The sequence below is a fragment of the Mus caroli genome, unplaced genomic scaffold (assembly GCF_978045245.1).
Source record: "Mus caroli unplaced genomic scaffold, Mus_caroli_1 scaffold_16, whole genome shotgun sequence".
Lineage (NCBI taxonomy): Eukaryota > Metazoa > Chordata > Mammalia > Rodentia > Muridae > Mus > Mus caroli.
In genome coordinates this window covers 10,866,751-11,010,929 of record NW_028227271.1, presented here as the reverse complement: position 1 = coordinate 11,010,929, position 144,179 = coordinate 10,866,751, and the positions used below count along the sequence as shown (strand labels likewise).

At 43.9% G+C, this 144,179-nt stretch overlaps 2 protein-coding genes, 1 non-coding gene and 2 pseudogenes across 4 annotated transcripts; 1 reads left to right on the top strand and 4 right to left on the bottom strand.

Annotated features, from left to right (window-relative positions):
• Positions 1–33,202: 33,202 nt before the first annotated feature.
• Positions 33,203–67,283, bottom strand: Gxylt1 (glucoside xylosyltransferase 1). 2 transcript variants are annotated; one of them, XM_021183799.3, is made up of 8 exons: positions 67,046–67,283; positions 58,077–58,169; positions 53,964–54,135; positions 51,292–51,417; positions 47,881–48,132; positions 41,652–41,775; positions 41,153–41,325; positions 33,203–38,509 (listed from the first exon to the last, which is right to left on the bottom strand). In XM_021183799.3, exons 1-8 carry the CDS (start codon positions 67,249–67,251, stop codon positions 38,348–38,350), a joined length of 1,308 nt encoding a protein of 435 aa, XP_021039458.1. In that variant the 5' UTR covers positions 67,252–67,283; the 3' UTR covers positions 33,203–38,347. The 2 variants fall into 2 exon arrangements, with proteins under 2 accessions (XP_021039458.1, XP_021039459.1); XM_021183800.3 differs by lacking the exon at positions 58,077–58,169.
• Positions 67,284–76,427: 9,144 nt separating this feature from the next.
• Yaf2 (YY1 associated factor 2) lies at positions 76,428–134,704 on the bottom strand. Its single transcript, XM_021183236.2, has 4 exons — positions 134,527–134,704; positions 134,109–134,234; positions 77,986–78,138; positions 76,428–77,203 (listed from the first exon to the last, which is right to left on the bottom strand). Exons 1-4 carry the CDS (start codon positions 134,550–134,552, stop codon positions 76,969–76,971), a joined length of 540 nt encoding a protein of 179 aa, XP_021038895.1. The 5' UTR covers positions 134,553–134,704; the 3' UTR covers positions 76,428–76,968.
• Positions 89,099–99,330, bottom strand: LOC110310717 (large ribosomal subunit protein eL33 pseudogene; annotated as a pseudogene).
• Positions 105,523–106,128, bottom strand: LOC115029403 (large ribosomal subunit protein eL30 pseudogene; annotated as a pseudogene).
• A 7,821-nt stretch (positions 134,705–142,525) lies between the features above and the next one.
• Positions 142,526–142,629, top strand: LOC115029430 (U6 spliceosomal RNA). Its single transcript, XR_003835011.1, has one exon. It is a non-coding gene; the product is annotated as a U6 spliceosomal RNA (small nuclear RNA).
• Positions 142,630–144,179: the final 1,550 nt, after the last annotated feature.

Here is a 144,179-nt window from a genome sequence, read left to right as displayed (position 1 = left end):
GCTGGCTAGACTCCCTTTTCATTGCAAAGAAGGACCTCTGTGCTTACAGGCCTATGGCAACCCTCTAATGAAACTCAAAAGCTACCCCACAAGCTTAGGGAGTCATTAACTGGTTAAAAGCATCTTACACAGGGAATGTGAGTTACATCCCTCCAAACTACCTTCTGCTGGTTTTCTCCGACCAGCACTTCATTGACTTCATTGAACTTGCGCTTCATCGGACAGGAGTTTGCCTAGGCAAAAGGAGTAGACCTGTGGCCACTGGGCCATCTGGCATCGAGTGCCGCTCACTCCTTAAAGGTTCAAATCTTTGTCTCTTCACTCACCATCACTAAAGTAAACAGGACTAAGACGGAGGTTGGGGGGAAGGACTTGAAGGAGATTTCCCAGCCAAGAACACTGACGGCTGAAATATAATCATTTTATAAGATTTATAATGCTATTGACTTTTCTTTTGCCTCGTAAATTTCACCGCTGACTGTCTGCCCAGATTTTATTATAATATCATATTAGGGGGAGCAGCTTGGCCGGGTGACAAATGAAGATCACTGGGATGAAGAACCTCCCCATTATCAGCTCATCACCCACCTAGATTAGCATCCTTGTGTCCATTGTCAACTTTTTACATAAGATAACATTTCCTAATGGCAGGGATCTCTCTAATGCTATCCGAGGGGCACAGGCATCGTTTGTGGTTCTCACCATGCATATCCCTACTTGAAAGCACAGTGTATTTATTTTCTATGTAGACTTCTAAAACTGCGAATATTTTCTAGCAGCTCGTGCAAGGCCACTGTTTTATGGGAAAGGACCATTTGCTTGATGAGTATTGAAGGCCCCTTTGAATCTGTCCTCTACCTTCGGTTAATTTTACAATGACTCCAAGATTTGCAGAGAGCTGAAGCAGATGGGAAAGAAGCCAAACTGTGGAGCTTATGGAAGGCAGAGCAGAAAAGACACGTACGCAAAGTCTCTGGTTATCATTGCTGTAATTCTCAGAGTCAAAGCAGGCTAAGTTCAATCCAGTCGCCTGTTACCTAAAACTTGTATACCACACACTTGTCGATGACACCATCGATAAGGGAATTTTCTCCTTCTCTTAGCACTCCCCAACATTCTTCACATGGCTGAGAGCCTGCAGGATAATACAAACTTGGATTCTAAAAATCTATTTTTTTTTTTTTAGGATTCATCGAGTCATTGAAGTCTGTGGCTATATCTGCGAGACTCTGAGCCTGCCTATCAGCTCTGCAATTTTGTGTGACAAGCAGCCGATGCAGTGAGAAAAATCCATTTTATCAGCTCAATGAGCAGAGGGGACGCCTGTGGACACATGCAAATGGCAGCCCTCTGAGCTTTCCCATCACAGCAGGGCAGCCTCTGTGTTCTTCCACTGTGAGCGAGGGTTCTCACCTAACCACAATCTCCACAAAAGGGCAGCCTGGCTCTTGCATGGATTTTTGAGTTCTCCTTACCCTCTGACACTCAACAAGGATTTATCAACCCCATCCCAGGACCCGGAAGCACATCCCTACTGTTTTTGATGAGATTCCCGCTCACCCAGCTCAATCACTCTTGATTCTAGGGCTCTTCTCAGTGTTTTAAAAGCACACTTCGCGCCGGGCTTGGTGGCGCACGCCTTTAATCCCAGCACTCAGGAGGCAGAGGCAGGCAGATTTCTGAGTTCGAGGCCAGCCTGGTCTACAGAGTGAGTTCCAGGACAGCCAGGGCTACACAGAGAAACCCTGTCTCAAAAAAAAAAAAAAAAAAAAGCCTGCAGAAGAATTTCCCTCCAAGATTCCTCTCAGGGAGCTTATTGTTTGGCCTCATGGGAGAACCTCACATCTTCAGGGTCAACAAGGAGACTTCAGAAACCCTGGGGGGCTCACACAATGCAACTAGACTTCTCTGACATTTCCTGTGTAGCACAGTATAAATGCATGTCCTTGAAATGGGCGTGCCATGTCTTTCTAACCCACGTAATGATTGACAGTCACAGGCTTATTAACCCCTTCATGGATGCTCTTTGCATCCACTAGTTAGACAGTGGTATTGAAACTTTAGTTGGCATTAAAAAAATAAAAATAAAAACTGAAGTGTTTTTAAAATATGAATTTTAGACTCAGTGCCCTGACTTTCCTATTTAAGTCAGTCCTACCCTGAGTACAGGTAAATTTTCCAAACAGTCCAGCTGGCTGCCAGACTTTCATTTAAATGTCAGTTGTCTTCAACCAATCCGATTCATCTCTTATTTCAAAAACAAAAGCAAACAAACAAAACAAAACAAAAGCAAGTATGTAAATGTTTTATACAAAGTCTGGCCAGTTGATGCAATTCTGCTCTTAGTATTCCTTTTTACCGCTGTTTTCCTGGATTGTTTGTGTAAGCCTGCCGAGGAGAGCGGGCAAACCTTTCAAACCCATCTCCAGAATGCGTCTCAATGGAGCTTAGTGAAGGAAGTCCTGGTGCAGTTCGTGGAAACACTTACACAGAGGATGCCTGAAGGTGATAGTACGTGTCTCCCTAATCTTGACTTTCTGGAGTTTTCTCGGCCTCTGCATATTTTCTGCTAAGCAACTACAGGCTAGTTCCCTAGAATACCCAACATTAGGGAGCAGAGAAGGGTCACAGAGAACCTACTGTACTGACCGGCTAGTCAACAGTGTAAGGAGGAAGTGAGAGGTGAGGCTTCCAGCAAGCTGGTGGGCACCCGTGCTGACGGTGAGAAGATCAAAGGCGTCATGTATCTTAGTGCACACTCAGCCTTATACCACAGGGTGCTCCTGGCTCTGTGTGTGTCTGCATTACAGTGCTTTGTGCAACAGGATCTGCTCTGTAGCCTCTACTGGGCAGCAGGCTCTCTTAGGATGGGGCCTGAGAAGGACAGTGAGGATCTGCCACATACTGGTCGTGTGGGCTGCGCAGCAACCTCAACCTCAGCTTCCTTGTCTACAGAATGGGATAATAGCTCCTCCAGACAGCAGATGGCTGTGGGGTTCAACGAGATGGCCCCTGTGATCTGCCGGGCAAACTGGCATTGCCCGTGTTTGGTTTCTTGTTGGTTCTCCCGTACGGGGGTGCCTACTTCGGGTGGTAGTAAATGACGGGGAAAATAAGGATCTCACCATAGCCATCATGCTCCAGCCAGCCTCCAGCTCCAGCCAGCCAGGGCCCTTTTGAAGAGAGATGACAGGAACCATCAGGTTCCTGCTGAGGACTCTAAGTACCTGCCAACAGCTGTGAGACACGCTAACCCCTGCACCTGGTCCTGCAACTGGAAGCCCCTCCTGTGGGCCCACCTTCCTGTCTTCTCCGCTCTTGAGATTTCAACAATCCCTGGAAAGACTGTATAAAGAAAGAGAGAACCAGGGGAAGCTACCTCCTAAGGCATACTCCTGGGTAGGGTGACTCTCCCTAGCATAGTCGGCCTGGGGCACTGCTGTCAGACTTTTAATAACAGATCTTGTTCACCCCGTGTCTCAGTTCAGCTGCTACGTTCTGAGGTACCGAAGGGAATGGCTCCTTCCATTTGGATCATACTGGCTGGTGAATGACAACAACCTCAATGACTAACTGGAAAGGAAAGCAACTAGAGAGGGGAACGGGATCCCCAGATAGGAACAGTTTCCCCAACATTCTTCAAGCTCTGCCTTGAGCCCAGCTGTCCCTAGCCACTCCTTTGGCCCAGGACCCCATTCAAAGCGCTTTTCCTAGGTATGGAAGGGCCCAGGGAAACAGTGCTCGCACAACGTTCTAATTAACCCCTCAGCCCAGCTCCTGATTGGGAACCCTTCTCCTTTCGGGAAAGTCTTCCCATGGAATTAAAAGCTAACTTAGCTTTCATGGTCCTATCAGTCTTGGATAAGGAACAGGAGGCTAAGGAGCCACAGGAGGTAGCTCCTGTCAATCAACTGACACAAAGCACCTCCATACCCACGACAGACTGAGACACGGACACTGCACACTCAGAGTCTACACAGAAAGCTTAAGTGTGCTTGACAAATTCGCAAGCACAGAAGTAGCAGCCATGGATCCTAACTCTAAGGTCGATTTCAAATTCTGTGACTCTCTCTTAATGCAAAGAGTCACATTATATTCAAGTGAATGTTAAGGACAGGTTAAGAGGAAGATGGAAATATAGACAGGCAGAGACAGGGTCACGGGCTACTAAACAGTACCGCACCATCTCAGAGGCATGCTTCAGTGAAAACATGGCCCCAAACCACCAACCATCTGAGGGAGGTGGCACACCCCTTCAGCTGGACTCTGATCTCAGCTGTTCTCCGAATGGTGGCATCTCACCCATCCAAACACGAGTGTGAGGCTTACCGGCACGCATTTAAGGACAGCACCCTCACTGAACACAGATGAGAACAACTAGCTCATTTAATGCTCAATGCAAGGAAATGGGTGTATGGTGTTGGAGGAAGAGATTTTAGTGAGAGAAAGACAATGTCCAATCCCCACAGGCCACTTTCCTCACAGCTTAATGCACACACGGATGTGGGTCTCCCAACATCCCGCTCCTCAGGTGATAAAGCATTTCCACATGCCCACATCACCCAATTATGACTGACCACATCTACCTGAGAGAGGAGGAAAGAGTAGTAATTCTCACCTCACATGTGGAGCAAGCTCTCTCTCTCTCTCTCTCTCTCTCTCTCTCTCTCTCTCTCTCTCTCTCTCTCTCCTCTTCTCCTCTCCTCTCCTCTCCTCTCCTCTCTCTCTCTCACTCTTTCTCCTCCCTCCCTCTCCTCTCCTCTCCTCTCCTCCTCCTCCTCCCTCTTCTTCTTCTTCTTCCTCTTCCTCTTCTTCTTCTTTCTCTCTCTCTCTCTCTCTCTCTCTCTCTCTCTCTCTCTCTCTCTCTCTCTCTCTCTCTCCTCCCATGCTACAGAGAAGGAGAGAATCACAGTGGCCAGCCTCCTTCCTACCAGGCCCCCAATCCTAGATTTGCAGGGATGAGCAATACCTGAACTTGGCCCAGAAGTTGCCACCGAGCTGTCCTGCCTGCCTCTGAGACACTGACTTGGAAAATGTTGTCAGTTTGATCACTCAGGACAGAGGCTGGACCACCCTCCCTAGAAAGCAATGTTCCCTATGTCCCCAATGTCCTGGTTACAACCCAAGGCAGACTGTCAAGTCTCTTCCTAACTTTTAGGTACTCACAGCCACACCTATTTCTCTTGGCTTTACTCAAAATGGGTAAATATGAAATCGCCAGCAGATCTATTTTCTGACAGCAGATTTCTTCCCACTCTGTGGACGAGGCAATCTGAGACCGCCAAACATCAGAAAACCCTTTGAGACATAAGAAATGGACGTGTTTGGATGAGACGCTATCAGGCTGATGGGGGGCTAACTTGTGACTTTTCCTTTGTTGTCTATGCAAACCACAGTCATTGAAACTGAGTTTGGGGATCCCCTCCCTTCTCTGACTTACCAGGTTATCTGTAGCCTGAGTTCCATCCTAAGACTTATGATGTCAAACAGTTTATGTGGCACTCTAGAAGCCCCAAAAGTGCAGGTTACCAAGGCAATGGTCTGCACACAGCTCTTTGTATCCAGATGCCAGGACCATGCATCTAAATATAAATTGTGGCTCGGCGGAATGGATGAATTCCCTGCCACACACAGGTCTCCCAGTAGACACACCCTCCTCATTCTGACAGCTTACAGGGCCTTCCTGTCTCTGCTGGCACAGCCCTCCTTTGATTATCTTTGATCCAGTACACCTGTGCATTCAGACCCCACTCCCCACCCCCAAATGTCAGCTTCCCACGACATACACACACAGCCTCGATAGGTTCAGGGCTGTCTCCACCAAAAGCTCATTCTTTGAGCCAACACGTTCATATGCTCATGAAATGTTTGTCACTATGAGACACCGAGATCACAGCCACAGGTGAAACAAAGTGCACACACATCTTCGCAGAGACCTCCAAGTCTAGAGAAGAGGCAAACTTGGGTACAAAGGGACCTCTGTCAAGTGCAGAGTGAATAAAGGAAGGAGAGCAAAGAACATGGCACCCGTGACTCTGGCAGGAAACCAGAGGGCCACCAAAACCCACCCGTGACCAGCATGCCAGCGGCACAGACTGATCTTGGCATTTGTGTCCAGGGCCTAGTTTTGAATAAAACAGACCATAGCCAAATGCATTCTTGTATTTGTCTCCCAGAAGCAGTGGGGGGGTGGGGGTGACCCTCTTCGACATCTGCGAAGCTGAATCCATTCTGGCTGGTTTACATCTCTAAGATCCCATCTAGATGAAAACACGATCGTCGTACTTAACAGCCATTCTTGTCACCACAAAAACATGTCTAGTAAATTTCTTTAAAAAGCTGTCTCTGCCTTAACCCACACAAAGCTCTTCATGAAAGGTAGCAACACCTGTATGCCCGAGGGAGTGCCATCGGTATGACATGAGCTAAAAATTCTAAACGTACAGAATCTTCTTACTTCAGTTGCTCACAAACTTCTAAATTCCCTTTCATCTTCAGCTCTGCAAAAGTTGTATGTCCCAGTCTCTTACCAAGGCCCGCAAAAGGGGGGACACAGCGCCACCTGCTGCCTTGCAAGGGAAGAGCCGGTCCCTCCGCGGAGCACCAGGGGGTTCTAGGGAATAACTACATTTTCCAAAGCAAAAGTCATAAACGAATATATGCAAGATTGACTTGACAGGCATTCACAACAGCAACAATAATAAACTAAAAACTGAGGAAAAACTCTATAAACACATATAGTCATGGAGACACACACATTTGCACAACACAGAAATGCCATAAAAACACAAAACCAGAAAACATAAACATATAAGCAAAAGGACCTGTAAGGTAATAAAAATAAATAAACAAAAAACCCTGACAAAGAATTATGAGACCAAGGACCTTAAACAATGTCACTGAGTATTGTGTTGGTCCACTATTGCCAGGCAGAGAGACTGCCCATAAGAGTGGTTTGTGTATCCACTGGAACTCCCTTGAAGAAAACTGGTTTTTCATCTGTAAGCAATTGGTGATTAGAGATAGTTTCTGGGTTTATGTAGCAAAAGTGCAGCTTGGTCTTCACAAAGATTAAACAAACAAACAAAAAACCTGGAACGGGGGCTCTCCCTGACTCTGTTGCCAGCCTGTGGATCCTGTTCCCCTAACTGGGCTGCCTTGCCTGGCCTCAGTGGGAGCGGATGTGCCTAGTCCTGCAGAGACCTGATTCGGCAGAGTGGGTTGGTTCCTGGGGGATGGGCTCCCCCTTCTCAGAGGAGAACAGGAAGGGGTTGGGGGAGGGACTTTGTGAGAGGGGGACTGGGAGGAGAAGGAGCGACCGGATGTAAACTGAATGGATAGATAGATAGATAGATACATACATACATACATACATACATACTCATACATACATAAATACATAGATAAATGGAAAAAGGTGTTCTTTAGGTCTGTATACTGGATTTCTAACCTGGATAGTACAGACCTTGTATGTTTTGACAAGGGAAAAGGGTAGAAGTCACTTGTCAATGATTGCCCCAGCATGCCTTAGACTGTCTAGGCAACATCGACCCTCAGATTCGGATCACTACTGTGACAGGGACCTGTTTAACAGTACCCAGAGGTGGCTTCCCACAGCCACTGTCTCCCAACATCAATTTCAGTTGATATTTTACTAAATTTTCATTCTTGTCATTGGCGATAGAAGAGACAGCAGGAGGTAATTATGCCTTTTTAAATTACATATATTTCCAAAATATTCAGTGAGAAAAGGATGCTACTAGTAAGACCTAAGAAATAGCTACTGCTTAGTTTCTTCCTAAACTAAAACAACTGGATAGATTTCACTCCAATTATTTAGGAAACTAAAGGGTAGGTGCATTGGTAGGGACTCAGCTAGGGAATGACGTGCCTTATAAATACAACTTTTAACTGCACAGAAGTGTGTTTCTAATGCAGACCATGCTCATGAGGTGTCTAAAGACACCATGAACAAGGACATTTATAATAAGAAAGCATTTAATTTGAGCCTTGGCATTCCAGAGCAGTAGAGTCTGTGGTCATCATGGTGGGAACCACGGCAGCAGCAGGCAGGCGGGCATCACACCAGAGCAGTACCTGAGATCCTACGTCGTGACCCACAAGCATGAGGTAAAGAGTGCTAACTGGGAACTGTGAGGGTTTTCTGAAACCTAAAAGCCCACCCCACCCCCCCAGAGACAGAGCTCCTCCAACACGGCCACGCCTCCTAATCCTTCCCAAACAGTTCCACCACCTGGGGGCCAAACATTCAAACATATGCAACCTATGGGGGCCACTCTCAGTCCAACCATCACAGTGAAGAAGTTTGGTCCAACTTTCAAACATGCTGTGTTTACGCGAAGTCACTTCAGACCAGTGTCTCGGCGGCATGTAATAGAATGCGCCAGCCAGGATAAGCTTCCCCTAGGGGCTGACAGTTCACTCATCTTACCACTCAGCCCACGTCCCCATAATACACCTGAGAGAGTCAACTTAAAGGGAGGAGAGGTTAGTTTGCCTTATGACTTCAGAAATTTCTGTCTAAAGCCATTGGGCCCAACCCCCATGAGGCCATGACAGGCAGAACGTTCAGGAAGGAGCACGTGGTATACAAAGCTTGTTCACTTCCTGGTGCTGAGGAGCTGGGATGGAATCAGGAAGACAGCCTTCAACAACACACCCCCAAATGACTTCAAGGGCATACCCCCAAATGACCTATCTTCCTTTTACTTTAGCTCTTAATTTTCCAGAAGCCATCAGCTGTTCATAACTCCTCAGTCAGGCATAGTGGCCTCATATTACAAAGCACAACACCCCAGTCAGTGCAGCCCGTGACAGAGTTCCAAGGAATCTTAATAAACACCAGCACTGTGTGGAGGAAGAGAGTATTCATATCTTGGTGATAGTAATAAATTTACCCCCAGGGTTTATAAGCTCCCTGGACATGGGACTTGGTCAGATTTGCAGTGCCAGACATGTGTTTCCTTCTGTGTACTGACTTAAATCCTATCAGAAAGCAGTTGGTTGCCCAGATATTATTCATGCCACTATTGTTCCTCTGGGTATATTTTGTCATTATCATTGCTCACACGATTCGCAATTGTGTAGGACTATTTATAATCTTCTCCTCACCCCGGCAGTCTGCATATGATCTTCTAGTGTTCTGAGAGCTAGCCAGCAGGGAACTAACTAGCTAGTACAGACTGGATTTGTTTTGTATGGGTCACATCCATACCGGCTGCAATACGCAGCCACACATATGGCTGCAAAGACCGGAAGCTAGCTTCAGTCAGTACATTCCAAACTAAGAAAGACAACTGCAAGTCAGACATGCTTTCTTCAAAACAGTAGTCCAGTTTATCAGAATATAAACGGATCGACTCTGTGAGTGAGTCCAGGGATGCTGGCAAGTATCTCCACAGCCACGACATAATTTGAGGATGAAGAGACCAAAAGAAAAATGTCTAGAGCTTACATCCCATACTTTAACATCTCCTGGACAGAGTTAGAGAACATACAATCAGCAACTGGGAAAATAACACACAAGAAAATGTGTATGCGCCCAGAGAGATGTCTCAAGGGGGAGAGCGCTTGTTCTTGCTGAAGACCTTGATCAACTCCTAGCACACTTGGTGGCTCACAGCCATCCGTAACTCCAGTTCCTGGGAACCTGATGACCTCCTCTGACCTCTGCGGTCATCAGGCACGTGCATGGTGCACATACGCACATGCAGGAGAAACATAAAGTAATGACATAAAAACCTTTCATCAGGCCAGGCATGGTGGCGCATGCCTTTAATCCTAGCACTCCAGAGGCAGAGGCAGAGGCAGTTGGATATCTGAGTTCGAGATCAGCCTGGTCTACAAAGTGAGTTCCAGGACAGTCAAGGGTACACAGAGAAACCCTGTCTAAAAAAAAAAAAAAAATTCATCAGAAAATATGTATACCATTGCCAATAGTCCCATTGGTCCTGTCGTTTGAAGTTGGTATTTCTTTTATTTGTACACGGGATACAGTGTGATACGAGACACATTGTACAGTGATCAAATCTAGGCCCTTAACATTTTGTCTCCTGAAGCATTGTGGAGTTTTTCGTGTCTCCAGAGAAGAGTGTCCCTCTCTGGCCTCCCAGAATGCACTCACACATATGCCCTTAGCACCACAGAACACACACATAAATAAAAGCAACCACAAAGCTTTGCCAAAGAGAGAGAAAGGGCGAGAGACAGACAGAGAGAAGGGGAGAAAAGAGAAAGCATGTGTGTGTGTGTGTGTGTGTGTGTGTGTGTGTGTGTGTGTGTGTGAGAAATCAAAGTGTTTACAGTATGAGATTGTCAGGGATAAAAAAAATATATATATATCCCCATACAAAACAACAGCATGGCAGTCCTGCCCCCAGGCTGGCTTTACCTTCTCCCCACCACGTATGAGAATCGATTAGCTCGGATGAGGTCGTGAGGGCAGGGTCCCATGGTGGCATTAGAGCCTCTGAAAAAGAAATGGCACCAAATGCTGTGTCAGCATAGTACACAGCAGGGAGCCAGGGAACTGCTCCACCAGAAAGGAAATGGCCTACACCTCAATCCTGGGCTTCCCAGCCTTCACACCTGAGGCACACAGCCTGTGGCATTTCATTAAAGTCACCCAAACTGTCTTGGACAGAGCTAGGCTATTGCCATCCCCTGACCAAATTATAAAATCTTCAAGGGACACATTTTTGTCACTAAATTCTCAACCCTTAGCTGCCATTGGACAATCACATGCTTGCATTAGCGAATAAATGAGCCAGCAAATGAATGACTGAACGAGTGAATGAATGATTTCCCCAGTCCTTGACTAGAATGTGGCATAGCCTCAGCTAGCCCAGGTGTGCGCTGAAGACTATACAGAAACATAGGGATACGTTTAACTTTCAACTTCTTTTAAAGATTAAGTAGCTGCAAGATTCTAACCTGCAAATGGCAATGTAAGAGCTGCATCTCCTATTATTATCTACAACAGTCACAACATATAAATATGGACCCCCACCTTTCTGCTGCCTCACCCACACGAGCAGAGGCATCTCCCCACCCCGAGCATACCAGCCCTCTCCAAACCTTCATCTGATGACCAGGAGATGAGCATGGATTGAGGAAACAGCAGTCTCTTTGGGCAGAACTCCTGGGTTTCCTCATACAGGGCACCTCGGTTCCCAGAAGGGGAGCATGCTGGCTTTGGGTAATGATCCAGCTGGCTCCACAGAGAGAAAGAGAGGGGGGAGAGAGAGCTGAGCCCCATTCCTTGAGACCGAGGAAAGTGGGTACCTTTCCCCCCTCCAAAGTTGTAACTGTAACTATTGCTGACAATGAAGGCTAAGCGTGCCAGAGATGAGAAGCGGCTTGGAGATCCTGAGTCGGGATTCATCCGAGGCAATTATTCTAACGGAGACCACCTTGGGTCTCTGAGAGAGCCTGCTTCCTTCCAAGTAAACACATCGACAGCCCTCCTGTAATTGAGGAGAAGTCTCCTGGATCACAAATCCATCTCATAATGACCCTAGGATTCCTCTGAGAAAGTGAGGACGTAATTTCCTCTGTATGTGATTTCCAAAAGGACAAGAGTCCCCGCCAGTGTTCTCTAACTGCTCCCCATTGATCGTCTCAGGCTACAGTGTGTTGATTTTTCAGCCCAGAGTGTATAAGGTGAAGGAAACAATAACCAAATATAGAAAATATCGACCTGCAACCATTGATTCAAGGCCCCACGGTGTGAAAAGATTAGTTACTTTTAAGAGAAGCACCGAAGGTGACTTTCAACTACTTTTTATTGACGAGCACAGACCAGATAAACCTTTCTGTTCAAAGCAGGGCACTTCTCAGAAGCCACAGTGAACAACAAGGATTCCTTGGTTGAGAGCACTACCACATTAGGCTTAAAAGGGAATAGTACTTGAGTATGTGTCCAGCCCACGACCTCGAAGACACTGGGGATGTATTCTCTCTCTGAGCTATACACACTCTCAGCCCAAAACCTAGGTAACACAGTCATCACATTTCCAAAAAAATATATAAGCATACTATATTATGTATGTATGTATTATATATATATATAGTATCTCACATATATAAATATATATATATATATATATATATATATATATATATATATATATATATATCTCAAATGATTTATGGTATTTTGGTTTAATGATACATCTACTGTTTATTATGCTCTGGCAAGAGACCCAAGGGTGTATTATGAATGAGTGAGTGTGTGTGTGTGTGTGTGTGTGTGTGTGTGTGTGCACATGCCTTTATCTGTATGTGTGTATGTAGGTACACATGTATATGCAAATATGTATGACCTTAGGTGGCCTTCACTCCTACCCTGACCCCTGAACAACTTTCAGATCTGTACACACTAAGAGATACCCTGCCTTCCTTCTGAGAATGCTGTCCTGTGCCCCTCTAGGGCCTCTCTTTGGTCTTGGGTCTCTCAGCAATCAATTAACAATAGTAAATTCAAACCCCACCAAAATCCTATATAGGGTGTTAGTATAACCAAGGAGCTTGCTTCAACTCTGCCATGAAAGTCCAGTCTGGGGCTGTCTCCCCAGCACCTCTCTTCCGCTTAACTTTCATACTTAAATCCATATTAAAATATCTTTATTACACCTTAACTCTCCTTCGTCCTTGAAATCCCTTTCTGCGCTGAAGTCATCAGCCCTGGTTGGGCCTAGGTCGAGGTCCCTAAACTCAGGCGAGCTTCAGAGGTGATTGCCGGTAGCTTGGGAGCTATGCCTCCTGCCTCTGCTACCTACAACCCAGACAGCTGCGGCTCCTCATCCGCCCTCTGGGGGACAGCGTCCTCCTCGTGGCTGGGTTTTCTTTTTTCTTTTTTTTTTTTTTTTTGGTTTTTCGAGACAGGGTTTCTCTGTGTAGCCTTGGCTGTCCTGGCACTCACTTTGTAGACCAGGCTGGCCTAGAACTTAGAAATCCACCTGCCTCTGCCTGGGTTTCTACTTTCTCAGGCCAGACAGAGACTCTGGCGGAACTAGTATTTTTCTCCCAGCCCAATAGAAGACGTTGAGAATTGGGGGAACCACTGGGGTGTTATAAATCTCACATTAATACACATTAATCCCACAAATAGAAAATATTCCTCGCTACAGGTAAATCCACAAGTTTACAAAGTGTTTATGAAAGAATTTCCATGACTCGCCGATGAGTACTTTTCACTCAGCCACGGTTTACCTCATTTCTACTCCATACTGAGTAGACAGACGGGCAGTAGAAGTTTGACGGTGGTTAGGGATGGATCTAGGAGCATTCAGCAGAAGAGTGGGAGGGATGGTACTGGTATAGTGACAGACAAATAGACCAATGGAATAGAATTGAAGACCCAGAAATGAACCCACACACCTATGGTCACTTGATCTTCGACAAGGGAGCTAAAAACATCCAGTGGAAGAAAGACAGCATTTTCAACAAATGGTGCTGGCACAACTGGTTGTTAACATGTAGAAGAATGCGAATCGATCCATTCCTATCTCCTTGTACTAAGGTCAAGTCTAAGTGGATCAAGGAACTTCACATAAAACCAGAGACACTGAAACTTATAGAGGAGAAAGTGGGGAAAAGCCTTGAAGATATGGGCACAGGGGAAAAATTCCTGAATAGAACAGTAATGGCTTGTGCTGTAAGATCGAGAATTGACAAGTGGGACCTCATGAAACTACAAAGCTTCTGCAAGGCTAAAGACACCATCAATAAGACAAAAAAACCACCAACAGATTGGGAAAGGATCTTCACCTATCCTAAATCAGATAAGGGACTAATATCCAATATATATAAAGAACTCAAGAAGGTGGACTCCAGAAAGTCAAATAACCCCATTAAAAAATGGGGCTCAGAACTGAACAAAGAATTCTCACCTGAGGAATACCGAATGGCAGAGAAGCACCTGAAAAAATGTTCAACATCCTTAATCATCAGGGAAATGCAAATCAAAACAACCCTGAGATTCCACCTCACACCAGTCAGAATGGCTAAGATCAAAAATTCAGGTGACAGCAGATGCTGGCGAGGATGTGGAGAAAGAGGAACACTCCTCCATTGTTGGTGGGATTGCAAGCTTGTACAACCACTCTGGAAATCAGTCTGGCGGTTCCTCAGAAAATTGGACATAGTACTACCGGAGGATCCAGCAATACCTCTCCTGGGCATATATCCAGAAGATGTCCCAACCGGTAAAAAGGACACATGCTCCACTATGTTCATAGCAGCCCTATTTATAATAGCCAGAAGCTGGAAAGAACCCAGATGTCCCTCAACAGAGGAATGGATACAGAAATTATGGTACATTTACACAATGGAGTACTACTCAGCTATTAAAAAGAATGAATTTATGAAATTCCTAGCCAAATGGATGGACCTGGAGGGCATCATCTTGAGTGAAGTAACACAATCACAAAAGAACTCACACAATATGTATTCATTGATAAGTGGATATTAGCCCAAAACTTAGGATACCCAAGATATAAGATACAATTTGCTAAACGCATGAAACTCAAGAAGAATGAAGACCAAAGTGTGGACACTGTGCACCTTCTTAGAATTGGGAACAAAACACCCAGGGAAGGAGCTACAGAGACAAAGTTCGTAGCTGTGATGAACGGATGGACCATTTAGAGACTGCTGTATCCAGGGATCCGTCCCATAATCAGCTTCTAAACGCTGACACCATTGCATACACTAGCAAGATCTTGCTGAAAGGACCCAAATATAGCTGTCTCTTGTGAGACGATGCCGGGGCCTAGCAAACACAGGAGTGGATGTTCACAGTCAGCTATTGGATGTATCACAGGGCTCCCAATGGAGAAGCTAGAGAAAGTACCCAAGGAGCTAAAGGGATCTGCAACCCTATTGTTGGAACAACATGATGTACTAACCGGAACCCTGGAGCTCTTGTCTCTAGCTGCATATGTATCGAAAGATGGCCTAGTCGGCCACCAATGGAAAGAGAGGCCCATTGGACTTGCAAACTTTATATGCTCCAATATAGGGGAATGCCAGGGCCAAAAGAATGGGAATGGGTGGGTAGGGAAGTGGGGGGCGCTATGGGGGACTTTTGGGATAGTATTGGAAATGTAATTGAGGAAATTATGTAATAAAAATATTAAAAAAAAAAAATAACACATGGGACGTTCTAAATAAAGAAATTCTTGGTTAAAAAAAAAAAAAAAAAAAAAAAAGAAGAGTGGGAGGGAATAGGACCAAAATATACCATACTCACCTATGAGACTCTCAACGAATTTAAAAATACTATATTTAAAAAGCACAAGTTGGGCCGGAGCGAGTGGGGCCGGAGCGAGCGGGGCCGGAACGAGAGGGGCCGAAGCGAATGGGACCAGAGCGAGAAGGGAAAAAAATAAAAGCGCAAGTTTGCTGATTGCAAAACTAACAGCTCTTAATTCCCTAATAATTAACGTTATCCTTCCCAGAACAATGCAACTACTAGCAAACAAGAGGTATCTCACATCTTCTCACTCATCTTGGCCAGAGTCCCGTCAGGCTTAGCTTCTGGTTTGAGGGCAAGCGAACCGTAGAAAGGAGAGCCAGGGTCAGACCCAGCCTTAAACATCAACCAGACTCCAGCTTCTTTGTCCCAAGGTCAGTCTGAGCGCCACGGATGGCACCTAAAACTCCACAGCTTGGCTCCACATTTGCATTCTGCACAAACATTTTGCCTAGGTGAGAGCAAAGAGCCCAGCTCAGCCCGAGCAGAGCGCTAATTAGCAACACCTGCATGGAGGCGCGATTAGCATCTTGCTATTAGGTTAGTGTTTGCATTACAGGGTAAGTGATTAGACCTGTCAAATTATGACAGGACCAGGCTTCATAATTTTAGTTTATGTATAAATTTAAATGTCACCGTTTTAATAACCAAAAACATCTTTAGACATGACAATGGCTATTTTTAAGTTTTAGTTACGGACCGTGTTTGTCAGTGACAGGGTTATAGTTCAGCTCCTAAGAAGCGGGATAGTGTATTTCCATGAACAGATAGATGTACGTGTTTCATCTGCACGACAGAGTCCCTCCATTACTTGGTCTAATTCTCCTCTCACGGTTCCAGTGATCAAATAAAAATCCTTAAGCTGTTAGAGCATGATAAGCTAGCCTCATACTTCATACTACCCAGCATGCACAGGGGCCCAAGACAGAGATGCTGATCTAACAACATTCCCCTTCTGCTCCTATGGTGACGACTCTCAAGTCTCTCAGTTGTCGGTCTCCTCCATTAGCAGCTGAACCCTTTACTGTTCCAAACACAGGAGGCCTCACTGCAAGCAAGGCTTATGTTACATTCTGACTTGGTTATCTAAGTGCCGTATCTAAGGCAATGGAATGTAACAGTGTTACATTCCAGTAGGTATGGTCCCTACCGCACCACAGCTAATACTTTAGGTAATTTTATTTGCCTTCAGATATGTAAAGGACACAAAGGATTGTGTCTGAGAGGTTTCAGAGAACAGACCCAACAGGAGGAAGGAAGTGTGTGTCTGTGTGTGTCTGTGTGTGTCTGTGTGTGTCTGTGTGAGTCTGTGTGTGACTGTGTCTGTGTGTCTGTCTGTGTTTCTGTGAATGTGTGTGTGTTTAGGTGTGCTAGTCTGTCTGTGTCTCTGTGAGTGTGTGTGTGTACGCCTGTGTGTCTGTCTGTCTGTTTCTGTGAATGTGTGTATTTATGTGTGCTAGTGTGTGTGTGTGTGTGTGTGTGTGTGTGTGTGTAGGTCAAAAGACATTTTGAGGAAGAATTGGTTCTCTTCTTCCACCATCTAGATCCCAGGGATCAAACTCATGTTGTGAGTCTTGGCAGAAAGTGTCTTTATCCACTGAGCCATCTTGCCAGCCCAAGAAGGGAAAAACTTGTCTTTGCAACTAGAATGGGAACTCAAAATACACTTCCCCATAGTAAAAGAATGATCTGCTTGTCAGGAATATGCCAAAACTTGGCACTAAGTATAATCTATAGGGCTTGAACCTACTACCATGGCATGCTGACTCTAAAACTCTTAATTCTGTAGAGTCATCTCACAGTAGTGAAAGTAAATGCAATTTGAAGTTAATGACGTGAACATTATTAGCATTTAATCAAACCACTTTTACAATGCACTGACTCACCTTGGCTTCTCAGAAACTAATGAAAGAAATGGTGGTCCAAATAATAAGGGATGGACCTTGGTTGCTGACCTGGTCCTTTATCCCACATCACTTCATAACCTTGGACAAGTCACATCACTTCTCTGTGCCTGGGTTTTCAGATGAAGACACAGTTTTATATACACTGTGTTCATCAACGCTGAAAAAATGTATAGAAAGCCTGCTGGAAGTGCAAATTAGTCCTAATTAAACTCAATGAGTATCTATCTACCTACCTACCTACCCACCTACCCACCTACCTACCTATATCTATCTATCATTTATCTATATACCTCTATATCTCTCTCCATATCTCTCTCTCACACACACACATACACAGGAAGACACACATACAAGCATGTAGAAGAGAACTAGTTTGGATGAAGGGGCCATTAAGAGTAAAAAAGAAATAAGAGACCATAACAGGTTGGTGGTGAATCAAAACACATTATATGCATGTATGAAAATTATGAAAGGATAAAATAAAGTTCGATTAAAACCAAGATAGCCACAATCCCTGTTCATGAAGGCGAATATTTGCATATTATGTTGTCTGCTTCGCAAAGGCACACAGGGAAGAAGAGAGTTCCTCGGGTCCTCTTCACAGAGGGATCAGGGTTGTGGTACTGACGATGACACCGTGAGATCCAGACGGAGGCACTGGACGCAAGAGAGCCAATGAAGCACACAGCTTATTATTTCATTGTCTCAGAATAAAGTGCAGAGAAAACTGTGTGGGAAGACTAGGTAAGAAAAGAAAGCCTATTTCCAAATTATTCTATAGGTACATTGATAAAATGAATAAAAAAACAAAAGCAATCCTTCCTAACACATGGAAAAAGGAGGAGGAGGAGGAGGTATCAACTTCGGTCTTAGTTAGGGTTTTACTGCTGTGAACAGACACCATGACCAAGGCAACTCTTATAAGGACATTTAACATTTAATTGGGGCTGGCTTACAGGTTCAGAGGGTCAGTCCATTATTATCATGGTGGGAACATGGCAGTATCCAGGCAGGAGCTGAGAGTTCTACATCTTCATCTGAAGTCAGCTAGCAGAATACTGGCTACCAGGAAGCTAGGATGAGGGCCTTAAGTCCTCAAACATAGTGACACACCCACTCCTAACAGGGCCACACCTTCTAATAGTGCCACTCCCTGGGCGGAGCATATGCAAACCAACAGAGAAACATACACTGGCTCCATGGTGAAAAATATGGAAATGGTTATACTGACCATGGAATAGAAACAGACACACACACACACACACACACACACACACACACACACACATGGAGCACATGCAAACCAACAGAGAAACATACACTGGCTCCATGGTGAAAAATGTGGAAATGGTTATACTGACCATGGAATAGAAACAGATGCATACACACATACACACACACACACACACACACACACACACACACACACCACTGAAAATAAAGATTAAACTGAAGTAGCATGCAAAGGCAAAGGACTTTTGAAATTATTCCTTTCTAACTTGGGTCTTACAGAATGCGATTCAGATACCTCAAATTTTAGGAAAGCTAAGGATTGAAAAAGTGAAACTGGTGGGCTGGAGAGATGGCTCAGCGGCTAAGAGCACTGACTGCTCTCCCAGAGGTCATGATTTCAATTCCCAGCAACCACATGGTGGCTCACAACCATCTGTAATGGGATCTGATACCTTCTTCTGGTGTGTCTGAAGACAGCCACAGTGTACTCGCATAAAAAACAAATAAATAAATCTTTTAAAAAAGAAAGAAAGAAAAAGAAAAGTGAAACTGGTAGAATAGTCTTCCATAATGAACTAAAGGATCTTTGCCTTTTAATAAAGAAGAGTACAGTGTCCAAGGAGCTCTCGGGCCTTCCTTAGAATCACCTTATTAACAATGACACAGTTGTCACCTTAGAGTTGTCAGTAAGAACACCTAGGCAGGCACAGGGGCCTAAGGGCTGCTTATGCTTAGACAACATGGGCCAAGTTGGGTATCCTGTAAGAGTCAGCTAAATATGACAGACACACTATCAGGGGACGATAAGTCAGTATGCAATGGTAACACTGGATGTCTGGGGAACATCCACGGTAAACAATGGTATAACCCTTACACAGAACCATTCCTAGCCGAATGTCACTTTTATGTGGGTTCTGTATAAATACGGCCTTGGGGCCAGAGACCTGAGACTTTGCCATCGGCAGCCTGCTAGTATGTCTGTCTGCAGGCCTGTGTGCTTCTTCTATGAAGCTAGCATGCCAGTTTGCATGTGTGCCTACGCTTGCCTGTGTTTGGTCCTGTGTCCCAGTGTGCCTGAGTGCCTGCCTGTGTCTGCCTGTCTCGGCTACTTTCTCCTGGATGGAGTAAAGGCTGTCTTACTCACTCCTGGTTCCCCACACCCCAGCCTCCCGTGACCTTGGAGCATGGACCTCATATACAATCTGGAAAGAGCTTCTGTTACAGAAAAAATTAGTGTTAGTCTAATTTCTGTTGTGAGCAGCTCAATACCGCAGATGAAGCAAGTTGTAAAGAAAAGAGATTAATTTGATTCACAGTTGATTCAGCCTCAGGGAGCCCCATCTGTAATGGGTATCTTGTTGGCAGGGTCCCAAGCAGAGCTGGGGCTCACATGGCAAGCGACAAGGAATGCAGGAATATGTACAGTTGTCTGGTCTCTCTCCTCTTACAGACCTACGGGGATTCAGCCATGTGAAACTGACTTCTATGTCATTTGACCCCAGTCACCTCCCCAAACTCCCCTCTAACCATTACCAGTGGATAGCCAGTAGGTTTCTTCTCACTAGATACAGCACAGCAGAGATCGGATTGTAACCTGAGTTTCCCATAGGCCAAGGACAGAGAAGGGTACCCTGAGGGAGTCTGTGCTGGCCCATTACAGCCAGCCTGTGTAGTATGACTTTCCTGAATGCAGTGGAGCCTCAGAAAATGCCTGGCTTGCTTTGTAAAAGCAGCCAGTGAGGTGTGGGCGAGGGAAACCAAGAGGGTCACCTGGAGAATGCCGAGGCAAAGGAAGACCTTTGCGCTGACGACTGCAGAGCCAGGAAGCAAGTGCCCTCTGGTGGAGGACTGGAGGACTGCATCAGCTTCACCACGGAAGCCAACAACACTGCAGCCTCACCCAGAGAGGCCCAGAGAGAGGGCTTGTCCTTTTTCTCATCTCTTCCTGTGTTTGAGGAAGACAGGAGAAAAACAAGCCCCACCGGCACTGAGGAAGAGTTTTCGTCCGGTGTGAGGCTAAAGCTTTTAACTGTTCTAGACTGAACTAGTAAGAGAAAATGATGAGAGCTGCCCAAGGTATTGTATGGAGGGCAGAAAGTAAGATTTAGAATAGAATTATTAAAAAGCAGCTTATGCCGGGCAGGTGGTGGTGGTACACACCTTTAATTCTGGCACTTGGGAAACAGAAGCAGGTAGATCTCTGAGATCCAGGCCGGTTTGGTCTACAGAGTGAGTTCCAGGACAGCCAGGGCTACCTAGAAAAATCCTGTCTCAAAAGAAAACAAACAAACAAAAAGCATAAACAGAAACAAAATGAAGCAACAACGAAAGAATCAAGCTTACGTCCTCAACTTAATTCTGCATCTCTATAATGCAGCTGTGCGCTCGTTCACATCAGAACGACACCACACCCCAAGCTTCAACAGCCAGGTTGATTTCTAGCCTTGCAATGGAAAACCAACTCTGTTTGCAGACTAAACTGTACAAGCTGCTTCGGGAGTTGAGGAATTCCAGCTGACAGTGGTCATGCAGGACATACCACACAGCATATGGGGGAAGTGCCGAGTGCACACCATGGACCATGGCATGAACCAGAAAAGCCCTATGCTGCTGGAAACAGCTTCCTAGACAGCACAAGGCCTGCATTCGCTGTGCATTCGCTGTGTCTGGACAAATGGACACAGGTATACTGATAGACAGACTGAACTCTGAAGGTGGGAAGGATAATATAAGGAAGGTACAAAGCTGACCACCTGGCATCATGGCGTACCTGGCCACTGAGGTATTCGCGTAAAGGAGCAAAGGGTACCCGCTTGTAAGAGTCAGAGGTAGGTCAGGCTGCAGAGGCTGTGGCCTATCAGCCAAAGGAAGCTGGACTGCATTGCAGAGGCAATAAGGAAACACTAGGGATCCTTCTGTCGTTGCTTCTGAAATGATGGTCAAAAGTGAGGCTCGGAGAGAGAAGCATTTAGAAAAGAAATATCCTTTTCCAAGAGAATCCTACGTCAAAAGAACCAGCTAACCAAACACACAGAAAGGGCTTAAACATAAAAGCTGCAAACGAGCCCAGAGGATGGAGCTGATGTTCACCTGTCCAGAAAGGAAAGCAGCAGCTTCCTCGCACAGATGGAGATGCTCACAAGGGTTGCAGCATACCGTCACAGTGTGACAAGCAGAAGGTGGAATATGGTTCACAGGAAACAGTTTGAGGTTTACCGCTAGAGGGGGCCACCCCATTCCGGGTGACCTTGTTACTTTTGGTGTCCTCTGGTTGTCATATGTGATGTGCTAAGTCATACAGGGGCAAGGTAGGTTGTCTCTTTTGCTTCTACATGATCAAAACGGGAATGAGGCCAATACATTGGATACAGGGGGGTCAGTGTGGGTCAATCGCTCGTTCAATGGCATATCACACAGCAGCAAGGGTGTCACTCAGAGATGCTATCAGCTCCGCCAGCTCTTCTCACAAGCTGATTTCCCTCTTCTGATAACTGCCAGTTAATTAATTCGACCGTGGGTGTGTTCTGGAGTTACTATCAACAAGACAAATGATACCAGCTTCACGAGCGGGAGCTACAATTCAATTATTCTTAATTAGGCAGTGCTTATCTAGGGAAGAGTGCTCCCACAAGATCCTTGCCACCCCCCTGGGGTGCCACTGTCCCTGCATCTATCCTCATTGGGAATTCTTCATTTACATTTAGGGGTTCTATCCTGGACTTAGAATGCACAATTGATACCCCATTATTATGTCCTTAATCAGGGCACTGAAAGAAGTGAAGATAGAAATATGCAACAAGGGGGGGCTGGAGAAATGGTTCAGCAGTTGGGACCACTGAATCCTCTTCTGAAGGTCCTGAGTTCAAATCCCAGCAACCACATGGTGGCTCACAACCATCTGTAATGAGATCCGACGCCTTCTTCTGGTGTAGCTGAAGACAACTACAGTGTACTTATATATAATAAGAAATAAATGTTCTTAGAAAGAAGAAAGAAAGAAAGAGAGAGAGAGAGAGAGAGAGAGAAAGAGGGAGGGAGGGGAGGAGAGGGGAGGAGCTTCCCACTCCAGAATCCAGTTGGGGGAGGGGAGGGGAGGGGAGGGGAGGGGAGGGGAGGGGAGGGGAGGGGAGGGGAGGGGAGGGGAGGGGAGGGGAGGGGAGGGGAGGGGAGGGGAGAGGAGGGGAGGGGAGGGGAGAGGAGAGGAGAGGAGAGGAGAAGAGAAGAGAAGAGAAGAGAAGAGAAGAGAAGAGAAGAGAAGAGAAGAGAAGAGAAGAGAAGAGAAGAGAAGAGAAGAGAAGAGAAGAGAAGAGAAGAGAAGAGAAAATATGCAATAAGGGTTACACTGCCTCAGCCATCTAAGGCTCCCTGCTACTTTCACTTCCTGGCCGTCCCTGTTCCACACTGACAGAAGGAAGCACTTTCAAAACCATGACAGTGTTCAGTCCTTCCACCTCCTGGAGGTTTTCACCTAAGCTAGTGAAATGGCACTTAATTTTTAAAGTACCTTATGTGGACAGGGTGGCAGAAGAGACCCCCTCCCCCAACTGGATTCTGGAGTGGGAAGCTAAAAGCAAAATACAGCAAATGTAAATGTTACCATCTCATTCTTTTCTTATTGTCTCTTGTGGCTTTTGTGTTGGGCTTTTGGAGACAGGGTCAGACTATATAGTCTGCACAGGCTCTATGACCCCACTGCCTTGCCTTCTGAGGGCTAGAAGGCAGGCATGTGCCAGTGGGCTGGGACAGCTGGATCCATCTTAACCATTGCTAAGTTAAACACAGTCACGCATCTTGCTGACAATCTCTGGTGCTCTTCTCAGCTGGTAGAACTGAAGGTTCACACCCACTGGGCAGCACTACCCATACCTATTGGGCAGCACTACCTGAACCCACTGGGCACCACTACCCACACCCATTGGGCACCACTACCCACACCCATAGGGCAGCACTACCCATACCCACTAGACACCATTAACCACACCCACTGGGCATCACTACCAGCTCCTCTCCACTAGTCCATGACCCCCTTCAATGGGCTAGAGAGATGGCTCAGGGGTCATGTGCATGGTGCTCTTGCAGAGGACCTGGGTTCAGTTCCTGATACCCATCATTCATCTTTTAAATATCCACACAAAAGTGACCTAATATTCACAATAGAAACACCAAGCACACACTGTCTAGCTCTGGGCACACCCGTGTGGATGGCACTTGTGCTGGGTAGCTTCTTTGTGCCCCCTATCCAGCTCCACTCTCTACCATATTCCGCACCAGCTGTGAGGTCTGAGATTGAATAGCACGAGCTCCCTGCTGGGGTCCTCCTTGCTTCTGGATGATGTTGCCTAGAACCTGGAACCCTCTCTACGTCAGAATAGGTTAGGAAAAGGTAATGGCTGTCCACTGCTCTAAGCACCGGGGCATTCCAAAATCTTGTGCTGTCCTCTTACACCTATTTGCAAATACTTATTACACTTAGTGCCCCATTCCAGTAGCCCCAATCACCCTGACACACCCCCACTCTCTCAAAGGTGCTTGTCAAACAACCAACTTGAAAGCCAATTTGAGCTATAATCCCTAAGAAATTCTGCACGGAGCATGTATGCAGCTCCTAATAGTTTCGATGCCATGTTCCTACATCTTTTCTGGTATTTGTGTGTATCGGGCACCACTATTGCCAGTTAATCACTGTACCATTTCCAACTGTCTAGGGCTAGTGCTGTTGCTGGTATGACCCTGCTCCTCAGTTTCTCCCACCCTCCCAGGCTCGTTGGATACACTGGTCCTCAATGCCATCAATGCCACGATGAAGTTCAATATTCCAGACACCGGATATATGGCAAAGTATGGTCCATGCTTTCTAAAACAGAACAATGCTAAGCAAAATACAAGTAAGTACTGTTAAGATACACTGTGATATATCTTGCCACAATCTGAATTAAGCTTCCATCCCCAGTCTCCATCTTCTGGCTTTACAATTTGAACATCAATCTCCCTTAACTGTCCTCCAGGCATAGCTGAGCAGTAGCCAGTGAGTCGCTTCATGGGTATCTAGGAACAGGGTGTCTGCTCTCTTCCGCTTTGGTCTCCTGATGTCCTCGTGCCGAGGTCCTTGGTGGTGACTTTAGTGAGATTACTGCTGTACTGTCACCCCTCCCCAAAGGAGCCATCTTCCCCCTTAACTTAGCATGAGTACCTCAGACAAAGGTACAAACGTTTTTATGTGTGAGACAAATGAGTGAGTATATGGATGCTCTTTCTTATATGTATGTATGTAGGCAGGTATGGCATGTGTAGAGGTCACAGGACAACCTTCAGGTGGCACTCACCTTTCCATCCTGAGACAAGGTCTCTTCACCACTGAGTAAGCCAGGCTACCTGGACCACACAAGTCTCTAGGGCAGTGGTTCTCAGCCTTCCTAATGCTGTTGACCCTTTCATACAGCTCTTCATGTCTGTTGGGTCCTATTTATACTCCCTCCAAACATCACATGACCGACCTCCCACAGGCCTTGCCTCACCACCTGCGTCTATCTCAGCTCACATCACTCTGCCAATTGGCCATACATAGTCTGTGGAAGCAGCAAGAAGCCACCAGAACGTCACCAGAAGTTTTTTTGGTGCATTTCTCTCTACAGAGTCACAATAGACAGTGCTCAGCAACGAAATGTAAGACGAACCAAGATGTATGTTGTTAGCAAAGAAGCCTTCATCACATGTCCTTTCACATGCTTGCTTTAGGAAAACATCCTTTTACCTCCATCTGCTTCAGCTCAACATCATTTGACATCACTGACTTTCCAAAGAAATGAGAAGTTTCCACTTCAGCAGAGAACTTCTGGAGTCCCTGCTGGTCCTGGTTGCTCCTGCTGATTCACAACGACTCGCTGTTTCTGCTGGGTCATGCCACCATGGCTGATTCGTGTTTGCTATCCCGACTCTATTAAACTGGACTGCTGGTATCCTGACAAATGGAGACTGGAACCCCCCAAGGAACGACACTTTGTTTGAAGCAGTTCAGCAACTTTACTTGACATTCAGCAGATTAGTTCTCATTCACACTGACCATCTATAAGTGTTTGAATGTGGTAACTACTTCTAAACAGGTCCACAGCCCTTGTCCAATTTACCATCTGCTCTCCTCCACCTTTGGATAGTAGGCTAGAAGGGGGGTTGAAGCCTTTGAGAACCCTTATAAAACATAAGTTTTGAAAAACTTAAGCCAAGCCGTCCACCCACAGCAGCTCTTCAGGACAACTAGAGTTTTGGGGATTCTCTAACTCAACTGTTGCTTCTAGACCCTCCCTTGTAATTGGTACAACCCTCAGCCCTCTCCCCATAAGAGGCCTCTACCCTCTTACCTTTCTGGTGTGTACTCCAACTGTAGAGGAACACTTTTCCTCTGCTGTCCTAGGCCCTGCCAACCAACCGGCAAAAGACAAGTTATAGGGGAAAGGCAAATTTTGTTGCAAATTCTCACTTTTCATGTATATGGAGGGCTTCGTGGAAGAGGAATATAGACACGAGTAGGCAGAAAGACAAGAGTTGCTATGATGTTTTAAGCATGATAAACTGAAAGATGCTATCTCAAGGTGGCAAGTTGTGGGAAGGTAACTATGAAAGTAATTAGTAGGATCAGCCATGTTGATTCTTCTCAGCCACCTCTAGCTTCAGAGTCTAGAGTCCTCTTAGGTAATTACACTGCCAGTATAGTTTTTCTCAGTCCCATAATTTTCCCACAAATGCAATTCTTTATAGTTGAGTATTATCCCGTTGCATACACATATCACATTTTCTTGTCCGTTCATCAGTTGGACATCTAGGTTGGTTCCATTTCCCAGCTGCCATAGGAACAGCCACAAGGACAAATGCTGCCTATCCTCTTGAATATGTGGATGCCAGCTTTAAAACCTACAGTTCTGTGTGCTTAACCTAGAGAAGGTGTAGAAGACAGGAAACTAGAAATGAACCATCGGGGGAGGATGAAGTGAATGGAAGTAGAAAGAGGAAATACTGGGGAAAGAGAGGCTCAAACCAGTCAGAATGAGGGGGGACGGGGAAACAAGAGGCCGGAAAAAGGCTTCGTCAAAAGGTAGTGTGGGGGCTGGAGAGATGGCTTAGTGGTTAAGAGCACCGACTGCTCTTCCAAAGGTCCTGAGTTCAAATCCCAGCAACCACATGGTGGCTCACAACCATCTGTAACAAGATCTGACACCCTCTTCTGGAGTGTCTTAAGACAGCTACAGTGTACTTACATGTAATAAATAAATAAATCTTTAAAAAAAAAAAAAGGTAGTGTGCACGAAGAAGCTACGTGGGAATTGATGATCTTGAGATTCAAATAAAATATAGAAGAAGAAGAAATAGCAGAACGCATGTGATTTGAAGAGCAAGTTTGGAGGATACTGGGATCTAAGGATTTATGTATGTATGTATGTATGTATGTATGTATGTATGTATGTATGGAGATAGTGGAGTGTGGGAAATGGGGGTAGGGAGTAGACTGACCAAACCTAAGGATCTCATTTGTTTGAAATAATAATAACAATAATAAATTTCTAATTATATATAATATATATGTAATTTCTAGTAACTTTGAACAAAAGTACCCCACTCACATTGGTGAGACAAGCTGTCCCCAAATACAGGTTATTCCACAAGTTACCGGTCAGGGAGGCACCCAAAATACCCACACAACCCAATGCCGGTTATTGCCACTACTCTTGGCTGTCTATCATAACTACACATGGTGAAGTCCTTATTTCTGAAGACATCACATAACTTGGTTTCAGAACACAGAAAAGGTAGTCCTGAAATGGCTAGGATCCTCTCCCCCCCACACACCCCACCAGCTAGCTTTCACAGCGGTGAAAGGTGGTACACATGATTCTGGGTCGGTCGGAAAAAAAAAAAATCAATGACTTCATTCAGTGCTACCCTGCATGCTTCAATACCGACCCATCAGGCAAGATGTGCCCGTGGTACAAGAATGGCAAGACTTTATGAGGGTACCCAGCTCTTTCTTGACTGGATTTGGGGTCTGCTTTACAGCAGGGTATATTCATGCCTCATACCGTAAGCATGGTCAAAATCCAGTTAAAAAGACCATAGGCCCTGGAGCAGACTTTCTATTGTTTGTCTATTGGCCACTGGTAGTTCGAATGAGAATGGCTCCTGTAGGCTCGTGTACACCAATGTTTGGAACTGTTTGGGAAGAATTAGGAAGTGTGGCCTTTGTGGAGGAGTGCTACTGTGGTCAGCCTTTTGATGTTTCTTTTCTTTTCTTTCATTTCCTTTCGTGTTTACATTTCAAATGTTATCCCCTTTCCCGGTTTCCCCTCTGGAACCCCCCTATCGCACCCCATCCCACCCCAGCATCTATGAGGGTGCTCCCCCACCCATCCACCCACTGCTACCTCACTGCTCTGGCATTCCCCTACACTGGGAATCGACCCTTCACAGGACCAAGGGCCTCTCTTCCCATTAATGCCAGACAATGCCATCCCCTACTACATATGTGACTAGAGCCATGGGTCCCTCCATATGTACTCTTTGGTTGGTGGTTTAGTACCTGGGAGAGAGGGGAAGGGAGGGGGGAGGGAAGGAGGGATCTGGTTGGTTGATATTTTTGCTCTTCTTATGGAGTTGCAAACCCCTTCAGCTCCTTCAGTCCTTTCTCTTAACTCCTCCATTGGGGTTCCTGTGCTCAGTCCAATGGTTGGCTGGAAGCATCCACCTCTGTATTTGTCAGGCTCTGGCAGGGCCTCTGAGGAGACAACTATATTAGGCTCCTGTCAGCAAGCACTTCTTGGCATCCACAATAGTGTCTGTGTTTGGTGTGTGTATATGGGGTGGATCCACAGATGGGGGGAGTCTCTGGATGGCCTTTCCTTCAGTCTCTACTCCACACTTAGTCTCCATATTTCATTTAGACAGGAGCCATTCTAGGTTAAAACTGTGGAGAGTGCATGACACCATCCCCCAACCAGGGGCCTTGCCTAACCTCTGGATATGGTCTCTACAGTTTCTCCCTCCCCTTTGTTGGGCATTTCAACTAATCTCATCCTTGTTAGGTCCTGGGAGCTTCTTGCTTTCCTGGCATCTGGGACTTGCTGGTGGCTACCTCCAGTTCCCCATCCTCCATTGCCACACACCTCTGTTCAAATTCCAGATCCTCTGTATATCATCCCTGTCTCCTCCCATACCTGATTCTGCCCCTCTTTTTCTCCCTCCGTTTCTTCTCTTCCTCCCAAGTCCCTCCTACCCTCTATCTCCTGTATTTTGTTCCCCCTTCTAAGGACTGAAGCACCCACATTTTGGTCTTCTTGAGCATCATATGGCCTGTGAATTGGTATTCAAATTCTCCAAATTCTCTTGGGTATTCCAAGCTTTTGGGATAATATACATTTATCAGTGAGTACATACCATGTGTGTTCTTTTGTGACTGGGTTACCTCACTCAGGGTGATATTTTCTAGTTCCATCCATTTGCTTAAGAATTTCATGAATTCATCATTTTTAATAGCTGAGTAATACCCCATTGTGTAGATGTACCACATTTTCTGTATCCATTCCTCTACGGAAGGACATCTGGGCTCTTTCTAGCTCCTGGCTATTATAAATAAGGCTACTATAAACATAGTGGAACATATGTCCTTATTACATGTTGGAGCATCTTCTAGGTATATGCCCAGGAGTGGTATAGCTGGGTCCTCAGATAATACTATGTCCAATTCTCTGAGGAACTGACAGATTTCCAGAAGGGTTGTACCAGCTTACATTCCCACCAGCAATGGAGGAGTGTTCCTCTTTCTCCACATCCTCGCCAGCATCTGCTGCCACCTGAGTTTTGGATCTTAGCCACACTGACCGGTGTGAGGTGGAATCTCAGGGTTGTTTTGATTTGTACTTCCCTGATGACTAAGGATGTTGAACATTTCTTTAGGTGCTTCTTGGCCATTCAATATTCCTCAGTTGAGAATTCTTTGTTTAGGTCTGTTCCCCGTTTTTAAATAGGGTTATTTGGTTCTCTGGAGTCTAACTTCTTGAGTTCTTTGTATATACTGGATATTAGCCCTCTATTGGATGCAGGGTTGGTAAAGATCTTTTCCTAGTCTGTTGGTTGCTGTTTTGTCCTATTGACAGTGTCCTTTGCCTTACAGAAGCCTTGCAATTTTATGAGGTCCCATTTGTCAATTGTTGATCTTAGAGCATAAGCTATTGGTGTTCTGTTCAGGAATTTTTTCCCCAGTGCCCATGTGTTCAAGGCTCTTCTCCACTTTCTCTTCTATTAGTTTCAGTGTATCTGGCTTTATGTGGAGGTCCTTCAATCCACTTGGGCTTGAGCTTTGTACAGGGAGATAAAAACGGGTTGATTTGCATTCTTCTCCATGCTGACCACCAGTTGAACCAAGCCCTACCATTCCCAGTACCGTCCTTCTTCCTCCTGCTTCTGGATCAGGTATGAGCTCTCAGCTACTGCTCCAGCACCATGCCTGCCAGCCACCATGCTCCCTGTCATGATGGCCATGGACTCTAACCTTCTGGAACTGGGTCCTCAAATTAAATGCTCTCTCTTCTAAGTTGTCTTACCTGTTGTGTTTTAACACAGCAACAGAAAAGTAAGACAGTCACATAGTCTGACGCTTCTAATTTTTTATATCCACAGGTTTGTGCTGCTCCCGGCCTTGCTTAGAGATTCATTTTACTGCATGGGCAGTGATCAATACAGAGACTTGCTATTGTTCAAGATTCCCAAAGTAAGTGGCTGTGGGTGTTCAGATGAAGATGGGGTATCTCTATCACACACCCCACCAAGGCTCAGGGAATGCTGCTGTGTGAACCCGACTTGGTGTCTGTGTCATTCCTGTTGCCGTCGGAGACTGCGGGGACCAACGACAGTAGCTGTCTTCAGACACCAGAAGAGGGCATCAGATCTCATTACATGTGGTTGCGAGCCACCATGTGGTTGCTGGGATTTGAACTCAGGACCTTTGGAAGACCAGTCAATGCTCTTACCTCCTGAGCTATCTCACCAGCCTCACACTAGACTTTCTTAAACAACCCTGGAGTTGTTTCCTTCTGTACCCACATCTTCCCCTCTCCCCAGCCAGAACCCCTGTCTTCACTTCTTTAACACCTGTATCCTGCTCTCCCCTCCCTACCCCCTGGTGCCTTTATATTTTCCTGGTTCTCCATGCTGTATACTTACACTTGAGGATTTGAAGCTTGGAGCCTCAGATGAGAACATGTGATGCTTGTCTCTGTTTATCCCACCCGATAGGATCTTTTCCAGGTCCTGCCATTTACCCACAGATTTCAAGTATTCCACTGTGGTGAGGAACATTTAAGCTGTTTCCATCTCCTGGCTATTAGGAAGAGTGCAGCAATGAACGTGGCTGAGCGAGGATCTAGAGAGTATGATGTCAAATCCTTGGGGCATATGCTTAGGAGTGGGACAGCCAGGTCATAGAGTAATTTATTCTTAGCTCAGAGCTTTTGAGATTCTCCATGCTGATTTCTACAGTGGCCGCACATGCATATTCCGATCAACAGTGAATGAGGGGTTTTCTTCACGGCATTGCTAGCATTTGCTGCCAGTTGTTTTGCTAATATTTGTCATTCTGATGGGTGAGATGAAATCTCGGTTGTTTTAACTTGCATTTCCTTAATTGATGAACACTGAGAAATATTTCTAGGTCATTTTTATTTCTTCTTTTGAGAACTGTTTATATATTTTTTTTTCTTGTTTTTTTTGAGACAGGGTTTCTCTGTGTAGCCCTAGCTGTCCTGGAACTCACTTTGTAGACCAGGCTGGCCTCAAACTCAGAAATCTGCCTGCCTCTGCCTCCCAAGTGCTGGGATTAAAGGCATGTGCCACCACACCCGGCCTGTTTATATTCTTAACCCATTTTTTTAAATTGGGTCATTTGTTTTCTCTTATTTGTATTTGACATATATCAAACTGGCTAAGACCCTCTCCCATTCTGTAGGTTTCTTCCCGTGCTTGTTTCCTTCGATGTATGGAACGTCTTAGTTTTGAGAGGCTCCAGCTGTAAATTGTTGGCCTTAATTCCTGGGCAAGCTGGCTCAGCAGGTTAGGACACTTCTCACTGTACCCAACAGCCTGAGTTGGAACCCTGAAACCACGTGGTGGAAAGAATACTAATTCTTTCTTTTTAAATTTCAACAAGTATTTCATAGCATATAAAGCAATTAAAATGTGATATTACTAATACTTTCACCACAAATTTCTTTTTAATTTCCTTTTTAGATTTTATATGTTTGCCTGCACGTCTTGTCTGTGCATCACATGAGTGCAATAACTATGAAGGACAGAAGAGGGTGTTGAGTCTCATGAAACCATAGTCACAAGTGGTGAGCCACGGTGTAGGTGCTGGGAATCAAACCCAGGTCCTCTGGAAGAGCAGTCATCTCTCCGGCCCCTTCATTGCCGATCTTAAGGAACTTTTAAAGTCTTAACAAAAGCCATCATCAACTCAGCAACCTCCCAAGGCTACTCACACGGTGACACCCCAGAAAACAGCTGTATAAAAAAAATACACAAGGCTGGAAGCTTGCATCTCGGCATCAACAGACTTGCTAAAACAATAAAAAAAAAAAAATACACAAGGCTGGAAGCTTGCATCTCGGCATCAACAGACTTGCTAAAACAAAATCAGTCCCTGGAACAGTCGGGGTATTCTTCTCTAGGCTTGGCATTTAGCATTCCCTTAAAATTATAACAAATGCTCAGCAGCCAAATAAAAGACAGTGTGTGCGTCCACCCAGCAGCTACCTCCCCAGCCCTAGGCTCTGACCCTAGCCACTCTACCCAGAACTCACACACTGCTTGCTCTCAGTGGCCGTTCCTCTTCGAAGGGAAGCCATTTTTAAATCTAGAGGCAAACCTCCATGATCGTAAGCCAATCAGGTGAGCTTCATGCTCTTTGAAAAATGTTTTAAAAAAAATTATTCTAACTCTCGGACCAAGTAAAAGCTCCCTCTAATTGTCTGTCACCTGTCACCAAGTTCACAAGGTAAGAGGCGAGGGACACAAGGGGCTGGAGGTTCCTGGCATTTTCAGTTGCTGAATTAGCCAGGTCGGGACTGCCCCGAGACACTCCCTTACCAAGCAGCCCAACCTACAGACTGTAAAACTGGCGCTTTCATTTCTTTTTTCCTTTGGTGCTGGAGACGGCGTCTCTAGCTTTCTTTATGTTGTGTGTGTGTATACCCATGGTATGTATGATGCTGTGTGTGTGTATACTCATGGTATGTATGATGCTGTGTGTGTGTATACCCATGGTATGTATGATGTTGTGTGTGTGTATACCCATGGTATGTATGTCTGTGCACACTGCAGACCAAAAACACAGGTTCATGCTGGGCGCCTTCCTCTGCCACGCCACACTGTTCTGAGACAACATCTCATTGTGTAGCCCCTAGCTGGCTTGGAATGACATAGACCAGGTTGGCATCAAACTCAAGAGCCCCACTTACCTGTCTCCCAAGTCCTGGAATTACAGGTGTGTGCCACCACATCCAGGCCTATAAGCTAATCTCTCTGAGCCCAGAGTTCACCTGGCTGGACTACCTGGCCAGCAAGCTCTGCCTGTAACCTTCAGCAGCGCTAGGGTTACAGGTGTGCAGCAGCCTGCCTGCCAGCTCTTACGTGTTAGGATCCTAATTTCAGGAATGGAATGGAGGTTCTCTGCAAGAACACCAAGTGCTGAGTCGTCTTTTCAGCCTGTAAAATAGTTTTGCTTGGTAAAAAAAAAAAAATTAAGACACATGAGGAAATCCAACATTTATTGAGTACATATTTAGTAACAGCAATACAGTTTCTCAAGGAACACCTGAGCTGAACCTCCAGAACAGAACAAGGCATCTTACCAGTGTTGACTGGTAAGCTAGACCCCAAGTCTACACTTCTATACTCCCCGTTAAGAAGTCTCAAGATACACAAGTGACTTAAAAGATATTCACATTATAATAAACCAAAACCGTTTAAGGTAAAAGCAGTTTCGAGGCAGTAATGTCGACACAGCATGGTTCATCATGACGCCTTCCTGCAGCTGCAGACAACTGCGCTCAGCACAGCAACAGACCCAAGCAAACTGCTTGGCAGAAGGGAACCCTTGCACCTGTTCCGAGTTCTCATTTCCATCTCTCTGCCCTGATCCAGAGCTCACGAAATCCCTCCCACCCAGCTCTCACGTATCGGTGGGAACTCACGTAACAAAGGCATGCTCTGCTCAATTCCGAATAGGCACGGTCCAGAACCAGACCACACGCTGTGGATTGTTTTGTAACATTTCAGTATTCCCTGAAGAGATTTTATACAAAAGCTGAAAATAGCTATTATAGGTTTTTTATTGTTAAAAAGTCCACTTGTAACAGTTCAAATAGAAGTATCCCTACTGAACTACCACAGTGAGACAGTTTACTTTTCAAATGGCATACAGGCTGTTGCGATCTCTTAATCAACTTTTAGTAGAAGCGTAGAAGCGGACACGGTCTGCTGTGTGAAGATGCTCTAATAGTCTGACTGCATATGTAATCTCCACAGGTCAAAGGTCGCAATCAGTGCTCAAGTTTGATAGTAAAATATCTGGTGTTCACAGTATTATTGAGACACTCCCTACAAAGCTCCTGACTGTTTGAAACGTAAATTTATAGAAAAGTTTAAGGAAATCCCAGGAGATACTTGTTAGCCGGGATGAGGTGACAAGTTTTCAAAAGTAAGCCTGACACTGGTATGTAATCAACTGTAGATTGCCCAGGCCAATATACAATTACACATTATCTCATGATTCTCTAAGTACTACATATTTGATTTAACACACACTTTTAGAGGCTTTTTTTTGGTTTTGGGGGGTTTTTGTTTTTATTTTGCTTTTTGAGACAAGATCTCAGCAAAGGCCACATTGGCCTTGCATGTACCTCAGGTTCCCAAGTATTGGGTTACAGGTCAAGTGCCACCATGCCCAGTTTTGATCCTTATAACAACAGCTTTTAGACAGCTGTCTTAAATCTATATAACTCAGGGTTTTGTTTTGTTTTTTAATCTTATCTTCAATGAATTAAAAAAATAAGAAACCTTAGAACAAGTTAGCAAGCTTTAGAAAAAAGAAGGGCTGCTTTGGCAATGTAGAAAAAGATGACTGCTGTAGAACCAGTCACCTTGGTCTACCTCCATTGAATATTAAAATGCAGTAAGGCGATTATTACTTAAGACACTTGAAATTATACTTAATAAATGGATAACTGGCCCCACACTTGACATATTGCACACTCTATTTTTCTTCTTTATTACAAAAAAACCAGAAACATTTTTGAAAAGACTGCTCAACCATCTTTATAAAAACATCTCAGAGAGGTTGGCTGTGCTTGTGCTGTTTATTACGAGCAACTGAAGAGGACACTGAGTGCTCTTTCCTTTTTTAGGTTATACGCGTGTGTTGCCTGGGTGGGGTTAGGTGTCCACGGAGGTTACAAGAGTGTGTTGGATCCCTTGGCACTGGAGTTACAGAGAGCTGTGGACCAACCACCATGTGGGTGCTGGCACCAAGTGCTGGTAATGACTGAGCCACTCTGTCCTGACAGTGACGATTCCTTAAGGTTTTTCTTTTACTGTGTCTCCAGTCTCCCGTCCTCCTGAGTCCACTGAAAACAGTTCAGCTGAAAGAATCCCCGCTGAGGAAAAAGCAGACGTACCCCTTGTCCCAGCCACCATTCCAGGTAACGCCACAAGCTAAGGATTATTTAATAACATTTCAGTACTCCCTGAGAGGAGATTTTCATATAAAAGCTGGAAATATCTTTTAGACTTAAAAACAAACAGACAAACAAACAAATGGCCAGCCTGGCCTCTCATTATCATGCTAGGGAAAACCGATGGGCGATTTAGACATTTCAATGCAGTTCCCTTCGCAGACCTTCTCTAAAGGACATTAAAATGGAAAATATGTGTTTCTACAGGGAAAGGAAAAATAAGACAACTACCACTAAAGGATCAGTGAACAAGGTGACCAAGAAACATGCCTAGCATCAATGACTCAAACAAGGCTGGTTCTGGCAGTGCACAGTGAGCACTGACCTAGGCAGGGGACCCCATGTTTCCGCAGTTTCCTCCACGTGCACCTGTCTCCCCACTGTCCTTCCATCTTCCTCTCACTCTGCCTTCCGCCATTCTCTTAACCCTCTCTCTCTCTCTCTATCCCTCTTCCATGACTACTCATTTCCACCTGCCTTTTCTTCTCTACTTCCTCTTCCTTAACATCTGTTCCTCCCACATACCATCAACAAATCTACACTGGAGAAACCAGAAAGCTCCCAGCCTCGGGGGAGCCTGTGTGCAGTAAAACCGGGCTCCATCAACACTGGCATGGCTGAGGAGCTCCACGCGTTCCTCCAGTCACCCCTTCCAGGCCTCACCTCTTTGGCACTGTAGTCAGCACACCTCCCAAGCCCACAAAGAGGGGAGTCCAGGCCAGTCCCCATCTGTTCTCCTCATTACACTGACAGGTGTGGCATAGTTCATGAGCACGTCTTCATGAAGGAAAACTGCAGTTTCTTAAAACACTTTCTAGAGTTTTTCCAATTCTTTTCATACAAATGAAATTTGGTGCATTTTCAAATCCTTTCTTTAAACAGCCTCTGTCAATCACAGTGGAACACGTGGGGCTGAGTCTTCAGCTACTGAGAAAATGGCATCTGAAGGGACTTACTCATATGAATCCCTCTTGTCAAAAATCCCAACTGCTTCCTCTGTCCAAAACCAGCACTTACAATTTAGCAACTGTGCCAATAACTGTGACATCCTAACTTCCACCTTAAAGATAGCGTAATAATTTCCACGCTTCTGTAACTCGCTGATATCGAATCCTTCTGAGGAACTCATTTAAAGCAGAACCATCATGTCCCACGCGCAGTTAAGACACGCAGGGAAGTGGGTTAAGGACTGGTGAGGAGATGGAACCAAAGGCCAGCTGCTGCTGTTGCGGGGGATGATGGAGTTGCTCTAGTTACTTGTAAGTACCAAAGCATTCACTGCAGGGACACAGAACGATGCCTACCGGAGACCTTAACATAAGAAAGGAATAATGACGGGTGACAGGCTGAGCAGTGAGAGCCGCTGCACGAGGCTCTTCCGTCTTCTCATCTTCCATTATTTTGAGTACTGCCGGGCCCTGACCACATAAAGCAAGCACCCTGAATATTGAGGTATAGCCTACTCTACTTTGATGTCAGTTTTTAATCTCTTCATTTACAAATTGTCTTAAAGACTCCTTCCTAGCTGCAGTAGATGCAGGACGGCTGATTTGGCAAGTTCTCTCACATCACGTCAGCCATCGGATAAGGTTCCCCCTCACGTTCCCCCTAACGAGCTACACTGCACACCGTCCACGGGAGCTTCCTTTACAATGGTGTTCTGCCAAGGAACCATAGCTGCTGCTCCTTCAACCTGTCTGAGTACTGAGCTAGTTCACAAGTCCTCCCATGGGCGCAGATACTTTTGATGGTATTTTAAACCTTCTCAGCCTGTCTCTGGCTGAACTACAGAACCCAGAGGATACGGATCACCACAACTGACTCTGTTCCTTCATGACTTCCCTTTCTTCATGTACGGTTTAAAAAGCCAAGAGAAAAAGAAGACAGACCAGGACTCAGGAGCACCTGGTAGGAAGAAACATGAGCCCCAGTCCGTGAGAGCACGTGCCCCAGGACAGCACACGCTGCCCGCTCAGAGTCCGTGAGGTGTCGAGGCAACACGAGCAAGGAGCACTCTTCCAGAGTTTAACAAGGCAATTGTCTTCAATGGTGTTCAAAATAAGAAATGCACATTTACCCAAATCAAAACTTTTTCTACAGCTAGATATAAAAATCTTCTCCCTCCAAACCAGCCACCACATCTGTCTAACCTAAAGTAAGGCTCTGGATTTTCTCTTCAAGAGGATCCTGGAAATGCACTTGAGGTAGAAGGGAAGTCTGAATGGACCACTGTTAACCTCACAGGCTTATGTATTTGGTCCGTTGCATTTTCCACCGTCCTGTTAGTGTTGCGATTAGATTCTTACTTTATTCTCAGCATAATATATTTTGCTTCCAGAATGCCCAGTAAAGCTGAAATTTCTCACTTAAAGTGATTTTTAAAATGTCCCCAAATATCTTAGAGCTTAGGTTTGGCAAGACAATTTAATACATACAAAATGAACACACTTCATTCGTCAACACATGCACGCACTCACTCACTCTCACACATGCGCGCGCGCGCGCGCGCGCGCGCGCACACACACACACACACACACACACACACACACACAATGCCTCCTTTAAGTTTTCACTATTTTTTCCTTTCTCATACAGCTAATTTTTAAATGTGCAGCTTACTTAAAATCTACAAATCATCTCAAACATGATTGTCACCAAATGTCGTAGAGCAGAGATGAAATGTATGCGGGTGCGTAGATTGTCAATGGTTACATTGGTTACATCACATTTCTTAAGACACAGAACCTTTCTGCTCCTGTAAACTTTTTCTCCCACTTTAAAGTGAGGTTAGTGCTGACATAAGTTATTGCTACACTCACAGCTTGAATGTCTCCACCATGTCGAGGTACATTTTCTCCATCCACCCTCCCAGGCCATCCTTACTTGATTAAGAGCCAACCCAGCTCACAGTCCACACTGTCCAATGCTTTCACTAATGCTGGAATGACATCAAGTAACGTTACAAAATACCAGAGATCCAACGGTCTTCTCACTGGAGCACAAGAGGTTAACTTATTCTTCATGACATGAATACACTGCTCTTTAATTCTTCCAAAGAGGATTACTGTGGAGACAGAAATGCCTCCCTAAATCCTTTCCCAGTCTATTCCTTCACATCTCCTGAGGCGTTGCTTGTCTCATCCATTTCCTCCAGTCATGAGTCACCTTTCCTTCGGTGGAGTGTCATAACGGTTTCTTATGCTTTTTGTCAACTGCTTGATAAATATTTTGTACGTTTTTCCACAGTATGTGTGAACTGTCTTCTGTAATTCCAGTTCTAAAGGTTTTAGTAAGGAACGGACGGAATCATCCTCAAGAGAGCACTAGAGAAGAAATATAACAGGCAACAGTACAAACATTTAATTGTTTTCCAAGTAAGTTCTTCAGTCAGTTAAACATTAACAACTACCATTTGCTATCTCACATGAAGTACACTTAACCAGTGGTATCAGTGAATTAAACATGACTGTTTATTAGAGAAGGGGTTGATAGCAAATCTCTGAGGACAGGGAGACTTTAGAAAGAGGCAATGCAAGGACTTCCCAAGCCAAGGGAAGAACACACGCAAGAGCAGAAAAGATGCAGAGAAATGCTGGAGGGTGGGACATACACCTCATAATCCCAACGCTCAGCAGAGGCAGGAGCTCCAGGACAGCCAGGGCTACACAGAGAAACCCTGTCTCAAACAAACAAAGCAAGAAGCAAAAGGATGCAGAAAAACTGGCATAAAATGGCTAAACTTGTTACAGGCACCTGGGAGAAACTAGTAAAAGCTAGACTCACTTACAGAAAAGGGCAGGCACCTTCCCCTGCAGTCCATCCCACTCCATCCCTGAACCCACGCAGCGACACTGCTGATGCTGAGTTAGACACGAACACCACAGCCAGAGCAGGAAGAGTGAAATGAGTCACTTCCCAAAGAAACTCAGAGACTTAGTACAGTGTGGCTGTGATGATGATGATGGAGAAAGCCTCCAGACAGTCCGTATGCTAGACTGGACCCTAGGTCACTCAGAGTGACTCTGGGAGGTGGTGGTATATTTAGGAGGAGGACCTAATAGAGGAAGTTAAATCATGGTGACATTCCTTAGAGGGGAAACGGAACGGTGACTGCTCCTGTCCCTTCTCTTGCTTCCTCTGCTATCTGCTCTCATCATGATATAATGTTTTACCACAGGCAATGTGACCAGGTGACTATGGACTGAAATTTCTGAAACTGAGCAAAAGAACACTACACATAAACTGACCAACTCAAGCGTTTCTTAATACAATGGCAAGTTTGTGGCCATACTACACAAAAGAGCCCAAGGAGAGATACATATGAGAACTGCTAAGTACTGCAGACTCTTCACACTCTTATAGCACATGACTGTCCAGAAAGTAAGCAAGCCAGAAACCATCAGCTATATTTTGGCCACGTTCTACCTATGATGTAGAGCTGAGATAAAGTGAACTAAGGCTATCCCGAGGGTCGGTCACAGCACCGATTGAAGCCCTCCCAATCACCTCCCTGCCGGCCTGCTTCAGGATGGCTGCAAGGCGCTATGCAGACGGATGGGAAGAAATCAGTTGGAGCAACTGTCAGAGACTGCATGAGTGGTAACAGAGCTGAGAATGAGTGCTGCTGAATGCTCACCACGAAATGAGCCACCTCTCAAAAGGAGGGGATGGGCATGTCAAGATCTGGATCTCTGTGGAACACTGTCCTCCAGCCATGACAGGGCTGCCCCACAAAGTCTTAGTGGCTCTGATTACCTGCGTGAGGTCAGGCAAGACTGGGCAGAGCACCAGTGTCATGGAGGGACAGACTTAAGTGGTGGCACCCCTCCTTAAGGAGTTAAGAGGCAATTAATGGTTCCTAGACGTGGAAGCTCTCTTATCTACAGCTCTACTTTTTCCTCAGTAGTGTGCCCACTGGTAAAATGGAAGGAAGGAGAAAGGGAGAGAAGGTAGAATCGTGGGTGGGTAGGTAAGAGGGAGAGAGGGAGGGAGGGCGGAAAAGGACATGGAAGGAGAGGGACTACCTGGGTAGAGGAAGGGATCAGAAGGATGAGAGGTGAATACAGTAAAGTGCATGTGTGGGGATGTCCTCACCCTGTCATGATATAACAGATGAGTGATATATGTAGATAGACAGATATAGATATATGTCATCTATTATATGTTCTATATGTGCTAACAATGCACTATGTAGAAGAGGTAAGCTAACGGTGACCTGGGCTGGGAAAAGGATGACAAAGATACCTTCTTCCAGTAAGTCATGTAAACAAGAGAAAAAGAAACCAAAGCTCTACCCTAAGACATTGGTAGTGGATCTGAGAGCGAAGGTGTACCTGTGTTCCAAGCCAAATCAGAAACACCTTCTGCATCAACACAAATTGAAGGAAATACAATCATGGACGGTAGGTACCCCAAAGTCTAGAGTGCACAACATCACAACTCCAAGAGGAAGCTACCATTGTAAGCTAGCAGGAAGCTTTGATGTTTACCAATCAAAGGAGTTTAGGAACACGTGACAGATACACCTGAGCTTAACATCCGTATAATGGTTAATAAATACCTTTCATCTTAATGAAAAAAGAATTGCAGTTCTTAGGTGTCAAGAAGATAATTTATGCCGGGCGTGGTGGCGCACGCCTTTAATCCCAGCACTCGGGAGGCAGAGGCAGGCGGATTTCTGAGTTCGAGGCCAGCCTGGTCTACAAAGTGAGTTCCAGGACAGCCAGGGCTACACAGAGAAACCCTGTCTCGAAAAACCAAAAAAAAAAAAAAAAAAAAAAAAAAAAAAGAAGATAATTTATATAATTCAGGCTCAGAAATGCAGAGCGAGAACCTGTGACAAACCATGAAGCCAGATCTTGGGAGCAGGTGACCTTACAATAAACGATAGGAAAGTCTTTACACTATATTTACAAACTCATGATACTGTAAACTTTAAGTGAAAACTTCAGGGGAGCAAGCCTTACATTTCTTAGTGCTTCATACACAGCTCTGAATGCCGGCTGCTTGTCATCATGGTAAACACCTCTGTTTCCATGGAGAATGAAGACTCCTTCTTCTTCTGCTTCTCGGCAATTGCTCCCATAGATACAGTGGTCTGGTCGGTAATTCCATTGACACGGAAAAACAAAGAGGCTTTCTACAACGAAGAGAAGAGCAGCAGCAGGAGAGTGATAAAGCACACAAGGACTCGACAGAATCGACACTTATGCTATCACTTAAAAACTATAGATGGTATTTAGATTTCTCCCAACCAAATCTTACTGAAAATATAGATAACCATTAATACAAGCAAAAATCGAACCAATGTGTTTCCTATGGTACAAAGGATTGAACTGAGGACACTGTACCTGCTAACCAAGTACTGTACCACTGTGCTGACCCCAGCCCACGGTTTCTTGCTTTCTGATTTTTAGTCTGATTGGTTTTACAAATGTAAAGAATTAAAGGAATTTAGATGGTTACCTGGATTATGAAAAAACATGATATTTAACAGATCTTGATCACCCCATGTGATGTTTAGTTTGTACTTTTTAAGCAATGGCAGAAGTATGTCTCCCCATTGTAGTCGCGCAGTTGTCATATCATTCTGTTGATAAAAGCATTGAAAAGTTTTAGCATTCACGTTCCAGGGGCAGCATGACAGCTCCCATTCTTCCCTTAGGACCACTGCAAAGCCCAAAGAAAACAGAAAACCCCTTAGTTACAAAAAGCCATGTGTCCTGTACAACCATGCGTATGAGGAGGCTGCTGGTCCAGAAGGGAAGGCGGCATTGATGGTAGACAGGAGGGATAAAGCTGACGAAGCAGACAAAAGGCCAGCACAGAGCGGCATGGCAGCTCACCCACTCATGCTAAGTGAGAGCTATGAAAAGTGGTTTCTTGTTTTGTTTCTTGAGACAAGGTTTTACCGTAGTCTGGGGCTATCCTCAAACTAATGATTTTCCTGTGTCTGTCTCGGAAGCAGAGACTACAGACTGTACCGCCACGGCCATCTTTGAAAGCTCATGGCTTGGTGAGGCTGGGTTGCTGCGGATGTCCCTGCGGATGTCCTTGGAGCTCTCTCAGTGTACACAGAGATTTGTCCACACCTTCCCAGGACAAATCACCAAGCAGCCGGCCTCTCACTGAGGCATTCACTGAGACTCCTGCAATGCACTGTTCTCAGACCTTGGGGGACTACAGCACCACCAGTACATAAAATTTATCAATGGTTTTTTATCTTTATTTTCCATACTCTATGAACTTATTTCTGTTAAGCTTCTTGCTTTTCTTTTTTCTTTTTTTATACACAGTCTTATGTAACCCAGGCTGGCTTCGAACTCATGGCCAATGAGCTTTTGCTTCTCTCTGCCTCCCAAATGCCAGGGAGGCACACTGCTTATTAGTGTTAAAACTTTAACTGTAGTTATTTTATTTATTAATTTCAAATAATTTTCTTTAAACTTCCAAAATAAGAGTGATTTTTGACAGGGAAAACAAAACAAAACAAAACAAAAAACATCACATGCCAGACATTATTCTGAGCACTTCTTACCAGTTCAACCCCAACTCTAACACAAGCACACAGATATCAAACATGAGTCCATTGTAAGGACACAGTCTGCATCATAAAATATGTGTGTATCTGTGTGTTCATGAGTGCACATATATGTGTGCACATACATAACATATAAAGCTGTGTGTACATATACAAAGATAAGAATCTTAACTCTGATCACCAGTATCCATGGAAAAAAGCAATGTGCGGGAAGGTGACTGCAGTGCTGGGCAGGGGCAGGGGAAGGGGACAGGAAGATCACTTTGCTTGCCAGCCAGCCACTTTAGCTAGTTCAGTGAGGGATCTTGACTCAGGGGATAGGGTGGAGAGGGAGAGAGAAGCAGGACACCTGCTGTCCTAAAGCTGTCCTCTAAGCTGGGCGCCTTCCTGCTCCTCAGAGTACTGTGACTGCCTGCATCAGACAACGAGCACCAACCTTGTCGACTGTCCATATCTGTGATGGTTTGTATATCCTTGGACCAGGGAGTGGCACCATCTGAAGGTGTGGCCTTGTTGGAATAGGTGTGACCTGGTTGGAATGGGTATGTCACTGTGGGTGTGGGTATAAGATCCTCACCCTAGTTGCCTGGAAGTCAGTCTTCCACTAGCAGCCTTTGGATGAAGACAGAACTCTCGGCTCCTCCTGCACCATGCCTGCCTGGATACTGCCATGCTCCCACCTTGATGATAATGGACTAAACCTCTGAACGTGTAAGCCAGCCCCAATTAAATGTTGTTTTTTATAAGACTTACCTTGGTCATGGTGTCTGTTCACAGCAGTAAAACCCTAACTAAGACAATATCCCTCTCAGAAGCAGGAGGAGGACGGTCATGAGCCCCTTAGTTGAGACTTCCTCTGCTAGCTCCCTCCCTTCTGAGCCATTTACATGTAATTCTGTCTTGACTGCACCCAACCTTGTGGAAGGTTAACTGAAGGTGGGATCACACACATGGAGCTAGGAGGAAGTTGTCATCTATGCTGGGAAGAGACTTTCTGGTGCTATAACTATTATTAGGAGCCATCCACTATCTGGTAAAACAAAACTAAACTAAACAAATCCTCTACAGCTATGCTATATAAGCAAGCCAAATAAATCCTGGTTCCCTAAGTTGGATTGGTAACACCTTTGTGCTATGGCTTGTCATCAGAATAGACATCTATTTTCCTGACAAAACAAGAGATAAAGCTTGTACCCATTAGGTAGGAAAAAAAAAACCTGCTCCACATATAACAAAGTATAGAATACATACAAGAAAAGAACTCAGATCCTAACTTAATATAGTTTTTTTCTAATAAATAAGAAATGTTAAGTAAGCTTTCATAATTTTCTAAGAAATAGGAAAGATCTCAGTATGATCGCACATACCTGTAATCCTAGTTCTTGGGAAGCTGAGGAAGGAGTATTAATGGGAGTCGGAAGCCACCCCTGAGCCACATATGGCCATAAAGCAGCCCTGTCTCTAAAAAGCAAAAGAGGCTGGTGAGATGCCTCAGTGGGTAAGAGCACTGACTGCTCTTCCAAAGGTCCTGAGTTCAAATCCCAGCAACCACATGGTGGCTCACAACCACCTGTAATGAGATCTAGTGCCCTCTTCTGGTGCATCTGAAGTCAGCTACAATGTACTTATGTATAATAATAAATCTTTGGGCCAGAGCGAGCAGGGACTGAGCGAGTGGAGTCAACCAGAGCAAGCAGAGATCCTAAAAATTCAATTCCCAACAACCACATGAAGGCTATACACACACAACCATCTGTACTGCTACAGTGGACTCACATCATAAAATAAATAAATCTTTAAAAAAAAAAAAAAAGCTGGAGCCAGGTCGGCCATTGAAGGCGAGGCTCACAACCAGGAGAGCAGCACTGGGCAGGTGAGTTGGGGAGTAGTGTGCTTGCCACACAGTGCAGATGCAGCCTTTAGATCCCCAGGAGGCAGGTAAAGCCAGGCAGGTACGGCAGCTGCTCAGAGTGGGCGAGCCGAGCCATAACTGGTTAAGCCCCTCAGTTCATCAAGAGATATTACTTCAGTCAAGAGTGACTAAAGAAGACACTCAACATCATTAGGTCTTTGCATCCATGCAACGTGTGCATACCACACACATGCACACAACATGCAAGAAAACCAAGATTCAACGCTGCAATCACCATCAGGACACAAAGTACAAGTGTACACCAACAGTTTAAACAACAGAGTGTCCTGCTTACCAAGCAGTAAGAGATACAAAGAACAAAACAGAGCTTCATTGTTTTTTACTGCTACTGTGATGCAGCAGATTGGAACTGCATGATCATAACAGCAAGAACAGTGTCAGCCAGGAAAATAAATAATCCTGGCCTTTATTATACACAGATTCTCTTTAGGTTTGCATGTAAGAACCATGAGGCCACGTCCAAGGATCTGTAAGGAAAGTGACTGCGAGCCAAGTGGCTAAAAACCTAAAATTTATAATCTGTGCCCAAAGTCACTGAGCAGGGGAAACCAAGGCAACATTTGCTACAAAGACAGAAAATCTAGGAAGGAAAATGTACATGAATGTATCTTAAAAATCAGTAAATGCTATAGAGCCGCCTCAGCAAGTTCCTGTGCGACAATGCTGAAGAATGACATTGTCACAGAGCTGTGTCTCTAGCTGGCCTAAAACCAGAAAGAAAACAGGAAAAGGGGGAGGCGGAACTTCTCAGGAAGCTGAGAACTTTAAGAACAGTAATGAATTTCAGCTCTATTGTCCAGTTTTAAAATCAATGTGTTAAATTATTTCCACTTTCTTTTGCAATACTAAATTCATAATTCTACGAGGTTCAAAATGCAGTCAGTGAGAAGTCAAACAGTTCTCAGCAGAGAATCTTACAGCACCATCTTCTGGCGTGACATCAGCAAACAGTCTGGCAAGCAGCCGAGCAGGCCGGTGGACAAGCTGCTTTCGCATAAGAAAGCTTTACGGCCCGGGAGATGGAACCACCCAGAACCTAAGAACACCGAAACAAAGCATCCACAGTTCAGCAGGAGCTGATGCCCAGTGTGGGAGCGGCTCCTGGGGTCAACTTGACTTCACCTGAAATTAACTGACACCCAAGCAAATAACGCCTGTGAGGAGGGGGTTTCTTAGTGAAACCATCTGAAGTGGGAAGACCCATTCAGCTTCCATCTGGTTCACACCTGCTGGCAGCCTATACAAAGGACATGGAAGGAGGAGGCTTGACCTCATTCCTGATGGCAAGTCCATCCTTCACCGGCATTACCAGCTACGTCCTGAGGATTCCAACGCGAAGACCAGCTGACACATCTTCCCTGCGCACTAAAAACTGGATTCTTAGACTTGGTTGGTAGATAGCCATTGTTGGACTATCAGAAGCACATCCTATAAGTCACTAATAATTCCTGTATGTATATAGTGAGTATATAGTATGGATATATGCTCTACATATATATCTAGTGAAACAACTCATTCTAGCCATTGTGTTCCTCTAGAGAATCCTGTAATACAGTACTGATGGAAAGGCTGACGCATAGTCGTGACGACAGCAAGCAACACTCTGCCCACACTGAAGACAGCACCGGCACTGACATGGAGGAACTCGGCTTTCACCCCAGCACTCAGGAGGAAGAGGGAGACAGACAAGTTCAGAACAGCCAGGAGCTCAAAACAAAACAAAAAACAAACAAACAAACAAAAAAAAACCACAGGAGGAAAAAAAGGGGAAAAAATTCTACATGGCATAAAGACGTGGAGATTTAAACAGATATATAGAATGGACAAACAATGTAAACTCTGATCTGCCAGAACTCACTGAAAAAGACTTGAAAAACAAATACAATTATATAATACAGATAAACTCTTAGTTCCCCAGAGCTTAATTATTCCTAACTAGACAATAAAGACATAAGCATTGGAGGGAAAGCCTGTGGTAGTTTTTTTTTTCCTCCAGAAATCCATGTTTTTACTTAACTTCACCTCACATTTATTTTAAAATCTGACCAGTAGGTGTCATGCTGTGAACTGGACTTTGTAGGGCTATTTGCTTAGTTAAACTGTGTAGTATGTGTGTGTGCCTGAGTAATGTTATATGTGCTGTGCTCATGCAGTCACCTGGGGGTGATCAGCAACCATTTAAGGCACTAAGCAGACAGGCCTAAAGCACGGGCGTATTACATCACCCTCCACTGTACAGATAAAGAAACCCCTGAGACAGTCAAAATTCACCCCAGTCACTCACTCCTAAGGAGACACGGTAGAGCCATACTGATAGGCTGCAGAATGGATCCTGACAACCAAAGCCTGCCCTGTGTGTCACCTTAGAGTCACGTTCTCCATGCTACAAAATGATGACAGCTTCCTGCATCAACGGTTCAGAGATTGTGGGAGCTACTTGGTACACTGCTATTTTACTTCACTCTGAGAAATACCATCTGATGTGACCTACTTGAACTGACCTCTACAGAACACTATGAACACACTTCTTTCCAATTATCCTAAGTAATAAGAAATAATTTAGTATATATATAAAATATATGGGAGTGGTGGTGAGATAACATCTCATCTATGTAGCTCTGGCTGGCAAAGAGATCCTGCCCCCGCCTCCTGAGTACTGCACCACCACATCTTAGATACACACATGTACACACAGGACATATTTATTTTTCTTTTGTTTTCCTTACATGTAACTGAGGAGTCCCTGGTGCTCTTAGCGACCAGAAAAGGCATAAGATCCCCCTGGAACTGGAGTTGCAGTTGTGAGCTGCCAGCCATAGATGCTGGAGACTGAATCTGGGTCCTCTGTGAGAGCAGTGCGTATAGCTAGCGACTGAGCCATTTCTCCAGCCCCACAGCTATGTTTTTTACACTTGATCTTAGTCAAAAGGCCGAGACGCGACAGCTATGTGTTTTTTAAAGAACTGCTTCATTTTTATTTATGTGTGTGTTTGTGCCTGCAGAAGCCAGAACAGGACCTCAGATCCCCTGGGGTTTGTGGGAGAGAGTACAGGCTGTAGTGAGCTTCCTAATGTGGATGCTAAAATCTCATCACTGTCCAGTGTAGAAGCTCTTAACCACTGAACATCTCTGCATCCTAGTCTAATTTAGGCTTTAAGAAAATCAAACGTGTTCAGGAGAAAGGAAAGCTCGGTGAAGCGCCTGCGCTGTGCACTACCTACCTTGAAATACTTCCTCCTCATCCGGGTCATGTTCATCAGCATCACTCCAGAGTTCACGCCCGTCCTCCCATAGTACGGGTGCCGGGCAAAGCGATTATACCATCCAATTCTGGGCTCCTCATGTTCTGGTGCCATCGCAGCAATTTGTGTGGAATTAAATTTCTTTAGTAATGACCAAATATCATCAACAGGTCGTAAAAAAAGGATATCAGTGTCGACATACAACAGTGAGTCAACTTCTTTCAGTATTAACTATGAGGAGAGATTTGAATAATTAGTTACAAATATATTTAACAGAAATTACATCTTGATACGCTAATTTAAAATCTTTTAAGGTAATTTTTCTGAAATTTGTCATTTTTTGAAAAATTCATAAATACTTTGCTATTTTTCCATCAGTTTTTTAAAAACTAGAAACTCAAGCCCTAATAAAAACCTCAACACTTCCAGTGAGAATTAAAAAAAAAAAAAAAAAAAAGTATCACAGGTCAGGGAGAAAACTGTGTTCTTGCTGCACACCACACTAACTTCTGGTGGGTTCACATGTGGAGCCTTAACACCGAAGTACAGGCACACAAAAATGAAGGTCTCCCCAACCCAGCCCCTCCACTGCACTACTTCAGTGCCCACTACTAAGTGCGAGACAAACTGTAGCCCAGGCTATCCAGTCTGCACTCGTATTTCTATGCACACCAACAACAAATCAAAACCACACACTTAGGAAGAAGGGCAGAGCAAGACTTTCATTTTAAAACTAAGACTGACTCTGTGGTACTTTAAATCTTCAGAGTGCCTTCCACAGAGATTTTTTCAAAGATAAGTTTTCATTTTTCCTTACAAACTTTTAAAATAATATACCTGCAAATTTAAATTTGTTGTTTGTCCTGGTATACAGCTCGATGGTTAGGTTTTAAAGAAACAGAAGTGTCCAACCTTTTGACATCTGAAATATGACACCATCCACAAAGTCCACACACTGGAGGACCATGCAATCAAGTTACCAAGTAGAAGAATGAGTCTGGTATGGGTGCAAGGCACGCCGGTGCCTTCTCCTACGTCAAGGGTAGCTCAGTAAGAGTTTATCATTAGGGGAGAAAAGTACCAATTTACTTAAACCTCGTTAAAAAGAGAAAGTAACAGTACAGTGTAAGGATAACTAAAGGCTTAAAAGTCCATTAGGACTTTAGCCCAGTCGCATGCAAATGATCCAGTAGATGCAGTTCAAAACATCAGCAGTTAAACTTCTTAAGTACACTATGTAGCAGGGAAATCCACACCTTCATGCCTTGCTCTCACCAGGATGATTGCCGGTAACGGACCTGTGTAACTACCTGCCTGTTCCCTGACCATCCCCCATCAGACAACAAGCTCCATGACAACATGAAGCCTGCATCTTTCCAATGTACTGCTATGTAACCAGCACTTCAGCTGACAGGAAAAAAAAGGCCGTCACGCAGTCAAGAGCTGTGACACTGCAATAATTCAATGTAAGACTCGTATGAAGCCTGGCATCATGGCCCATACCTTCAATCCCAGAATTTAGAAGGCAGGGTCAAGTGGATCTCTGAGTTCAAGACTAGCTAGTACAGCATTTTGTGCTCTGATCAGCTAGGACTATGAAGTAAGACCCTGCCTGAAAAAATAATAAGGTTCTTACTAAAAGCTTACAAAGTCTTCATGTGTGTTTTAACAGCAGAAAGGAAATTTGAGAAAGATTTTAGGATCCAAATTTTGCAAGCATCCAAGATCACTGGTGAAGCCAACTTGACTGTCAGAATCATAATGTGAAAGCTGGCCTTGTAGCCCACCACACAGGAGGCTGAGGCAGGATCACCTCAAGTTTGAGGCCAGCCTTAGCTACAGGAGATCTCCCTATCTGAAAACAAATAGAAAACTCAACCAACAGGGCTGGAGAGATGGCTCAATGGTTAAGAGTGCTTCCTGCTCTCGCAGAGGACCCAGCCTCTAGCTCCCATGCATCCACATCCGGCCATGCACAGCACTGCTAACTCCAGCTCCAGGGAATCCTGTGCCCTCTCTGAGCTCCAAAGACTCCCACATGCACATGCATTCCTATACACGTGTGCACATAACTGACAAGGAATGTTAAAGAAATACTCAAATAACAAAAGTAATCACAGCTTAAATACAACTGATATTACTTGGGCATAATAAACTATATTCTTCATTTACTCCCGTGCTTTGACCCTCTTACGCAGCAACTGAAGATGCTTTTCTATAATTCATATATTTTCCAGGAACTTACAGCTTTGTTCTGTTTGGTGTGTGTTTGCTTCTGAGACAGGGTTTCTCTGTTATGTAGCTCTGGCTGTCTTTATCTCTCTATGTAGACCAGGCTGGTCTTAGACTCCCAAAGATTCTGCCTGTGTGTTTCTGTGCTGGATTAAAGGTGTGCACCACCACACCTAGCAGAACTTATGCTTCTGCCTTGAGTATCTTCATTGCCATAAGCAAATACACAAGTATACCACAAGAATTTTAGATGTCAGGACTTAGAAAAATAACTGTGGATTTTAAATTTTAAGTCAAATCAACTCAAACTTATGGTACCTTTAGATTGGGGTTTGTTACCCAAAATCCTCAGCAAAGAGCTCTAGTAAGCAAATGGCTCCTCTCTGCTCTCTCCTGCCCCAGAGCTTACATCTGATTCAGGCATCACTCAGGAAAGGGAAGGTAGCCACGACAGAAATGTCATCAGGGATGCAGCGGTCTGACTTCCCTGGCTGTGCATGCAGCCGAGGGCCTGCAGACCGAGACCTGACTGCTATCCATCCCCTCGGGTAAGGCAGCTCATGTTTCTCAGTGCTGAGGATCAGATTCACCCTGCACTGACCCAGAGCCACAGCCGTTTCCGTTTTTATTGTCTTTATTATCACTAGGACTTGCTCTATGGAAATTTCTTTCTCATATTTGACATGTGCCTGTTTACTTAACGAGGCTTATATGTAATTATTCAGAAACTCTTCTGTGGTGGTTTAAATAGGTGTAGCTCCCTCCCATAGGATTATAGATTTGAATGTTTGGTGACCATGGAGTAACACTGTCAGGAGGTGTGGCCTCGTTGGAAGAGGTGTGTAAGGTTCCCAGTGCTCACGGCAGACCCGGTGGCTGCTTCTTCCTGCTACCTGAGGGTCTAGGTACAGAACTCTCAGCTACCTCTCGAGCATCATGTCTGCCTGTGAGCCACCACGCTTCCACCATGATGACAATGCAATAAGTCTCTAAACTTATAAGTCAGCCCCAATCAAATGTTTACCACTGTAAGAATTGCTATGCTAATGGTGTCTCTTTACAGCAACAGAAATCCTGACTAACACATGTTCTGTATAAAATTAAGTTTCAAATTTAAAAAGAGATAGAAATGAAGCCCTGGGAAGGAAAACGACTCACTGGCAAGAACAGCCTCTGGGAAGCACAGGGCTTAAAGAGCTTCTTCCAGTCCGCGGCGCTGTCGCCTGGGAAGGTGATCGGGTACAGGCTGTAGTCAAATCTCCGGAGGAAGGACCAGCTGGCAAGCTAAAGTCAGAAAAAGGGATTAACGTTAAAACCATAAGCCAATTTGGATTTGTTTTACTTTCAACTTTCTCTGTAACATCATAAACTAATAATAGCTACAAAACGAAAATGCTGAAACGTAAAACCGCATTTATGCTATACAGTTGAAAGATTATTTTTCCTCACTTCCTTCATTTTTATTTCAAATCTGAGAATCATGATGATACACTTAAACACTTTTCCATCACGGTCTCAGGTGCAGTGGATTTTTTAAGTCAGTGTTCAGACCACTGAGACTGATCAACCCAGAACGCTAAGAATGAGAATCTGAGTTCAGGTCCCCAGCACAGTGCTCGGTAGGATAGGGAAACAACTACACTTGCTCGGCCATCAGCCGCCCAGAAACCAGTGAATTCCAGACTAACCAAGAAATCTTATCTCGAACAGACAAGGGCTGAGCACATGCAGGTGCTCCTTGCTAAGCCAACGGCCCAAAGTTGACCTCCCTTAATTTCACTCATATGAATTTTCTTAATTCTAAGCAAATTAAAATCAGGAAAATAAACTTAATACCATAGTATATACAATAAAATATCCATATTTCGTGTCAGACTAATACAACACCAGTTGAGTCCACTTATGTAAAGTTTAAACATAGACTGGTATTCCTAACGCACTATTCTTATAAATACACAGCCAGTGCCAATTTTACAAAACTATTAAGGACCAAACGTAAAAGAAAATCTACAGTGAATATTACTCTTTAGTGTTCCAAACTTGATTCAAAGCACTGCCTTGGTCCAGACTCAGTTAAACATAATTTATCATTGTTACTTCCCAAAGGGTTTATGCTACTGCAGCTGTATAAACTGAGGAATGGCCCCTCCAGAGGCAAGCCTCAACCCAAGGCTCCTGCCTGAGGCTGGGATGAAATGGAGTGAGGAGCACTTGCCAACAGGGCTAGCTTTAGAATGTCTGGTTCAGATTACCCAACGAGCACACAGCGATGACCAGGGGAGGCGGGGTAGCTGACAGCAGGCTGATTAAATGTCTCCTCAGTCAGCTGTGCTCAGGGACTCTTCAAAGCATGAGCATCATCCCACCTAGTTTAAGAAGGCTTTTGTTGTGACACCCTGATGGTGTCACTGTTCATTATTTTAAAGAATAGCAATTTCGGGTTGGAGAGATGGCTCAGTGGTTAAGAGCACCAACTGCTCTTCCAGAGGTCCTGAGTTCAATTCCCAGCAACCACAAGGTGGCTCACAACCATCTGTAATGGAGATCCAATGCACTCTTCTGGTGTGTGTCTGAAGATAGCAACAGTGTACTCACATACATAATAAATAAATAAATCTTAAAAAAAAAAAAAAAGAATAGCAATTTCATTTTCCCTTTCAATTTACAAATCATTTAAAGGTCTTTGTAATACTTCAAAATGAAATCTTTGACATTTTTCATTTCATATTGAAATATTTTGCTATTTGGTCCATCAAATATCTGATAATCTTTCATTAAAATCAAAGCCAAACATTTCACTTGAAAATACAGTATCGAGCTGGGCCTAGAACTCAGACCTGGATAATCACAGCACTCAGGAAGCCAGGGCTAGCTTGGTAACAGTTGAGACCCTGTCTCAAAACAATGACAAAACACAAACAAAAATAAATTAGACTTTAACAAACAACCTAGATTAAGAGAAAAGGATGATAAAGTATGCATAAAAACAGAGATGACTCAGAAACTTTTAAAGTGTAAGTACACCTTTTATAGCTCTCAGAATTAAAGCTCTTGGCCAAAACCAAAAAGGCTACAAATGGTATTTTTCCTTCAACATGAAATGAAGTTGGAAGGCAAAGAGTCTTTCTCAGTAATTAAACCACACACAGCAATCCCTAGCAGTAGTTAAACCACATACAGCAATCCCTAGCAGCTTAGACTGAGCAGTGGTGAGTTGGGCTGAGGGCTCACACCACAGCCATCACCTCCCCACCCCAGGGTACACAGTCATCTTCCTTTGTGGACCAGGCTGTCCCTCTGATAGGCATCCCTAGTTCCTGTGTGGGCAACTGTTGTTGAGGAGGAGACACGTCTGCCCTGAGTGAACAGTCTCATCTCCTCTGGCAGCTGCTAGGACCCAAAGGCTTAAGCTCCTATTAAAAGTGGAAGACGTCACCCTATGATGCAAACGGCCCTGAAGGAAAGAAGCATGGCCTCCGCTCTTCTCCTCATATTGGATACAATATGGTGGTGATGGTTGGAGCTTGAACAGCTGCCTTAAACCATGAGTCCTGACTACAGCCACAACAAAACAGGAGCCGCTCTTTATACATGATGGCCCATGATACGGCACTCTGCCTACTTCTATCTCACTTCTCAGTCCAAACACCCTGGACAGAGGAAGGAAATGAACTCTTGGTTCCTGGCAGGCCGTAGGTGGCCTGCTCCCGGACACTGCACCTGGACTCCTGGAAAGCACGCTCTAGAGAGAGCGCTGCTGAAGGACAGCCGTAGCCCAGCAGACTAACGGTCAGTCCGCTCTGCAGTGTCACTGAGCTCCAAGTACTTACTCTGTCTTTAAAGCTATGGTGCAGTTGGTCTTCAGCAAAGATGTGGACGTGCAGCGGCTTGATGCTGAAAATCAGAGCTGACTTCAACATAGTCACAGTTTCTTCCAGTCTCTCACCACAGGCAACAACAGCAAGGTGCATTTTCTCATTGGGCCTTGTTTTCATATCATACCTAGCAACGAAGCATTTCCCACAGTTCAGCATGGACTTACTAACTAATGGCATTCTACTGTGTTTAAAATCACAAGTTTACAAGTTCTTTTTAAAATGCAAAAGAAATATCAAGCTACAAGACACTGCAATGCTAGCCCAATCACCCAGTCGTGTATGTCTACCCTTTCTCCAGTTCTCCACAGCCGGCCCTCCTCGAGGCAATGGTCCCGAGAACATAACTCCACTCACCACTCGCCCTGGTGCCAAGACAGGAGGCCTGCCCTTCAGATACCCAAACTCTTCATTTAAAAAAAAAAAATAAAACTTTTAATTCCATTTAAAACCCCTCCATATGCCTTCTTCAACCCAAAATCAGACCACTATAAAGCAAGTATTCTATGATTTCATCCATAAATATTTCAATATTTCATCTTAAGCCGTACTGATTACAAGGAAGTTGTTCGTGTAACTCTGTCCACTGGCACCCATTCAGCTGCACTCACCAAGTGTGTAAACATTTCTGAAAGCACCTTACACATCAGTCTCTTTTGGGAAGGAAGGGTCTCCTCAGGCCCTCTTCCTGCCTAGGCGGGAACTTTTGTCTAACAGAGCAGTGGATTCAGGCTGGGGGGCCCTTCCCCTCCTTGGTGTGGTTTACACTGCTCTAGTAAAGGCACTGGACAGAAGTGGTGCCTTCTCCCCACTGCTCCTTTAATACCAAGCCCTCATGTCTGCTAAGTCCTTCATTTCCTATCATGAAAGCTGCATGGGTACCACTTATGCTGTGACATGGGAACATAAATTTAGTTCATCTCAGAGCAGTAGAAGCCACAGTCACAGAGAAGGCAATTGAGGCACAGAATTCTACATCATCCTCCTGTTCACTACTCCTCACAGTGGTTTTAAAAACGTCTTCACTAAAACATGAGCCTGAGGGAGGGAAGACGGGTCCTGAGGCTCAGCACACCTTGCTCTTGCAGAAGCCTGGTGGGTGCTGGAGCTGCCCATCCCCCTTCCTTGCCCTCTCACGTACTTAGGAGAGGCTTATGTCACCAACCAAGGTAAGATTTTACTTATTTTAGTTTTGTTTAACAGGGCATCCAAGATTTCTGCTTTCGTACATGGTCTCCACTGTCATTGTCCACAAGGTGGCTCACAACCATCTGCAACTCCAATGCCCAGGATCTGACACCCTGTTCTGACTTCTGCAGGCACCAGACCACACATTTGGTGCACAGACATATATGCAGGCAAAACACTCAAACACACAAAGTAAGTCTAAACAACAACAACAAAATTAAAACATCACACCAGGCAAGGTGCTGTACGCTTAGTTTCAGCACTTGGAAGGCAGAGGAAAGAGGATCCAGTCTCGGCTCCAAAACAAGACTGTCTCAGGAAAAACGAAATCATAATTTGAGAATCTCCAATACATTCAGTTGCTTAACTGGTCCACACATAGAGTACATCCCAGACTCAGGAGTCAGGAGCAGCTTAGCTGTTAACTGACCCGTAACAGTCACACTTTGCTCTGCACAGAACCCTGCAGACAATGTTAACACTTACACCTTAGAAGCAAAGAAAGATGTTCCTCAAGGAAAGAAAACGAAATCTGCCTAAAAGCAGACTCAAGAAGCAGTCATGCTTACAATACCTGGACTCGGGAGCTGGAAGCAACCGGTCAGGAGGCCAGGGTCACTCTCAGCTAGACAGCAAGTGTGAGATCTGTCATCTATGCTCCACAAGACCCGACACTGTCTCAGAGACAACAACAAAGCAAAACTAAAACAGTTCACGCACTCCCCACACGTTACTATGGATGCTCAGCTGTGGGTGTCACACTCTGGTAGCATCATGCAGACTACAGCACACAAGGTGACAAGATGAAACATGCACTGAAGTCTCTACCCCTCAGCACCAAGAACAGAAACAACTGCAGAAGAATGAAAAGAAATCCACTGGAATCTTCTACGCTGCAGGGACTGACAGCTGAAGTTTACGAAGCTTTCAGAGGGAAGCAGCCATTCTGGTGACTCTGGCCCAAGTGAACAGTAGGATCATCATCATGCTCTGAAAATGTGCTTTATCTGAACTCAACAGCAAGATAAATGCTACCAAAACAGTTTTAAAATAAAATCTATTTTCCATATAACAAGAGGAAATCTCTAGATAATTCAAAGAACACCAACAGGCTCTCCTAATCCAGTAGAGAATAATATAAGCGGGAGGCACAGCACTGCCTGCCCATGGGCACAAGGACACCTCACAGCATGGCAGGGACTGGAAGCTGGGCACACAGTCCTAGGGCCCAGCAGGATCCCGCAGACCACTCACAAAGAGAGGAGCCCTGGACTACAAAGGGGTTAGATTTTGTTGCGACAACAGGGATCCAGCTCCCTTGGCAGGCTTCCTACCCAGCCACCCCTCAAGTCCTTTTGGAAGCTCTCCCACTTCCTATGTCCTAAGCTTCTGACTGGAGTAGTAATGGTTGGTTTTGACTGTCAACCTGACATAACGCACAGTGAACGGGAAGGCAGGCTCAGGAGGAAACTGCCTAGGTTAGGTTGGCCTTCAACTGTGATAGTTTCCTCTCATCAATTCCCGACATGAGGCCTTCACGAAATGTCAAGTCTTCTCATTCTCTACCCAAGGTCACTACTGCAAACATTACCAGGCAAGCTCTGAAACACAAGAGTGTCCCCATCCTGACTCGAGAATGCAGTAACTGGCATGGTCCTGGCAAACAGTGTGAGTTTAAATTAACCATTACATAGTGAGCCTCAAACGCTCTTGCTCTCAAAGGACAAGTCAGGCCATCCCAGGTTCTCCTCTAGCAATGTCTCAGGACTGTGACTGCCTTACCTACTCGTATCAATACTTGATTCCTCCATGAAGGCAAGAGCAGGATGGGATACAATCCAATATAGCCTTCCTCACGCAGTGACTTAAAAGGTTACACTCCTTCAGTAAGGATGTCTTTACCCTCCTCTTCCCCTAACACCTCCAGGCTAAAGATAACACAATCCTTCCTTAGCTGTCACATCCCCTCCAAGAGTGTTTTAGCACACTACCTTTTGGGGTTTTTTTATATTTTATTTATTTGAGGCGGGTATGCACACACAGTACACACATGGATGCCAAAGAGTCACCTGCAGGCGGCAATCATCTTCCTCCACTATGTGTCCTGAGAGCCAACGCAGTGTGAGGCATGTCAGCTCAAGTATCTTTACCAGATGAACAATCTCACCAGCCCCAGGAGTTATAAATACTGGGCACTAAATACCCAGTATTAACGATTCTAGCTTTAGATAACTGCATGTATACACACACACTATCTGTAATGTCTAGTGGAAGCCTTTTATCATCTTGTCTACATAAATTGTTCACTTGACACAGCTTAAGAGTCATCCGAGAGCAGAGCACCTAGATCAGAATGGCATGTGGGCATGTTTGAGAGACTGTCGTAATGAACAGTGTGAGAGGTACCACCCAGAGGTCGGAGGGCCTTGGCTCTGTAAGGGCAGCTGAGGTAAGCATGCAAACACTCCTCCATGTTCCTGCCTTGAGTTCCTCCCCTGACTTCCTTCAGAAATGAACTCTGTGACCTGGAAGTATAAACCAAATAAGCCCTTTCCTCCCAAGCTGCATGCAGTGAGAATATTTTATCAAACTAGAACACACCTATGTATCAATTTATCAGTTAAGCTCAATCATAAATTCCTCTAAAATTTATAGTTTATCTTAATAACATTTGGAAAAATTGAGCATTTACACATAATATTATTAAAGTTAATAATAAGTAAAAGATGAGATAAAGGAAGAGAAAACCCAACCAGAAAAATCAACTTAGTTATATGATACTGAAATACAGGAAAAGAAAGTTTTGTACAGCGAAAGGTTTGATCATCTACTACCTAATCTTACCCACTCTCATCTACTAATTAAATATCAAGGGCCTACCTAAAAGCCGCTTCCCAAAAGCAGTTCATTCCACAAACATCAGAGGGCAGCATCCAATAGGGATTCCAGTAACTCAGAGAGAACTCTTTACACCTGACAGTGAGAAGAAATAACAGGCCTGGTGAGCATTCAGATTAGGCACTGCCAAGGAATTCCCTGAATAACAATCACTTTCTGCTCAGCTTTAGAGCAACCAAACTGAAAACCCAATTGCTATAGAAAAACTGAAGCATTTTCAGGAAACCAATGTCTTCTTAGGGCTCAAAATTTTAAATAAACCCACTAGGTGAGACTATCTTATGAATAGAAATGTTTTCTGGTCAGGAACTCTTTGTGAACATTAAGGTCTCCTCCCTCTGACTAAGACGCCCATACATCTTATCTTTTTCTTCTTAGATTATGGGTACTATCTTAGAAAACTCATTTCACCAACATCTTCTGTTTATAACAAAAATAAAATGTCACAAATGCAGGTATAATGGGAGAAAAGAATCATTAAATACACTCCAATTGATTGACTGAAACTACTCTTACGGTGTTTCAAGCTGGACACAAGACAGCCTTCACTCCTACCCCTGCTTTGCTGCGCTCCAAACGCTGAGCTGAGGACACTGCAGCTTTCCTCCTAAGGCCGGAGAAAAGGTGGCTCTTGCTGCAAAAATGGCTCACGGTCACTGCCTCCCAATGCAGCCATCTGACGCTGACCACCCTTAGGGACAGAGTCGGGCACGTCAGTGACCTAGGACACCTCATCCTAGCAGCATGGGGCTCTGTCTTCTCCATGGAGTCAATTAAAAGTTACTATTCTGATATCAAAACATCTATAAAATGTCAGACTTGCAAAACTCTTGGGTCTAATGTCCCACAAACCTCCTTGATCTATGATCTAAGACTGGAGTCCTCAGCCGGAAGTCATATTACCATCTCTAGGACTAATGATGACTCTGGGACGATTCTGGGACCAGGGTCTGACTGGTGATCTTTTAAATACTGCCTATGGATTTCTGTACACTACTGTATAAACAACTACAGCAATAGGATGTTAAGGTCACTAGGAAAAGTTATACTGTTACACAAGGTTTTCCTGACAGATATATCTAAGCCCACAAAGTTATATGTCTTAATTTTAAAAAGAAGTTAGTCAGGAAAATAAATGTGTGTCTAATAATAATGCTTGTCTCTTGATTAGAAACGGCATTTCTTATAGGCAGCCAAACTCAGTGGTACCCTAACTAATAACATATATTTCAAATTGTGTCAAATTCAAGTGCCTGAAGGTCCATTTAATAAGCCTCACAAACTTTTCAGATAAAGACATTTTCAGTGTTATTTTAACAGTTTATTTACAATCAACACCTAGCATGTACCTTTGTTCTTGGCCAGGGGTAGCGGTGGAGGTGGGAGGGGTGGGCATGGGGGACTGGAACTAACCAGATTATTCCATGTCTCCGGTCAAACTGCACAACAGGGTAACAACAGAAATGAAAATAGAAATCTCAGTTTTCCAATAAAAATTACCTTGTGAAGTTGGGTGTAACAATGCCATTTCCTTTGCAGCTCTCACTTGTTTTATACAACAAATCATTTGTGCATTGTTTCCAAAATCTCTCTGGTCCTGAGGTCACTTATTAGACCGACAGATACAGGGTCCTAGCCTCTACCTCATTAACCAAGCAGTAGCAGGATAACTGAAGTAACCAAGGCCAAGCCTGAATGAGAAACAGTGTAGCAAGTGTAGCAAGCAAGCGCCCACACAGGACTCAGGAGTGGAGCACAAGCCTGGAATTCTGTAACCCCAGAGGATGAGACAAGAACTCTCTGGTTACAGCCCCACCGAAGAATTTTTCATCAAAAGTACTGCCACTGGCTTGTCTACTATGCATAGGTATATGAACTGTTGTACCCATTCATCCCCTCAAACGTCTAATGAGTTTTAATCTTATAAAATTTTAGAAATACACAAAGGTCTCTGGATTTTGCTGGTGTCAAACAATGAGGTCAAAGTTCAGAAAGTTCAGGATGCCAATAAATTCTACAGCACTTCTATCAGCAGGCAGGTAGACTTCTTGTCTCATCCAAAATCTAGGTATATTCTTACTGTTTTAATGAATACACTGCCCTTATTTTTAAAGCATGGCAACTTTGAAACCCTGCTTCTTGGCCTTTGAGCCCAGGGACACACACTTTAAGATACTTAAGGAGAAATAACAGGAGCGGGTGCAAGGTAGCCATCCAAGCAGAAGGCAGCACTAAATGCCAGTTCTGTGGCAAGCTGACCTACTGGGTACTCTCCCAGTCAGCTTCTGGGCCAACTTCCTCCTATAAACGCCAAGTTCTGCTTTCTCTTCCTGTTTATTCAACACATTATCAACTCAATGATCAAATATACTGGCAAACTCCAGTGAGTAAAAGGCCCAGATCACACATGTCCAGTGGGGAATGAGAAAATATCATCTTTGATATTGCAATGTGGGATACCTACCCAATTCTCCAATAGCACTCGCGTGTACCCCTACCCTCTGAGCTAAGATAGGATTTCCTATCTGGCTGGACCTCTTTAGCCTGGGTTTCAGAATGAGATGCTCAATGTAGAGTCATAGCCACAGTCTCTTAATGCTTAACAAATTGTTATTGTGGGAGCTGGGGAGATGGCTCAGTGGTTAAGAGCACTGACTGTTCTTCCAAAGGTCCTGAGTTCAAATCCCAGCAACCACATGGTGGCTCACAACCATCTGTAATGAGATCTGACGCCCTCTTCTGGAGTATCTGAAGACAGCTACAGTGTACTTACACATAATAAATAAATCTTAAAAAAAAAAAAAGAAATTGTTATAGTTTTTGTTAGTTTATAAACTACTGAAAAACTTGAGTTGTTAAAAAAGCAGGAGTAATGTAAGCCACAACTCTCTTTTAAGGCATTAACTTAGGGACTAGCAACACGGCTCCGCAGGTAAAGCGGCTTGAAGCTCATCGTGACAACCTGAGAACACTCTGGAACCCACACAGTGAAAGGAGAGAACAGACCGCTGCAGGCTGTCCTCCAACCTCCATAGTCACTAGGACACACATATGCGCACACAAAATAAGTTAGAAAAAGGGTACACGTTTAAGCCACAATATTCCATTACTTCCACTCCTAAACACTCAAGAACACTAGCTATGTTTATAGGAAAAGTGTCTATGGCCCGGTAGAGTGATAGAAGGAGGAGATCACCTCAGGTCAGAGAGTGAGTGTGAGGCTAGCCTTAGCTACAAGAGACCCTGCCCCAAAATAACAACAAAAGTAAAGGCAAATGAGTGTTCATAGCACCATTATTCCTAACAGTCAAACAGTGGAAAACCACCCAAATGCCTATCAGTTAATGAACGGAATGTGTTAGATCTGTTTAATAAAATAGTACCAAGCGTAGTCATCCATGCTCTGGGTGAACCCTAAAAGACAAACTAAATGAAAGAGGGCAAACTCAAACTCTACTCTCAAGGATTCAGGACGAGAAATGTTCGGGATAAGCAAATCTGCAACCACAGCAGACTTGCGGGATCAAGGGCTGCAGGGCTAAGAATCAGCATGGGAAGGTACTACTAACAGATACGGGGCTCTTGGTGGGCAGTCAGTAAACTCTATTAAGAGCAAATGCAGACATATAAAACTTGACAGTTTTAGGGTGTTTCTTGGTTTTAACACCATGTTGGAAAACACACAGAACATAGGCAAGATTTAAAATTTCCCATTGGGGGTTGAGGAGACTTTACTCAGTAAAGTGAGAAACAAGTGTGAGGCCGGTCGGGATCCTCATCGCACAGGTAAAAAGCCAAACACGGCAGGACGCCTGGGACCCCAGTGCTGCAGGTGGAGACAGGAAGATCCCTGGGTCTGCTGTCCAGCCAGGCCAGCTCCATGGTCAGTGAGAAACCTGTCTCAGAAAAAAGGCGATTGAGAGAAGACATCACATGTCAACCTCTGGTCCACATACACACACACATACACACATACATTCATACACATACATAATACATATATATACATATATATGTTAGACACACACATATGCACATGTGCACACAAGTATATACATGAACATATACACACGCATATGCTACACACACAGGAAAGATTTTTGGATATGTAAGAACACAGTTAGAATATGCACTGCACCTACCATTATGAAAAACACAAAACAGAAACACTAAGGAGACTGCAAAGAGGATCTACCGGGTGAACGCATCTGCGGCTCTTGCAGAGGACCTGAGTTTGATTCCAGCATGCACAGCAGGCAGCTCAAACTGTCTAACTCCAGCACCCAGGGACCTGACACCCTCTTCTGGCCTACACACACACTCACACACACACACACACACAGTTAAATAGAAATAAATCCAGAAGAAGAGAAAGTGAAGTGGAGATGTAAGGCTTCTTTGGAGAGTCAGTTGTGTTGGATGGAAAGTCGGAGGCAGGTGATCTCCTTGAGTTCCAGGACAGCCAGGGTTAAAAACAAAACAAAACCGCCTGGCACCAGCTACTTGGGAGGCTGAAACCTGCGTCTAGGAGATGTAGGCTGGTGTGAGTAACAGTGAGACCGCACCAAGGACACAAGCAGACATCACTGACAGAGGCACTTCACAATACTGCTCTCCTCAGGAACACCTCTCAGGCTTGAATTGGACTCAAACCCAAGACCAGATGCCTTCTGCAGGGATCTGAGGAGGCCCTGAGCAAACGTGTGAAGAGCAGATGGAGTCCTGAGTGAATGTGCCTCACTGACCCGTCAAGGAGCTAACCTCAGAGCCAGGAGAACAGGAAAGCCCCTCCCCCTCAAGCCACACCCCCTCCCATGAGGCTCAGGGGAGTGTGATTATAACAGGGTAGACAAGTACAATTACGGACAGTGGAGCTGAGTAAGACTGACCAGTGTGTGCTAAAACTCCCAACCCCATTTTCCTCCTCCGAGGTTTACAGTCTATGACTTCACTACAGACACTGCTCACTGGCAACTCTTTCCTCTGTGCTGAGGTACCACGCCAGCATGTAGGTGCCCACCACACCACCCCAGCTTTGCTATATATGTGTCTGTCTGTCTGTCTGTCTGTCCTTTCTTCACTCCCTCACTGCTCCAGTCAGATTTCTAGGACCAAGTCATATAGGATACAACAGTCTTCTTTATTAAACTGAAAAGGGTATTTGCTCTTTCCAAAATGTCCATAATAACCACAAGACTTTATTTAAAACCTGTATACAACAGAAGATTTTCTTGACTCTTGAGAGTCAAGGAAAATTTCAGGCAAATCCACTGTGAGAATATGGAGGAGTGAGTTTAGGCTACAAGGCTCAGTGTTATACAATCCCAAGCCTGGGCACCTGTGACCACGCAGGAGCCCAAAATTCATACATGCACTTTAAAGATTATTCTCAGAATGCTACCAGGTTACCAGGATTTACAATCTGCCTGGGCAACTCACTTGGAACTGCTTTTGTGTCTAGACCACTTCATTTCTAGCTCTAAATTGGATCTTCCCCTTTCCTAGATCTCTCAGAAAGTGAGGGAAGGTAGTTACATTAGCAGATGGCGTTGAAACTGTCTCGCCATTTCATGAAGTGACCACAAAGCACACACTCTCCCCCTGACAAAGAGTAAATCTAGATCACAGATGTAAATGTTTCCCTTAATGTGTGAGAGGAGGGACTCTGGAAGAAAGTCATTCTATGCATAGTAAAGATTAAGAACAATAAAGAAAAAATAGCCAATCTGAAAACAAAAAATTTTATCATCCACTGCAATTTTATCATACACTTTCCAAAAGCTGAGCAGGTAAGAGCACTGACTGCTCTTCCAAAGATCCTAAGTTCAAATCCCAGCAACCACGTGGTGGCTAACAACCAACTGTAATGAGATCTGACGCCCTCTTCTGGTGCATCTGAAATCAGCTACAGTGTACTTAGATATAATAATAAATCAATCTTTGGGCCAGAGTGAGAAGGGACTGAGTGAGTGGGGTTGACCAGAGCAAGCAGAGGTCCCAAAAATTTAATTCCCAACAGCCACATGAAGGCTCACAACCATCTCTACAGCTACAGTGGACTCATATACATAAAATAATGTTTTTTAAAAAGATATACTTTCTAAACAAAAACCATGCAGGGAGAAGAATTTCAATAGAAATGAGTATTTAGCCAGATGATGGTGGCACACATCTTTAATCCCAGCACTTGGGAGGCAGAGGCAGGCAGATTTCTGAGTTCGAGGTCAGCCTGGTCTACAGAGTGAGTTCCAGGACAGCCAGGGCTATACAGAGAAACCCTTTCCCGAAAAACCAAAACATAGAAAAGAAATGAATATTTATACTTTAAGATCTCTAAGCCAAAACTACACTGTTTAGTGAGATGAGTATCTCAAAAAGCTCATAATATTAATTACTAACTCTTACTAAATACTATGCTAAGTATTTGGACTGTTTTTGTATGCCTCCCTCACCAGAAAATCCTTATGTCCCATGTGACGACTGACGTCAGGGATAGATGGGGCCTTCGGTATGTGATTAGACCATAAGGGTCAGTGCCCCAAGAATGAGATTACAAGAAGCAGCTATAGACCTGCCTGGCCATGTGAGCACACAGCAAAAAGGTATGAGAAACAATGTATCAGTGTTGTTTCCAATCTGCACAATCTGAAGTTTTCCTATAGCAGCCCAAATAGCACTCAACAAAGATGTGAGGAGAAGCCACTACATCATCCTGTAAGCTAGAGTGCAGGTGTGGCCCTGGCGGCACAAGCCTCATCTAATGACACAGAGTGAGGGCCTTCCCTCCCTAAGTACTCTTACTTTCTCCAGCATTCACTACCCTAATTCCCTTTCCTTCAAAAACAGATCCGAGGAAGGGGAAACAGCAATGCAAAGACATAATGGTCAAATCTATCTCTCAACTGTCAGAGCTTCTCAGTGTTTATCTGCAGTGTAGCAATAGCTCATGGTTAAAACACAGATTACTGACTGTGGTTACCAGGTTTCTGACTAGGTCACAAAGAATAGATATGTCTTCCCAAAGTGAGAGGTGGGGGGGGAGGGAGGATATATGCTTACACCTGAAAATTAAAACAATCACCGTATCAGCTAGTTTTATGGTGCCAGGTACGGTACTAAGCAATCTATGCAACTATGTCACTTCAGTCCTCACAAATGTTCCACATCTAATCAGGAAGTCACACACCCAGTACGTGGCAAAGTAAAGTTGGTGACTCAAAAGCCCTCTCCGTCTCTCGTCTTTACATTCTCCGTATATCCTACCAATGTCGACACGATTCAGCAAACATGAACTGGAGGTCTAGCCAGTCTGAAAAGAAGTGATGATCATTTCAGAAGGTGCGTCAAAAATATCAAGCTGTTGGTATTAAACATAGGTAACTCTTGTCGATTATACTTCAGTGTAGCAGAGAAGGGACCCTGTGATCAAGGGCGCCTGCAAAAGTGACTGGATGGAGGCACAGGTTTCTCTGACTGACTCTACTACTCTCTCTACTAACTCCTGGAGGGGCTGAACTTGGCACCTGACAAGGCAAGTCCCTTATGGCTAGGATACAAACTCAGTCCTTGGTCTGTTGAACCTGGGTCTCATTATGCGGCCCAGGCTGGCCTGGAACTCCCAAGGAAAACCAGACAGGTACTTAATTTTCCATCCTCCTACCTTACCTCCTGAATGCTGAGAATACAGGTGTAGGCCACCAAGCCTAGTTTGAAATAATCATTTCAAATAGGATCTACTAGTTGAAAGGAGATTTCTCTCAAACACTGTCCTTACCATTTAAAAATGTTTTCCTTCCGAGTTGGATTTTTTTTTCCCAAATACTTTTATGTAATTCTGGGCAATTAATACTTTTTTGTGTGTTTTGAGACAGGGCTCCTCTGTAGAGCCCTGGATAACCTGAACGTTGTTCTGCGGACCAGGCTGGCCTAGAACTCAGAGATCTGCCTATTTCTGCTTCCTGAGTGCTGAAATTAAAGGCGTGGACCACCACCACCAGTCTTTTAAATGTGTAGCCCAGGCTGGCCTCGAACTCATGATACTCCTGCCTCTGCTCTCCTCGGCAAATCCTATTGGGGGTCTGGGGGTGTAGGTTGTAGGCAGTGGAACCTGAGAGCACAGCTAGACCCCACATTTCTCTGACTACAATCAAACCATAAACCAATAGCTCCCTATCTCCATGCTGGCTTCTCTTTTGCACCCACTTCCCTCTGGAAAAGACCATCAACTCTCAGATGCTACATAGACAACAGCTCAAAGTGGATGCTACTGTCTCTTTTTACAATTCCTGTCTTCCACTCTCCAATTAGTTGGTCTCAGAACTGCCCAAACACAGGAATCCACCAAGGCAGTGCGAAACGCTCGATTAAGTAAACTGCCCAAACAGTTTTCCATTTAAATTTCATGACTCTAACCGTGGCAGTGACTTATGCAAATCCACCAACTCATTATGCTATGTTATAAATATTCATTTTTTTTTAAAAAGTGATTTCTTCATACCTTACTCCTCCCATAGATATAAGCATATTAAGAATCACTCATGTTTCTGAACTTCCTTTACGTTTCCAAAAAAACGAATATTTTCAAAATAAAAATTCACAGCTCGCTTTATGCCACATCCAGATTTCTTTAGCCACGGCTAATGATAAAAAGCTAAGATTTAGGAGGAAAATTTAGACACCTGGGAGGTGGAGGGCTCAACTAGAGCGCCAGCCTGATTCTCAAATAACTCAGCTTCGACTCCATGGAAACAGGAGGGAATCCCACTAGCCGCAGTGTAATTAGGATTTTGTGGGACACCACTTACTTCCAACGAACCTTTCAGAAAGTTGCAAAGCGATTCAATTTCTAACTGGTCTAACACTGAGTCTTGAAGCCAGCCAGCCTGTGCTCGGTGATGGGAGCGGCGCGTCCGGCCCTCCCAGACCTCCACTCCCGGCAATGCGGCTCTTACCTGCCCGTCCGGCCCGGGCCCGCGCTGCCCGCGCCTCTCCCGGTGCCGCGTCCGCCGTCCGCCAGCCAGGAAACTACCGCGGCCTGCGGCCTGCGGCCCCCGGCAGCTCCTTCCTCCAAGGACACCGCGAGCTGGCTGAAGGCGTACAGCAGCGAGCAGAAGCCGCAGGCCAGGCACAGCCCTACGACCCGCAGGTAGCGCCGCATCCCGGCCCGCGCTGCCGCCACCGCCGCCGCCACCGCCACCGCCGTCACCGCCGCCGCCGCCGCCGCCGCGCCCGCCCGGGCGAACTACGAAGAATCGCAACGCGCAGCCGCAGCGTGACCAGCCCGGTTCCCGCCCCTCCCCGCTCCGCCCCTCCGCCCGAATCCCGCCAGGTCCCACTCGGTCCAGTCCCGCCCAAGCCCAGCACCCCATACGCCACGCCCCTAGCCCTGCCATGCCACGCCCCGCTCACATACCCGCCCACATCCGGCGCAGGCCCCGCCTCTGTTTCAAACCACAGCCCCTGCCTGGTATTGTCCCGCCTCCGGGCCACGCCCCAACGCCCGGCCAAGGCTCCGCCTCCGCAGCGCACCCGGAAGCGGAGCTGAGCACTGGCGCTCTCCGGGCCTTCGCGCCGAGCCTTGAGATGGATGCTGGTTCCTCTTTACACATTGCCCGGCTCTGAGCTGTGGACAAGTGTAGCGAAAGAAGCAAGGCTGTAGGCCCTTGCCCTAAATCTGCGATTTTTCTTTGCGCAGTTTGTGGCGCTGGGCAACTTGAATTCTCAGGCATCGCTGCGTTGACTAAAAGGAAACCGTGGTTACCGCACTTGCTAACTCTTCCTCGACCCATCCTGCTCCTCACGGACCTCAGCGTCCGGTCTAAAACGTCTGTGCTTCGTGGGGTGTCGTCAGGCGGCGGTAGTGCAATGGTGCTTTGCTTGCCCATCCACACAAGGCTGGGAAGGCAGCCTTATTAGACGTTGCTGACGAATCATTTGCATACCCAAAGCAAAACTGGTCCTCTCCAAACCCAGCCTCCCTTCCTTCCCGCCACACTCCACGCCGTGAGCTGGGCTCACGCAGAAGCTTCGTGGGGACCTAGAGAGGGGGAGGGAGGCAGATATTGGGAATGTGCAGCTCGGGGACTTTGGTGCTGGAGACTTTTGGACGATTTAACAAAGCTTAAACTTCATGATTATTCTTAGTCCCTTAATAGGCTTTCGTGGACCAATCGTGTCATACCCAACATACTTTTGGCTCAAACCCTTTAAAGCAACCTCATCGAACCAATGGTTTCCACCATTCTGATAGCTAAAAATGTCATTAGATGAGATCTGACACCGGTCAGTTTTTCCTGTTTGCTATAATCAATCTGATGGTCCAACCGGTATCTGGAAAATGCCTTAACTTCTGACTTTTTTTTATTCTGTATTGGAACGTGTTATTCCACCCAACCCGAATTCATGTTCCCAGGCAATACACGGGTCATTCATATCTGGTGCAAAAGCTCTTATTCCCTTTTAAAGAAGGCTGTTGGACAAAGTCAGGATAGTCACCCAGTGTGGACACAACCCAAAGTGCAGTCGCTTGTACCTTCCAGTTAGTATAGAAGAGTATTCCTGAGCGAGAGTGGCCCTCTTAAGAGAAAGAATTCTAGACTGAGCGAGCAATGAAAGGGGCTCTTGTATTCAGGAGACTGAGAAGCACGATGCCAGGATGAGTCCGCAAGAAAGGACACGGGGAGTTGTTAAGACTGCAGAGAGGAATAGCAGTTACTCTTGGAAACTCTTGGAAGTTTGAACTTGATCTGCTTGAAGGTTTTTAAGGAAGGAAGGAAGATGATCACATTTGCATGTTAGAGAGCGAGTCTGGCTGGAGTGAAGGCTGGGACAAAGATGAGAGATTGGAGTAAGCGAACCCAGAGCCAAAACTGAGACTTAAACACTTAAAAATCCACTTAAAATGCACACAAGATATACTTGAACACACTTAACCTGCACATGCGCCTAAATACATGTAAACAATTAAGTGCTTTAAATGCACGCTTAAAACACATTTTAAAAATGTACTTGAAACAAAAACATTTAAAACTACAAGTAAAATGCACATATTTAAAAATATACAGACAAAACCACACGGAAAAGCATACACTTAAAACTACATGCACACTTAAAAGTGCACACACACGTCATGAGAAAAACCACGCTATTGAATTGTTCAAGTTGCATCTGGGTCACTGAGAAGTTTGCCCACAAAGGACAATGTGAGGGAAAGAACAGGCATAAAAGCTCTCATTCCCTGCCTCTATGACTATGGTAAGATCACCTGATGAACTATGGGCTGTTTCCATCTCAGAAGGATTAAATGTCATGCCTTAACCCCCCCCCCAAAAAATCCAATGAACAACGAAGATGTATAAGGAGAAAGAAAACATACATTTGTTCATTCAATAAATATTTATTGAATACTTTCTACATGCCAGACAAGAGGCTCGGATGCACAGTATTCAGGAATAAAGGAGTGTCCTGCCCTCAAAAAGGAGACAGGCCAGTAAAAACAAAGAGAATAGTACATCTTTCTAATACACCTTACAATTTTCAGAGAAATAAAGATAAAAGTGTGCAGAGAATTACAAGAGCACTAACAAGAAGGGAGAGTTGGAGGATATGGTACCAGCTAAAGAGTGAGGACTCAGGCAGAACGGCCCACTTCAAAGATGCTGAGGAAAGCTGTCTCAATGACTGACACCTGTAATTTCTGCTCTTTGGAGGCTAAGGCAGGGTTACCACCACAGGTTCAAGGCCAGCCTGGTCAGCATAATGAGTTCCACATCAAACTGCGTAACACACTGTGGCCCCATTTTTTAAAAAAGGGTGTGGAGGGGGCGGGTAATTGCCAATACTTTTTTTTCCCCAAGAAACTACATGTAGGAAGGATGAAGAGTAATCTCTTAACTCACAGATCATAAAGCATAAAGGGAAACCAGCCAACAATGTATGCGAAGAACACACAGAATAATCATGTTCTTCACAGGGGGGTTCACAATCTTTTAATCCTATAATTGCAAAAGGTGTTGTTGCAAAAAAAATAAAAATTAAAAAAGGCCATCTACAAATGAGACCGTTTATACTACGGTTTATACTACGCTTCCATTTGTTGCCTGGGCTTCTCTGCTCGATAGCTAGTTTCTTGGTGTGCAGTTCTCCCCGCTTTCACTTCCCTCCCCCACCAGCAAATAAGCACAGATGCTTTTCACTGTTGCTCTAACTGTAAGGCAAAAGCAGCACACAGGAGAAGCCTAAAGGATTAGGCCTTGGTCTTCAGTTTAGTTCTGGATTTTTCTATGAAACGCTACAGAGAAGTGGTGAGCTGATGGGAGCTTTCTTCTGAGTCATCAGATGAAAACTCGGATTCAACCTCAGAGCCTAGGCTCCTCCTAACTCAGGGAAGGCGGCAGCAGTACTGCATCCTTGCCCTAAACTTACCTTTGGCTTATCCTCACACTTAGAAATAAAACCATTTTTAAAAACATATGAGTATTAAAGGGCAGAAGAGATGGCTCAGTGACGGAGAGGGCTCGCTGCTCTCCAAGAGACCTGGCTGGGTTCAGCTGCCAGCATCCACGCGATGATTCACAACCCTCAGAAACTGCAGTTCAGTTCTGACCTCCGCAGGCACCAGACACACACAAGATTCCCAGATAAACACACAAGCAAAACACATAAGGTAAAAATATTTCTAACTAGTAATTTTAAGTCTTATTCACCCAAGAAAATTGAGGCAGTTTATAAGAATAAAAAAAAAAATCAAACAACAACAAAAAAAACCCCATAGTCAAAATCATTATATATATGAAATAAGTTAGAATAAGGACAGCCATCTAGTTCTTTTTTTTTCAAAGATTTATTTATTTATTTATTTATTTATTATATGTAAGTACACTGTAGCTGTCTTCACACGCACCAGAAGAGGGCATCAGATCTCATTACGGGTGGTTGTGAGCCACCATGTGGTTGCTGGGATTTGAACTTCGGACCTTCGGAAGAGCAGTTGGGTGCTCTTACCCACTGAGCCATCTCACCAGCCCCACCCCCTTTTTTTTTTTTTTTTTTTTTTTGGTTTTTCGAGACAGGGTTTCTCTGTATAGCCCTGGCTGTCCTGGAACTCACTTTGTAGACCAGGCTGGCCTCGAACTCAGAAATCCGCCTGCCTCTGCCTCCCGAGTGCTTGGATTAAAGGCGTGCGCCACCACGCCCGGCCAGCCATCTAGTTCTATGTAAACTATTAAAAACAGTCAATTTGGGGGCTGGAGAGATGACTCAGTGTGTAAGAGCACTGGCTGCTTTTCCAGAGGTCCTGAGTTCAATTCTCAACAACCACATGGTGGCTCACAACCATCTGTAATGAGATCTGATGCCCTGTGTCTGAAGTCTGTGTGTCTGAAGACAGCAACAGTGTACTCATATACATAAAGTAAATAAATCTTTTTAGAAAAAAGCCAATTTTAACTGAAACTTCTTACAACTAAAACAAAAGCAGAGAATACTCCATCTAAATTGTCTTAAGAAAAAGGCAAATTAATTTCTCAGATGAAGTAAACTTTTGCAAAAACCAGTCTGAGTAAACTTTCTATTTTGGACAGTAATGCAGAATCTTCCTTCAACATTTTCACAAAGAGGAAACGTGAAACGTTACTGACTCTTCGGGGGTGGGGTGGGGGGCTCAGTGGCCTAGAACACATGTGTTGCTCTCGCAGAGGGCCTGGGTTTGATCTTCAGCGCCCACACAGTGGCTCGAAGCCATCGCTAACTCCAGTTCCAAGCCATCCAACAGCCTTTCCTTCCTCGGGCACTGCACACATGTGGTGCACGTACGCATGCAAGCAAAACACTCATACGCATAAAAATAAATATAGTACATGAATGAGAAGGAAATGGTCCCCTCTAATTACAATGCTGAGAAAGGTAAAGTGTTGACCATATAAGCTGGAGCAATAAATCACAAACAATTAACTCAAACGACTCGTCAGTCGTTCAATTAGCTGCAAATGCCCAAGTGAGGTCCCAGTATTCCAATGCAGCCTTCCAGGGATGTTTAAAGCCTGGGTGAATCTTCTAAGAAAAAGCTCTCAGGCACTCCCTCCTCTGCCACCTCTATGTCTCATGTGTATTTTCACTGGTGCAGGGGTATCATCTCTGACATGTGTACTCCACATCTTTAGCAACTTGGTAGCCAACCCTTGAAACAGTAACTAAAAGCCAAAGTATACTTAATAAAGATCCTGCAGTGAACAAAACTTACATCAGGAAAAAACTGACTGGTAAGCGATCTGAGAAAAGATGGAGAAAGTGGGGCTGGGGTGAAGTTCTTGTGCTGATAGAATGAACTGGGATTGAGTCTCCAGAACCCGCAGTTAAAACATAAAACGAGCAAGCAAGCAAAGATTCGGTGATCCATACTTGTAACGCTGAGCTGGGGCAGGAGACAAGCAGGTCTCTTGGGCTCACTAGTCAGTCAGCCTTAGCCTACTGGACAAGCTGCTTTTCAAACCTTGAAGTCGAAACACAAGAAAGTTAGACCAGTGTTTAAGAGCCGATCTTGTTGCTCCTGCAGAGCACCCAGGTTTGACTTTCAGGACCTAAATGGTGGCTGACAACTGTCATGACTCCAGTCCAAGGGGATGATCGTACCCCATGGTGCAGAAACCAAACACTCATAAAGTAAAACCAAACAAACATAGGCACACACCTATAATTGAGCACTTAGGAGACAGAAGGCGGCTGATTTCTGTGCTCTGTGAGTTCAAGGACAGCCTGATACACACAGTGAGTTCCAGGACAGCCAGGAGACCTAGAGAGACCCTGTCTCAAAACCAAACATGTTTTATTAAAATTAAAACAAGACAAAACAAAAACAAAAACCGAGAAACACAGTGAGCAAGTCCTGAGGAATGAAGCAGGCAGCACCCAGATAGACATTCCTTACACACGTAACACGGAGACGAGGAAATATGTCCCCAAACTCTGAAACCTTCAGAACTCCACTTGATTTTTCACTGAAGTATCTGGTCTTTTCATGGTACTTCAAGTGGTCAAGAATTGGCCCATCCCATAAAGACAAGATGATCTATCCAACTAAGAAAAGCCTAAGTCACAACATTTAAATGATCTGGGGTAGCAGGTATGTGTTATATAAATAAAACTTGTCTATGGTAGCTTACAGTAAAACAGGTTTGATGAAAAACTAAACTATTACAGATATTGATGCCCTACTTAACACGTGCTATGGGAACGGCTTATGACTAATTACAAAGATGACATCTCACTGTATGTCACTGGCATGTCCCCAGAGGCTGCACTTCTCTCCCTGGTGGCCTCCTGCCGGAAGCCGGGCCACCCTGACACTCTCTGCTCCTCCTTCCTCCCTCAGTCTCTCTCTCCCTTACCTCTACTAGCAGTGGGGATTGTTTCCCATCACTCTTATGGGGAGCAGAAGCCTCCCTCCCTTTCTGCTGTTGAAGACCTCCAAAACACCCTTGCTTTCTGTGCCCTCACTGCTTCCCTTGGGCTATGTTTGTCACTCATTTTTCTGTATTTCAACTTTTCTATATTCTTTGTTCTAGACTACATGCCTGCAGTGGCTGAGGGAGAGAACAGTAATGAAATGCTTTTATTTATTTTTTTGTTTTGGAGGGGTTTTGGTTTTGTGTTGTTATTGTTTTGAGACAGTTTCTCTGTGTAGCCCTGGCTATCCTGGAACTGGCTCTGCAGACCAGGCTGGTCTTAAACGTGCAAAGAGCCACCTGCCTTTGCCTCCCTAGTGCTAAGACTAAAGGCATGTGTCAGCACTGCCCCACAACACATTATTATTTTCCTGCTATCCTACACGCACACAGACATACACCCTCTGTTTCACTGTCTCTCTCTGTCTCTCTCTTTCTCTCTCTCTGTCTCTCCTTAATTCTCAAATCACACAGCAAAGATTCCTTTCTATAACCAGTTCCTACATTAGATCTTTACAAAGATTCCAGAGAAGAGGTACGTCACTAAGACAGTGTAGTAAGAAACGCAAGTCAATAAGCATTAAGGTAGACAGTAAGCCAGAAGTACATTCTCTTAGGCACTGAGGACACCTAACCAAATGGAAGTTGACTTGCCATCAACTCAGTTGATTTTCTTCCTTCTACTAATGTACTTCACCTTGTATATATCACTATAATTTTTGGAAAGCATTTAATGAAACTTTAAATTAAAACCTTTAAGTCTGAGAAATATAAAAGGTTTTTAGATGTATATTCTTATGTGCTTCACAGTGCGCCTTCATTTTTACTTATCTTTACTTTTATTGTGAAAAACACTCAAGGTCTTTGAGTGTGGAGTCTGGTTGCTGAGGGGGCTGGAGAGACAGCTCAGTGGTCAAATGGCAGCTGCTGCTCCTGCCGGGGACCAGAGTTTGAATAACAGCAGTCACACAGGAGCACACCATCGTTTGTAACTCTCTGCAGGTACCAGGCATGCACACAGTACACACACATTCATGCAAGCAAAATACTCACACATAAAATAAAAAACTAAAAAGGAACCCACCACTAAAACGATATCACAAATTTACAAGACAGCCACAGATGCGCTCTACGTAGGCCCTGGCTCTGGATAGTCTTGCATATTTAACATTAAGCGCATGCACTAACGGAATGTGCATGGCTTCCTGATAGGAACATCTCTCTGAGGTAGCATGAGTAAAGGCGGATGAAGGAAAAAGCAAAACCCTGCACTAGGTGGCGTCGTTCCTTTCTGCAGTCTCACAATGTAGAGGGTGAGGTTCTCCACCACAGAAAGGACTTCTCTCTGGGACCAAAGCAAACTCTGACGACACTGTCTTCTTCTTCTTGGGTTACCTCGGAAGCATTACAACAATCTGGTTACAGAAATGTACTTTTAAAGATGTTTTACATGTAATGATAAAAGTAAAGGCTGACATTTGCTAAGCAGCCAGAGTGTGATAGGAACATGTTAGCCCTGCTTGATGGTTGAGAAGTAAGCTTGGGACTTCCTCACATTTGCATTATACAGTGGAGACTTGTGCACAAGCATGGCGCTCAGCCTCTCCAGCACGCACTACGCTGCCCACCACTACAAAGATGAGTGTGACCTACTCAAGGAAAGCTGCACCTTTCTTAACGCTGTTCTTCCCTGCAGAGAAGCTTAACATATATTATGAAAACATACGATCACTGTAAGATATGCTGCCTTTACTTATTTTGTGTTTTAGGAACCAAAGCATTTCCTACAAGTATTTAAAATTGAATACACTAAACATTTATACATGAAAATCAATGTAAAAATAACCTCTTTAAAAAGAACGTAGCCAGCTAGTTGGTATTCCATGGAAGGATCCTAGAATAAAACAAGCTTTAAGCCTTCATTTAACAACACTGAAGAATGAGGTATCTCAGCGTTTTCATCACAGGTTTTTACTGTATGCAATAAACTATTCACAACCAGCACGTTACAAGAGAACCACTGTGCCAATGAAACGAACTGCATTTCAACAGTGACATTGCCATGAGAAACCAAGTATCACAACTGTCAGGGACCACAGATTGTCCTTCACATGTTGCCATGATGTCTTTTATGTGATAGGAGATATTCAAGTTACGTTTTGTCTTTAGGGTCATTTACAGTTCAGCAGCTCCCCCCAGGCAGGTATATATTAAGCAAATGGCTAGAGAAAACGAGAGAACCTGAGGAGAATAAGACAGAGCATGTAGTTTCTAAGATGTATTTTCAAATACAACATAACACACTCCATTCAGTTGTAAACAAAATGCAAAATTATAAGTCATAAAAATATTTTATTGGTGATTATACATACGTGAGTGGGCCGGAAATACTTGTTATTTCAAGATATTGATAAGTGCATAAATTGAAAGTTGTATCTGGAACTAGAGTACTGCAGTTTCCATATGAATTGTTATATTTAGTAAAAGGCCAATTAAGCTGACTCAGGAGTGACACCTCAGTTCTGTGTGATAGTTACATGTTTTTATCAACTAGAGTCACATGTCTGTGACCCTGGGTAGGGCTGGACCAGGGAAACAGTGCTAAAACTATCATTGAGTTACAGCGTTTGCAAGTATGGCAAGTTCTTTCCTGCTTCTGCCAGATGCTTACGTCTTTAACTCTAATGTCTTAGAGGAAATACCAGTGTTCAACGACAACAGCGCTAACCCTGATCAGAAAGCTAAACAAGCCACGTCGTACTGTCTACTAGTGAACAGTACAATAAGTTGATGCTTTGAAAAATAAGCAAACTAACAAACATAAACTGCAAAAAATGGATAAAACATAACTCAGAAACAATAATTTAGTAAAAACATATCAAAAAACATTGGCAAAGATTCATACAAATTCTTTATTTAATAACAACTTCCTATTTAATCACACCAAGTACCAGCAGGTGCATTAAGAGGATAACCATTAAGAAAATCCTGTTGCAGCAATAGTTGATTAAGTTGATCTCTGACTTGCATACATATAACTATTTGTTTCACAATTCTCAAATAATACATATTTAGGCAGCTTGCACTATGTAATAAAAAATTTAAACTCATTACATGCCAATAGTAGAGAATTCAATAATTATGTGTTAGAATTCACTAAACTATAAGTGAAAATAGACTTACCAATAACACTGCATAATGAATAATTCAACCACATTTTCATGGCATTTAACAGCAGAGACCAAAATGTTAACTCTGGAAATGTTTGGTAGCTTATACTGCAATAAAATCTAATAAATCCTGGCAAATTTGTATTTCATGTAAAACTCAAATTATACGTTATGCATGAGTGTGTCTGTCATGAAAATGTGGTAGTTGTTGGCATACTCTGCATCTCCATGGAGGACAGGCATGACTAAGTGGAGCGAGAACGGTTAGTGAGACTCTCCATTGAGGGAGGAGGCCTCTCCCCGGGGCGAGGAGGACCTGGACACGCCCCGCTCAGTGTTGTCCGAGCTGCAGCTGCTCTGGCTGTGCTGATCGCCAGCAGCGCTGGACGCAGGCGCTGACTTGGCTTTCTCCTTAAAGTCTGTGATAATGACTGTTAGATCTCCAACAGTGACTTCCAAATGCTGAGCGCTACTCCGATCCACATTTTTTAATCTTGGTCTAAACACACAAAAAAAACCAATGAGTTCTTAAACTAGATTTTTCTCACTATCACATTTCTGAGTAAATACTAAATAAACAAGCAAAATAACAAAATGAGTCATACTGAAGGTTGCCGGTAGCTTAATCATTTTATTCCAATAGATGTTTTAGGACAATAAGACACAAGTGCACCACAAAGGCAGCTGATAAGGCTGGGGACTGGAGAGATTGCTCAATGGTTAAGAGCGCTAGCTGTTTTTCCAGAGGACCCAGGTTTGATTCCCACTACCCACATGGAGGCTCACACCATCCCTGACTCCAGGGGCAGCAGATGTGACACCATGAGTGTTGCAGGCATGCACACAGTGCACAAACACTTGTACACATAAAACAATAAATAACCCTTTAAAGCTAGGGCCAGGCTAACTCTTTACTCCACTGCTGCCCACCTCACTGCTAGGACATGACCCAGAACCGTGATCGTGTTCAGAGCTCATGATTTGGAATACCACTTTCCTGAATTTCAAGTACCTATTTTTTTAATTGATAAAAGAAAAGAGAACAGACATGAATGTCTTCTAAATATCTGCTAAGGAAGAGAAGCCTCTTCACATTTAACCTTGTATTTTTACCTTTTCTGGATTCTAACGTAACTTTCAAGTGCAGAAAACTTCTGTAATATTCTATACTGAGATAAGATAGCTTACTTTCATGTCGTATAACGGAGTACAATCAAAGTTTAAAAAGGAATATTAAATGGTTGTTTCTACTATTTTGAAACCCCACAGAGCCCGCTCTACCTGGTTTTCTTGTGACAGTTCTTTTTGCTAGCAGCTTCCTTCTCACTCTTGTCCTTCTCTACTCGGTCTTTCTTCTCTTTCTTCGACTGGGTAGGGGGCACGAACTGCTGCGTGACCTGCTGTGCGACCAGCTGGGAGACAGGGCGTGGCTTCCTGTGCATAGGATGAAAAGGGTTTACTACAACTTAAAGGTGCATGTCTTTATGAAATAAAAGCAGGCTTGAGAATATGTTTGTGATATTTTCAACTTTAGATTTCTCATATATGAAATATAAATTTTTATTTCTGTTCAATAAAATAGAACAAACTATCATAACAGTTAAAATTTATTATCTGTAAGTACACTGTAGCTGTCTTCAGACACCCCAGAAGAGGTGTCAGATATCATTACAGATGGTTATGAGCTACCATGTGGTTGCTGGGATTTGAACTCAGTCAGTGCTCTTACCCTCTGAGCCATCTCGGCAGCCCCAACAGTTAAAATTTAAGACCAAGATATATGCTCTGGCCATTAGAATGCAGCTGTACATAAAGGAACATGTAACACTGCTGACAATTATATCCAAGAAAATAAGGCACACATAATACAAACATGAATTGAAAATTTTTAACCAGTGTTTACACTTAAATAGTTTCTGTGTATCAGGGTTGTGGCTGAATACAGGGCCTCACACACAAAAGCATAAGCTAAGGTACATCACGGCCCCCTAGACTTCCTCCCAAGAGAAAGCTAAGCATCTGTAGTGCCGTCCACTTGCTTCCCTCTTTAAAATCTTTAATTCATTCACTGATTAATTGTTTACTGCCAAAACTCATCACCAAATCCTTGAGACTCTTTCTGCCTCTGGTTACAATCTTAAGATGCATTTCTGATGCTGGAGTATCCTCCACTCTGTGACATTTCCAGTGGCTACATTTCAGGGTGCCTTCTTGGCTTTGCCTTTAATGCTGGCTTGAGCAAGCATCCTATCAGTCAGACAAGGCCCCTCCAGCTTCACAGAGCTTGATTCAGAGGAACAAAGAGAGAAAGAAAGGTAAAAAAGCAGGAGGACAGAGTGGAAAAACATGGGAGATTGTATATATACACATGCACACACGCACGCACGCACACACACACATACATACATACACACACACGCGCACACACACAGATACGAATCACACACACACGCGCGCACACACATATACACATACACACACACACACACGCACACACACAGATACGAATCACACACACACACGAATCACACACACACATGCACGCACACACACATACACACACACACACACACACGAACACGCACACATGGGATGGAGATATATAACAATTAGTTATATTGCTTAGGAAATCCTATCCTGAAAAAACAAAAAAACAAAAACAAAAAACCCTTAGACCTTAATAGTATTGATTGAGGTCACACAACCCCAGAACAAAACCAAGCGTACATGTTTTCCTTCCTCTGGAGACCCTAGCCCACAGTGTGTATACATACATGTGGGCATAGTATAGTATGTAAAATGGAGAACAAAAACAGGAACACATATTGGGTGATGAGGAAGGGCTGAGCACAGGGAACGAGCATTTGAGTCATGAAAGAGAATGTGAAGCCAACTGTTCCCCCTGTTTCAACCCTGTCATGGTTTCTGTCTTTTATCTTTTTTTTTTTGAAGTAGAGGATAAGTGCATATTATCAAATGCATATTATCAAAAATCATGTACATTGGATAGAGCATTTAAAAAATCTTTTATACTTTCTTATAAAAGAACAAAAAATAGCAGGATACAACCAAAAACTGAGAAAACACTGCATAATATTGTATAATTAAACATAAAACATTTGAAGGCTAGCAGGATATAAAGAGGCAGAGTTTTAAAAACAGAACTGACAGAAATCAGGGTTAAATGTCCAGGCTAACTGGAGAAGCCGGCTCTGTGAGTTAAGTGCTTTCTGTACACCTGAGTGTGAACCTGCAGCACTCAGGTCAAAAGCTAGGCATGCCTCTTGACACACCTGTGAACCCAGCACTGGCACAAGGAGGGCTAAGGATGACAGCTGAGGCTCGTTGGACACCAGTGCATCAAGTTCCAGGTTCAGTGAGAGATCCTAGGTCAAGGCAATAAGGCTGGAGGTAAGGGGAGAGGGACACTAGAGGACACTAGACATCCTCCTGTGACCTCCATGGACACAGGTCTGCGTGTGCCTTCTCACACACATACACATGCATACACAACACATGCAAAACCAGCCACACCTACGGAAGTGGTCTGGAGGTGTTGCGTTTCGTGGTCAGCTCTGCTAAGGAAGGAACACAAGGGCTGAGTCAAGTTCATGTATTATCCAAGCAGTGTCAGAATCCCCAGAAGGGTTTTTGTCTTGTCAACTCCTGCCGCCACAGTTCTCATTTAGTGACTTCTGAGTGGAGACCAAGAATTTGTATTTCTGGCTAGTTTTCAAGTAATGCTAATTTGTCTGACTCAGGTAAGTTATGTGAAAAACTTTTTCCTGGGAAGATACAACACACAAATCTACTCTATAAGGAACACTCAACAGGACACAATATGGATACCTCAAAGTCCAATGTACTGAGCCTATGAGTTTTATTAGGGCTACTTACAGAAGCAGAACTGACTCAAAACACAACTGCATCACAAAAACACACCAGAGCATGAGTGGCAGCTCACAAAGCCAGGAACCTGGTGTAGTCCCTTCGCAGAGAAGCCACGCCCTCCCTCCCTTCCGACCCAGAGATGGCCTTTGTAGGAAGGAGCCTCCACAAGAGCTGTGAAAGGGTGGTATCTCCTTTCCTGCCTCAGCCTGCAACAGCTGGCGCTGTCCACCATGGCCATCTCTCTCCAACTTCCCACGCAGCTCACCAGTGTGCCTCAGCCAAAGCCACCACAGCCAGGAAGGACTTCCCATCCCAACCAATGGAACCAATGGAGGGAAGAGGAGGTGGAAAAAAGCCACCAATCCCAGAGCAGGAAAAGCCACCAATCTCCAAGCTCCCCAACAGGACTTGAAGGCCTGGAGAGATGGCTCAGCAGTTAATAAGAGCACTGACTACTGAAGGTCCTGAGTTCAATTCCCAGGAACCAAATGGTGGCTCACAACCACCTGTAATGGAATCTGATGCCCTCTTCTGGTGTGTCTGAAGACAGCTACGTGTACTCATTATAAATCTTTAAAAAAAAAAAAAAAAATCTCACCAATCTTTAATCTGAAAATCTCTGTCCTGAAAAGCTCTATCCCTTAAGAAATTCTATATAAGTCCTGGCCTTTTCTCAATTCCCTGGACCGTCCAATAAATCTCTTTTATGGGATTTGCTGCCTTGGAATAAGCTGCGAAGCAATGAGAAGAAGGGAAGAAGCAAAGAAATGGAGCAGACTGAGGCTCCTGGGTTCCTCTGCGCAGCTGGGCGAGCCTCCCCTGGGAGCTGTAATACCTCTGCTGAGCAGGCTTCCTTCCAGAGATGTGTGATTGCTGAGTTCCTGTGTCTCAGCATACCCTTCCCTTGGGACACCTTCTCCCTCAGCTGTGTGGTTCCTGGGCTTCTGACTCCCAGGATACCCTTCCATCCAAGCAGGACCACATAGAGCACACTGCACAGCCTTCAGGCAGTTCAACAGGTCGGAGTGTCCTTTCAAGGTGCCTGCCTCAGTTGCTCTAGAACTCTTGCAGGCAGCTCCTCTGGTTTCTCTTCTTTCCAGGGAGCTAGTGTGGCCTCGGGGTCTTCTTTATAGCTCTGTTCCACTGAGCTCTAGACTCTCGGCTTTTATTGCTTGCTCCAGCAGGGAGGGCCCAGCAAACCTAGCAATTTCAAGCCTTCCTGAAGCTTATTTGAGTGGTTTACCTAAGGAGCATTCCTGCAGAATAGGATGTTTCAGTCTCTTTCTGAAAAGAAGCTTCAAGAAATGTAAGACTTTTAGCAAATACGTCTGCACTGCAGCAGGAGGCCCAAGACACTTCAGAGGGCACACGTTAAGGAGTAAGAGCTACTGGGGAGTAATACTCACTGAAGAAACTCAAGCAAATTTAACAATAAACCCAGACTTTTAAGTACTGGTAATTCACAAAATCTAAGAACCAAACTGAGTGTTAGGAAAGAACATAATATTAATTTTATGTCTCCTTACCTATGCTAGAAACACCATCAGAAAGGCAGCCTGGGTGTGAGCTGGCACTCTGTAGCTACAACAGTACTACTGCATATACCTTGGACACCAAGAATGACTGTGGAGGAATGAATAACAAGTGAGTTTTATTTCCTTACTGACATCTAACAGTGTGTATGTGGTGAGTGCAACGTGCAACCAGCCAGATCCAATGCAGATCATCTCTGACGGACGTCCTTAAGGAGCTGGGCACGGCCTCTGAGCTTCTGGGCCAGGATCAGCCACTTGCTACACACAGGTAAAGACACTATTTCTTTTTTTTTTTAAGTTATACCAAAATATGGAAAGAGAAAACAGAAAGATATGGCATGGTTGGGATATATTTAATCAGGTTAATGCAGTAAAGAGTCATTTAAAACGAAGTAAGTCCTCTAAAATACAAAGTTTAGCTAAGAAACTGTCATTGCAGGAAATTGTAAATTGCTGGGTCTCTTCATTAAATTATAGCTTTGTCATGTTCATATACTGTGCTTTGTACTGTTATTCCTTTTACCTCAAAATTTAGTACAAATGAATATATAAAAATATTACTTACAAAATTATAAAAATTTAAAGTGCAAATCCTAGAGCTGGGGAGACAGTTCAGCAAATTAAGAGCACTTACTGCTCTTGCAGTGGACCTGGGTTCAGTTCCCAGCACACAGATGGCAGCTCAAAACTATCTGTAATTCCAGGTTCCAGTGTCCTCTTCTTGCCTCTTCAGGTACTGTCTCACACACACACACACACACACACACACTCACACACACACACAGCATACATGCCCACAGGAAAAGCAAATACACATAAAATAAAAATAATTCTTTAAAAAGTGGAAATCCTGGAGTTTCCAGCTGTGGCCTCCCTTCCCCCAGCCTGGAACCTGCTTGCTCAAGGGTGGAGCTAACGGCTCATTCGTCCTGTCACGCCTACCTACTGCTGGAACCTGCCTTTGCTGCCTGGAGGCACACACGTGTTCGTCCTGCTACTGGACCCTGAGTTACTTGGCGGGAAGTTGGGTTCCCTCCCCCTTCCTTTATAACTAGGTGTCTGAAAATAGTAAAATTGAGCCTTGATCAGAAGTTGTTGTCTTGGCTCCATTGTTTCTTCCGCCCCGTCTAGATTCCTCTCTTTTCAGCCTGAACTGCCATTCTCAGTTGAACCGTTCGTGTTGTGGACTGCGGGCAGGCCGCAACAGTTGGCGCCAGAACTGGGACCTGAAGAATGGCAGAGGGATGCTAAGAGAAACGACTGCTGTGTGGAGCTCCACAAGAAAGGAAAGGATCTTCGTATCGGAGGAGCATCGGAGCAACGGACAGGTACACATGCTAGCGCTAGCCTAAAATTTCAGTTTTGTAAAGTGTTGCTGAGGATGCGGTAGGATACGAATCAAGTTTGAATCAGTGCTGACCCAACACTGTTTCTGCTTGGGGTCAGTAGTTCGTTAATCGGAACTAGATACGGAGACAGGCGGTGTGCCGCAGCTTTTTAGAAAGCTGCTTAGGTGGAAGAAGGAAGGGTTCAAAGTCAGAAATTTTTTAGATAAGATACATAGCTGTTGTCCATGGTTCAAAGAAGAAGAAATGATAGATTGTGGAACCTGGGAGAAAGTTGGTGAGGCCCTGAAGCGAGTTAGAGTTTGAGATTAAGCTTCAGAGGCTGAGTCTCTTAAGATATTTCTAGTTTAGATAATGATTAATGTGGTTCCTATCCTAAATAGTAAAATTTAAGATAAGATATAAAGCAATGCCTCTTTATTAAAGCGTTAAAGCTTGCTTTAATAGGTATTCATAGGTATTAATTGATATCCAAACTTCATAATATGATAGTAATGCTTCTAATATTGATTTTAACAGTGATAAATTGTTTTAAACATAGGTTTTGCTTTCCCAAAGTTGTAGATATTATCCTAACCTTGCACAAAAACTTAAAAATTATGGTTAAAACTGCCATTGTTCCATTGACTGCAGCTTGCAGTTTGATTGCAAATTTAAGATTAATGCTCAGATTAAAAAGTATTTTACCTTTGAGTCAATACAGGGCTCTGGGCAGTCCCAGAGCGGCTTGTTGCCCTTTCTTTTGTTTTGCAAACAATGCCTAAAAAAGTTTTTCCCTGTGTTCAAGAAAATTTCTTTTTAACAGTGTTACAGATCTATTCAGATGTTTAAAATAATGCTTAAATTCAAAGATTTTTGCTTCTAGTAAACTGGTAATCACTAGAAAATTTTGCCTCTACGTATGGCTAATATAGCTTTACATTATGTAAGAAAAATGTTTATTGTTTCTGCTTCTTTACAAGAAGCCAAAAGTTTTAATCTTTCAGTATATATTGTTTCCTAAGTGGAAAGTATTTTATTAACTAATGCTTCTCAAGGGAAGTTTACCTTAAATCCTTGCTTGTCATTTTTCCAGTTTAGACTAGCTTCTAGCCTTTTAACTTTATGGCAATAGTACATCAGAGACTGTATATTCAGACTTAGTAAAATTAGTCATTTAATAGAGTCATAATGATTTTTCACTCTTCTTCAGTGTGACCAGCCATTCTAACTCAATCTTAGACTGGTCTAATATTCAGTTCAATTATTAGAGATTCCTATATTCTAAATTACCTAGCAAAGTTAATTCAGAGCATATCCCCCAAGGTCACCAAAGGCTCATCTTGCCTTCACCTTATTTGTCCTAAACTTTTTGCAAACTGACATTAAAGGTCAGTCTGCAGCGAAACGCCACTGGCACTCAGTTACTTCTAATTTGAGATTAGCTTTAGCTTTACAATTTTCATCTAAATAAAGTACCTTGACTTCTCCAAACAGAAAATTTACATTGCTACACTCTCATTGTTTAGAATTCTTCCTTTTCTCAAGCAGGTCAATCTACATTCTCCGGTTCTCCGCCCCTAAGAGCAAACAGGTGGTACTGCTAATCTCCCTTCCAAGGACATCCCAGCATGTGGCTTTTCAGTCTAAGATAAGATTTAGATTTACCAGGAGAGCTAGGGAAGTAGAAATTTCATATATATTTACAGAGATTAGTTCTTATTTTGATAGAGATGGGCTTAGTCCCTTAGCTGGCCTCTGGCTTTCCACCCTTGCTGTTACTGCAAGGTGTCCTTAGTTCCTCAGGCTAGGGAATAACAGGTATGAAGAGGAAAGACTTTCAGCTCCTATTTTAACCAAAATTAATGGTGTTAATACTGACATAATTCTTGTCTAGGCCTTGCTAAATCTGAGGTTGACAAGTCTCATATAGAGACCGCGCATTAACTCAGAACTGCGCTACTGATTCATAATCATATGAATACAGTATGGGTACCGCTTGGCGCAGGAGATTACTGCGGAGGGAAGGTCCAGCTTGACCGTTTCTGAGTTCCATGTGCGACACACCTGATTTGTAAGAGGTTGGTATCTGACTCCAGCTAAAAACCAAAAATACTTAAGGCTCTGCCTCCCCTCCCCAAAAGATACCAAGAGCCACAGATGTGAGTTGTTATAATGCTCACGGGAGGAATCAGGTCAATGTCCACCCAAGTCAAGGTTAAAGGCCCACTCATCTATGGATGAAAAGAATCATTTGATCACCTCTGTTAAGCATTGCCTATTTTAACTTAATTAATAGGGGGGAGAGAGGTTGGAGACCTTGCTGTCGTAAGGGCAAGCCCTTCACTGCCTCCCACCCAAATAAAAAAGCCAACTGGCCTTGTACTAAAGAGCTGGTCTTAACCTCTTCTCACTGTTTCCCCTGCCTTTCACCCAAAATTGCGGATAATTATCAGCTCAGTGTTATTCTAAATTTGTGTAGTTAAACTCAGCCAGGGTTCCAACGCCCTACTTAAAATGCAAACAGGTAGCTACCTATTCAGCACTAATTAGCATTATAAAGTCAGAGCCTACAGCCCAGCGCTGCTATTCCGTCAGTGCTTTAAAGACAGTCTTAGCCAGATACAGTTTACCATTAGAAAAGTTAGGGAATCCCACGGAAACAGGTTTTTTTCTTTAGCCCTAAAAAACTCAGGCAGAACTATTGAACATAGATAATTTTTCTGCCTCAGGCCACCCCCTTTTTTATTTTTGTTTTGTTAACTAATGGGAGGAAATGTGGCCTCCCTTCCCCCAGCCTGGAACCTGCTTGCTCAAGGGTGGAGCTACCGGCTCATTCGTCCTGTCACGCCCACTGCTGGAACCTGCCTTTGCCGCCTGGAGGCACACACGTGTTCGTCCTGCTACTGGACCCTGAGTTACTTGGCGGGAAGTTGAGTTCCCTCCCCCTTCCTTTATAACTGGGTGTCTGAAAATAGTAAAATTGAGCCTTGATCAGAAGTTGTTGTCTTGGCTCCATTGTTTCTTCCGCCCCGTCTAGATTCCTCTCTTTTCAGCCTGAACTGCCATTCTCAGTTGAACCGTTCGTGTTGTGGACTGCGGGCAGGCCGCAACAGTTGGCGCCAGAACTGGGACCTGAAGAATGGCAGAGGGAGCCATTAGCAAATTGAAGTGCCTTGTTTTTGTCAATACAATGTATAACATTTGGCTGGAGAGATAGCTCACCCATTTAGAGCAGTGACTACTGTTTCAGAGGTCCTGAGTTCAATTCCCAGCAACCACATAGTGGCTCACAACCATCTGTAATGGGATCGGATACCCTCTTCTGGTGTGTCTGAAGACAGCTACAGTGTACTCACAATGTATAGCACTGATAATCACTATAAGTGTAAAAGAGCAGTTACCTAGCTTTGCCATGTTTTTCTCTGTCACCCCATGTAGGTTGTCACTAAGCGAGTACCATCAGCTCCTTAGCACTACTTCGCTGCACCACACTCCCACTTTCAGGCAAGAAGAAAACAATCCTAGCGTTCCAACTCACAAATCCTACAATACAGTTGCTACTCTTTTTTTATTCTTTGAAGTCTTATTCATTCTTAACAGCTATTCTCTCTCTACAATTACTCCTTGTGGAGGCAGGAGATGACAGGCAGGCTAACCACATAGATGTAAAAGTAAACATCTATTAATAAGGTATATTTTACATCATAAATCCATAAAGCTGAATCAAATCCTTTATTTTAAATGAATTATCAATTCAGAATATTCCTAAAGTACTATACTATCAATGGCAAGAATAAAATAGTTGAGAATACTATAGTTAGTCCACAAAGCAAAACCAACAGAACTAATTGAATCTGTCAGAGGAGAAAAAGGGTACATCAGGCTATAAACAAGTGACATTATATCTATACTAGGGTCCAACAGGATGGGGTGTAAGTGAAACAATGAACTCTAGTGTCTCCCTGGATACTGAGAGATAAGAGCCTCCAGTCATGTAAGGAAAAGGACTGGTGGCATCTAGGGAAGGTAACTGTGGCCTTCTCTAGTAAGAGAACCAATAGACTTGATATGGGGCATGCTGAATACTATGGCTGCAGTGTAGAATCTCCCACTGGCTCGTCATGCATTTGAACAGTTGTTCTCCAGCTGGGAGTGTTGTTTTGGGAGACTATGAGACCTTTAAAAAACAGTGGACTGGATCACTGGGGAAGGCCTTTCACGTGACATCTATTTCTGGTTCTGACAGGAGTTTTGCTCCTTGATCTGCCAGATGCAAAAAAAAAAAAACCAACAACAAAAAAAAAAAACCCAAAACCAGACTATAGGCATGCTCTCAGCCCAACAGGCCAAGCAGTGGTGCTTTCCTTATGGTGATGCCCTGCACTATGAAGCCATGGGCCTCTATTCTACTTAGTTGCTCTGTCAGCTGCTTTATAAGTGGCAAGAAAAGCAAACGAATGCACTGAGTTTGCAGGTTTGTGCGTGAAGCTGGCCATGGGGCAAGCAGAGCCGTAGAACTGGTGTTCCAGGAAGCAATCCTAACAATCACCTCTGTACCTTGTGTCCTTTATTGTATTCCTTGCCTTTAAAAATGTTATTCCTTAAAGAGACTTACGGCTTTTCAAGGTTTGGCTGCTTGACCCTAATCAGGACATTGATATAATCCCACATTAGGCTCAGGGAACACTGCAGAAGAGGGAGTACAAGAATGTAGAGCCACAACACAGGGAGAAGGGCTGAGACATACTACTTTCTAGGTATGAATGCAACCACTGCAATAGTGGTCCCATAGCAGCTACAGGTGCGTATGTACACTAGACTTGTATAAGAATGGGCCTCTTAACAGTCAGTCATGGAGGGGAAAGGGGCTCATGAGGCCAAGCCATCACTGCTGAACTACTGGTGATCAATCGCTCCTGTGGGTGGGAGTCACTGCTTTCAGTTGTTTACCACCACAGTGCCTACCAGGCTCCAAATGACAGTGCCAAACCCAGAAGGCCTTGGTTAACCGCACTGTGTCACAAAGCAAAGAAAAGCAAAGGAACGTGGGAAACGGATTTGCAGCAAGAAGCTAAGGTGAAACACACTAAGAGGGACCTAAGAGGGACCAAGGTGAGAGGAACCAGAATGCATTAATATGCATAAAGCTGTCACAGAGTAAATTACTTTTTAAATGTTTCTGAGTAATTATATCTTTCTTCTTTTATCATAGGCTTTTCTATATTCTTTAATACTCCACTGTTTTTATTCTTATTCTAATGATAAGGATTACATTTCATCTGAAGACTATAACTGTATTCTACAATTCTAAGATTATTTAATCTTATTCAACTTTGAATGAAAAGAAAAGAGTTAAGAAGAACACATTTATTAACTGAAATAAAATTCCCTACTGCTCTTTAGAGACTGAATAGGCTTTAAAATTCCTTCAATGACAGCAGTGGGGATACAGTTTATCACAGGCCTTTATAATGTAGAGTGGTACAACTCCACCATGCATGTACTATCTGTCCACAGGGATCAGAACGAAGTGTGATCTCTCTTCCATTTGACAAGAGCAATCTGCTGAATGAGAGAGAAGGGCCTTTCTCCCCCAAGAGCACAAATTTACTTTTATTTATTTATTTACTCTCCATTAGTTTAAATCTGGGGTGAATACAGCATCACACGGATTCTGTGTCCAATGGCCTTCACAGGAAGGTTGCTTCGGAATTTGGCACGAACCATACCGCTGTTCCCGTGGCCGAGTTACTTTTCCCCCATCACTCTGGGTTTGTTTGCTTTGCCTCCGGGAGTCGCTGTATTGTGTTTTGCTTTATACACATAAGCACATCTCTTGCCTAAGTAGAACTCCGTTTCATCTCTGGCATAAACGCCTTCAATTTTAAGAAGAGCCATGTGCTCTTTGGTTCCAGAGACCTCGCTTGTAGCCAGCAAAAATGGCCTTGAACCACAGCCTTCCAGGCACACTTGCTTTTTAAGAAGTTCTGTTCCCAGCAGGCCCCAGAAATCTACTCCTGAAGTCCAGCAGCACAAACTTCTCTCACCTCCACTGAGAACAGGGTCTTTAATGGTGGAAACAGTTAACTCAGAAAGTACAGGATGTCATTATGAAATAAACTTCCTTCCTCAACTATTTTGTTATAAAACAAGTAATTAATTAGTGCACTTATTCAAACATAAAATGTCACACACAAAATTAACATTGTCAAGAATAAGTACGTAAGAAAGTAAACAACGGAGACAAGTATGGAAGCACATGCTTTTGACCCAGCTTATGACACTGCTGGGCTGAGTGAGCTACATGGTGAAGCCGACCCCAATCTAGTTTGCACAGGAGAAAACTACTAGTATGCTACTAAAGAAACGTAACAACAGAGGTCTAATGGCAGACTGTTGTACCCACAGGCTAGGCTCACCCAACCCACATCAGAGGAGCTGCTTCCAGCAGTAGATGGAAAGAAACAGACCCACGACTGGACAGTGCAGAGTGAGAGCCTCGTAGCACCCAGTCCTAAAAGGACGGCTTTATTAAGCCCCTCCCCTCCTCTCGAGGGCTCAGGGATCTATGAGGAACAGGAAGCTGGAAACTTTAGAGTCAGAGGGAATGGATGGCACCAAGGAAACGTGTCCTGCAGACACAACAGGACAGCTGTACATACGAGCTCACAGAGACCGGGCGAAGAGGATCCCACCTCTACCCAAGAAGCTATTTATAACTGTTACTGCTGGCCAAAGAGAAACCAGCTCTTCCCACGGGGCTGTCACTGGGTAACCAACCACATCAGAGCAGACCCTATGTCCAGGAGTAGTGGGCCAGGGGAGCTGGGGGAACCTGACACCTTTTTGTTTCATTTTGGTGGGGTTTTTTTTCTGTTGTTTGTTTGTTTGCTTGTTTGTTTTAGAGTGAAAATGAGTGAGAGAGAGAGTGTGTGTGTGTGTGTGTTAAACAAGAGAGAGAGAGAAGATAGTAGGTAAGAAGGTGGGAAGGAGTTAGGGAAGGGAAAACATGACCAAAGTATATTGTATGAAAAAATGTTAAATAAATAGTGTGCAGGATGAGAAACTACTTAACACACTGTCTTAGGAACCCATGCTCCTGTCGCTACCCTAGGTTTCCAGGCAATGGGGTCCATGAGAAGCTTGAGAGCACACAGGCAGGCAGTGCGACACCTGAGTTAGGCACCCACCATGGGCCAGCATATACCTCTACTAAATTTCAGCAATTTTGTCATCAAATGGATGTCACTCACCTAACTGGCCTTCCTTATAATCCTCAAGGACAAGGCATTGTGGAACGTGCCCATCGTACATTCAAGTCTTATCTTATAAAACAAAAAGGGGGAGTTGATAAGACTCTGCCCTCAGTGCCAAGAGTAGCTGTATCTATGGCACTCTTTACACTTAATTTTTTGAATCTTGACGAGCAAGGTCGCTCTGCAGCCGATCGACATAGCTCAGACCCTGATAGACCAAAAGAAATGGTGGAATGGAAGGATGTCTTATCTGGTCTGTGGAAAGGCCCAGATCCTATTTTGATAAGATCCAGGGGAGCTGTTTGTGTTTTTCCACAGAGTGAAGACAACCCATTTTGGCTGCCAGAACGACTCACCCGCAAGATAGTAATCAAGGATGGTGTGGAAGATGCTAACCTCCCGAGGACTGCTCCTGATCCTGACAATGCTGAACTTGTCTCAGGTTCCTAGTATGATGGGCGAACAGAGATGGGCCATTCTCTCGACTTTCCCTAAACCAATGCCAGTTCGCCATGATGCTATAGTTTTTCCAAAATTCTTTACTACTAATAAAACATTAGATTTACCATATCTACCCTATGATCCCACCCGAGCACCATTAGGAGAAAGTCACTCTTTATTAGAACAGGGTTCTTTATGTTTTCAAATTAATGCACCAGGAAAATGTATTAACCTCACAGCTCGAGCTTTGGGGATGTTTAATGAGTACTGAGGAAGTTGGGTGAGCACAACCCAAGATACTTCCAACGCAGGTATAACCTTTACAAATTGGACCTTCTGGCAGGAGGCAATTTGGGTTAATGGTACATTTCTACCACCTAACTTTTCAGACAAAGAACGCCGCCCCCACCCCCAACCAAAAATAGCCCCTCATTGTAGCTTGGAAGATGAAGGGCTGATCCTGCCTTGGTCTGATTGTCAATCCTCCATCACTCGTTGGGCAGATCAGAGTAAAACCTTTTCCTTTTCTCCCAACATGATGGCTGACCCAGAGAAGGAATTTGTTATGAAAAAGGGACTTTTCATACAGGACTTTAGAATGCATCCCTTTCACAAGTGGGTGCTTTGTGGAGTCAATGGCAGTTGTACAGAACTCAATCCTTTGATCTTTATCCAGGGAGGAGCAGTTGGAAAGGCTTCTTTTACTGGCATCTCAAGATTTGCTCAGTATTGGGAAATACATGCTGCCTCCCTGGACTCTTATGGATATACTAATACCAGTGTAGAGATCACTGGGTTCAATAAAACTTTGGTAAAGCAGATTAATTATCCACCTACCCCAGTCTGTGTTTACCCCCCTTTCTTATTTATTCTTTCAAATGATTCATTTGAAGTCTGTTCCAATGATTCTTGTTGGATTTCTCAATGCTGGGATGTAACTAAGGACACCCGTGCCATGGTGGCACAGATCCCACAGTGGATCCCTGTTCCGGTGGAAACACCCTCCACCTTATCCCTGTTTTGACAAAAAAAGAGATTTTGGCATTACTGCTGCCGTAATCATAGCAATTTCAGCCAGTGCAGCTGCTGCTACAGCTGCAGGGTACGCTATGCCTAGTATGGTTCAAGCAGGCACAAAATTAAATCAGCTTTCAGCAGATCTGACTGATGCCATCACTGTCCAAACTTTTGCTAGTACCAAGTTAAAGGGAGGGCTGATGATTTTGAATCAGCACCTTGACCTGGCGGAGGAACAGATAGGCGTCCTATACCAGATGGCCCAGTTGGGTTGTGAAAGAAAATTGGGTGCTCTGTGTATTACCAGTGTCCAATATGAAAATTTTACTCGTGCAGCTAATCTGTCTAGACAGCTTTCCTTGTATCTTGCAGGAAATTGGTCCGAGGGATTCGATGAGACTCTTGAGGCCCTGAGGGTGGCAGTTTTAAGGATCAACTCAACGCGAGTGAACCTGTCATTGACAGAGGGCCTCTCCTCCTGGATTTCATCAGCATTTTCTTATTTTAAGGAATGGGTGGGGGTAGGTTTATTTGGTGTTGCCACCTGCTGTGGACTTGTGTTCATGCTCTGGTTGGTTTGCAAGCTCAAAGCCCAACAAACATGTGACAAGGTCGTGATAGCTCAAGCACTTGCTGCCATAGAGCAAGGGGCCTCCCCCAAAATTTGGCTATCTATGCTCAAGAATTAGTTGACATTGGTGGCTGGCCTCTTTTGTAGAGTTCGCCCTAGGTCATTTAGTAGTTACTGTCACATAGCACTGCGGTATCCAGGGACGGGCAACTTTCCTCATGCACAGATCAACCTAAGACGCGGGGCCTGGTGGCGATAGGGGTACCCTATGACAGGAAAGGCTGTGACATTAGAGGAACGACCTAAGACAGGAGCCACAACGGATGGGCATAATTACACAGACCTAGTCCAGCCTCATTTTAATAAAATAAAAAGGGGGAGATGTGGAGAGCCGTGCTGCGAGCAATCGCCATTATAAGATGGCGCTGGCCTCCGCTGTGCCTAACTAGTAAACAAGCCTTGTACACAGGTGCAAGAGTGAACTCACGCCTAGACACTGCCCATCTCGGGGCGTAGTAATGGGGTGATGGGCGAGCAACGAATCAGGAGCTGACATGCCACATCAGGTGCTGAAACACCATGGCTGAGGGCTATATAAGCAACGCCATTTTCCGGGGTCGGGATCTTCCCTCCTGAAGAAGCAATAAAGCTTTTGCTGCAGAAGATTCCGGTTGTCCGAGTGTGTTCTTGCCAGCGAGAACCATAGCTTGGGACAGCACCCCCAGTTTTAAACAGCTCAAAAGATCAAATTATTAAAGAAATGACAAATTGAGCCTTCTGTCGCTTCTGTGATAATCATTTGGATCACTTGCTCTGGGGAGCCCGATGCTATATCTAAAGGACTTCAGCGACTTTGTGGAGATGTACACATGGCAAGGAACTAGGTAATCCTGTCAACAGCACTCGCTGTGTGTGAGCCATCTTTGGAAGGAGGTACCCAGAGGTCAAGCCTGCAGACCAGTGCAGCCTCACTTAGCATCTTCTTCCCTACTCCACCCTTCCTCCCCAGAGTCTGGCTGAACTGGCTAACCTGGAACTAGCAATCTTCCTGTCTCTGCCTCCTGAGGGATTAGGCTATAGGCATGGACCACCATGACAGGCCTCGGCAAATATTAACTACAACCTGAGAATAATCTAGAGCCTAAAATATCTGCTAAAAACTGAGGCAAACTTATGACTTACCAAAACAGATAAAATAAATGTCCTAAGGCAATTTGCTGCAAAAATATAATTGTGACCCTGGTCACTAAAGTGTCTGAACAGAAATGCAGTCGTTTCTAAGTGGGAGAGGGAGACACAGCAGGAAGAGAAGGCTGAGCAACAGGAGCAGCTTGTCAACGCATGCAGATCACTCGCTCTGGGAGCCAGCTGCTGTGTGGACAGGGCAAAAGACACCAACCTGCTCAACAGTATTTTAGGCTGTAACTGTTTTTCAGCCTGTGCTTCACAACCCCACTGGGTATGGACCAGCCCTCTCATGCGGGTCTCATATCAGATATTTACATTATGACTGATCCATAACAAAACTGGGTAGAAAATTAGTTATGAAGTACCAATGAAAATAATTTTACACCCATACATGGTGGCACATGCCTTTAATCCTAGCACTGGGGAGGCAGAGGCATGCAGATTTCTGAGTTCGAGGCCAGCCTGGTCTACAGAGTGAGTTCCAGGACAGCCAGGGCTACACAGAGAAACCCTGTCTCAAAAAACCTAAATAAATAAATAAATAAATAAATAAATAAATAAATAAATAATTTTACACTCAAAGGTCCTCACAGCAGAGACGCTGTATTCAAGGGTCACAGCAGAGAGGTGAAGAACAGCTGCTCTGAGATCACTGAGCCTTCGAAACTGTCTTTAGTACTTTATAACTATCTCGCTACATTTATTTTTGTTTGTGTGTGTGTGTGTGTGTGTGTGTGTGTGTGCATGCCATGGAGCCTGTGGAGATGAGAGAAGCTGTAGGAAAAGTTCTCTTCCTCTATCATGTAGATCCTGGGGGGTCAAGCTCAGATTATCAGAGCTTAGAAACAAGCACCCTCACCTGCTGGGCTGTCTCACTGGCCCTAGGTTATAATATCTAATGCATTTTACTTTTAGAAACTAAAAGCACGGCACATGTATAATTTTATTATGCAACAGTCTATTTGAAAACGACGAGGTTCTCCTGTGGAGATCAGATTCAATTTAAAATTTCTCCATACAAGCTATGATGCTGAACTGAAGAGAGCCTAATGAAGGTCATGTGCTCTCTAGCACCCATGAGATCCAATTAGGTAGGAAAAGCAGGAGGAACCCAGGAAAGACTTCTAACATAGTATATGTCCAAGTAGTTGCTGAATAAATTTGAAAGGCAAGAAACATAAATAATACCTCCATACCTCAAAGTCAGAGAAAACTGTTCTTGCAGAGAGGATTTTTCAAGCTAGTCCCTGAGCAGAGTTTCAACAAGCAATGCTAAGAAGCGGGACAGTTAAAGAAGAGGAAGCAGGAAGCAGGACGAGCAAAGCTACCATGCCCAAAGATTCACAGAATTTCCAAAGCACTTTCAAGAAAATCTGTAAGCAGTTAGTTGAAAGAAAAAGATAGAGTTTTCAAGAGGGCCGCTCTCAAGACCAGGAGACTCGGGCTGTGGGAGGCTCGACCTGACAGAGTGAGGAGTCTGCAGCCAGGAGTTATATTTCACAAACTTAATCTATATTAACATTTTTAATTAATAGATTTTTGCATATAATTTTAAATGTTTTATAATGAATTACTTGAAAATAGTTCACTTCAAATCCTCACTACTGTCAAAGCAAGGACACTGGGGATAGAAGTGAGAACTCTAAGGTGCCTGGCACCAGCTACCCTACAGTAGAAATGTTCCTTCTTGGCTGTGTGGGCTGGACATACATATGTCCATATGTGTACCTAGGTGCTTACAATTTACAATGCTGCCACAGAAGATGAACCCACAACATGCCAATAAATTGTTAAGTCAAGCCATCATAAAGGCTGTTTATCTGCATCTACATATAATTTAAACATGATGCCATGCAAATTATTACATGACAAAATTTATATAGACTATATAACATTTTTACACCAGATAGAAAAGCTATTGTTGTTTACGAGCGTGTGTTTGTATTCTGTGTATGCCCAGTTCAAGCAAGCTCTGGCTTCTCTTTCTAAAGCTAGTGAAAAACCACCGTGACTTCTGTAAAGTTGAGCTGCTTCCTATCAGATGATGAAAGGAAGCTGTGGTTTTAAGTGCCCTTCTTGCTTCCTATCTATATTCTTCTAAACAAAAATGACTTTAGCACAGAGAGCAAAATATAAATGCTTTGTTTAAACTAACAATGTCTAAATATGAAACAGCAACGAGCCAACCAGCCACCAGCATTAGATAACTTGACACCTTTGATTGAACATTAGAATTAGGCTAGCCAGAATACAAAAGTACATCTGAGACAAATTCACTGTCTTACACAGAGCAACCATATTATGTGCAGATGCAGGGGGACTATGTCAGGATAATTTTGCACGTAAGGAGTATACACTTCATAGTGCATCTAATCACATACAGTGTGCTTTTACTAACAATTCAAAATTTGATACAACTAAAAACATAAGTGTGCAGGTAAAAGAAAAAGCACACCTGTCAAGAGAAACAAACAAACAAACAAACAAAAAAAAAAAAACCTAATGCCAGCGGCGATGTGAGAAGGGAAGGGGGTGGCAAAATATGCAGGGAAAACACTCCTCATAGATTCTGTTCTTGCATGGAAATGACCATGTGGAACCCTATGTAATAGTTTCATTTAATGTAGCAAGGTTTTAGTTACAGATAAATAAAGTATTTAGATAAAATTGATTCTCTAGTTGACTAAGTATCTTCCATGCTTCACTCTCTTAATGACATAGAAGTTGTTACTCCTAAGGATTCCTTGGGTGACAATGCAACAGCCTATGTGAAGCTTTCCTCCTTTACTTCTCACTATATCTGCTTCTGGCAACTTTAGTCACCCATTCACTACTCCAGCGCTTCCAGCTGCTTATACCTTAACTAAGTCTATCACAATCTGAAAGACGAGGTGGGGACAGAGCTCAGGAGCTGAGGTGCTTGCCATAAAAATATAAAGAACAAAACTTAAAAGATTCCCAGAACCCCACACAAAAGCCAAGTAGTTGTGGCAAGTGCCTGTAATCCCAGCAGAGAATGGGGACCGAGACTGGGGATGCCCAGGACAAGCTGGCTGGCTAGCCTAGGAGAGCCAGAGTCTTGGTTCAGTGAGGGATCCTGCCCCTCCCCCAAGGAAAGTAGAGAGCAATTGAGGAAGACACTCAACATCAACTTTGGGCCTCCATACATATATGCACAAACTTCTAAGCACACCCAGACATGTACACCTTCAACATGCAAATGCGCATGCACACATACAAGTATCCCATCGTATCAGTGCTTGTTATTTTATGAAGCAGTTCGTGTATACTATAACTACAAGCTGACAAGGAAAACTAACAACCCAACAACAGCAGCCTTTAAAGCTGCCTGGAGCATTCTGGGGGCTTGGCAAGCAGGGGGAAGGGAAGGCTCCCTAACCCCTCACAACCACAGCGGCTGTGTGTTTGCTTCACCATTAGATAACTGAAGAGGCTGTGTGACCCCACGTGGGAGTTAGAACAATGAGGACAGCTTCAGCAAGGCAAGTTACTCCTAAACAGAGTTACTGAACGAACGAACGGCCCACCAGAGCCCTGGCTTTCTTCTCCATCACACTTCTCTGATTTCTGAGACTTTAAGTATATTCATCATCATTAAAATCATAGAACAAGAGCATTTCCTTCATTTAATCTCTACTATATCCCCATGAGCACACTCTTTACTGTGGTTTTGAAGTGCATATTTAATTTTGCTAACACACTGTTGAATTTTGGGGGGTTTTCTTGGGGGGGGGGGAATGAATTTTCAACTTAGCTAAATCATTTCAAAACCTATAATTTTCCCCTTACTGATATACAAATGGTTTTTAGAACATTTTACTGTATGTTGGCAGTCCCAAAACAATCTTTGACCCAGCCCCACTTGGATGCTCTGTGCTCTCTGTGCTCTGTGCTCTCTGTGCACACCCCTGCCTGATGGCCCCAGGCTGCTCTGCTGCTCTCACTCCTGGGGCACCAATGTTTACTGAGTTTGTCTGTCAGGCAGGCACTACTCTAAGTGCTGTGTTTCTATTAACTTAGTCTCCACAGCAACTTTGGAGTTTAATGCTTTAAGAAAACAATAGGATTCTCAGTCAGTCAGCTTAATTATATTCCAAATCATTCTGTGAAAATCTTTAAAAAGTCCCTCCCAAGACCATGTGGGCCTGGTAAGTTCAAGGTTTCAGTCTCTTGTATGGTCATTTTTATTAATTCATATTTTCCTACCAAAAATAATCCATTCCCCTTGCCTCCTTTCCTTTCGGGAGACAGGATATTCTTCTATGATTTAGGCTGCCTTAGACCTCACAACCTTTCCCAGCCCAGCGTTCTGAGGACTGAATTCTGGCTATGTACACCACAGTGAGCTTGTAGTTTCTGACTGACTAGCTATGCCAACTGATCCCTGATAAGCATGAGCATCATTTATACCCATGTTACTTTCTTTCTTGTAGCCCTAACTCTGCTTAGAGTACCTTCAAATTCTAGCTAAGAAATCCTGTCTGGTCTCGCACATACGCAGGTGTGTCCAGGTGCATGTGGACGTGTGGATGCATGTGCATGTGTGTGCATATGGACATACAAATGCATGTGTGTGCACGTGGATGCACGTGTGTGCACGTGGATGCATGTGTGTGCACGTGGATGCATGTGTGTGCACATGGATGCATGTGTGTGCACATGGAAGACGGAGGTCAGCTCAGGCACTGCTCCTCAGGAGCTGTCAACCTTGATTTTTGTGGGTAACGTCTCTTAGAAATCCTGGAATTCATCAGTTAGGCTAGACTGGCTGCCTAGGAGGCCCCAGAGAGTCACCTAAAAGTCCCCCACACTGGGATCACAAGTATGCACTAGAAAGCCTGGCTTTTGTGTGAGGACTAAGAACTGATCTCAGGTCCTCATATTTTTGTGGCAAACACTTTACTGACAGAGTCGTTTCCCAGCCCCACTTAGTTTTCCTGTAATGAGGCTGATGCTTTAGTTTTCCTGAACTTCGCATTGTTTTCTAACGTGTGGTTTGTTAACCTTACTTACTACTTTGTTCTATCTCATCTTAGGTTTATCCTGTCATTCTCTATCCAATGTGTTATTTACATATTTAATATTATTGGATTTTTCTAGACAAACCACAATTGTCAGTTTGCAATACAACTTTAAACTAAGACTTTTTTTAGGATTGTTTGTTTGTTTTATGGATCCCATTATGGCCTAACTTGCTAGGTAGCAGAAAAAGACCTAAGATCCTGTGTCTTGAGATGACAGTTGTGGACCACACTGAGTTTACAGAGTGCTAGAGATAACCTGGAGCTTACGCCCCACTATTTATACCTTAGAGTGAGCTGCCCACTTGGGAAACTTTAACTTAGACGCATCATTAGTTTATTACTTGAGCCAATCATGCTGGCGAGAGATGGTCTCTCAAGAATACTTACTGTATTCTCCCTTAACTGTGTTTATCTTGATTTACTTAAAATGTACACTCACTCATTCCAAGTGGTCTGCCTGTAGTTGGTAATCTGAGGGGGTTACACAACCTAGGCAAGCACTCTACCAGATGGAGGACTTCCCTGGCCGAGGGAGGACGGGGAGCGTCTGCACATCACGTGCACACTTGCTATGGATTCTGGGAGGTCAGAGGACAACAGGAGTAGGTGCTTTCTTTCCACAGAGAATCATCCAGAGATCAAACTCAGGTGGTCAGGCCTATGCAGCAAGCACCTTTCCCACTGAGTCATCGTCCTAACTTCACAAGATGAGACTGTGGGCTTAGGGTTTACAAAAGGGCTGTGGTTTGCTTTCTAGGTGTTACACCGCTATTCACTTAAAGTCTTACTGTAGAGTGCAGAGTTGATAACATACTTACTTCAAAACTGTTCCTCAGGCTGGGAAGGCAGGTCAACTAATAGCACAAGGGCCTACTCCATCCCCAGAACCCCTATGAAAGTGCCAGGCATGGCGGTGCACAGTAACATCAGACACAGAGACAGAGAAAGCTTGGTTAGCAGCTAAGCTTAATGGTAGGTATTGCTAGTTTTAACAAGTACATTTGGCCTGGTTTTTATGTTTTCTTTAATTTTTTCTTTCACACGTTTTCCTTCTGGTTTCCTTCTATGATACAATTAACACAGAGCTCAAGCAAACACTTATGGAGTACTTATTCCTTGAGAGACACCACACTTGGAGGGATGGAATGGTACCCAAGGCATCAGCGACATAACATAAATGGTGCTGCCCATCCCCCATCTCAGAAGTGGGGGAGTAAGAGTGAACAAAAAGTTTGTCAAAATATGACATACTGAAATTTAATTGTGCCAGATGGAGTGGTGCACACATTTAGTCCCAGTGCCAAGGAGGCAGAGGCAGGCAGATTCCTGTGAGTCTGAGGCCAGCCTGTCTATAGACAGGTCTGGGCCTGCAAGGGCTACATAGAAAGATGCTGTCTCAAAACAAAAACAAACAAACAAAAAGACCAAAAGCCCTGCCCCAGTGAAAGAATGGGAAGACGACTGTTTCAAAGGGAAACTAAGCTCCATGTGCACCACAGGGGGCGAAACTGCAGAAAGGCAGCGCTCCTGAGACTGGGTGAGCGAGGAGCTGTGAAAGCTGACGCCATGTTAGAGAACCTAAGGAAGTCCATCATACAAAGTCTTGTGTGGAGAATGAATAAGGAACTGGGGAGGTCAGAGGGCACACTACTAAGATAACCAAGCAAGAGATAGCAGTAATGTGGTATGCTGGCAAACCGTGAAGATGGACAGATGGAAATCGATGCCATGGTCTTATGATATAGTCCTTTTCCCAACCAAATCTTAGAAGCATGTGTTTACTGCTAGTTCTATGCAAAGTCACTTTCACACCGACCACAACATGAACTTTTTAAAATTCTTTTTTAAAATTTACTCTGTATCTGAGTGTTTAGTCTGTATATATGTCTTTGTATCACATGCATGCTGGCGCCATCTCACAGTTATAAAAAACATCATCTCATACGGATGATGTCTGTAATAAATACCTCCACTAATGAACGTAACTTCATTCTTTCAGTAACTGTTTATTGAATATATATCACTAGGTCTAAGGATATACTACTCAGTGGAAAATGACGTGCCTGGCATATGTGAAGCCCTGAACAAATCCCCAGTACCAAAATAAGCAAATACACAAACAAGGCATACTAATGCCAGATAACATGGATATGGGAGTGTGGCAAGAAAGCAACTCGAGCCTTACAAAGCTAGTTATTTATGAAGTAACGTGTAATTAAACTTTGTGCATATCTGACTATGTCCTACACCATACTTTAAAGCAGCTGAAGTGAAGCCGACGTTAAACCGACGCCCCCTCATGTCAGTCGGCCATTCACTAGCACAGTAAGTGTGTGTCCAGTCCCTTGGGACAGATACACGACTCTCTGCTCATACAATGTTTCACTGTGGGAAACACAGGGAAACAACAGTGCACACAGATGAGCTGGGCCTGGAGCACTGCTCAGAAGTGCCATTCTCCATCAAGAGAACAGGAGAGCTCTCAGCAACGCTGCTGCAACACAATCTACAGAGGAGAAAGTGGGAGCTACACAGGAACTCATGTCAGACACTCAGGAAGGGAAAAGCCAAGGGCAAAATTCCCAGGCAGGCTCTGTGTGTAAGTGCATCTGCCACCAAGCCTGATCACCTATGTTTCAGAGGAGCAGAAATTAAAGGACACCTGCAACCTAGCACGTGTGTGCGTGCACACAAAATGACAATTTTGCTTTTAGTTACGACAAAACAGCTGGCATATCCAAGGAGCAATGAGAAAGTAAATTCAAGAACAATGAGTGAAAAAAAATGGTGAAAGTCATTTGAGGAAACAGCAAAGAGTCAGATTATATATTATCTTTCAATCAGACACAGAAAAAACTTAAAATTTTATTCAAATTAGGATGAGAAATTAGAAGGATAGGAAGAGACCTAATCAAAAAAATAACACGATGTTAAAATTAAAATTACCAAACTGGAAACAGATCAAAGAGGAGCAGAATAATAGAAATCATAGAGCATTTATGGTGCAAAGTCAAGAGAAATGATCACTACTCGTGCCAGGATGGTAATAGCAGCACACATGTACGGTGGAGGATCTTCAACAATACTTTAGATATTGGTATGGCACATACGTTTTTCAGATGAATGGAAAATATAGAATAAGAAAAAGACTATCTTGAAAGTAGTCAGGAATCCATAAGTTTAATAAGTTTAAGCCAGCTACACGCAGACTGTCTAAAGAATGGCCCAGCAGAAACACTACTTTACAGTCCCAGTTTAAATGTGTATACTAACTAGCAAGATCTTCTAAATGACTTTAGCTCAACAGTACATAACCAGGCATCTCGAACACAACACACAAGGTTTGGGCCCCTATGGTTTTGTTGTGGAAAGGAGAAAAAATACACAAGCAATTAAAATATTGTTTCTTGGGGCTGGAAAGACAGCTCAGTGGTGAAGAGCACATAGCCCTCTTCCTGAGGACCTGAGTTTAGTTCCCCAGTGCCCGTATATAAAATTCTCAAGGAATAAACGCTGTACAATGCACTGGCCTCATTCCAAAATTATGTTACATTCAAAGAACTTTCCAATTAATTTAAAATTAAGAAGGACAGAGGGAAATAAGTATGGGACACTGTCACCTGAACCTGACTATGTGGAAAACCACTTAAGAGTGTTACCTACAAGCCAGGGCGTAGTGGCACACGCCTTTAATCCCAGCAATTGGAATGCAGAGGCAGGCAGATTTCTGAGTTCGAGGCCAGCCTGGTCTACAGAGTGAGTTCCAGGACAGCCAGGGCTACACAGAGAAACCCTGTCTCGAAAAACCAAAAAAAAAAAAAAAAAAAAAAGTGTGTGTGTGTGTGTGTGTGTGTGTGTATATATATATATATATATATATGTATATGTGTGTGTGTGTGTGTGTATACACATATATATAATAAAGTATTACCTACAGATAATTTACCGTGGCTGGCCCATTAAAGTCTTCCTTCCTGTCCAATGTAAGAATTAAGCTATAAATTATAAATGGAATGGGACCCTTTTAATCCCTATGCTCTGGCGATGTGAAGATTTTGCTACCTCTCAAGAGTAAGATTAATGCTGTGGCCCTCATCTTTTACCATTTTCAGTAGTTTCTTTAAAAAAAAAAAAAACTGGAATATAGCCCTATTCATTAATGATTGTGGTAAGATCAAATGTTTCCATGAATATTTAATTTTTCATGAAGGTAACTTAATTAAAATATACAATTCTTTATAAAAGCTCTAATATATAACAACAACAACAGAACTGGGGAGGTGGCTCAGTCAGTATGATGTCTGCCATGTAAGCATGAGAAACTGAATTTGGTCCCTAGGACTCATGTAAAACAAAACCAGGAGTGCAAGTTCACGCCACCAGCACCTGGAAGACAGCCAGGAGGACCTCTGCATCTCACAGGCCCACCCGCTCAATCATGTGGTTCAGGTAAAACCGCAGTGGGGACCGACAGAACAAGGCATTCACAGTGCACCGCTGCTTCCGGCACAGACTCAGTAACAACAGTAATAGAGAGGCACTATACATGTGCAACAGGGCTCGCTACATCTTCTCAACTGAAATTTAAGGGTTAATCTTCACAAAATGAGATAAGCACCGTTCACTAGGATTTATTCAATTTATCCCTCCTTAGCTTTTAACTTTAAATTTTTTTCCCTTGAGTATTTTACATCTTCTAACTTGTTTAACCACCCATAAAATACACCCCTCTACTTATGGAGAAAATACCATTATTATTATTACTATTATTTATTTATATTTTTGGTTTTTCAAGACAAGGTTTCTCTGTGTAGCCCTGGATGTCCTAGAACTCACTCTGTAGACCAGGCTGGCCTCAAACTCAGAAATCCGCCTGCCTCTGCCTCTGCCTCCCAAGTGCTGGGGTTAAAGGTGTGCGCCACCACTGCCTGGCAACAGCATTATTTTTATAACATACCATGACAGATATGAAAGGTATTTAATTTCTCATATTATTATCTGGAAATAGTTCTTTAGTTTGCTTAACAACTTAGAAGGTGGCCTGTAGAAATAATTTCACTAACAAAACAAAGAACACAGGCAGATTTATAAGATAACTCTAATTCAAGGGCCATGGACACGTAGCAATGAGAAAAACAATTCCACTATCCCAAAATTATAAGTCTACTAATTTTTAAAAATAAATTCAACTGATCATGGTGATGCGTGCCTTTAATATCAGTCTTTAAAGAGGCAGGAAGATCTAAGTTTGAGGTCAGCCTAGTCTATCCAGGGAATTCTAGACCAGCAAGAGCTCCATAGAGCCTTGTCTCAGAAATAAAATAAAATCATGCTGGGCACGGTGGCGCACACCTTTAACCCCAGCGCTCGGCAAGCAGAGGCAGGAGGATTTCTGTGAGTGCAAGAGCTGTTACACAGAGAAACCTTGTCTTGAAAAACCAAATAAATAAACAAATAATTAAGTATGTAAAAAAACAAATAAATAAATCTAACTCAAAAAGGTGAAATTTAAATGAATTCTTGAGAACCAAAAATTCTTACAGATGACATGTGAGTGTTTTGGCTCAAAACAAGTCAAGGCTTTATATGGAACTCTCAGTAAAAACTACCTTAGTCTGGGCCACCAAAAGAAGAAAAGCAAGCAACAGAAAATGTCTCAAAGAACTTAAGAAGAATTTTGGCTAGCAATGCTAGTTAACTCTAGAGTGAAGTGTCACTCAGCTACCTAAGAAGCCTGAAAGCACAAGACATTATCCTTGGTGTTTTGGAAAAGACGACACGTGAGATCATTATCAATGTTACTGCCCGTTTCCCCTTCCCTTGCATTCACAGAGTCGACTCCAGATTTATAAGCACAGAAAGGCAGCAGGGTCGAGTGAACCCGGAGCCAAATGATTGACATTCATTCAAGTCTCAGTTCTGAATCTCACCTCTGCTGTTCACTATCTGTAAGAACAATGGTGTATTCTGAGTGTTGTGGCTTGGATATGGCTTAAATGTCAACAGCTAGCATTTGAGAAGTGAAGGGTCATCTTCAACTACACAGAATGAAGCCAAACGAGGCATGATGGGACACGCTTTTAAAACCAGCACTCATCATCAGACCTGGGGATCCTGAGCCATACAGGACACCACTGATAGAGAATAGTTTAAAATCTTTCATATCAATATCAATAGTATGCATTGGAAAATTCTCACATTACCCTCAAAATATCCTCAGAAAGAGATCAGCTACAATACCACTTGGGAAGCATGAAGCCATATATTTCTGAGCAAGTTTATCCTAAAGCTGTTTAGAGTCAACCACATTAAAGATCATCTCCTGGTAAACCAGACAGGAGTGACTTCTGAATGCCAACTGAGGATAACGAACAAGTGCAAGGTAAAGTGTGAAATTTCTGTACTATATAAAAATGGCCTAAACCAAGTCAGTAATACAACTGTTGGTGTGCACCATGCGTCCCAGACATCTGCTGACCAATGATTAAAAACTCAAGTCTAATCCTTCACATATGATTTGTGGAAATCATAGAATCTTAGAAGTTTAGAAGTGATCTTAGAAATCAGACATTCTATGTTTTGTTTGAGATACAGAATTTTAATACAATTTTTTTTTTATAAGGAGTTCTGGCAAAGTTTTATTAAAGGAGAAGTTTCTTGGTTTACTTCTCCCCAGTCTGTCTGGCATGCTTCTAGAAATAGCAGAATCCCCTGGGTCAATGACAGCCAGTGTGCATACTCTAGTATTTTCCGCACACTGTGCCCAGTTCCACAGTATTGCCACTGTAGTGATGGACAGCAGGTTTAGCCCACATGGCATAGTACTTTATTTCAGAGGTCCTCAAAGCTGGTCAGCTTGGGGGGAGGGGGAAGATAATCAACTTCACTTTGCCTTGTCTGAGCATCTTCAGAGTCCGTTTGTACCCCGGCACATACTTTCCACTTTTCATAACAAACTGGAGCCTAGAGTTGATAGACTCCAGAGACATTTTTATCTTCTTTGTGGCTACCATCTTCCTGCCTTAGGTGCAGAACAACCCCCAACCAAGATCAGCCGCCAAGATGGCCAGGGAGCGAGAAAGGGTTTTCTGAGATTTTTATAGAGATATTAAGATTTAACCATTCACTGTTAACTGAAATTTAGACAAAACAAATAGCAATTTGAATATTAACATGATAATTATTTTAAATGTTTTAATATTTTATGAGTTATATTAGCATTCAAATACAGAATAAATTTTTCTGGAATTTTACAAATACATCATTTTTATAAAAATTGGAGATTTGTAGGACGCTTTAATTTTTATACACTTGAAACCTTATTTTTACCATATTCTCAATGTATGTTTATCATATTAAATTGAATTTTAATACGTTATGATTTTCATAATTAAAGCTTTTTGTTTAAAAAAATTAGTATTCATGAAGCAGACATAAGCAGTTGTCTGTGAGTACAAGGCTAGCCTAGCCCATATACAGAACTCAGCCAGGACTACACGAGACCCTGTCTCAAAAACAAAAGATTAAAATTAATAAATTGAAAAAAGTTTAAGATCACTATGAATACATGAGACCATCTAAAACAAAAGATAGTGTATGCTAAGATTCATGTGTTAGAAGCTTATCCCATAATGTGGTCACCTTGGGAGGGGTTAGAACTTTAAGAGGGAGTAGAATGGGAAGCAATTAGGTGGTCTGGGCCATCATCCCCCACACTTGGGCTCACACTTGTAACCCCAGCACTGAGGAGACAGGATACCTGTGGCTCACTGGCCAGCTAGCCAATCAGCAAATCCCTGACCCCAACAGAGACCAGTCTCAAAGAAACAAAGTAACAGCTCCTGAGAAAAGATACTAGAGCTTCATGTCAGACCTCCACACTCCCCTACACACACACACACACACACACACACACACACACACACCTATATGGCTAATTTCAGATGAGGATATTGACATTTCTAACATACCAGAAGGTTCCTGGTGATGTCATCATACCATTCCTTCAAGAACAATATTTCTGGAAAGTCGTACCGTTCATATCATCTATGAACTTCCTTCCTATAAATGAAATCATTCAATTTATGCTTTTGATTCTCACCTTTTATTCAACCCTGTCTAAAATATCCATCACATGCTGCATTATTTATTTTTACTGCTATGTAGCAGTTCGGCCTAAAAACCACAGTTCTGTTTCTGAGACACCGCCTCAGCAGCCTGAGAACAGTCTTGAAACGCCTCTGCCTGCAGCCCTCAGATGCTGGGATCTCAGCGTTTACACCAGGGATGACTTACGCGAACACTGTGAGCCCTGCTTCATTCCCAGAGCTGTCATGATCATTTTTATGCCTTACTTTTTTTTACACAAAGGTTATTTTACACACATGTCCAGAAACAAAGTCCCATATGATTTCTGTCTAATGCTACATAATTCTGAGAAGTAGTTTCAATAAAATTTGTTTTCATATGAACCTTAAAGTTCCTACCCACAGAAATAGAATATTATTTATAATGTCTAATTTTATATCCTTCAGTAAAATTTTGGGAACTTAATAAAGTTTTCTATACTGAAGATGTCCCCACTTTCTAAGTGGATGTTGGCAGTTCAAATAAGGGCCTTCTAGGGGCACTGATTTTTCTTAGTACTACAAATGACAGGTTCACTGCGAGGCTGCTCAGTGCATAGAGGTAGCTGCCTCGAAAGCTTGGCAAGCCATTTACAAGAAAGAGGGAACTAGTTCCCAAAACTTGTCCTCTGACCTTCACATTCCAACACAGTACATGTCACATACACTAGAAACACACACTGTCTTAGTTAGGGTCACTACTGCTGTGATGGAACACCACTGCCAAAGGAATCTGGGGAGGACAGGGTTTACTCAGCTTCCTCTTCCACAGCACTGTTCATCATGAAGTCAGGACAGGAGCTCACGCAGGGCAGGAGCCTGGTGGCAGGGGCCGATGCAGAGGCCATGGAGGGATGCTGCTTACTGGCTTATTCTTCATGGATTGCTCAGCTTGCTTTCTGATAGAACCCAGGACCATCAGTCCAGGGATGGCACCACCCACAATAGTCACAGCCCTCCCCAATAAAGCACTAATTTTAAAAAATGCCCTATAAGCTTGCCAACAGCTACATCTTATGGAGGCATTTTCGCCACCGTGGGTCCTTCCTTTTAGGTAACTAACTCAAGCTGTGTCAAGCTGACAAAACTTGCCAACACACGCATTAACGATATATTTTGAAAATCAAATTTTCTACAAAGATGTTTATCTCGTTTCTCTTCCTCTCCTTCCTTCCAAGTCTGTTGGACTTTACTGACCCCTTTTGTTACAGGACAGACATTTTGTTTGTTTTGTTTTTGTTTTTTTGTTTGTTTGTTTTTCGAGACAGGGTTTCTCTGTGTAGCCCTGGCTGTCCTGGAACTCACTTTGTAGACCAGGCTGGCCTCAAACTCAGAAATCCTCCTGCCTCTGCCTCCCGAGTGCTGGGATTAAAGGTGTGTGCTACCACGCCTGGCTTGACATGTTTTTTATGCTTCTGACAAGAATGAACTTTAAAGTCTCACTGTAACTCATGATCCGTGTTAGACTGGGAAAGCACTTGTGTTACAGGTCAAAAGGGGTGCACTTCTCTAGTTTGTGAAGGGTATCTCTTTTTTTTTTTTCTCAACTTTGAAATATATATTTATTTTCCTTTATCACCAATTTTATATCTCTTCAGAATAAAAATGTATCATGAAATAACAAGAGGATCCTGTGGGAAAGTGAGGTCTAGTCACAGTGCTAATATCTCTGGCCACAATGATCAGCAAGCCCTCTTTGAAGTAATTTGTAGTACTTGTATTAATTTTTATTAATTTTGTATTATATAATACAGAATTATTAAATTTGTATTAACTTTTAGCATGAAAAAGTATTAAATCTTTATAATTTGCTTTTACTAAATTTAGAATTTTTGTTAAGTTTACTTGCAAAATTAAATAAGTAAATTTTGAATGTTAAGCTATTCTTACATTCTTATTACATTTGAATTTTCATGTCTGTGTCCATAATGAGTTTGGACATAATCCATTTCCCTTTGTGTATTCTCTTTAGCCTGGCTTTCAAGGTAACATCTGCCTTATTAACCAAAGGATGCTTTCCCCCTTTTAAACTCTTCCTGGACTGATCCATACGAAATTGAGTTTTGCTCTTTTAAAGTAACTGATCACTGATCCTACTCAGTACCCAGACCTCCCATGTTCTCCTCCAGGGTCTAACTTGGGTACCATATCAGGTGCCTACTCAGACCACCCCACCTGCACCACAGCCAAGCAACAACCCACAGGTCCTGTCTGCTCAGCTTCCAACCACTGCAGGTTAAGGTCTCCTGACCTCCCGTCCACTCCTGGGTGCCACAACCAGCGTATCAACCTAGCCTGGACGTCCTTGTCTATAGCAAAAAGGAATTCTAGGCTTGGGTCAGGATCCTCCCTAGCTATTCCCTAAAGCAGAGGACTCTCCCACACCACAGCCAGCCTTTCTACCGCACTCTCCAGGCACGGGACAGGAAGCACATCCTGTGCACCAGCCTGGTTCCCCATCCACCTGATTCCATACCACCCAGGCCTTCTCCAGCCTCCAGACCCAGCCTGTCGCTCCATTCTCTCTTCTGGCCCAACCTCCTCTGTCCATATCAGACTCAGAACTAACAAAGACCACATGCCTAGATCTCGCTGCAAAAATACAAACAATATAAAAGATCAAGCCAGGATCTTCTCTTCAAAACCTATCATTCCTGTAGAATAAATATCTGCCAATGAGAATTACCTAGGTGAACTCCAGAATACAATACAAACACCAACATCGAAACTATTCTTTACTATGGTGGCACGTGTCTTTAATCCCAGCATTCAGGAGACAGAGGCAGAGAGGTAGGTCTCTCTGAGTTTGACACAAGTCTGGTCTACATATTGAGTTCCAAGTCAGGACTACATCTTGAGATTTCGCTTAAAACAAACAACCAAACCAAAACAAAACAAACGTATTCATGCATGGGACTGTAAGTCTAGCCCGCTCCCTGTGAGGAATTCCTAACTTAATCCTTAACCTGCAGGTCAGCTCAGCCCTCACCTCACCCCTAACTCATCAAAGGAGCTTCTTCCTGAAGATGAAGACACTACAGAGAGCCATAGCTGATCAGAACGCGGAGAACAGCGGAGGTCCCAACATACAAGGGCCATGAGTATAGAGGGAAGTGGGGCAAAGAGGCTCTAAGAGCCAAAGTACCTATGCCTGCCAAAGACCGTGTCTTTGGAAGACAGTTACCTAAACAAGACCTGAGAAAGCACATGCCAACGTGGCTGGAGAAATCTTACAAGGCCTGACTGCAATTAATGGCAGCCGAGGAAGAACTAGAGATCTCCATGGATGTCTCTTGATAGGTTATTTTGTCCCAAGTGGTCACTATTAAATACATGGACATATGAGCAGTAACAAAGAGACCCATGTGTGTTCAGTACTCAGAGATCATGAACTTGAGAGGACTTGGAAGGATAAAGGAGGATTCTGAGAGAAGATGGAGGGAGGTGCACGTGACCTCGAGTGTAAGCTCATCAATGGTCATCCCGTCAGAGCTCCTCATTTTGGTTCCCTTGGAAAAGAGCTTCAAAGCCACCGATCCACCATCTGACCACTGTACGGAAACGCAGCCCAGACCCTGCCAGGAGGTCGCGCTGTACTCAGTGCCTCACTTTCCTCCTCCAGAGCCCTTAGACACTGTAAAATCTAAGTCTAAGGTACCGAGCGCACACCAACTCTGTTCTGTAAAGAAAACACCAATAAGCCCGCTCCTCCCAGTACTGTTCTCACACATTAGTGTAGGAAGCAAATGGAGCTTTCTGCTGTGGAAACTGGCCTGGCAGTTCCATAAAGGTAAAAGCTGCAGCTGTCCATACTGCCTAGCAAGTCTGTGGCAGGCAAGCACTCAAAACTAAAATACCAGGTCCGAGGTATCACTTACTGACACACTGTTGCCATCCCCAGGATGACAAACAAAATTAAAACCCAAAGCCAGGTGTGCTAGCAAATGCTTGAAATCTCAGCACTAACGAGAAGGAGGTGGGAGTAAGAAGCTAAGGAGTTACACATTAGTCTGGAGAACATGAGTCTCAGTCCTCTCTCCCTCCCTCCCTCCCTCCCCCTCCTCCTCCTCCTCCTCCCCCCTCTCTCTCACACACACACACACACACACACACACACACACACGTAAAAAACAAAAGTCAGCATATAATGTTCCTAGCAGGACTATTTACAATAAGCACAAAGTGAAAACAATCCAAATATCTGTCAATGGATGAATAAACAAAACATGGTACCATCTACATATAACTGATAATATTATTTGGTGGGGAAGAAGAGAAACATGAAATTACGAGGTGCGAGCATGAATCTGTAATTCAAAAGGCTGACATACAATGATTGCATGTCTATATCTATGTTACATTTAATTTGAAAAGATTCTTTCCTACAATATAGATTTGTCTTCACATTAAAATTTATATACAATCTGGATGTAGAGGCTCAGGTCTACAATGGAAGCACTCAGAACTAATTACAGGTGTGAGCTTATGCCCAGCAAGACTGTCAATTTTTTTGTTTGTTGCTGTTTCAGACGGTCAACCCAGGCTAGCCTCAAACTCCTCATGCAGAAAGAGCTGACCTCCTACCTCCAATGGGATTACAGGTGTGTGCCACCTCTCCCAGCTAAGACCCTTTTCTTGACATAATTCTTACCCAACACGACACTGGCGTGTTTGAGTAGGTAAAGGCTGCTCAGTCTGTAATCCCTCTGAAAATGGGATTCAACATAAGATCTGTTCTCTCTTTGCTCTGTCTCTCCCACTCTGGTCCATACGGATTTCCTACCCAAATATCTACTTTTTCTAAAACTATTCCTGAACTCAAAATGCTTCATATTCAAGTATTTTGACATACGTCTTCAAAGAATAAAGGTATAAGCACTATGCCACTACCGTGCCACACTGAGGTTCCAGAGCATTTTACAGAGGTGCACTGCGGCACACTTGTAATCGTGAACAAGCCATCTGACTAACTGTTCTTTGTCTCGTTTCATCTAATGCTTAGATAGGAACAAGTTTTCTCATGATTGTCTAGAGACACTCAAATCTGCCAAAGAGCATTTCATCCTTTAATGGCTTTTAAATTACATTTCAATTACCCCTAGACTGAACAGGTATTCTTAAAAGCAAGCATTTATACAAATCAAGCAATAATCCTCTAGGATATACAAACCTCAAAAATGAAATACACTGCCTTTGTAGCTTAATTTATAAAGACTGCACATGATCTTACAGTGAAAGTATTATAAGAAATATTCTCAAAATTGCAAAAAGTGAGGGGTGGGGTTGCCATCACACAGTCACATCTCTGACCCATAATTGTTGCTGTCTGAAAGAATTACAGGGATGGAAATGGAGAGGAGCCTGAGGAAAAGAAGGTCCAGTGACAGGTCCAAAGTGGGATCCAGCTCCAGGGGAAGTCCCAGGGCCTGACACTATCACTGAGGCTATGGAGCACTCACAAAAAGGGACCTAGCATCTCTACCCTCCGAAAGACCCAACAAGCAGCTGAAAGAGTCAGATGAAGATATTTGCACCCAACCAATGGACAGAAGCAGCTGGCCCCTGTTGTTGAATTAGGGAAGGCTGAAAGAAGCTGAGGAGAAGGGCAATCCTGTGGGAGGACCAGCAGTCTCAATTAATCTGGACCCCCAAGATCTCTCAGACACTGGACCACCAAACAGACAGCATACACCAGCTGATATGAGGTCCCCAACACACATACAGTAGAGGACTTTCCAGGTCTGTGTTCATTCAGAGATGGTGCACCTAACCCTCAAGAGACTGGAGGCCCCAGGGAGTTTAGAGGTCAGGTGTGGTAGAGGGTGGGGGCATCCACATTGAGATGGGGTAGGGTGGGGAGGAAGTGTGGGATGTGGAGAAGACAGAGGGTGGATTGGGGGGGGGGGTGGAATATGGAGTGTAAAAAATAAGTTAAAAATAAAATAAAAAAGACTATATAAAGAAAATTAAAATGGAAGTACAACAGCTTTAAATACTCAGATATGAATGAGAATTTATAAAACAGCTCTGCTCAGTATATACTCAGGCTCGAGGTGCTAAAACTCCTCTTGAAGAACAGTGATCTAGTAATAGTACAAAGCAAAAGACATCAAAATTAAGAAAGTAACTGTAGGAAACACAACTCAGTAGTAGAGCACTTCCTTGGGAAGCTTCAGGTTTGAGTGGGGGGGGGGGAGAAGAGAGGAAGGGAGGGGAGGGCAGGGGAGGGAGGGGAGGGAGGGGAGGGGAAAGAGGGACTGGGAGAGAATAACTGGGAGAGAGACAGAGACAGGGATAATTCTAACCTGTAACTTAAGAAATCAGTGCTCATCCCAGCAAGAGCCTTAATTCTGACAAACCATGGAAAAATAACTGCAGCACTCCCAAGAGCATGCTTCAGGTACTCCTCCAATCAAACTAAAATGCTCACCGAAAACTGCCACCTACCACATGCTGGCCAGCCAGGCATGCTGGGTACCTCTGTAAGCCTCACAGTCTGGAGGTGGAAACAGAAGGATCGGGAGTTCAAGGCTAGCTTCAGCTACTCGGGGAGTTTGCAGCCAGCCTGATCATTCTAGTTTCAACAACAAAGAATAAAACTAAAAACCTCTTTTTTAAAAAATGCTAGCCAGGGGGCTGGAGAGATGGCTCAACAGTTAAGAACGCCGGCTGCTCTTCTGAAGGTCGTGAGTTCAATCCCAGCAACCATATGATGGCTCACAACCATCCGTAATGAGATCTGGTGCCCTCTTCTGGGGTGTCTGAAGACAGCTACAGTGTACTCACATATAATAGATAAATAAATCTTTTTTTTAAAAAAATGCTAGCCAGAGCAGAATGAAGCTCAGAGAATGCTTGCTGTGTCCAAAGCTAAGAAAGAAAGGAAAGGGGTAACTGATAGTTGACTAAAGCCAAACGCCAGCCATGGGGGCACAAACTTAAATCTCAGCCCCTGAGAGACACAAACACGTAAGAAGGCCAGCCTGGTCTACACAGTGAGCACCTGCCTCAAACAAACAAACAAAGCTACTATTACTAATACTGTTCAGAATACTCTGCCGAAATAACCTGACCAAACTTGTATGTGTAAAAATTCAAGCATTTCATTTTAAGTGATACTGTAAATAAATCCATAAGAGTTTAGCAAGTAGCTTTCCTGTTCTACTTTAGAATTGTTACACAATTTATCTAAAACACCTAATTTTTAGAAAGTTCTATTAAATAACAGTTCTTTAGATCCACTGTCATACCTATGCATATATCCATTAATAGCTTGCTCTACTATCACTAATAGCTTTCATGACCAAAAAAAAAAAAAAAAGGTATACAAAACAACTCCCTGCCTCTTACTTTCCTAAAGAGAAGAAATCTGAGAGAAAACAATCTCGTTGTGAAAACCAGAACTTACCAGTAACGTGAGCTATCATCCTATTGGGTCTTTTCCCTCACAGATCCACCCCTCGCTTCTGTCCATCTCCAGGATCGTCATGACGCGCATCCCGGGAACTGAGGGCATGCAGCACGGATGCACACGGGGGAAAGCTGGGTGGGTTTAGGAGGCTGGAGACATGCTGCAGGCACTCACTTACCTTCCTGAGAGGGGATCACAACGGTCCCTTGGTCCTCAAGGCATTCGCAATAGCTTCAGAGAATGTGGATCTGTGGAGATTACCCAATAGGAGAACTCCAGTTACTGGTAAGTGATCCAGTACTTTCTTCTCTATCAGAACAAGAAGATTATTTAATTTTATTTGAGATTATTAACTCGGGTAGTGCTACAGGAAAAACAGATGTGAATGCATCACAAAGCTAAACATTTACTCACCAAAAGAAAAATGGACAAAAATGTGACTGGCATAGTCAGAAATACAAGGAAAATACAGATTTCATTTGTAAACGTCCAATATAACAACAGATGTATTTTCTAAGATTTATTTATTATATGTAAGTACACTATAGCTGACTTCAGACACACCAGAAGAGGGCATCAGATCTCATTACAGATGGTTGTGAGTCACCATGTGGTTGCTGGGATTTGAACTCAGAACCTCTGGAAGAGTAGTCAGTGCTCTTAACTGCTGAGCCATCTCGCTAGCCCATGGCAGATGTATTTTAACAACAAAAATTAGCTGTGAAACTTGCATTTCACTGAAATATCACCATTGTTTTGTAATATTAGTATAACAATAAATTGTTGTTGAAAATCTGCCATTTCTCAGGATTGTCAGGCCACCGTGTAAATTTTTTTAATTATTTTTTTAAATTTTATTTACATTGGTATTTTGTCTCCATATATGTCTGTGGGGGGTGTCATATCCCCTGGAACTGGAAATACACTTGTGAACTGCCATGTGGGTGCTGAGATTTGAACCTGGGTCCTTTGGAAGAGCAGCTAGTGATCTTAACAGCTGAGCCATCTCTCCAGCCCTGTAAATTTTATACTAAAATTTACACAACTAACATGGTGGGCTAGCAACCATTAGACTTCACATCAAAAGTCATTAAGTCTTTAAAATTACTACTATTACTATTAGCAAGTAAAAAAACACTCCAGTCACTGAAAAATAACTATTTTTTAATTATTTTTTTGTCCTTAAATACTTGTACCAACATGTCTATCATTTAAAGAAAAATTCTAATCAAAAGGAAAAAGAGAGACCTGGGGAGATGGCTTAGTAAATAAATACCATGCTTGCTTTACAAGTATAAGGCTGTACAACCCATGTAAAAAAGCTGGTTGTTGCTGTAGGTAATCCACACCTTCAGTGTCAGGCCTTTGGAGACAGTGTCAGATGGATGTGCGTAAATTGATGGCCAGGCTGATTTACACAGCCAGTTCCAGGACACCAAGGATACAGAGAGACTGTCGCAACATTTAAAAAGCTAGCTAGAGTGGTACACACTGTAATCCTGGCAGCAGGGAGGCAGAGACAGGTGGATTCCTAAGGTTTGATGGCTAGCCACCCTATCTTTACATGGAAAGCACCAGGCCATGACAGACGCTGACTCAAAAAGAAAAAAGGCTGGTTGGGGATTTAGCTCAGTGCTTGCCCTGGGTTGTTTCTCAGCTCCAGAAAGAAAGGCAGGCAGTCAGGAAGGACAGGACTGAGGAAGAAGGAAACAACCCCAAGTCCACGGACACCTGAAAACACAAGAAAAGACACTCCAGGGAGATCGTTTTCTCCTCCTCCTCCTCCTCTTTCTCCTCCTCCTCCTCTTTCTCCTCCTCCTCTTTCTCCTCCTCCTCTTTCTCCTCCTCCTCTTCTTCCTCCTCCTCCTCTATACACATAGTGTATCCCAGTGCCTTTAACTCCACATGTGCATTCTGTCACATGCAGCGATGGCTTCCATTCCTGCCCTGGTGGCACTAAATACAGATAGACTTCAGCACTTTAGCCACTGTACTGCTGAACATCCATCCCCTACCTTCCAGATCTTTCTAAGCTTTCTTTGGAAACATGGTTTCATAGCCCAAGCTAGACCTGAACTTCTGATACTCCATCCTCCACCTCCAACCATTTGGAATTATGGGTATGTGTCTGCACTCCCAGTCTATGCCAAGTGGGGACTGAACCTAGGGCTTCCTGAACGCTAAGCAAGCACCGACCACCTGAGCTCCCTACGCCAGCAGGCAAGATCCCTGTGGCCTCACTCTTCTTTACTCCGTGGAAATAAACTAAACAAAGTTTCTAAGTTTTCCTGTCTCATCTAAAACTTAAGCAAGACTAAAACACTAGAAAGGCACTTCTCCACAGAAACAGATTTAGATTGTGAAGATCTTAACACTGTTATGAAGTTTCTAGTACAGGGCACAAACAGCAAAGTCTCTCACAGCAGCTTGCTAAAATGTTTGCTAGATTCACATTTAATTTTATCATGCACATTTTCTGGGGAAATGATACCCATTTTCTAAGTCTAAAGTATAACCATCATGAAGGATTTCATTTTTAAGTGACTAGTTCATTCAGTCTGGGTACTCCAGGCACCAGGTGTGTCTCACCACACATCTGTCTTCACGGTGGTGACACTGAGTGCTGAGCACAGGGACACAGCAGGGCAGGGAACTAGGACAAGGGTAAGCCCTTATCAAAGCAGGAAGACTAAGCTTGCTGGGCTTTCTTCCCTGCCCTGCCATGTGGCCTGCTCTGTGCCTGCTCCACTACAGGGACTGTGCTCTTTCCAGAAGCTGCACATAGACAGTCTACCAAACCGAGCTCAGCAAGCCTCTTTTCTTCCCCCAGTACCCACCTCCATGCATTTGTTATTGAAACAGACAGCAGATCTCTGTTTTGAACTGTAATATACAGATTAGGGCTGTTGTTTGGTTTTAGTTTGTTTGAGACAGAGTTTCTCTGTGAAGCCCTGGATATCCTGGGCTCATTCTGTAGACCAGGCTAGCCTCAGACTCAAGAGATCCATCCGCCTCCGCCTCCCAAGTGCCTGAATTTAAAACATACACTACCACACCAAGCTCAGTTTACTATTTTTAAGAGTCATCTAAATCATTATTTTTAGTTACAGACTCTCCCATAAAGTCAAGTCACTGAAGAATGGGGAGCACACTGAACAAAGAATTTACATGTATTACATGGGTTACAAGAGCAATTATATAAATATTTTTAGAGCTAAAAGGCATCATTCCAAATAAAACAATATCCAATTTTTTTATTTAAAGCAAATATTGACTCCATTTAGATATGACTTTTAAACTTAAAGTATAATTAAATTCATTTTAAAAGTAAGAGCATTAGACGCATTCACAGTATTTTCACAGATCCAACAGGCTAACATGCATTTGGAGTGAAAGTTACACGGCACTGCTGCTGTTGCATAAATCAACTACAATGGAGAAGTTCTCTGTGTGTGCCAACAGGACTTGAACCAAGACCTCACACATTAGCCAATGTTCTCCCACTAAGCTCTATGCCTTCCAAGCAGATTTTATTTCTAATTCTAGAGGTCGGGATGCTCTGCTCAATAGCAGTGCCTTGAAACTCTACGATTATAATATGCATCAGCCAAGGCTGGCTCCTCAGCATTGAAAACGGAACATTTCATCAGGAAAGTCACCTCACAGACTCAGTCTGAACTTTAAATAAATAAATAGATAGATAGATAAATCAATCTCAGATTCAAATGAGAAAATGAGGTAGCTAAAGCCAGATAGGCCAATCTCTATAAATTCAAGGCCAGCCTGGTCTACAAAGGAGTTTCAGGGCATCCCCAGCTACACAGAAAGACTCTGTCTCAAAAAGAAAAAACAAAACAAACAAACAAAAACCAGAACAAACAGAAAAACAGAATGTGGTAGCTAGCTGGGCATGGTGAAGCACACTTATCCCAATAATCAAGACACAGGAGGATCCTTTGTTTAAGCCACTTGGGCTAGACAAATAAACTATCTCAAATAACATAGAGCCCAGGCATGGTGTTCTCACTGCCTAGGCAGAAGAATCACCACTAGTCTGAGGCCACGTTGAGCCACGCAGTGAGTTTAAAGTCATGCCGGGCTTTCTTTCTATACAGTCAGATGCTACCTGGGAATGAGAGTGGGGCTGAGGGCTTAAGTAGCTCCACTGTAGAGCACTTGCCTAACATGCACAAAACTCTAGGTTCAACACCCCGCAGTCAATATAAGAATCTGGGTAGGATAAAGGTAGCAGGGATAATTCACTGTTGGGACACTTGTCCACTATGCATGAGGCCTGGGATTCTACCTCTAGATGTCTCTTTTGTCTCTGTTTTTCTCTCTATGTCTCTCTATCACACACATATACACACTCTGAATATTCACATTTTAACTACATAAGTCATGATCAATATCATTCTAATACACAACTATAAGAAGACATTATATTAGATTTGTCTTAGTAATGGAAACTACCCAGACATTAAAATTTGCCAGAAACACTGTTGTGAATGTTTTCTATATCCCAATGTCATTGCCAACAAATTATGAAGTGAAAATATGAGGCCAGTGCACGTCCACTTACTTGAGTGACACTTCAGAACTAACACGTAAATAAGAAACTGTTGGTAAAGTGCAGGTGAGCGCCAGTCCCCGAAGCCCTGCTCTGCCCTCAGCAGCTTGCTTTACTTCCATTCTGGGTTCCCATAATGAACACAGAGTTTAACTGTAAACTCTGGTGGGCCCTGAAATGACTGCAACTCAACTGAAAACTTGACTGCAGCTTTGTAACAAAAAAGAGGAGACAAATAACAGTCCCAATATTTAAATTGCTTTAAGTAGAGCTTATAGTCCTGCAGTATTCTTTAGGTCAGTACTTTTTTACTGGTTATTTTTACTGTTGGCACATTGGTGCTTTGCCCACATGTATGTAAGTACACTGAGTGTGTGCCTGGTGCCTGAGGCAGTGCAGAGAGGGCAGCAGATATCAGAAACTGGAGTCCCATATAGACGAGGGGTACCATGTGGGTGCTGGAAATCAAACCCTGGTCCTCTCTAAGAGCAACAAGTGCTCTTAACCACCTTCAAATCAATTCTAGGTACGGACCTCTAAAATACGGCTGTGCGTTTTCTGTGTAAAACAATGGCAACGTTTTCTAATGTGAATTCAGTACAGTATGGTTAACAGTTCTAGTTACTATGACAACTAAAGCATCATCCTGCGTACCTTTCTTCTCCCTCTGAAAGGGAAGTTAGTCCTTCTTTATTACCAATAAGCAAGGCTTCAGTAACAATTCCTCTTTTCCATCTTACCAGGCTGAATTCTAATCACTGAGGTTAAACTACTTCCGCTCTCACTTGAGACGTGCATAGAAAGACTTCACAGATGGCTGAGTGAAGGTGTTTGCTGCTAAGCTGGATGATGTAAATTTCATCTCCAGAACCCACATGATAGAAAAAAACAAGTCTAAAAAGTTATCCTCTAAATCCATACAGAGACAAATAAATACACAAATGCAACAAAGTGCACATAAGACTAAGAGTTCAATTCATTTGCAGAGAATTTGCCTGTTTTTATTCAACGTCTGGGTTCAATACACAACACTTTAAAAAATTTAAGAAGTCAGTTCCACAAGAAATGGTTCCTCACTTGTCTTTCTACTTCAAACGGTGTCCTTACCATCTTATCTATGCCCACTTTAGCTTGGATCCTGTGAGCGTAAGGCTGTCCCTAACCCGCCTTTCTAGCTCTGCTACCATCAACAGCAGCAGCCTCACTACATCAACTCAAGATGGAAGCATGTTCCGATTTCACCAGCAGCTCACTGATCTTCACAGCTGAAGTCTTCGGTGGTTTCTGAATGGCTCATGCTGTAAGCAACGGTTACTCACACAGAACCTGAATCTGACCCACTGTCCTTCAGGGATGGCTGGAACTCTACAGACCTGACAGACTTATAAACAGTGCACTCATCTGCTTAGAGCTGATCAGTGGAGTCCTACGAGTCCCCCTCCTAAACACAGAAGACAGGAGCTTCCTCAAGCCACATATGCGCACTCACAATTAGCTATGCAACAGTCCATACTTTCTTTCATAAATTTTATTTATATATAATGTATATACACACACACACACACACACACACACACATACTGTAGCTGTCTTCAAACATTACACATGGTTCTGAGCCATCATGTGGTTGCTGGGAATTGAACTCAGGACCTCTGGAAGAGCAGTCAGTGTGCTCTTAACCACTGAGCCATCTCTCCAGCCTCCAACTGTCCATATTTTCAAAGTGACACTTCTTTACAATTAAAAAAAAAAAATGACACCAGGTTCCACCCAAAGTCCTAGGGACATTAATTATATTACACTCTGTAACTACACGTAAAACCTACATGTACATGTAGAGATTTATTTCTCCTCCAAAAAAAGTATAGTTTTAAATAATAAATATTACTAAATAATAATAGCATTCTTCTTTGGACATTAAAGCTAGCTAATAACATAATTTTATTCACTTTTCTACCTATTAATATTAATCCCCTCTACTTAACTAATAGATACAATTCAAAGTTGTTGCAATTATCATGAGAAGCTGAGAGCCCTTGATGTGGTAAATGAGTGTTATACATGTATGCAGTCCATGGCCATCCTGGGGAAAGCGCTTCAACCAGCTTCTGCAGCACTGTACATTCTCCAGGGCTTCTTCCTCCTCCAACTCTTCTGTGCTTCTTTGTTCTTCAATGCTCACTGTCTAGCACTGGAGGGAGAGGACTGGTGCCATTCTCCAAGGTCTTCTGAGGTTCTCTCTTCATCTCTGCAGTCTACTCCTTCTCATCTTCTTCATCCACGTCCTGGGCTTCCACTTAGTCACACATGCCAACCATTACGATGGACTGATGGCCCCTCTCTCCTGAGCCTTCTCTACATAGCTAGAGCACAGCTACCTCTCAGACTTCCTCTGGGTAGCTAGGGTTTATCAAAACTGAAAGTAAACTATTGCCTTCCTGACACTCCAATCACATAGGTAAGCCAGACTCCATTTGTGAGTCCTTCTTCTACATAACCCAATATTCTATCCCCATAACTATATCTAATTAACAACCTAGTCCTGTAAGTTTTCCCCTGAACATCCTAAATTCCATTCACTTCCCTCTGCACTGGCAGTGCATCAGACCACAACCAACTCTTCCTCAATGGCTGTGATTACTTCTCCTAAATGGTCCTCTGCAGTTAGAATTTAACCAGCAAGTGTGACTAAGTCAGAATGAAACACTACTGGCTGTGGTTCTAATCATGCATGCTACTGATAGTGAAAGAAAACATTTTTTAAATGCTTAAAAATAAAATCACAGAAAATTAAGGTCTTTTATCCAGTAAAATGGGGGAAATAAAATGTACCCCATGTAACTCAAAATGAAATGAAATGAATGTTCCTTAGAAAATAAGTGGGGGCTGGTGAGATGGCTCAGTGGGTAAGAGCACCCGACTGCTCTTCTGAAGGTCCGGAGTTCAAATCCCAGCAACCACATGGTGGCTCACAACCATCCATAACGAGATCTGACTCCCTCTTCTGGAGTGTCTGAAGACAGCTACAATGTACTTACATATAATAAATAAATAAATCTTTAAAAAAAAAAAAAGAAAATAAGTTGAAGGGCTGGAGAGATGGCTCAGTTGTTAAGAGGACTGACTGCTCTTCCAGAGGTCCTGAGTTCAATTCCCAGCAACTACATGGTGGCTCACAACCATCTGTAGTGGATCCAATGCCCTCTTCTGCTGTGTCTGAAGAGAGCAATGGTGTACTCATAGACATAAATAAACAAGTAACTCTTTAAAAAAAAAAAAGGAAAAGGAAATGAGTGGAAACCAGGAGCTCCTGGAATAGAGGCCTCCACAGCTCAATGCAGTATCCTCAGCTCCTCCGTAAGGTGCAGACAGGCAGGGAGGAGCTCCATTAAGACCCCCAACCACTGGGGACATTGCACACTACATCCATCACTCTACCTAGGCACCACCCTTACTCATCACCAGAATGCCGGGTGGGGTAAACAGCTGCCTCATTAGACTGCAATGTCACACTCGGACCAACCATTCCCGTAGGAAGAAAACTCTAGGAAGGAAGATACAGTGAAGCAAAACCAACATCCTTCCAGACCACACCCACTACTTTAGCACAGAGTGCTTCTGGGGCAGTTGCTTATTAACACTTCAGCACACACTGCTTACCACCCTACAGGACTGGAGTCCTTCTTAGACAGTAAAATGTTAACTATACTCTTCTGGTCAAGATACATATATGACAATCGACATCACTATACCAGAAAACTCACTTATTCTTGTATTTTTAAATTCCTCCATGCTCATTCCTCCCCTGACACACACACAAATTGGAGGCCCAGGAAGAGGAGGCAGTAAGTAAAGGAAGAGGGTAGGCAGGGTAGAAACTGACTGAAGCAATTTATGAAAGATGATTTTATTAGGAACTACTTACTCTTTTATGTTCTGATATCATGGGTAAGCATACTGGAATCCAAATAATTTACAATCAAGACTATTACTGTATCAGCACTCACATATTTGACTCCTTTAGCTAACACTTTTTAGTCATTACTTTCATTTAAAACTGTGAGAAAAGTATTTGTATAATCTCTATCTTAAAAATGAGAAGAACTAATACTCAAAAAAGACAGAAAATGGTAAAAAAAAAAAAAAAACAAACAAGAAAGTCTGCCACAGAAAAAGCAAACAAACAAACAAAACCATCCTGTCTTAGTTAAGGTTTCTATAGCTACCACAAAACATCCTGACCAAAAGCAAGTCAGGGAGGAAAGGTTTGATTCAGCTTACATTTGCTGCTCATCTCCAAAGGAAGTTGGGACAGGAACTCAAGCAGGGCAGAATCCTGAAGGCAGGAGCTGGTGCAGAGGCCATGGAGGGTTGGGGCTTAACAGCTTGCTTCCCATGTCTTGCTCACCCTGCTTTCTTATAGAACCCAGGGCCCCACCCACAAAAGGTTAACACTCCCCATCCATCACTATTTGAGAACATGCCTCACAGCTGGATCTCATGGAGGCGTTTCCTCAACTGAGGCTCCCTCCTCTCTGATGACTCTAGCTTATGTCAGGTTGACTTACAAATCCAGCCAGTACGTATTCAAATATGAGAGCTCCAGACCATGCTGCTAACTGCAGAGAACTCTTCAAGTTCCCACGTTTGACTTTTCATTATTTTCCTGGAGACATGTAAACTTTAAAAAGAATAAGTATGCATGCCACCACAGCCCCATGACCCCTCAACAGCCTACAACTACCTTTCATCCTGGGCACAGCTGGAGCCCTCCCTGCTGGTTTAGAAGACCTGCTAAGACTTCTGCTAAGAGGTAAGAGCTTCCTATGTGAGCTGGGAATGTGCGCACGCAGAGGCCTTTAATCTCAGTACTTTGAGAGGCAGGGTTAGGCAGATCTCTGAATTTGAGGCCAGACTGGTCTACAGGTTTACAGAGTGAGAGTCGGGCCTACACAGAGAAACCCTGTCTTGAAAAGCAAAAACAAACAAAAAGTATTATGTGTCAGGCACTGACATAGCCCAAAAAAGTGATCATGCTTTATCTAAAGTAAATGGCTGAGACTGGTGCAAACAATCCTCCTCCCACAGCCTCCCACATGCTATATACAGACATGTTCCTTCATGTGCTGCTCTGCAGTTCCTGCTTATAGGAAGTGTGTTTATGTTAGCTGTTAACAAGATATATAGCTATATCTAGGTATGAAGAAAATTACAAGAAATCCTTAAACGCTTGGTAGGGAGTCTGTATTCTCCCTCAGCTAGACAGAAGTGGTCCTCGACCTCCAGATACTTTAATCTCACACTAACTAGCTACTGGCCTGGCCTATCTCCCCACTATCACCATCACCACCAACATATCAGACTAGAGCCTCAAGTCCTAAGACAAACAGCGTAAGAAAACGCGAACAGTAAAGACCTCATTCTAGCAGATTCTAAGCACGGCCTCTTAGATCTTTAGGACAACACTACAAAACTCTTCCAAATGTAGCTGAAATCCCAAAGGGGGCCTGCAAACAACAGTGGCCTTAACTTATTCAAGAAACGGAACAATAAAGTCCTACTACAAATCTGTTGACAGTGTTCTTCACTCTGCAGACTGCCTGAATCCTAACCAGTCTGTCCCAGGAAATGAGCCTGCGTTCTGGGGGTTCTTTAAAGACTCCCTCCAACTCCTAAAATCTTAGTTCTACAACTTTCCAAAACAAACAATATTATCAAATCTCTACAGAATCGTTCAAAGCAGATGACTGTCATAGGACAGTTTATGTAACAACAGAAAGAGTAAAAATCTAAGACTCAAACACTATAGACGTTCAACAAATATTTGATTAAGTGAATACCTTACTTAAAAAAACCACAATGATATGACATTTCACTACAAGCTTTAAATGGAATAACTTAAGAGAAAATATGATTTTTAAACCAAAGGCTCAAGGATTCAGATGAGCCCTGTGGTTTAGTACCGGGGTGACAGTTGATACTTAGCAGTAACATCCCACCAAGTGTAATGTCCTCAAGGAAGGAGACAAGCAGAGTCTTGGCTCGCTTGCTTGCTTGTCTGAGAAACTCTCTCCCAAAGCACAGTCAGGCGGCCTGGCCACAGCTCTGGATCTGACACCCACCGTGACTAGATGGGCACTCCTCCTCCTCAGCCACGTAGGGAGACTGGCAAATGGAAGGCTACATAGGAACAGGCTGTTCTATGTGTCCGTGGTAAGGTACCAATTAGCAGTAGAAATGCTTTGACAAATTCCTCCTGCCAGAACCACTAATGGCCACTGAAAGTGAACCTGACAAGCAGCTGTTCTCTGCCCCCTCACCAGTAAACACCACTGCTTACTACTCATGCTACGCGTTCTGCCTGTGTGCCTGTATGTGCAGCATGCCAGAGGACACCAGATTCCCTGGAACTGAGTTACAGATGCTTGTAAACCACCATGTGGGTGCCACTCAAAAGCATGTATGATGCCATTTGTATTGCACTAGTTTCTAGAAGAAGTGCCCATAACCACTTTGTATACTTGTGAGCCTCTGGAAAGCTTTAATGAAGGCATAAAGGATAAACAAGATTTATCTACAAAATAGATTTAACTTGTCCCAGGGTGGGCAAGTATCCCCACCCTTACCTCTACCCTCAGGGAGCACAAACTGTTCTCTCAGCTTGGGACCTTTCAACAGCTAGGTGTAGCCAATGAGAAAGCAGCTGCCAGCACCGCCTACTTAGAGCCTTAGTGGCAACCAAAGCGCAGCTCCTGAGGCCCCAGAGCTAGCCCTACCTAGCCCTGGGGTGGGAAATGGGAACCAACCTGAGGGAGGGAACTTCAGTTAAGGACTTGCCTCCATCAGACTGGCCTGTGGGCATGTCTGTGGAGTATCTTCATAACTGCTAACTGACATCAGAGGGCTCAGCCCACAGTGGACAGTGCCATCCCTGGGCAGAGGTCCTGGGTTCCAGAAGGAAAGTAGCAGAGGACGGAGGGGACCAGACAGCAAGCAGCATTCTTCCAAAGTGCAGCTCCTGCCTCCAGGTTCCCTCAATGATAGACTAAAGCCCTTCCTCCCAAGCTGCTTTAGGTCAGCTTTCTCACAACTGAAAAGCAGACAGGGATGAGGGTTAGGGATACACAGCCATGACTGTGGGTTACAGACAAACAACAGTGTTACCTAAGGCTGCTCTCTATTGAAGAACTGGTGAGTGACAGGATCCTTCCTGCTGACTGGACCCCACGGCCAATGCACTTGTCTCACCTCGGTTACAGAAAGCTACCCTCTGACTGTCACACGGATTAAAGCAGCATCATGAAAACATGGCAGAGCAGCTAAAAGCACAAGTGAGAAAACCAACTCACATAGTGCATGGGCCAGGGACACTATAAATTCTTGAGTTTACGGCTAAGTCAGGTGCCAATAACCAAAAGGATGACAGGGGGAAAAAATTGTACAACTACCTGTGCCTACAAATGTTAAAACAATGGTTAAAAAATTCTGCATGGAGGTACACTGCATGGATAGAAAAAAAAGAAAAAAACAAAAAAAACGTCTAGAAGCCTTATGGATACTGAATGAGCTTCAGTGCTAGGACATGGAGAAATGAGGCGAGGCTAGTTCAAAGCATACGTCCTACTAGCTACGATCTGCAGGTGAGAAAGGTAGTACAAAGGGTGATGAAGAATTGTTGCCAATGGTCTACTCAGCATGTGCCCTTCATGTTAAAGTCATCAGTATGCCAGGTGAAATGTGCCCACTGGTGGCTCAATAGTCCCATGGCTGGTATGAGTGAATTCAATGACCTTCCGAGACCTGGTCCCCAAGAAGGAGCTCACGACTGAAAGTACTTATTAGGCAGGACGAGAGCTGGAAGCTAGGGAGGTCATAGCAAATGCTGGAGTCGTTATTGCTGTCCATCCGTTTTGCTACTGGGTATGATGCAAGATAAATGAACGAATGTTGCGGAACTCTCGTCTCCATTTAGCAAAACCTATCAAACTACCTTCTATGTTTATTCCTCATTCTCATGGGTTATTACTGTTGTTGGTTTTGGCCCAACAAGCTTCATTTTATACGGTCAGTGACTACTGCAGACTCATAACTAGTCAAAACACCAAGGATAAGTGACTCTCACCATGGACAATAGCACACACAAAGTTCCGCCCTAAGTAAGAGAAAATGATCTTACATCAAGGCTCAGGGATCATGTGAAAAAAAGACCACAAGAAATGAAAAAGAGCCAGAGAACAGACTGGACTGTTGAGAACTCTTTTCTCCAGCCACTGCCATCTTGGTATCAGTGTAGCTGACGAGACATTTCCTATCTGCAGGAGAGAAAGTCCAGGCGTAAGAAGGTGCACGAGTCACCCCTTCTCCTCTATGAAATATACACACTGGCAGCAGGAAGCCTCTTCTTGGATGGTTCATGCTCCTCCTCTAAGCAACCCCAATTAAACTTACTGGTTCACAAGCTGGTGTGAGGCACAACTGTTTCTCCGTCTGTCTCTGCCTCCCTATCTGAGGCACACAGAAATAGTATTGCCCAGGAACAGCCCAGCACCTGAGCATCATGCTCTGAGGCTCATCGTTTACTGAGAAACCACTTTTTTAAAACATATAAGGACCAATATTATAGAGGATTTTTAAAAGCTGTTTGCAGCATTTTGAGAAAGAAAGCAATCAGTCTAATATCTCAGGAAAGAAATGGCCCAGGACTGTGAACTGTAACTACAGAAACTAACCAGAGGACCTGAGACAACCAAGGAACGACAAACAGTGCATGAAGAATCCCAGTCAATTAGGGTCACAGTTGAGAATATGATGTTGTCTAGCTTAGGTAAGAGAGAAGGTTCTGCCACATCCAAGAGAAGGAATGTAGAAACGTCAGATATGACTAAGCAAAAATTAATTTCAGAGACTTACTAGGAAAAACAGTGTTTGTGACATCAAGGAAAGAATATTTTCATTCAAAAAGCAAAAGCCACCAACAAAGACCAAAAAGGTGACACTGGAAGAAGTCTGAAATCAAGTGAATAAGGTTTAGCCATAAGGTAGGCAGTCAATTATCAGACTAAATAAGGAGGAGAAAGTATCTGTTCAAGTCAGTCTACTTCAGGGAAAGAAACCCAAGACTGTAAAACTGTAGCCTAGCAGTTCACAGTTTTTGGTCTCGGGATCTCACATGCCTATGTGGTTTTTGTAAAGATTTAAATGTATTTTTATTGTATGTATCTGAGTGTTTGCCTGTATGTGTGTGCGCACCAAATGCATGCAATGCCAAGGAGGTCAGAAGAGGGCTTCATATCGCCCTGAGACAGCAGATATGGACAGTTACAAGCAGCCATGTGGTACTGGGAATTGAACCATGGTCCTCTGGAAGAGCAGCCAGGGCTCTTAACCTCTGAGCCACCTCTCCAGCCTCTGTTTATGAGTGCTCATCTATGTATACTATACTAGAAAGAAAAACCCTGAGATCACAGCCCAGGGGCAAAGCATTGCTTTACCACTCATGAAGCCTTGCAGAAACCACACAAATATATAATATAGATTTGCCAGTTCATTTTAAAACACATCACATTTAGTTCAGTGATAGATTCCCTGCAAGAGGGGAAAGTCTCTGCATCTTCCAAAACACAGCAACTTTGTATACAGTGGGTTGGGGTTTTGTCTGTTTGTTTGTTTGTTTTTAACAAGCGTCCCAAAATCTACTTAACCAAAGTGTGTTCTGTTATACCTATTTATGCAGTTAATTTTTGTACTATGTTATCTTGGCCCAAAAGCATGAAATATACTTAGACTCCAATAGGTATGCTAAAAAAGAAAAGGGTCTTTTCTTTTCTTTTCTTTTCTTTTCTTTCTGCAAAGACAGTGTCTTACATTGTAGCCCAGGCTGACCTGAAACTTGCAATATGCCTGCCTCTACTTCCAAGGCACTAGAACAACAAGCTTACACCTCCACACCTCAGCCTCAGTGGCCCTTCATATAATTATGAACATTCTTCTTACTAAGTAGTCATTTCTTAAAGTTTAGCTGCAATGGAAAACCTAAAACCACATCAACTAAATTTTCAAGACATTTCCTTAAAAACCTTTCTGTTTTGTACTTTGAATATTTATGCATGGCTCTTTAACACCACACACTGCATTGATTATCAGGAAATAACAGCTCACTAAATTATACAGATCTTCCAAATGTGGAGACATTTCATGAAAATATCAGAAATTACATTCACTGGTATCAACACCAGTCTTACCAGAAAAAAAAAAAAAAAATATATATATATATATAAAAAGAAAAGCAGAAAGTAAAAGTAGTGTACAGGAAAATAAGATGAGAAGCACTAAACTCATTACTGTGACTATGGGTTTGCAAAAGTATAGTTTTCACTTGACTTATATCACTGATAAAAAACACTGTCAATTTTTCTCTTAGGAGTGACAGACTTAACTGAATTTGCTTTTAGAAAATATGTATGAGAGATTCGCATCTGAATACTTATGGTTTTCCAGGTAGCCTTTCACGTGTAAACGACGTTTCATGACAATGAAGACAGTCAGATCGACTTGTGCCAAGGCAACACAAGTGTCCCCCTTGGCCGCCATCAGGCACTTGGCCTTCAGTACCGTGCTCTATGTACTTCCCGTCTGTCAGACTAAGAGCAAAGACTTGACAAAACCAGCCTTGTGTCATGTTTCACAAGCCCCCTTAGGTGACACTGGGGTGGACTTTCACTAAGTGGGAAAGGGGACGATGAACCTTGGCAGCAGTGCCTCTACTTTGACGGACACGTTTACCTCCCCATGCCTCTGCGCTGTTCACAACGGTCAGCAGTAAAAAGAACAACCTGGCATCACTAACTCTTGTAAGCGTGCTCAGAGCTCCCGAGGTTCCCGAGAATAAACCCTCAAGAACAAGTCCCTGACTAACAAGCACAACTGCTCTTCACATAGTGGAGGACCAGGACTGTGTATGTCAACAGAAAGCCCAGACCAGTACACAGCCCTTGTTTTGCCTCTCTTATTTCTATACCTAGTATCTAGAACTGGTCCCAAACCTCACCTCAAACCAACAAACAGCCACTGTAACAGACAGCAGTACACTGTAAAGATTTTCACCTGAAAATAACTGGCCGCGTTAGGTTTCTTCAAAATGTGTACTTTAGAATTTATTCACAGAAACTGAAATAACTTGTTACCATTAATCAGCTCATAAATAAAAACATAGCTCATGAAGAATGTATTTTTATTTATTCATTTCTGAGTATGAGTATTGTACCTGCACTTGTATCTATAGACCATGTATGTGCCTGTTACTGCCAAAGGCCTGGAGAAGCCATCACAGCCCCTAGGACTGGAATTATTGTCAGTTGTGAGCTGCCACATGAGTGTCGGGAATGGAACCCAGGAGTTGAAAGAGCACCTGCTGCCCTTAGCCAATGATCCACCTTTCCAGCCCTCACTTATAAAATTGTATTTACTCCAAAGTGTTTCTCACCCATAAAAACACGACCAAAAGCAAAGAAACACAAAATTTCCTCGTTACAGTGAGTACCTAACTCAGGTTTTGTATAACCAAATATACTAAAGAAACTTTGCTGAATGCCACAGTTCAAATGAGGTATGAACCTGTTACCAGGCTCACCTACCATAAAAACTAACACTTTTTCTACTGTGACATCTTTTCCTTATCTCCCCAAACGGACCCAAGGGGAGACCTATCTTTAAGCCTTCATTGCCTGCTATGCTTGGCCATCTGACTGACTGGAAGAACTTACCAGCTCTTTAAACCTTCATTACCTGCTATGCTTGGCCATCTGACTGACTGGAAGAACTTACCAGCTCTCATTTAGATCAGCGTTCAAAACCAAAGCTAACAGTGTTGTCACCTCTATTTATAACCATCTGCTATCCAAATTCAGCAAGAAAGTAATTTTCTATTCCTCCATGAGGATACTCGTCTTAATTCAACCATCAGCAATTACTACCCTCACAGGCAACACTACATACGTCCCTTTCTATGACACGGAATGGTTTATTTCCCAAAGTCTTACACTATTAGACTTACTGAATTTAAGACAAAAGCCAGCTATAAAGGACGAGGCAGCGCCTCTGACGATGTCTTTGTTTTATTGCTTTTATCTCATTAGTTTTTATTTTGTTTTTGGTCCCTATCTGGGGTGGCTCCTGCCTGTAATCCCAGCACTCAGGAGGCTCCAGCTAGAGGAATGCTGTATGTGCAAGGTTAGCCTGAGATACAGGGCAAGGCTGACTCAAAAGAATCCCGAGGGGTTTTGGTTTTTGTTTTTTGGGGTGGCAGTGTCGTTTTGTTTTACATTTATCATTGCTTCTCATAAAAGCACGATACAGAAATTTAATATCCTTGAAGTAAATTGTTTATAGTCTAGATTTTTTTAAAGGATTAATCAAGTTTAAACTAAAGCCATCAAATACAAAATGAAATTCGATGATAAAATGGCATAAATTTATAGGATGTAATTTATTAACCGAGGAATTGTGGCATATATCGTATGAGGATAGCCTCATTCTGCAGCATGGCATGGCCTACCAAAGATGCAGCCAAAGAAAGTCATCGCCTGTTCCGACACAGAGCAGCGGCATCAGGTGCTCTAATTAGAGAGTACATGTGTGTACATACACGTATGTAAGTATACATCCATCCCAGTAAAATAGCTAAAGGAACACTATGAGCCCATCTTCTATAAAGAAGAAAAGGCTTCAGACATCTAGAATAGCTTAGGCTTGCCTTCGAGATTGGCAACTCGAACAGATTCAGTTCAGAGGTTGTTCTGGCCCAAGGGATCCAAATGCTGGCTGTGGTCACACAAACAAGTCATTAGCAAGCTGTGTCCCTGTGTGCTGCAGCTGCCCCCTCCCTGCTCTCCTTCCTGCCAGCCTCGCTCTTTACATCCTATCTGCTAACAGACACATCAACTGGGGGAACAATGTCCCCCGACCACTCAACTCTTGCCTTCCATCTGTGTCCCACAGTCCTTCACTGGTTTCCTGTCACTCCTATTAGGAAACACTGCATGTAACCAGCATCTACTTATTAACGAGGCCATGTTCTACTGATCCATCCAAACACGGATCTCAGGGAAAAGCAAAAGGAAATGTAACAGACGACAGAGAAGTTACAACTCCTGTCGTCCACTTAGGGGTAAAGTCAAAGGAGACAATTAATTCAGAGAGAGAGAGGAAGAAGCTGAGAGGGACACTGTGCCGAGCACTTACTTTTAGGAACAGAGAGTCCCTTAGACTTCTGGTGAGTGGCCCAGAGCCTCTTCACTTCCAATCCAAATGACAATGCTTCTCTGAGTCCTCCTCAAGTAATGTTTCCACCACTAAAAATTGGATCTACTGGTTAAAAAAAAAAAAAAAAGCCAGGGGCCTGCAGGTGGGTCTCAGGCCTCTCTAAAGCAGGCCCACTTCTGTTGTGGGCCAGCTCCTCTGTGTGCTACAATCCTTCTTCTTCCAGGAGCCAGGGATTCAGCCTAGTGCTTCTCTTCTGAGTGTCACCACCTACTCTACTTCTCGGGGGCTCCTCTAACCCCAAGACTGGCTGTGGAGTAGGACATACCAACTTCCCCCCCATCCTTGCTGTCCCTGCAAAGAAACAAATAGGCTCTTCTAATCCAGTGTTCTTCTAAAAGTATGAGAGAATAGAAAAACAAAAGCAAAAAAAAAAACCCAAGTCAAATGATCTCAATCTCCATATTGCTCATTTACAAATACACGTATATTATACACTAAGCCATTTCCATGGCTATATATATCCTTATATAGACATATACACCGTGCTTTCCAAAACACTTAAAACGTGAGTCCAGAAATAGCAAGTAGTTTCTCTTTTTAGAATCTTTCCTTGAACTTAAAAGGGATTTAAAATCTTGCTTTTTAATAGACACCAAGAAATACTGAAAATATTGTATTCAATGTAAATGAGAATTCGCAGTAAAAACCTATTGAGATTTATAAGACAGGTATGTCAAAAGCAAGCAGTATTGTGGAAACAATAAAATCCTGACATGTCTCTACACGTACAATGTTAGTAAAATTCTATAAACTGAGTTTAAAAAAAACAGGATACATCATTTTTAGAAATAACTTTGACTATTTAGAATGTCAAAATTATACAGGCCCTCTGTTTCAAACAGAAAATTCCCCCTATTCTGTAATCATATGTATTTGAATAGGCTTCATAGCAGCAAAATAAATACCTTACTTAAATATTGCTACAAATCACTGCAGAAGTAGATTTAAAGGCTGCCTTCCCAAGGGAACTAGGACCAAGTGGAGACAGATCAAGAATGCTACTGAGTTCGAATTTCCTAAATTTAACTCTTTTAAATGTTTTTTTTTAAAGACAATTATAATACTATATGCCTACCATACAACAAATTCAGGGCCGGAAACAGACAAAGATCATGTCATCTCGTTTGTGTAAAAATATCCAGGCACTGGAGTAAAACTGCGTTGCTGGGTTCACCTCCCAACCAACTACTTAACTGTAAAAAATATTACAGAAATAGAACAACAACAACAACAACAAAAAGCCAGACGCGAAACCTTGGCCTGACCCTTTCCGGACATCCGTTACTAAGAAAGTTTAATCCATTACGATCCTACAGCGATACTTTTTCCCCAGGGGGACCGAGTGACATCGCGGCCTTTCCTCCGTCCCCTCCCCCGCCCGGGCTCCCCGCTCCCCGTCCCCGCCCCCTCCCCGCACACTAACACCACAATGCGACCAGCGACCACGGTCTCTGCGCCCGGCTGGGGCGGGGGCACCGCACCGGTCACGCACGGAACCGCACGGCACTGCACGGCAGCGGCCGGCGACCCCCACCGATAATTCATCCTCCGCAGCAGGCACCACCGCCGCCACCACCGAGCCCTCGCCGCCAGCCGCGGCTCAGCCGGGTCGCGCCCCACCGCGGCCGCCGCCTGGCTGGCCGCCCCGCCGTCCCGCGTCGCGCGGGGGGCCCCCGCGGGGGATCCACGGGCGCGCCGGACTCACCGGGTGGAGGTGCCCTTCCGCACATCGCACATCATGCACTTGAAGGCCTCGGCGCTGTTCCGGAAGGTGCAGACACTGCAGTCCCAGTAGCCCTCATCCGAGGCGGGCTTCGGCTGCCGCTTCGGCCTGCAGGACACAACCGGACACGACGCAGCGCGGGGTCAGCCGCAGGCCGCGCCCGGCCCCGCGCCCCGCCCCGCCCGGCCCGCGACCCCCGCCCCGCCCGGCGCCGCGCGGGGGAGGGGAGCGCGGCCGCTGACCCCGGCCGCCATCGCGGCCCATTGTGGGCAGCCGCGCGCCCCGCCGCGCCGCGCCGCACCCCCTCTCCCCCCACACACACGCGCGCCCCGCGCCGCGCCGCTCCACGCCACGCCACGGGATCCCCGGGCCGCGGGCGCTCCGCCGGCGGGTGCCCTACCTGGTGGGGCTCTTCTTGTCGCCCATGCTTGCTGCCGACGCGCGCCGGTCTGTCAGCGCCGGGGTGAGGGGCCGGCGGAAGCGCGGAGGCGAGGGGGCGGGGAAGGCCGCGCCGCGAGCTGCAGCCGCCGCCGCCGCCGTCGCCGCCGCCGCTGCCGCCGCCGCCGCCGCCGCCGCCGGATCCCACGCAGCCTCCAGCTGTCGGGGAAACTCCTGCCCGCGCGCACGTGACCCGCGCCGGCCAACCAGCGGCCGCGCCGGAGACTTCAAACGCGGGGAGCGCGGCCCAGCACCGGCGGCGAGTTCGCGGCGCCGCCTCCCTCCTGCTCTCCCGCCCGCTGGCTGCCCGGAGCGCTCCGGCCGTGGTCGCACGCCCCGAAGGGCGCGATGGCAGGCGCCCGCAGTCACGCGTGCGCCCGGCGCGGCGGGGACTGTCATCCTTCCTTCTGGGGAAGCGACCCAGAGGCTCAGGAGAGGTTCGGTGCCCTGCTCTAGCTTACATAATTCAAAGGTGACGAAACCAGGGTCTGATCCGGTTTTAATTCCAGCGGCGTCCTCCTGGCCTCACGGGGCTCTGCAGTGGCTTGTTATAAAACGGACGCTCGTGAGCCTACGTAAGGCAGACGAGGTTGCTTGTGCCCTGGACACCACCTCCCCGAGTCTCCTTACTCCAGCCTGGCGGGGATACACACCTCGCCTGCTAGACCCAATCAGCCATCTCGCTGGTCCTTGAAGCTCTGCTTCCCACCTCGCCGATCTGGCGGGTACCCCACAACCAGAGTTAGCTTGCCATCCCTCTGATCGAGGGGCGACTTTAGCATGCCAAGTCGGTGAACCGTCATCAGGAAAGCTGCCCCTGAAGAAAGGAGAGATGAAATCCATCCCTTCTCGGAGCCCTGCCTTCTTCTGCCTTATTTGGGGGTGCTGATGGAGGCGGTGTAGCCTTACCATCAGGCTTAACTGAAGGGGACCCAGTTCAGGCACTGCGTACTTAACAGTTGATCTGACTGTGTGGCTCCTGGGATACTATAAGGTTGTTTAGAAAATGTATCCAGCTGGGCCAGAGCAGGATGGAGCAAATTTTCATCACAATACTCAGAGTGAGATGGCAACTAAAAACTTGAGGAGCTAACTATTTAGGAAGTCCTTAATATTTTGAACTATATCGTCTGTGGGTAATTGGAATAGGAAAGCAAAACTCCAGCAAAGGGGAGACTACTGTATTGATGTGTTACTTACCAAACAAGAATTAATAACCAAACTGGAGAATGCTCTCCTTTTTATCATTGGGAATTGGAGATTAATTGGGGTAATTAAGAAGGAAATGGGCTTCAAGCTTCTGAGAAAAGAAAGTCAAAATGAAGTATAGCAGAACGGGCGGGAGTATACAGCTCAGAGATGGAGCACTTGCACAAGGCACTGAGTTACTAGAGATTTGAAAAAGCATTTAAAAGATTGTTTTATGTGGGGTTTGCTTGGGTGCTTAGTATTACTTTATTTTTGCAGAATAGAGAGTCTGACTTACTTGAGTATAAAAGTTATATATTAGAGGTTGCGTTAATTTTCTAAGATAAAAGAGACTGAGTGGCTTATGCAATGGAAATGTACTGTCCCATAATACTAGAGGCTCCAAGTAGAAGATAAAGATATCAGGGCTGCTTTCATCCAAGGCTCCACTTTGCTTGCAGATAGCCATCTATCTAGGTCCCACCTTCAAAGGGGCATCTTTGTATGTGAGTGCCTGTATCCTAATCTCTTTTTATCACTTCTGCCTATGCCATGCTCTCTTATAAGGCCATCACTCATTGGATTAGCACCTACACTACTAATGATCTCTCTCTCTCTCATGACTTATATGGGCATTGGTGGTTCTCCTCCATGTATGACTGTGTGTCTGTGATGATGTTGGGTCCCCTGGAACTAAAGTTACAGTTTTGTTTTGTTTTGTTTTGTTTTTCGAGACAGGGTTTCTCTGTATAGCCCTAGCTGTCCTGGAACTCACTTTGTAGACCAGGCTGGCCTCGAATTCAGAAATCCGCCTGCCTCTGCTTCCCAAGTGCTGGGATTAAAGGCGTGCACCACCACGGCCCAGCTTAGAGTTACAGTTTTAACCCACCATGTGGATGCCGATAATTGAACCAGGATCCTCTGGAAGAGCAGTCAGTGCTTTTAACCACTGAGCCATCTCACCAGACAACTGATGACCTCATTTTAATTACCTCTTTAAAGAGAAACAGAAAGGGCTTCCCAACCATCTGTAATGAAACCTAGTACATAAAGTAAATAAATAAATCTTAAAAAAAAAAAAAAAAAAGATGGGGGGGGGCAAAAAGAGAGGTGGAAGCAGACAGCAGAGAAGCAATCCCGTTGGGCCAGCCCTGCTCTGCTCTGTTGCCTCTACTGCAGAGCCTCCGGGACTATACCTGTCAATGAGAGAACCTGTGTCCAGCATCTGTAGCTCCCCACAGGGTCCTAGCTGACACTAGTAACTATCACATGTTTCCTCAGTGTGCTTGTCAGTTTTATGTCAACCTGACCCAAGCTAGAGCCATCAGAGAGCAGGGAACCTTGAGGAAATACCACCGATGAGATCCAGCCACAAGGCATTTTCTTAATAATCCATGGCGGGGAAAGCAGGCTGAGCAAGCCACATGGAACAAGCCAGTTAGCAGCACTCCTCCATGGCCTCTGCACCAGCTCCTGCCTCCAGGTTCCTGCGCTGTGTGGGTTCCTGTCTGGACTTTTTCCAACGATGAGCAGCAATATGGAATTATAACGCGTTCCTCTCCAGCCTGCTTTTTGGTCATGGTGTTGTATCACAGCAGTAGAAACCCTACATCACTCAGCCAGGCTGAGTTCTTTACCTGGCGAAGTTCCTGGTGAGTCTTCCTGCTCAAACAGTGCTGGCTCATGTGAATGCTAAGGTCTCCACCAACTTTAACTGTCAGATGCTAAAGCACTAAGAAGTGCTCTCAAGACCACCTCGCACTGAAGACAATACCACCATGTTCACGCTACTGAAGACAATACCACCATGTTCACGCTGACAGCGTAGCAGCAGCCCAGATTTACTTTTGTAGTCAGGTTCAGTTTCCCTATTCAACAAATCCCTTGTTTACCAGGTGGCCCGGTGGTGTAAGGAGCACTAAGTATCCAAGTAATAGTTTCTTCTTTCCATTCATTGGAACCACTGTGGTGGTCTCATGGTAGTGTCATAGGACTCATAACCCCTTATTAAGTAGTGTTCAGTATGGAAGCCACAGAAAGCAAAATGTCTACAAACAAGTATGATAAGAAGAGCTACATCTCTCCCTGTCTGTGCACATGTGTGTCCTTCTCTGTGTGCACACATGCATATGCAGGCCAGCTGTCAACATCAGGTGTCTTCTTCAACCACTCAACACCTTCTCTTTGAGATCAGGTCTCCTGCAGGACCTGGGGTTCTCTGATTCAGCTAGACTGGCTGGCCAGTGAACCCCGAGATCCTTTGTCTCTGCCTATCCTGCTGGGATAACAGGCTCACACCACTGTATCCCGCTTTTATCCGAGGATCCTAAGAAGTTGAACATGGGCCCTATGCTTTCACAGCTAGAACTTTCCCAGTTGAACAATCCCCCCCCAACCCAATCCCAGCTTTGCACTTGTATTCTGGTAACCGGAAGGGCGGCACCATCTTTTGACCTCTGACCCAAATGGTACATTGCTTCTTGCAAGATGGCATCACGCCCAAGCATGGTGATTCACACAGATAATCCCATCCCTCCGGGGACTGTAGCAGAGGGATTGCTACTGTGAGTTATAGGCCAGCCAGGGCTGTAGAGGAAGGTCCTGTCACAATAAACAAACGAAAGAACTGGAGGCATCATACTCTTTCAGGATGTTGTCTGATGCAACCAAGACTTAGTCATAAGCATTATTCTGTTCTGTAGGGGCAGTTGCTTCGTAGAGATGAAGTACGTGGTATGATTAGTGAGTTCCCTGGGTATGAGCAGAGTGCCGCTTTCCTCTTGGCATGAGCTCAGTTCATTAACCAGAAGCACTGTTGAACAGAATACAATGAAAGTGATGACAGAGAGTCCACAGACAGTGATACCAACAGGAGTGGTCTATAACGCAGTGAGGGCAGATACTAGATAGAATACATGCCTGTTTCACTGAAAATATCTTTCTTCCGTGCCACAAGGAAATGGTCAATATAATGAAACTCTTGAGGGAGCTGATTTCTTCACTCAAGGAAACGTGCCGCACCCAGTGTTGGTTTGTGCTCTTTCCTAGTAAGAGACTCAGCAGTAGTAATGTATCCAGCCGAGCTACGAGGTTACTTTAGTGAGAGGAACATGTGCTGAGCTCCTGCAAAGGTTCTGTTTCAGACAATATGGCCGACACTCTGCAGGGGAGCTCACTGAGAAAGCGCTAGGGTGGTTGGGAAAGGTGAATGGCATTCATGTTCTCCCATTACAAGCTCTCCCTTCATCGGGTGCTCTTTGTGGATTGGCTTTATAGCCCACTCTGCCACTCCTTCTAAAATATCCATCCAATACCCGGTTCTTACCTTTTTACATCAGTTATCCAGTCATCTCTGAGTTCATGGGGCTTAAAGGTTAGAAATTACCCTTGAATCAGCACACTCCGACCATGCCCTAATCCAGACAATGTGGTCAGTTGAACTGCTAAACTTTCTCCTTAACAGAGTTTTTCTCCACTGCCACCCCCAGAGCTACTTCTCATCAGGACTAGAGTAACACAGCCATCTACCTTGGTTGGTGCCATCATATCCTACGGAACCATTTGTAAGCCAGGCCTAAAGTTCTTCCTTTATCTGTTGCATGAAATTCTTTTTAAAGCTTCAGATGTGGACAGAGGAAATGCCTATTGTGCATTTGTCTTTATTCTTGCTTGTATCCAATATCCTACACACCACTTCTATGGAATGCTTGTTGTTATGCATGTACATACAGAGTACAATACAGAAGTGTATTGTGGTCATTTGGTGTGATGTCATGGTTAATGGTTCCATCTCTACACAGAGGTAAATATAAAGACAGAAGCATAAAAGAATCATCTACAAAAGAGGCATAGGTTTGCTCCAAAGCCATAGAGGTCCACACTATGATTTTTATCTTTATATTTTTGGGTACAAAGAATATCTGGGGCTGATGAGATGGCTCAGCAGTTAAGACCACTGACTGCTCTTCCAAAGGTCCTGAGTTCAAATCCCAGCAACCACGTGGTGGCTCACAACCACCCGTAATGAGATCTGATGCCCTCTTTTGGCAAGTCTGAAGACAGCTACAGTGTACTTAAGTATAATAATAAATCTTTAAAATAAATAAATAAATAAAAATTTAAAAAAATATCTGCTTAGTGTGCTGTAGACTATTCTATAGACATGGCTATTTCCATTCTCACTGGTACTTATTTTGATATCGTGAAAGTGTTGTTTGAACTATGTTCTTTTAATCTTGGTATGGTGGCATGTGTGTGTTATCTCCGTACTTGAGGGTAGAGGTAGAAGAAACTTGAGTTAAACCTGAGTGACAGAGCAGGTGTGTGTAATCGTCTGGTCACATTCAGAAATTCTCTTTCAGCATCTCTTAACTCAGTTTATACTAAATGCCCATCACTTTCCAACCATATTTTGTTACATTTTTTCTTGTTTTTTTTTTTTACAGAGATTGCAGTTCAATTTTTTTTAAAGATTTATTTATTTATTATATGTAAGTACACTGTAGCTGTCTTCAGACACACCAGAAGAGGGCATCAGATCTCATTACACATGGTTGTGAGCCACCATGTGGTTGCTGGGATTTGAACTCTGGACCTTTGGAAGAGCAGTCAGTGGTCTTAACCGCTGAGCCATCTCACCAGTGCCAGTTCAATTTTATCTCTTCCATTTTTCACCACTTCTGTTGGTTTCTTTTTGACACATTTCTTCTCTGTCTACTTTCCCTTGCATCTCCACTTTTGTCTACTTTGTTATTGTTTAGGCAGGATCTCAATATCAGCACAAGCTCACTATGTAGCTGAAGATGACTTTAAATTCCTGGGCAATGCAATGTGTATTTTCTTGTTACTCTGTGTGTGTGTGTGTGTGTGTGTGTGTGTGTGTGTGTGTGTGTGTGTGTGTGTGTGTGTGTGCGTGTGTGTGTACATGCATGCAGGTGCTGCCAAGAGTCTCAAATACCCCAGGACTTAACAGGCAGCTGTGAGCCACCTGACATGCTGCTGGGATTTGAACTCAGGACTTCTACAAGAACAGTAGGTACTCTTAACTGCTAGGCCATCTCTCCAGCTTTGTCTCCGCATTTTCTTAATAATAACATTTTATGTATACCAGTTCTTTTTTTTTTTTTTTTTTTTTTTTTTTGGTTTTTCGAGACAGGGTTTCTCTGTATAGCCCTGGCTCTCCTGGAGGTCACTTTGTAGACCAGGCTGGCCTCGAACTCAGAAAGCTGCCTGTCTCTGCCTCCCAAGTTGGGATTAAAGGCGTGTGCCACCACCACCACCCAGCTTCTTTTTTTCTTTTCTTTTTTTTTTTTTTTAAGTAAAGGTTTTTTTTATTTGCTATATACAAATACACTGTAGCTGTCTTCAGACGCACCAGAGGGCATCGATCCCATTACAGATGGTTGTGAGCCACCATGGTTGCTGGGATTTGAACTCAGGACCTCTAGAAGAGCAGTCAGTGCTCTTAACCACTGAGCCATCTCTCTAGCCCCCTGTATACCAGTTCTTATTAGAGCCATTTAAGTTGCTTTTAAAATGCCCCGTGGGTAAGATTTTTATATGTATCCTTGTGGAGTGACCAAGATTGCAAAAGAGAAGCCGGTCACGGTGGGAGCGGCTTGGCTTGGTGTGTGTGGATTCCTACAAATGCAGTTAAGTTACTTGTTCACAAGGAGTTTTAAGTTTGCTACCACTAAAACACAAACAGTCTCAAAATGGAAAGTTCTTTACAGTCATACTGTGCTTCTATCTTGGTGTGCTCTTGCATATCAGCACTGTAGGTATCGAAGGAGCACAGGGAAGCAATGCCACGTATGCCCCATGGTACAGAATGTTCATGGTGGATTTACTAACAAGTAGCATTTTAATGAACTTATTGCAAAGATTTATTTATTGTTTTTAGAACTATTTATTTATTCTATGTCTATGAGTACACTGTATCTGTCTTCATACACACCAGAAGAGGGCATCGGATCCCGTTACAGATGGTTGGGAGCCACCATGGGGTTGCTGGGAATTGAACTCAGGACCTCTGGAAGAGCATTTAGTGCTCTCAACCACTGAGCCATCTTTCCTTCCCCTCATTCATTTATTATATTAGTATATAAGCTTTCAGGGTGAAATACGTTGTAGTTATACTTAGAACTTTTGGTAAGGTGAAATATATTTTAAATGTCCTTTCATTAATGTTTTTGACCTGCAAAGTTCTGCTATGACATTTGAAAATTTAGAAGTACCTAAAAACCTTTCTGCCAAACAAAATCAAAAACGGCACAAACACAGCCATCTTTTCAAATTTCTCAGCAGAAAAATGTTTTTCCTTCAGATTAATCATGGAGAGTGATATATAAAGGGGGACTTTCAATCTTTTGGTTTAACATTTTCCATAAGAGAATGTTTGACGGCCAAGTGTGGCGGCACACGATTTTAATCCCAGTACTCAGAGGCAGGGGCAGGTGGACCTCTGTGAATTTGAGGCCACCCTGGCCTACATAGGAGCTTCGAGGAGAGCCAGGGCTGCATAACCCTGTCTCAAAAAGAGAAAATGACTGGGCCAGTGTCTGCATTTGCTTTTATAGTAATATATAAATAACACTATTCAAAGAGTGCACTTCATGAGAAGAGAGTAGAATCATAGCCATGCCATCAATGCAGAAAGAACTGCTTGGGGGGAGGCGGAGCCGGCCAGAGGGAGTGGAGAATGGGGAAGGGAAGGGAGGGGCTAGAAACAAAAGAAAATGGCATATATGTATAAAAATGGCAAAAATAGTGCTGTGCTTGCTTTAGTAGCACATATTCTAAAATTCAAACAACAAAGGAGATTAACTGGGCCCTGGCACAAGGGTGTACACAAATCCGTGAAGGAGTCCACATTTTTAATGTGACCACAGTACATTCTGTACATGGGTAAGATGTCATAATGAAACTCATCATTATGACTGATTGATATATGCCAACAAAAACATTAAAATGTCCCTAAATAATGCACTTTGTTAATATACAAACAAACACATCATAAAAAATATATTCAGGGGGCTGGTGAGATGGCTCAATGGGTAAGAGCACCCGACTGCTCTTCCGAAGGTCTGAAGTTCAAATCCCAGCAACCACATGGTGGCTCACAACCATCCATAATGAGATCTGACTCCCTCTTCTGGAGTGTCTGAAGACAGCTACAGTGTACTTACATATAATAAATAAATAAATCTTTAAAAAATATATATATTCAATAGCATTTTATATACTATGTACTATAATGTTTAAACTATTACTGGCATTTCTTAGATTATGTTTCATTTTTTGTTTGTTTGTTGTTGCTATGACTCCGACTTTTATCCTCACAGGTAACAATTCATGGGTCCAACATGAGGCTAATCTGAGCTGTGCTCTGTGCCAAGAAGAAGGCTGCAGCATCCTGAACTTTGAGAGGCCCAGGTTCAGGTCCAGGGCAGGACTCGTGCTGTACTCTAGTGCAGAAGGTCCTTTAGGTGGTGGGTCAGCATCTCAGGGGTGCAGGTGGGCTCTTGGCATGCACTTCATTTCTTGGGAATTGCTCAAATCCCTTTTTCTTTCCTTTATCTTTGTTTCTGTTGTGGTTTGTTGTTTGTTATTTTTGTTTTGGGGTTTTTTGTTTATTTGTGGGATTTGTGTATGTGTGCACATGCATGTCTGCATGTGCAAATTGAACATGTGCAAATTGAAGTTGTGTGTCACCCTCCATCTCCACCATCTTTTTTTTTTTTTTTTTTTGAGACATGGTCTATTATAAAACAGGAGCTTGCCCACCAATTCACCTTTGCTAGATGGCCCTCAAGCTCCAGGACCTGTCTCTAACCCCTAGTCCCAGGACTTCATTCCTACAGGGTCTCACACTGAAGACCAGACTGTCCTCAAACTAAGGCAGTCTTGCCTCTGCCTCAACAATACAGAGATTGTAACTGTGAACTACCATGCCTAGCTTATATTTCTAAATTGTTGACTAGATAAATTCCTGAATTTCTTTGAAATAATAGCATTTTATGGAGTTATAGCTATCTAAAACTCTGCAAATCCATTTATGTTACATTTAAATGGGAAAACAAAGATGTATATAAAATTCTTTGTAGTGTCAGTGTGGTACATATTCCTTTAATTCCAGAGGCAGAGAGAGGCAGATCTCTGAATTGAAGGCTAGCCTGGTCTACATAGTTCCAGGCCAGCCTGGTCTACATAGTTCCAGGCCAGCCAGGTCTACATAGTGAGATCCTTTCCCAAAAATAAAACTGTGGGTGTGGATTCATGTATGTGTTTGTATATGTATACATATATGCACAATGAATATTCAACTCAGTGAAATTCATTCTCCTATGAATTTTGGATAATGTGTGTAGTCATGTAATCAGGATCACAGAATCAAGATGTAGAACAGGCTGGAGAGATAACTCAATG

Bases quoted from the DNA above. Each gene is read 5' to 3' on its own strand.
- Gxylt1 (XM_021183799.3), bottom strand. From the start codon at position 67,251: ATGCGGCGCTACCTGCGGGTCGTAGGGCTGTGCCTGGCCTGCGGCTTC. The intron at 41,776-47,880 runs GTAGGTAGTGCA...TTTTATCAACAG, and splicing joins TGAGGAGGAAGTATTTCAAG to AATGATATGACAACTGCGCG. The intron at 41,326-41,651 runs GTAACCATCTAA...TCTTCGTTGTAG, and splicing joins CATGTTTTTTCATAATCCAG to AAAGCCTCTTTGTTTTTCCG.
- Yaf2 (XM_021183236.2), bottom strand. From the start codon at position 134,552: ATGGGCGACAAGAAGAGCCCCACCAG. The intron at 78,139-134,108 runs GTGAGTCCGGCG...TCCTATGCACAG, and splicing joins CGGAAGGGCACCTCCACCCG to GAAGCCACGCCCTGTCTCCC. The intron at 77,204-77,985 runs GTAGAGCGGGCT...TTGTGTGTTTAG, and splicing joins AACTGTCACAAGAAAACCAG to ACCAAGATTAAAAAATGTGG.